We start from the raw sequence: 144,179 nt of genomic DNA, 5'->3' as shown, positions 1-144,179 counted from the left end.
CGAAGGTCCTCCATGGAAGTTTCTCTGACAAAAGCCCACTGGACGAAAGCGCACGCGACAAAAATCCACACTGTGATAATTGCTCACGCGACAAATATTCACACCGTTGAAAGTGCACATTGACAAAAGCCCACATTGATAAAAGCCCACACTGGTAAAAGCCCACACTGATAAAAGCTCATGTATTCAAAAGGACACATGGTTTTTGTCACTATAAAATGTATATATAATTGTAATTATAGTAAATCAGTATGTAGGGTTTATATTTATTTTAACTAACATTTATTTTAAGTTTAAACTACTTTCCTGTTAAGTCTTACTTTCCCCTGGGATTGCCAATGCCAGAGTATGTAAATTTTAGTAGAACGCGCAAGGATTTAAATTGTCAGCGGAAGTAATCTGAGTTAAATAGAAGGGAAACGAGTTCGAAAGTGTGCTTTCTTGCTTCACGAGCGTGGAGGTGGCTAGTTAGAAATTGAAGAACCACCCGTTTCGGCCTGTGTGCTTGCCTCGGCAGATTGTTAATCTTTCAACGTAATATTCAGAAGTTTGCTGAATTATCAGCGGTATTTTAGAACGCGGTGAGGTTAGTTAAGTTTAGAGAGCCTCGTAGTTAGTCACTTGTTACTATTCTTTTCTTAGTTTCTTATTTTTATTTTACCGCCGGGTCGGCGTAGTTTGTGAGCGTCAAGAGCACGCATTTGTAATTTCTAAAGTTGAATAAAAAGGGATTTAAATCCTTCTCAAGACTTTGTCTACTTTCCAGTTCTTAGCAGTCACCACTATTGTTGCGTGCAGGTTGGAAGCGCGCAACATTACAAGTATTTCATCTTCAAATTAATTCACATAACACAAAGATGATAACGGCGAAACAACACAAATATAAGAAATTCACATGGGCAGTCTTCGAGTTATTACTAGTTGCGAGACGACATGCTCTGACACTACAGAAGCATTAATTTGTTCAGTAGCGTCTCCACTTGACATTACAAGAGTCGTAATATAGTGTCAAGAGATTTTAGTGATCTGCACTGTATCTGTCAGAGCTTCTCGATTTCAGGGAGGCTGAGGAACTAGAGATCCTGTTTTTCCTTTGATATGGTTTCAACTATAAGGAAACAGAGGACGTAAATCAACAACCGCTGAGCCCCCCCCCCCCAATGCACGATCTGAAAACTGATTGGGCAGTTTTTTTTTTTTTTTTTTTTTTTTAATGAAAAGAAAAATTTTATTAGCAAAAGAATTTTTAAAAAAGTGTTTGAAATAAGTTTTAAATTTCGTCTACTAAGTATTTACCAAAACATCTAAAATCTAAAATTTGGCACCTGCAAAATATTTTTATTGGTTAAACTTTGTAATTCAAATATACTGACCGTTAAATATTCATTTCAAATAATTCTTACAATAATAAATAATCATTAAATAATTTACTTTAATTTAAACAAAAAATAAACAAATTAAGGAAACTTTCTAAGTAGGATGAAATTTGAGAGTAAGTTATGACAAACTAGTCTCTTTCACTTATTTATTAAATGTTTCCTCGACGCATTATAAAAATACCTATATGTTTATATGTAAATAATTATTAAACGTCTCTGTTTCTTACTATACCTTAACACTTGATGGCATTTCGATTCTTATAAATTTAGTAGCCTTAGACGGAAATTACTAGAGATTATCTTCACCGCGGATTGCAGATGCTCAGCGGTCAATCGAGCTCTTAAGCTGTGAAAGAAAAAAAAAATCACATATAAATGTATTCCTAAATAAAGTGGTTATTCTTACTGCACAGATTCGCCAGTTACAATTTCCGAGTTTATTGATTTTTTATCACGTACGAATAAAAGTTAATAAAATCTGTATCTTCAGATCCTTGAATAAAATTTATGTCACACTGTAAATTAATTGGCTCCATTTATAAATTCTCTGATCCGTTATTCGTGTTATCTTTTAATGGTCATGAAGATAATGCAACAAATGCATAATCGAAATATATCCGCTGGCTGCAAAAATTGCTTCATGGTCGTATACTGCCCAAGGATCGCCAGTTTGACACCACTGCAATAATGATATTACAACTGTTGCTTATTATATCACCTATTAAAGTTCTTACATTTTATTTATTTAAACAATGCGTTACTAGTAATATGCCCCTCGTTAAACCATGCAAAAGGACTCTGAAAATCCATAGAATGTTTCTGTCAAACAAAAATTAATGTAATATCCGATAATGGCCAATTTGAAAATAACTTACTTACATCCTCCCCCCTCCCCAAAAAAAGTGTTTAGTTTTGTTTCGTATGGAAGCTTACATTTCCAATTCTGTGGAATTAACATCTCGACAGACAACGTTAACGTACATCTTATCCTTATAACCGCGAATTGGCACTCGTAGCAAAAGAGGTATCAATCATACATGTTAAGAATAGCCTAAGTGACGAATGTTTTAGTAAAGATTGTCGAGCGTTTTGTCATTTAACTACGCCCCTCTTCGCTCACTCAGTGGAACGAAAGAAAGGAGGGACTATAGAATGTTTGTTCTGATTGCCCCCCCGACCTGCTTTTGTGGCACAGTGAAAAGGAGCGCTACAAGTGTTTCTGGAAGTCTGCCATGGAAGTATATGTAGGACAAGAGACTCTTTAATTTATCGCAGAGATCTTAAGTACGTGAATCTAGAGATTTACATGAGATTTGAGTTCCTATTTGAGATAGGAATACGTGAATACAGAAACGTGCGGTTTCATTTGTATGAGGATTTTTCTCAAAACGCATATTGGATATTTTGTTAAAGATTTCGACCAATTTGAAAAAATTAACAAAGAAATCGTATAGTCAGATATACATAGTATGTGTAAGATAAAGTTCTGATTTTAATTTGAAATAGCCCCTTAAATTCTACTTTTAAATACCCCATCTTTCTATCTTAAACATAATATTAGTATTATGCTTAATCCTTAATAAATAATTCTAAAATAAGTCATTTCAAAATGAGTCCCTGCGATGTGGTTAATTGATGCCTCGTATAAATTCAACGTATTAATAATTCAAAGAAAAATATACCCTAAGTTCTTAATAGACAACCAGCTTAAATCAACCAGCCTGTTAAATGAAAAGTATTCGAACCCAAACCTGAAGCGAAATCTTAACTTCTACATTCTTAAATCATTTTTTAGTCCAAAGGTATTTGAATCCCGAAGGACTATTAGTTTCGTTTTGGCATTTTGCGTCGGACTCATAAATGTCGGTTCACTTTTCAAACTGTTGCCACAAAATGTTAGAGTCCTGCATTATATTTGAAGAAATTAAATAATGAAAAATCTGCATAAATGTATGTATATTTCTCGTATTGTGATAAAACAACGGTACATAGAGTCATCGAATTTTGAATAACGTAATCCTCCAACGAATATGAGCATGTGGAAGACCAAATTTGAAATTTGAAATTTGTTTTATGATCGATTTCCTATTTTTTAAAACTTTGACGAATTTTTGATTAACAAACTCAAGGATTTCAAAGCGAGCAATGGCAACGTTGTGCAGAAAAAACATTTTTATCTCCAGCGCGTGAGTCTCTGTATCGGAAATTCTAAAGATATGCTCGTTTTAAAACTATTTTGCGATATTGCTGTTGCACTGGATCTTATGGTTTAAGTGCGAGGAACATGATATTTAATAAAGAAAGGTAACACACAAAATGTTAAAAAACGCCCCTTTGGACGTAATTTAAAATCTGAAACATTTCAGATTTCTTTTTTATTTATTTATTTTTTTATTTATTTAAAATTTCCACGATATACGTGAATTTATGTATTGGCTTGTTTTGAAATTTAACATGTTTGTTATAAGCGATAATAACGCCAAATATGGTTTATGCACTTTGTTAAAATTATTTAAAAGAATAAATGATGAACTTTTTTCCCGTTCGTGCGCAATGAAACCGAAAGGAAAACAAACTTGGCGCAAACTGAAAAAATGCACCAGGATAAAATTATAAATTTCTCCTCAAGTTTCTAACCAAAATTACAAAATTTAATATTTAGGCATAATTTGAGGGTTAGAATCGAAGTATGAAAATATATGGGTATGTTATTTAAGGAAATGTCCTGTTTTGTGTAAAAATAACTGTATTAGAACACTGTAATATACACTGGTGTGCAAAAATTAAGGGCGAAGTCGAAAAATTAGCATATCAGCTGAACGAAGAGGCAGAGCGGACAGAAAGACCAATCAGGAGATTAAGTAAGGTGATGTACGGTAGCACATGCGCAGATATGCAGGTAGACGTAATGGGGGTGTGTCTGAGTAGTATAAAGCATGTTGTCGGTGTAAGATCAGTATTTCTGGCAAAGACATTGCACGCCGTATAGCAGTTAAAATTACACCGAGTTGCTGCCTCAGCGAGAAATGGCGAATAATCAATCTGTTAGACGACATCTGGATGCTTTTACCCGAGGTCGAATCATTGGGAAGTTGGAGGAAGGCCGCAGTGTGACAAGTGTGGCTGCAGAGTTCGGAATTGCTCACAGCATCGTTTCACGACTTTGGAGACAATTTAAAACTACAGGAACAGCTATCCGGGGGTTTAGTAGTGGTTGTCCACGAGGAACCACACCCGCAGATGACCGGTATATTGCGTTACAGGCCAGAAAAAACAGGCGGCAGACAGCGGGAGAAATCGCTAGACACACGACACAGGCTACTGGACGACAGATATCGCGTTTTACCGTGGCCAGAAAACTGCACGGTGGTGGTCTGTTTGCACGACGCCCTGTACGGTGTGTGCCTCTAACGCCTGCCCATCGGAGAAGGCGTTCTCTGCGGTGCCGGGAACACCGGAATTGGAGAGACAATGAATGGGGACGAGAACTCTTTACAGATGAGAGCAGATTCAGTCTGAGTAGCGATTCTCATCGCATACTCATCTGGAGAGAGCGGGGAAGACGCAATCATCCCTCGAACATCATTGAAAGGGACAGGTATGGAGGTGGCGGTGTTCTCGCTTGGGGAGGCATCATGCTTGGTAGTCGTACAGACCTTCACATCTTCGACGCAGGTTCAGTCAACGGGACCCGTTATTGTAACGAGATTCTTCTTCCATATGTGCGTCTTTTTAGAGGCGCTATGGGTCCGCAGTTCCTTTTCATGGACGACAATGCACCATGTCATCGCACAGTAGCTGCCGAACAGCTCTTAGAGAGTGAGGATATTGAACGTATGGATTGGCATGTACGATCTCCGGATCTCAATCCTATCGAGCATGTATGGGATTTTCTAGGCAGACGCTTGGCAGCTCGTACCTTACCACCAGTAACGATTCCGGAGCTTCGATTGGCGCTGCAAGACGAATGGGCAGCAATGCCTCAACAACTCATTGACACCCGCATTCTCAACATGGGCAGACGCTGTGAAACCTGCCTAGCAGTCAGGGGAGATCATATCCCCTATTAAAGACCGGATGTTTCTTGCTGGACACCCATCACAGGGATGTTTTGGCCTTCAGTCGCATTGCGCTCCATGCTACTTTTTCAATAAAGCTTCTTTTTATCCCTCTGATTTCTCTTTTGGTAAGTGTTGCTTACATTACTCATGTCCTTACGTATTGGGGATCTTACGGTATTAAATGTGTTGATTTAGAAAGCTTTTGTACAAAGTTATATTGAAAAACACCGTCTCGTCCTTAATTTTTGCACACCAGTGTATTTATGATCGGACATTGCAATACTGGGTCCCACATATAATATATTATATGCGGCCCAGTAGAATAGGAGATATAGAACTGTCCTCTTTTTTTTTTTTTTTTTTTTTTTTTTTCCTCTGTGCAGAGTATACGTGTAGTTATAAATTATAAAAATGCCGTCCTATTAAATGATAATTTTGAACTAAAATAACCGGTTTCCAGAAACTGATTTGTTTTTGCTTTGCTTCTGGCATACCTCTTTTCCACTCGAGATGTTAATGTAAATCCTTGACCTCGAAATGATTAGTTTAATTTCTAGACCGCTAAATTCTAGCAAATTTTCGCTAATGACACCGCAACCACCTGTGAATTTATCTTTTTTTCTCGCAATAACGTTATTTATTTACTTATATTTTATTTCAAAAACTAAGTCTTATTAAATACACACAGTATTGCAATATGTTCAGACCGAATTCTTCAGACAAGGGGATGAGTACCTTTGCTTGATTCCAGCGGATGATAAAATGCCTGGCGATGTCTCGAGCTGGCTCTCCTTGCACAAACAATCCGATATCGTGCCAGGGCATGCGAGGTGTTGTCTTGCGATCAATGATGTCTGTAAAATGCAACAAGGCACTGAGAATTTTGCGAGTAGTAGGCAATCACAGTCAGTTTTGAGATTCAAAGGTTTTAGAAACAGGTTCACTACCTAAACAAGCGGTTTGTTTTATTTAATTATCGCAAAGCACACGAGGCTATCTGCCTAGAGGGAGAGATGTCTTCGTGGAGGATTTTCTAAGGAAACTGGCTCGTAACTACTTTGCACTTGGGAAAAACACGAAAGCGCCCATGTAGCCTGGAATCATGCCTTGATCCAGCTACCAGAGTTCAGTGACGTTACCACTCGGCCGCAATGGCAACGTTGTGCAGAAAAAACATTTTTATCTCCAGCGCGTGAGTCTCTGTATCGGAAATTCTAAAGATATGCTCGTTTTAAAACTATTTTGCGATATTGCTGTTGCACTGGATCTTATGGTTTAAGTGCGAGGAACATGATATTTAATAAAGAAAGGTAACACACAAAATGTTAAAAAAACGCCCCTTTGGACGTAATTTAAAATCTGAAACATTTCAGATTTTATATATATATATATATATATATATATATATATATAATTTTTATTTTTAGTCCAAAGGGGCTTTGTTTCTGAAGGACTATTGTTTTCGTTTTGCGATTTTGCGTTGGTTCACTACAAATGTCCGTTTCACTTTTCAAACTGTTGCCACCAAATGTTAGTCATGCATTATATTTGAAGAAATTAAATAATGAAAAATTTGCATAAAATGCATATTTCTCACATTGTGATAAAATAGCGGTACATAAAGCCATCGAATTTTGAATGACGTAATCCTCCTACGAATATGAGCATGTGGAAGCCCAAATTTGAAATTTGGAATTTGTTTTATTATCGATTTCATATTTTGTAAAGCTTTAACGAATTTTTGATTAACAAACTTGGGGATTTCAAAGCGAGCAATGGCATTTTGCTCGCTTTGAAATTGTATAGAAAAAAAAACTTTTATCTCCAGTGCATGAGACTGTGTATCGAAAATTGTGCAAAGAACATAATATTTAATAAATAAAGGTGACACACAAGATGTTAAAAAATGCCCCTTTGGACGTAATTTAAAATCTAAAACATTTCAGTTTTTTTTTTTTTTTTAATTATGTAAGATGTTTATGTAGTTTCCAACAAAGAAGAATGTAAAAATTTTTAAAAGCATTTTATTTTGGAATTTAGAAATAAGGACAATTTAATGGAGTTGCTAAGCAGCATCGGTTCTAAATCAAAGTTTATGACTAAATTAGGACAAATTTAAAGTAGAATTGGCAATTTTTAAATGAAGGTAATATAATTCATGTTCAATCTTATGACAAACGTTTACGCGCGTTTCTTATAATGCGACGAAGTGGCAGTGTAGCGCTTGCTACATCATAAACGTTATTTTTCTGGCAACGCTACTAAATTTATAACTTTACGCTACTAAATTTAAAAGAAAACAATTTATTGACTTCTTAAAGACGTTCTTTTTTTAAACAACAGCATTCTCCGCTTGTTTTTGTTTCTACTGTTGCCACTTACAGTCTACATAAAGTTGTACAAAAGAAAAGATTATATATGATTTATAGAGGTAACCGCAGTTTGAATTTATGCATAATTTTTGAAATGTGAACAGAAGATTTAAGACTTGATTTGTATCAATATGGGAATGATTGTCTGATGTTTACATCTATGCAAAAAATGGAGATGATTCAAGAATTTCATAAGCTTACGGTGTAACTTACAAAATCGGTTCCTGTCTGTTGACATATAACGAAAGGGAACAAGCATAAAAATGTAGTGAACACAAAAATATAAAATAGGGAAAGAGCAAAACGGTTAAAATAATATAAAAAAAAGTTTTAAAATAAAAACTAAAGAAAGCAATAACAAAGCCAGACAACAGTACTGATGCAGCAAGAAACTGACAAAGAAATTTGCCGAAGAAAATATGACAAACGTAAACAGTTAGAGAGTTAGTTTAGTGATTTTTCTTTTTCTCTTTTTGTTACTTCCTTGTACGAAGTAAAAAGGAAGTATTGTAATCGCGAAAAGTTTCAGGCAGCATATTTCAACCAAAATATCCATTTTGACCGCTATCGAATGCAATTTAACGATGTTTTTGCGTGATATCTGTACGTAAGGACAGAATAAAAGACTCGTTTCCTCCAAAAAAATTATAAAACTGCTTTAAAATTAATTCTGAAGAGAATTTTTCGTGGCGTCTGTATGAACGTATGTACGAACGTATGAACGTATGTACATAACTCAAAAACGAGTAGCCTCAGAACGTTGAAATTTTGTATATAGGACTACTATAACATGTAGATGTGCACCTCGTATTTTGGTTGCAATCGGCCGCACCAAACGTATATAAATATATTTATATATATATCCACTCTGTTACCCGGCTCAGTGATCTCAGTTTCTTTACTCTTATATGTTTGTAAATTGTGCATTTTTTGCTTTAAAAATGATTGAATTCTGTTGTTTTCATCTTCCGGTTAAGGTTTTTATGCCTTTAGTAAATCTGTATGTAATATTTTTAGAATTATCAACAATTTTAAAGTTGTTTAAGTGCCACTAAGCCTTTTCTTTATGGCGGCCATTGATTGTTTACATTTGAAACAGCAGACTGGTAGATTTGTTGCCAATCTAGAGAAACTTAGCTTCGCAACAACAAAGATAACGCCTTCATTTATTATTTAAACCTTGCTTAATCCTTTCTGGAATTTTTTCGAGGAAATAAGTGTTTAAGATTTACTTCGTAAATTTTAATATAGATATTTTGAGTTTTTATGTATTTTTGCCTTCTCGCGTTCAATTAATTCCTCCTTAAATTAATTGAATGAGAAATACTCAATCGTCTGTGAAAAACTGTTTCTTTTTTGTTTTGTTTGCTTAATTTCTTTTATACATCATTCTAGCTTTATTATAGTATTTGAACAGAACATGTGGCAACGATTAGATAATTCTTTAAATGGTATACATTTTGTGCATTCTGAGTTATAATATGAATGTAACGCCTTAGGGCAATTTACCAACAGAGACGGTTAAAGTAGCGGTTGGCTACTAATAGCTGCCTAGCCAACGACTCGATTTCGATTTTAATATGAGTGAAATATAATACTGTTAAGTAAACCTAGCGCCAGAGTGTCGCTATGGTAAACAAAGTGAATTTTAAAGAATGCATTTATCCTATCGTGGTTTATGCGCTGTTGGCGAAGTAAGTTTAATTCAATCTAATAAGTTTAAATAAAATGGAAGAAAAAATGCGTATAATTTAATATTCCGTACAAGGAAGCCATGTGGTGTACACATCAGATTTTTTATATTTGTTTTTGATCATTTTGTCATTTGCATTTCATCAGAAACCTGCGTTTCGGCAGAGCTGAAATTGACGTTATGAAGTTCGACTTAAAAACGAAACGCAAGCATTCCGGTAATGTAGGATTCAGTCGGGTGAAGCCGGACGTATCCTCCCTGGTGGTCGATGCTACTGGTCCGTTCCTAACTGAAAAGTCTATGTAGCTGGATCATTTCCCGAGACGATCTGAATCATTTTCCGAGACGGGATCTTCATGGTCACCGTTGATTTCTAAATACAAGAAAAAGGTTTCTGAATTCCAGAGCAAACACCTATTGCTTATATTTGAGACCATCAATGAACGCGTTTCATGCTTTTTTCTTATGCCGGAAAGCTAAAAAGACTGTCTTTTGCTACGTTGTATTATCTGAAAAGGTTAAAACAATCCAATTTTACGGATAGCTTTCTGCAGCAACGGGATCGTGTCAGCGGATTTAATTTTACAAGAATAGGATTTTATATGTTTGCGTAAAAGTTATATCTCTCCTTCCAGTAATTTTCATCTGTTTAAAAAAATAATAAATAAATTATTATTAATTTTTAAAGATTTCAGCACAAAACTTTCATGCTTTTGCATTCTTAAACTCTTTTCTGTCATCATATTTCTCGATTTTATAACCCTGATATAACCATTCCTTCTATTAAATTATTATTACTGTAATTTAAGTACTATTTCTAAAGAATATTCATTATTACGTCCTGGTTCTATTTAATTACTAGAACTAAGACAGGGCTTCTTAAATTATTTTTAGTCGCGACTGCTTTTTATTACTGAGATTTTTTTCACGACCCCTGGACCGCATAATATTTACGAAAATTTTATTGGACCCCATAAGCATTGCACTAATCTGACACACGCGTGAGTGAAACCGTCAATTTTTTCACTTGGACTGAAATATACTATTACAGTTTTAGGTCATTAACTGTAATTTCTAATTTTCAGACATAGAACAATGTGAAAATTTTAAATAAGCGCGAAATGACGGCGTCATGTTCAAAGCAAGTAAAATAAACGTTATATTATAAAAAGTATGAGTCGAAACGTTTTCGTTTTTTGTTTGTCTGTATTGCCTTATTTTTATCTATTTTCAGATACACTGTGTAAAAATATTTGGTAATTGTAAAATTATATTAATAAGTTAAAGAAATATCAAAACTGCTAAAATTTTTGGCGTCCCCCTGCTGCAGATCCCGCGATCCCCATGGGAGTCGCGACCCACAGTTTAAGAAACTCTGCTCTAAGACAATTATCCACAGCCCTGGATGGCTTAGTCTTTTGTAAAGGAAATCATCATAAAGAGGTGATGTTCAATATTGATGAAATGAATCAATCTTCTGAAGCGCTTACCTCCCTAAAATGACTATTTTTGAGAACCAATACTTCTGAGAACATAAACAAACACCGATGTTGAGATACCGAACAATGAACACAAACAAACACCGATCAGTTTTCTAAGACAACACCTCCGCAGAAAACCAAAACCTTTGTAAAACCGTATGTGCACGTCTTGGAGAGGGTTTATTATTTATGCTCTTAGAAACAATGCTTAGTTCGATAGTTAGTTTTCTAAAGATCTTCATGAAAATGTTCACTGCTTATACAAATTTTTAATCGCTTAAAATAGAAAACATTTTATAGAAAACACTCAAAACACAAATTTATGACAGCTTTTGTATTTACAAAATAAAAAAAAATCTGATGTGTACACCACATGACTTCCTTGTACGGAATATTAAATTATATGCATTTTTCTTGCATTTCATTTAAACTTATTGGATTGAATTAAATCTACATCGCCGACAGCGCATAAACCACAATAGAATAAATGCATTCTTTAAAATCCACTCTAGTATTTGTTTACCATAGCGCCAATCTGGCTCTAGATTCACTTAACAGTATTATATTTCCTTCATATTATAACTCATAATGCACAAAATTTATATCATTTAAAGAATAGAATTATCTAATCGTTGCCACATGTTCTATTCAAATACTATAATAAAGATAGAATGATGTATAAAAGAAATTAAGCAAACAAAACAAAAAAGAAACAGTTTTTCACAGACGATTGAGTATTTCTCATTCAATTAATTTAAGGAGGAATTAATTGAACGCGAGAAGGCAAAAATACATAAAAACTCAAAATATCTATATTAAAATTTACGAAGTAAATCTTAAACACTTATTTCCTCGAAAAAATTCCAGAAAGGATTAAGCAAGGTTTAAATAATAAATGAAGGCGTTATCTTTGTTGTTGCGAAGCTAAGTTTCTCTAGATTGGCAACAAATCTACCAGTCTGCTGTTTCAAATGTAAACAATCAATGGCCGCCATAAAGAAAAGGCTTAGCGGCACTTAAACAACTTTAAAATTGTTGATAATTCTAAAAATATTACATACAGATTTACTAAAGGCATAAAAACCTTAACCGGAAGATGAAAACAACAGAATTCAATCATTTTTAAAGCAAAAAATGCACAATTTACAAACATATAAGAGTAAAGAAACTGAGATCACTGAGCCGGGTAACAGAGTGGATATATATATAAATATATTTATATACGTTTGGTGCGGCCGATTGCAACCAAAATACGAGGTGCACATCTACATGTTATAGTAGTCCTATATACAAAATTTCAACGTTCTGAGGCTACTCGTTTTTGAGTTATGTACATACGTTCATACGTTCGTACATACGTTCATACAGACGCCACGAAAAATTCTCTTCAGAATTAATTTTAAAGCAGTTTTATAATTTTTTTGGAGGAAACGAGTCTTTTATTCTGTCCTTACGTACAGATATCACGCAAAAACATCGTTAAATTGCATTCGATAGCGGTCAAAATGGATATTTTGGTTGAAATATGCTGCCTGAAACTTTTCGCGATTACAATACTTCCTTTTTACTTCGTACAAGGAAGTAAAATTAAAAAGATGAATAAAAATGGAAAATATTTGCTATAGTTTACAACAATCTAAATGTAATGTTTCTAACTTTTTTTTAGAGAAAATAAAAATTATTTTAGGAATTTTCATTTTATAAAAATTTTTAGCTAATTCTCTGCAAAGCATTTATATTTATCTACTTATTTATGACATTAAGCGATTTTAATATAAACATATGCTTCTTCATTTTCTTTATAAGGTCAGAATTATTCATGGATTTGGTCATTTTCTTCCATTTCCCAACATCTGGCGCTCACATTGTTGTCTTAAATAAATCCTTCTTATTAATTTCCTTGACCGAATTTTAAGAAGTAAAAAAATAATAATAACCAAAATATTATCTGACCATCCTCTTTTTTTTTTTTCTTGAGCAGAATAGATGTTCTAATCTGTTATCTACATCTTTTTTCTCGTTACCGAAGTATTGTGCGTGCTAAAAAAAAATAGGTTATTTTTTCTTCAGCAGAATGGCATTCTGTAGAAATTAGAAAACTTGAAATTTAGAAAGCAATTCGGTTTATTCAAACTGCACCAAAGCATAGTTAAATTTGATTTTTTAAAAAATTTCTAATTCCTTTGAAAATTAAAACAAAGTTTCGTACTGTGTCGCACTGTTAATGGCATTGGTAGAGATGAATAAACATTGACCAGATCTGTCTGAAGCACTTGCGCGAGCTAATTGATAAGAAGAAATTAGAAAGTCATGAAAAGATGTTAGAAAGTGTAGAAGAATTAGTCAAAATCATTTTCGCTCTGGATCTTTTTTAACAAAAGAAATTTTTCGCATTTCCTCTAGTCATTTTCTTGAATTAATGCATAGCGTGAAATAAAAAATTTAAAAAAAAAAAATCTGAAAGGTTTCAGATTTTAAATTATGTCCAAAGGGGCTTTTTTTTTACGTTTTGTGTATTACCTTTATTTATTAAATATCATGTTCTTTGCACTTACACCATAAAATTCAGTTTAATAGCAATGTTGCAAAATAATTTTAAAATGAGCGTATCTTTAGAAGTTCCGATACACAGTACCGCGCGTTGGAGGTAAAAAGTTTTTTTTTTTTTTTTTTTTCCGTAGAGTCTTGCCATTGCTCGCTTTGAAATCCTTCAGTTTGTTAATCAAAAATTCGTAGTGGTCTGCACGCTCAGCGCGTAATTGAAAGGTCCGCGGTTTGATTCGCAGCGAAGGCGTTGCTGATTTTTCATCTTGCTTACTTAAAAAAAAAAAAAAAATACCTAATGTCTCTATAGTGGCGCCCGAACTAAAAGGGTGTTGGATGATGATTCTCCAAACCCAGGATTTGGCGGTTGGGTCCTCCCAAAACCCCCAATCGCGCTTTAAAAGGGGGAGTATATAAGGTATTTCTTCCGCCTTCTTAGCGAGCCTTCGTGGTGTAATGGTCTGCACTCTAAGCGCGTAATTGAGAAGTCCGCGGTTCGATTCCCGGCGAAGGCGTTGCTAATTTTTCATCTTGCCTGCTTTAAAAAAAATACCTAATGCCTCTACAAATTAAACTTCTTTAAGTTATTTGAAACAAATATCAATCTAAGAACTTAATACTTAGCCTTCAATGTATCATCATTGTAAGCCATCAATATATCAGCATTACAAAGGGTAGCATTATAGATCATTATAAAGGGTAGAATCATAAAGGTAGCATCATTTAGCCATTAATATATCATCATTTTAAAGGGTAACCAAGAAATGTCTTGCAGGTACCAAATGTTAGATTTCATATAGAAAATAAATATAAATTTGACTTCCCCCCGTGCCATACTGCTGCTATTGTCCCTGCATTTTTAATAAATATATAATAAACCTAATTTAATCTATTTATTGTGCATAAAAAGCAATACAATGCCTTCTGTAGAATACCGTCTCTGAACCTGCCTAATTATTGTTGCGTTTTTCTCTTCCTGACACCAGTTGTATCGAAACACACTTTATTTAGACAATATTTAATTAGGACAGCTCCACTTTTTACAGTCCTCGAAAATCTACTATAAACACGCTGGAGCAATCAGCGACACATCCTTCACACTGTAAGGCAATAACGGTGGAGATAGCTTCACTGCAAAGCACCAGAGTACAACTTCCGACTCTGTTTGGTCGTTCTTGGAACTCCACGTACTCTCGAGACTCTCCACGCGATGCACTCGACGATACAAAATAGTTTAGCTCTCGACTCAGCACAGTCTATGACAAAACTCGACGATGCACTAATTCGCGATGCTCTAAAAGACACTCTCGATGCACTCGACGACCAACTCGGCGCTGGACTTCGAGACACTCACTCAATGACTAACTATCAGCTCGCTAGACGAGGCACACACACTAACTGACTTTGTGTGTGTATGATTATGGCAAAGCCTCGAGGGCTATCTGCCTAAGGGGAGGGATGCCTTCGTGGAGGACTTTCTAAGGAAAACTGGCTCGTATACACGTTACACATGGGGAAAACCACGAAAACGCCCATGCAGCCAGCCTGTTCGCGGGATTCGAACCTCGGACCGAACTACCAGCGTTCAGCGACTTTACCGCTTGGCCGCTGGTGGGCCCCTAACTGACTTTGATACTTTGATACAGATGTATTTATACAGAGGTTCTACTGCATTCGCAGTACTTCCCTGTAAACCTGAAGTAAGTCCACAATGGGCATGGTGATGAAAAGTACCTGGATGAATCCCATGGAGGGAGCAGTGAGTGGGAGGAAAAGAAAAGAAGAAAAATAGCGAGCAATCAGATGTGTCGCCCTCTGGTGGCGGTGATGGATGTTAGAAGAAAGTCCAAATCCTGGATGTGGAGAAGCCTCGATCAGGAACTGGCGAATCTGGAGGCAGCGCTGGCAGATAGAAACAAGGCACTTTGAAATGTTCAGGGTGGTCACGTGGATGGTCACCCTCTCTGAAAATGACCCTAGTCGATGCTCATATATTTATGACTGCGGACCAGCAGGGTTTATATAGGTTTCGGCTTGTGTTCGAGAACATGCTGGGCTAAAGCGGTAAGAATTCGTTCCAGAAGGTTCTCCATCCGTCCATGGTATATCGCCAATTTTGTCGTCAAATAGCGACAATTGGGCTATTTCTCGCCAAATATGACAACCCTGCCTTCCTTTGCCTATTTTTATAGCAACCCTAAAACTGCTTTGCGTTGAAGCTATCTCACCGCGCCTGTCCTTTTCGTAACAGTATATAAATATTGGTATTACACACCATCCTTTTAAGGCAACATCTCCACAGAAGACAAAAATTGTCTGGAACCGAAGTAATCGTCTCATATATGTTTCTGTGAGCAGTGTAACTTCTATTGGCGCCCACCTCCTTTATAAAACCACAGAAGACCAAAATTCTTTAGAATGGAGGGTGGTCATCTTAGAGAAGGTTCGCTAAACTCTTACCTGTTGCATTCATGGAGAGGTTTATAAGGTTGTAATTTAAATTAACCAGTTATTATGACTTTATAGTCACTGCTGTAACTTCCCCTTTTCATTTGCTCACCAAAATGCAAATGAGTTACACAGTATTTAAGCTGAGTTTTTTTGGAGATTAAAGAAAGATTTTGAGAAAAAATTGGCTTCGCGTGTACGCTACGTATTAGTTCCGAGCCAGCTCTGATAGTTTTAATTATCCGGCTTTGCTTTCTTTCGCTGCTGACACTGGTTTTGACGCTGTGGTCGAATTACTCAGCCAGCTTATAATGATATTCAGCAGTGTAGTCCTTGACTACTGTTCCATGTTTTACTTAAAACTCATTGTTCTGTTTAGTTGTACCACCACCAGTTGTGGCTGATATGGTTGGCAAACAGAGTGTGTGTTTATGTTCTCCAATTCTGTTTAAATAAAAAAGTTATTTATATATTCTTACGATTTTGCAGTTACTCCAGACGTACCGATAATTCGCTTTATGTCCGTTAGGGTTATTGCACTAATTACCAGTTCTAGATCAAGTAAAACCCCACAGGTTATTATGTCAATAATAACCTGTGGGGTTTTACTTGATCTTTTAGCACAATCTTCCTTTGTGCTAAAAGAGTTCTAAACAAGGCTAAGCTACTAGACACAAAAACATCAATGCAAATAATTTTCATTCTGATATCTATGTCCCGCGAATACTGGACGCTTCCAGAGGTGGACATCTTAGGGAGATGATCGCTATGAAAAAATTTACTGTAATTTATTTGAAGAAAAACTCTCTCCTGAAAACGAACCTAGTACTTGCGATGTGGTTTATATTAGTCTTAAAAGAAACAAGTTTATGATTTTATCACACGAAGAAAAGAAACGGAATCGAAATTTCTGATAAAAAGTTATTTTGTTTGAGTTTTCAATCCGAAATATTCCCACTAACTGAATGGAAAGTAATGAACAGAAAATGTGCCAAAGTTATTCTGAAAGTTTTTCTCCGTTTAGAGAATAAATTTTGAAGTCTTACTTGTTGCTTCCTATGTTTGTGTCATCATTGCCGTGGATATTACCAGCTGCTGTTGAATCTTTACTTTAAATCTCATGAATGAGAACAAAAATATCTCAAGTTTACAGTTATTCCCCCGGTTTAAGGAAATTTTTTCTTCTGTTCTGCTTTTCAGGAAGACCTGTGTTAAACTCTGTGATAAACGAAAGAAATTCGAAAAGGATTTCCGCATTAAGGACAAAAAGCAAAAATATCTTACAGAATTTACTTCATATAATGGTACGTTTTTAATTCATAAATTCCGAAAACAATGGTCTTCAAACAGTGTTCAATGGAACCTTGAGATTCTGGAAATCCAAATCAAAATTCGAAAGCATCGTCGAATACTATGGGAATCGCAAATCAAATCATATAAATTAATTTATTAAATAACATAAATGGCTAGTTAATATTTTTAAAAATTCATTTAAACTAATTAAATAAGATCTTTTATTTCTGTTGTTATTATTACCGAAAATAATTAGTAGCATCTCTATTTTTATGAGTAAAATTGTAACGAAATAATGATTTTCTTCTCTTTTCTACATAAGCTGCATATACAGCGTTAATATATTTTCATTATATATCAACGCTATTGTCATATTATATCATCCTCAAATCAATATTAGCATTTATTGATTTGAGAATGGTCAGCTTCCACTTTTCCCCGCAAACACATGTATAAGGTATTTAAGGGTTCCGAAAAAAAAAAAAAAAAAAAAAAAAAAAAAATGCGGTTTTAGAAACTCCTTAAATCCACAATGTTTCCAGACCACTGAGTTATTATAAATTAAAATATTAAATGTACTTATTAGCCCAAAGAGGCTTTAGACCCAAAGTGCTATTAGTCTTCAAACGGCATTTTGCGTCGTTTCACTTTCTGCGTTGGCTCACTTTTCACACTGTTGCCACCAAATATTATCGCCTTTTAAGCCCACTAAATAATGAAGAATCTGCATGAAAGTTTCTGTCTTTATGAAAAAAAACAACGGTACCTAGAGCCATCAAATTTTGAATAACGTAGTCCTCCAACCGAACATGGGCACTTGGAAGCCCGAATTTTGAATTTTGAATTTTTTTATAATCTATTTCAAATTTTGTAAACCTTTAACAAATTTCTGGTTAACAAACTCAACGATTTCAGAGCGAGCAATGGTAAAAAAAAAAAGTTATCTCCAGCGCGTGAGACTGTGTATCGGAAATTCTAAAGATAAGGTCTTTTAAAATTATTTTGTGATATTGCTATTGAAATGAATTTTATGGTACGAGTGTGAAGAACATGATATTTAATAAATAAAGGTAGCACACAAAACGTTAAAAAACTTTTCTTTTTCCTCCAGAATCGCGGCTAAGAACATGTCAGAATTATAAGCAATGCTTAATAAAACAATTTTAGAAATAGTAATCTGTATTAAAGTCCTAAGTTTGTATGGAATCCGTTTCTGCACTAGAGAGGACATATACTAATCGAGTAAACCTTTTAATGGCAACCAATTTCTGTAGGCGACTACCACTGTAAAGTAATCAGTAATTCTGCAAACATAGTAAATAAGCATTAGTACTGAATACTGGCGTACCATGGTTTTAACCGAAGCAGACTAGGTAGGATTTTACATCACGCCCTTTTGAAGCGTAATGTAAAATCTTACCTAGTCTCCCTTTTGGGCGTAATGTAAAATCTGAAAGCTTTCAGATTTTTTTTAATAAAATTTATTAGTTCAAAGGGGTTTTCTCCCTGAGAGACTATTCTTTTCGTTTTGCGATTTTGCGTCGAATCACTCTGAATGTCCGTTTCACTTTTCAAACTGTTGCCACCGAATATTATTGCCCTGTATTATATTTGAAGAAATTAAATAATGAAGAATCTGCATTAATGTATGTATGTTTCTCGCCTTGTGGTAAAACAGCGTTACCTAGAGCCATCCAATTTTGTATGACGTATTCCTCCTGCGAATATGGGCATCTGGAAGCCCAAATTTGAAATTTGGAATTTGTTTTATTATCGATTTCATATTTTGTAAAAATTTAACGAATTTTTGATTAACAAACTCAAGGATTTCAAAGCGAGGAATGGCAACGTTGTACAGAAAAAACCTTTTTATCTCCAGCGCGGGAGACTGTGTATCTGAAATTCTAAAGGTATGCTTAGTTTAAAATTATTTTGCGATATTGCTCTTGAACTGAATTTTATGGTTTAAGTGCGAAGAACATGATATTTAATAAATAAAGGTAAGACACAAAATGTTAAAAAAATACGCCCCTTTGGACGCAATTTAAAATCTTTTTTTTAAAAAAAACTAGTTTTTTATAAAATTTATTTAACATTAAATTTAAAATATTTCTTTCTCTCATTTATTTATAAGTTAGGTTAGGTTATATGAGTATAGCAAAGCACATGAGCGTCACCTGCCCAAGAGGAGGGATGCTTTCGTTGAGGATTTTCTGAGATAAAATGGCTCGTATTCACAGCGATATCAACCACTAGGCGCCCACCAGCGGCCGAGCAGTAAAGTCGCTGAACACTGGTAGTTCGGTTCGAGATTCGAATCCCGCGAACGGGCTGGCTGCATGGGTGTTTTCGTGGTTTTCCCCATGTGTAACGTATATACGAGCCAGTTTCCCTTAGAAAGTCCTCAACGAAGGCATCCCCCCCCTTAGGCAGATAACCCTAGAGGCTTTGCCGTAATTAAATACACACACACACACATCAACCACTAGGCCATTGACCCCAGTGGCCTGATTGTCAAACTCACATGATAATAAAACCGACTTTATAGAAGAAATTATTTTCATATACTTTTTTAAAGGAAAGGTCCATAAGAAAACAACAGAAAATCGTAAATATTCATTTTACTCACGAGCAATTATCATCTTACCCAGATAATTAATGCGGAATATTTTCTTCGCAATCACCTCTGAAAATGACCAATATACCTTAGCATCGACACTCAAAATCACCTCTGTAAGACGACATAGAAGACTAAAATTACAGTATTATATTAAGTTATGTAGAAGTTTAAATCATTATCCTTCATATCCTAGAAGACTGGCAAGAGAATTATCGTTCTAGTCTGAATTAATATGACAGAGTCATGAGAAGGTTAAAATAACCTTTTTATTAACTCTTTAAATATATCAGAAGGTTCCACTTGTGCTTGCAAACAAAACTTCGCCATTTAAAATAACAAAATTTGAAATTCAAATTCAAGTAAGGCACTCGGAGACTACACAGAAGGTTACAGCCGAAAACATCGCGGACGGAAACGTCGCGGAGAAAACAACGCAAGGCGAAAACGTCGTGCTACAAAACATCGTAGGAGAAAACATCGCAAAGAGAAAACATCGCAGTCCTAAAACATCGTGGTACAAAACATCGTCGTCGAAAATAAAGCGGTTCAAAAACTTCGCAGTTTAAAAACATCGTCGTCAAAAATATCGTGGTAAAACATAAAGTATCTACAAATCATCGCATGACGATAACATCGCAGACATGCTTTTTCCATACATGCTTTAATAACTGTAAATGAATATTCCCATAAAGATTTGTGAGCGCAAAATGTAAAGAAGGATAATTTTTACTTTCACATTTTTTATTAACTAATAAATTTTTTCTGAAAAAGTAAGAAGGAAACTTAAGCATAGAAAATTAAATGCAACTTATAGATTATAATTTTCATGAAAAATTACCAGTAAAAACTTTATAAAAAATGATTTATTAATGGCCTTTGTTAGTTAACTATGTCGGTTTAAAATTCTATTAATTGCTATAAGTTGCATTAATTTGCTATGCTTAAGTTTCCTTCTTACTTTTTCAGAAAAAATTTATTAGTTAATAAAAAAATGTGAAAGTAAAAATTATACTTCTTTCCATTTTGCGCTCACAAATCATTATGGGAATATGCATTTACAGTTATTAACGCATGTTTGCGAAAATCATGTATGAAAAAAGCATGTCTGCGATGTTATCGTCATGCGATGATTTGTAGATTCTTTATTTTTTACCACGATATTTTCGACGACGATGTTTTTAAATTGCGAAGTTTTTGAACCGCTTTATTTTCGACGACGATGTTTTGCACCACGATGTTTTAGGACTGCGATGTTTTCTCTTTGCGATGTTTTCTCCCACGATGTTTTGTAGCACGATGTTTTCGCCTTGCGTTGTTTTCTCCGCGACGTTTCCGTCCGCGATGTTTTTGCCGCGATGTTTTCGGCTGTAACCTTCTGTGTAGTCTCCGAGTGCCTTACTTGAATTTGAATTTCAAATTTTGTTATTTTAAATGGCGAAGTTTTGTTTGCAAACACAAGTGGAGCCTTCTGATATATTTAAAGAGTTAATAAAAAGGTTATTTTAACCTTCTCATGACTCTGTCATATTAATTCAGACTAGAACGATAATTCTCTTGCCAGTCTTCTAGGGGTTACAGCCGAAAACATCGCGGACGAAAACGTCGCGGAGAAAACAACGCAAGGCGAAAACATCGTGCTACAAAACATCGTGGGAGAAATCATCGCAAAGAGAAAACATCGCAGTCCTAAAACATCGTGGTACAAAACATCGTCGTCGAAAATAAAGCGGTTCAAAAACTTCGCAATTTAAAAACATCGTCGTCGAAAATATCGTGGTAAAAAATAAAGAATCTACAAATCATCGCATGACGATAACATCGCAGACATGCTTTTTTCATACATGATTTTCGCAAACATGCGTTAATAACTGTAAATGCATATTCCCATAATGATTTGTGAGCGCAAAATGGAAAGAAGTATAATTTTTACTTTCACATTTTTTTATTAACTAATAAATTTTTTCTGAAAAAGTAAGAAGGAAACTTAAGCATAGCAAATTAATGCAACTTATAGCAATTAATAGAATTTTAAACCGACATAGTTAACTAACAAAGGCCATTAATAAATCATTTTTTATAAAGTTTTTACTGGTAATTTTTCATGAAAAGTATAATCTATAAGTTGCATTTAATTTTCTATGCTTAAGTTTCCTTCTTACTTTTTCAGAAAAAATTTATTAGTTAATAAAAAATGTGAAAATAAAAATTATCCTTCTTTACATTTTGCGCTCACAAATCTTTATAGGAATATTCATTTACAGTTATTAAAGCATGTATGGAAAAAGCATGTCTGCGATGTTATCGTCATGCGATGATTTGTAGATACTTTATTTTTTACCACGATATTTTTGACGACGATGTTTTTAAACTGCGAAGTTTTTGAACCGCTTTATTTTCGACGATGATATTTTGTACCACGATGTTTTAGAACTGCGATGTTTTCTCTTTGCGATGTTTTCTCCTACGATGTTTTGTAGCACGACGTTTTCGCCTTGCGTTGTTTTCTCCGTGACATTTTCGTTCGCGATGTTTTTGCCACGATGTTATCGGCGGACACCACACAGAATGTTGGCTAATATTTCAACGGTGCGTTTTTAACATCAGCTAGCAAAACGGTTAAAACCGGAATAATTTCTAGAAGAATTCGCAACAGGATGTTAAATTGCATAAAAGTCTGCCTAAAGCTCTAACTCTAAAAACCCTCGATTTAAATAAATTAACTCGAACTAAATAAAAACAATACGAACATTATAACAGCAGTGTAATAAAATAGACACAAATATTTTCAGAAATTCACAAAAATATCGACTATTGTAATTTCTATTAAATACTTTTGTTTTTCAATTTCTGCCTTAAGTACGTTGAAAATAACATTTTATGCACGTATGTGTATTCTTTTGTGATGCTGTGAACCGTAAAATTTATCTTACGTAATGTATTTTAAAATAATTTCTAAAAATCTTTAGCTGAAGTCATGCTGTCATGTGCCTACTGTCCGTTTGGATAAAAGCATTCAAAGCTCTGAGATATATTCGCAGAATTTCACGAATTTCATTCTTAATTTCCAGTATTTTCATTTCTCCTTATTTTTATCCTTTTGAAGGCTGTTAGTGTGCTGAAAATAGCATCTTATGCATGCGTATGTGTACTTTTGTGATGCTCTGAACCGTAAAATATGTTTTACATAATTTATTTAAAAATAATTCCTAAAACTGTGTTGCTGAAACCGTTAAGTCATGTGATCTATTCAAATTTATCTATCTAAGATAAATTCGCAGACATTTTGAATTTTCCATATTCTTGATTGCCGGTATTTTCATTTGCTCTTATTTTTATCCTTTTGAGAGACTTTATTTTTGAGAATAAATACGAGTTAGCAAAGGAACTTAGTAACTGAATGATTAGTGTTATGTAGTGAATGATTATTAGTGAATGATTAGTGTTATGCCTGGAAATTTTCACTGATATTTTTAGATTAAAAATACGGGTATTATACGAGTTTCATGATACTTTTTGGAACAGTTGAGAATTCTGGTATGTCTTAAGTGCTACACATCCAATTCTCTTACCGTATATACCCGCGTATAAGTCGAGATATTTTGGACAAAGAAAAGACTTCAAAGTGGGAGGGTCGACTTATACGCGGGGCCATAAAAAATTAAAAGGATCGGAAGTTCAAAAATTTCTTTATATAATGCAGTTGTTTTCTTCCCGCACTCAAATTGGACGACTTATCAAATAAGTCACTTACTTGAAGTAATTTCATGACTTAAATTATGTTGTAAGGATCTTAAGTTTTACTAACGTTTATTTTATTTTAAATCTTTACTATCACTTCTTATTTTCTACTTCCGGCCAGAATTAAAAGCGTTAACTTATTTATGCAAAATTTGTCTGGCGAACGCCAAGTACTTAAGTTGTGGCTTTTTGCCAAGCGAGAGAGAGGAAGGAGTTAGTCGAAGCAGGCCGCTTGCCTTAGAAGTTTTACTCGGTTGCTGGTTGCCTTCCAGGCCAGAGGTTTAATCCTCGTGATAATTTTAAACGTATTGTAGTGTTAACAGTTCTCTGTACTACATACGGCTTCCTGTTAATATAAGGCCAATCTTCCACGTTTATTATTCCAAAGTTAAGTTAGAGTTTAGTTATATTTTTATTCTTACGTTCAGACCACAAGTAGTTGGTCTCTGTATTCCGAAGTACGGAAATTATTGTAAAGAGTGGAAAATAAAGGGTTTTGTATACCCTTCTTGTGTATCTTGTCTACTTCCCACAGTTATTGAACATAGCTTTAGTAAGCTCCCTGTTCCGAGTCAGGCCCCTGCATGTTCCCAGAGAAAGTAAGGCGGAACATTGAACCTGATAATGTGACGAACTAATCACAGAGTTTCATACTTTAACTAGAGTAAGTTTCGATTAAACCAAAGAATTTTCGGCCCCCGAACAACCGATCAATATTGAGCAATAAAAACGTTTCGCCAACACGCCAAGAAAAGAGAAATGCAGATAGTTTTTACGTACGTTAAGTCTTTATAATAGTTAGCCCACCAGCGGCCGAGCGGTAAAGTCGCTGAACACTGATAGTTCGGTCCGAGGTTCGAATCCCGCGAAAGGGCTGGCTGCATGGGCGTTTCCGTGGTTTTCCCCATGTGTAACGTGTATACGAGCCAGTTTCCCTTAGAAAGTCCTCCACGAAGGCATCCCTCCTCTTAGGCTGATAGCCCTCGAGGCTTTGCCATAATCACACACACTTTATAATAGTTATTGTTCATTCATGAAATACTTTTGTTAACAGGCGTACACGTCAAAATTTAAAAAAATAGCCCACGCAATAACTGAAAGGTTTTGAATATTTCTTTTAACTTTTAAAAAGGGAAAATGCAGATAGATTTTACGTACGCGAATCTTTTTCGGAACAAATTCTAGAACGTTACTATATACAAGTTACAATGACGACAGAAGAGTTCTGTGAAATGTTTGGCGAATCTGACTATGAATCGGACGTTGAAGGATTTTGATTTTGTTTATTTACCAAGGTATTTTATATCGTATATTTACTTTTTTTTCTCAGATGATTTTGAATAAATGTAGTACTTAAAAAAAATTTTTTTTCGAAGTTTCTCGATCGATTTCGGAAGTGGGGGGTCGACTTATACGCGGGTTTCTTATTTTCTACGAATTTTTTATGTCGAAGTGGGGGGTCGACTTATACGCGGGTATATACGGTAACCATAAAGAGTATTTCTCCGAATTTAAATAACGAAAATTTAGTATGACCTTTTTAAAATAACCATACCTCCGTCTAGCCCAGTGTTTCCCAACCTTTTTTGTGCTATTGCCCCACCTAATCCTCTCTAAAATTCCTCTGCTCCCCTTAGCAAATACATAATTTTTAATATACAAAAATTGAAATGTTCACGAAAGAAACTTGAATGATAAGTTTTAGGAAAAAATTTCTAAGGATTTAAATCTCTACAGCAAAAATTCTTTATAAAATATTTAAAATGCACATCAATTTAAAAACATTTTACGTGTATATCACTTACATTATTCTTTACTTTTGGGAATAAAAAATGAAATTTTGAAAAATTTCGACATCTTGAAGAAAATTTGGAAATTTGAACATCTCTTGTCACCTTAAACTCTGAAAGAATCCATATTCAAATTTCCCCCCTTAACAATCTAATTGCCCCCCTGTGGGGCGGGGGCCCCACGTTGGGAAACACTGATCTAGCCCATCCAAAAGACCGAAATCCTCTGGACCGTGAGAGATCGTCTTAATTTACTATAAACAGTAGAACTCCAATTATCTGAATCAATCGGATAATACAAAATTCGGATGAGTGGATTTTTCCGAAGAAAGGGTCTACGTACACTTTAATTAATTACTGTATGTACTGTATGTTGAAAATGGGAGAAAAAAACTTTTTTTAAAAGAGGATTTTATTAATTAAAATGAAAAGGCATCACTTTCGCGTACATGTTATATAGCGTACTGTACAGTACTTACAAATGCTGAACGTCATTGCTTGCTGAACATCTCGGCCAAAGTAAACTGTTTGAAGGACACCGTGCTTGCACTTAAAATTTCTTAGCCAGCCGTTACTTGCTTTAAAGGATGAACAACCAAACTTCTAAGATAAGATCTTAGCTTTTGCACAAGAATCGGACCCGAAGTTGGGTTTCCCACAGAACGTTGCTGCAAAAACCACTTTGGAAACGACATCTTCTAAATTTTTGCTTCTTGTTGCATTGATTTTCTTAAAGAACTTCCATCTTCGTCTTCAAGCAGTGGCACGAAGTTTAAAAGTGTAGGTTTGCTCCTTTTAATATTTATTGTCCAACACTACGTTTCTCTCTTTTTACTTCCTTGTACGAAGTAAAAAGGAAGTATTGTAATCGCGAAAAGCTTCAGGCAGCATATTTCAACGAAAATATCTACTTTGACCGCTTTCGAATACAATTTAACGATGTTTTTGCGTGATGTCTGTACGTAAGGACAGAATAAAAGACTCTTTTCCTCCAAAAAAACTAAAAAACTGCTTTAAAATGAATTCTGAAGAGAATTTTTCGTGGCGTCTGTACGAAGGTATGTACGTACGTGCGTACGTACGTATCTCGCATAACTCAAAAACGAGTAGCCTCAGAACGTTGAAATTTTGTATATAAGACTACTATAACATGTAGATGCGCACCTCGTATTTTGGTTTCAATCGGCCGCGCCAAACGTATATAAATATATTTATAAATATATCCACTCTGTTACCCGGCTCAGTGATCTCAGTTTCTTTACTCTTATATGTTAGTAATTTGTACATTTTTTGCTTTAAAAATGATTGAATTATGTTGTTTTTATCTTCCGGTTAAGGTTTTTATGCCTTTGGTAAATCTGTATGCAATATTTTTACAATTATCAACAATTTTAAAATTGTTTAAGTGCCGCTAAGCCTTTTTTTTTATGGCGGCCATTGATTGTTTACATTTGAAACAAAAGCCTAGTGGATTTGTTGCCAATCTAGAGAAACTTAGCTTCGCAACAACAAAGATAACGCCTTCATTTATTATTTAAATCATGCTTAATCCTTTCTGGAATTTTTTCGAGGAAATAAACGTTTAAGATTTACTTCGTAATTTTTAATACAGATATTTTGAGTTTTTATGTATTTTTGCCTTGTCGTGAAGTGAAAACTGAATTAATTGAATGAGAAATACTCAATCGTCTGTGGAAAACTGTTTCTTTTTTGTTTTGTTTGCTTAATTTCTTTTATACATAGTTCTAGCTTTATTATAGTATTTGAATAGAACATGTGGCAACGATTAGATAATTCTTTAAATGATATAAATTTTGTGCATTCTGAGTTATAATATGAACGAAATATAATACCGTTAATTGAACCTAGCGCCAGAGTGTCGCTATGGTAAACAAAGTGAATTTTAAAGAATGCATTTATTCTATTGTGGTTTATGCGCTGTCGGCGAAGTAGGTTTAATTCAATCTAATAAGTTTAAATAAAATGCAAGCAAAAATGCGTATAATTTAATATTCCGTACAAGGAAGTCATGTGATGTACACATCAGATGTTTTTCTTAAACTCTGAAAGTGATTCGGATAATCAGCGATTCGGATAATAGGAGTTGTACTGTATTGAATATCACCTCTATAAGATGGCTATCTTTTCAGAAATCCCAAATGTATTGAAATCTTGGATGGCTTCGAATTCCTCCCTTCTTAATTACCTCCACTGCTACCTCTCTGTCGCCTGCGTTTCCACCAACGGGATTTGGCAAATGGGTCCCCTAATCCCCAGTTGCCCTTTAAAAGGGGAAGTATATAAGATATTTCTCCCGCCTTCTTAGCATGACTTCGTGGTGTAGTGGTCAGCACACTTGGCGCGTTTTCAAGAGGTCCGTGGTTCGAGCCCCGGCGAGGGCACTGCACATTTTTCATGTCTCCCGCTTCCAAATAACCTAACGTCTCTACATACTTTCATCTAGCGAAAAGAAAAATATAATTTAAATGTATAGGCTTAAACATTCACTTGTATAGGCTTATTACTTTTCACGGTTTCAGTTTATAAAACTCATAATAAACTGAAACCGTAAAAACAAGCTTACAAAAAAGTGAAACAAATTTTTTTAAATAATTTTAAATTAAATACTGAATTTCAGTCTATAGCCAATTAATTGGAGGCTGTTTAAGAAGCCGTAAAAAAAGTTAAAAGGTTAAAAATAAAAACATTTAAATTTTTATACGGAATGATGGGAAAATTTCTTCCATCAGCGTAAAACAAAGCAGTCTATTAAAATACAAAGAGAATAAGAAAACTGTATTGGCTAACAACGCCGTTAGTAAATGATGCCATAGTACTTATGATTAGTTTTCATCAGCATACATATTTAATTGTGCGTAATCTGGAATATGTAAGCACTGTTAATGGCATTAATAACTGTTCAATGCACTGTTAATGGTATTCGTAAATATTGTTCTTTAATGCCATTTATAACTTAGTTGCTTCATTTCTGATGATATTTATTTTTCCGATATTTATTCCGTAAGTTCTTTTGTTTTTAAATAATATGAATTTATGTAACCAAATGAATTTATTATTTTTAAATTCTCAAATATCATGATTAAACTGCTTTAAAATGCAGGTAAATTGTTAATATTATTTTTCTATTAATCATAATAGCGACTATTCTTTTTTTTACATGATCTTGGTTTAGCTGTGTTTTTGAATTAACGCGGATGTTGTTAACAATATTACACAAAAAAGTCCGGTAGGTTACTTCATGAAATATCCAACATGATTCGTATCAGTAATTAAGATCTCCATGAATAAGTTTTGCTACAAGCTTATAGTTTTGTAAATCGACCTTTTCTGCGAAAGGGTAAATTCCCGTCTTGGTAGTCTCTACAAAGAATTCTGCTTTCCTACCGAAGCCGGTTTCCACGCATGCGCAGCTTAGATGCGTGTTTTCCCGAGCGAGATCCCTGGAGCGAGATGCTGTTGCGAGCGTATCGAAACCAGCGCCAGGCTGGGTTTCGCTTTTGCATCCCAGCTTCTCAAAGGCATCAGGACGTTGGCCTCTGGCCACGTGATCTCCGAGCAACTCAATTGTCGCGGCTGCTTACTGTCCGTTCGAAAAGTGCGCACGAAGGAATCTGATTGGCCACTTCTTTGCTCTACCTCTACACATATGTTTGTAATGGGAGCGCACGAATAATACAATCCGATATAGTCGCAACAGTTTTGCACCTTGGACCCGCCTCCCCTCTCCCTTCCACCCTCTTCTCCCTCACTTCTGCAGAGAATTAGTAGACCAGTTTTGCTTCGTGTCCACTTGATTCTATTTATCACGCGATTATCCAATCGCAGACTTAATCTAGCGATGTTGCCAGAACTGTTTCAAATTACGAAAATTTTATTTGTTTATTTATAAATTTAACTGCCGTAAATTGACATCTAAAAAATTGTAGCAAAGCAAGGAATAGCCGAAACAGTATGTAGCCTTGCTTACCTAAACATTGTCATAGGTACTTTCAAGTTAATACTTGTTCGGCAAGATCGTTAAAATTTTTTTGTGGTTTGTTTGAGGTAATAAAAGTAATTGTAGCAGCTTGATAAAATTAGAATTCCCTTTTCCTTCCATGAGTTACAGAACTGTACGGATTTTTCATGAATATAATTCCTACATCATAATTTTTATATCATTAAAAATAATTTTAATGATATAAAAAATAATATAATTAAATAATATAAAAATTATTTTATATCATTTAATTCCTGCATTATTATTTTTTATATCATTAAAATTATATTATTATTTTTTATCATTTAATTCCTACATTATTATTAGTTTTAAGGGGCTTTGTCCCTGAAGGACTATTGTTTTCGTTTGAGATTTTGCGTCGAATCACTCTGAATGGCCGTTTCACTTTTCAAATTGTTGCCCTGTATTATATTTGAAGAAATTAAATAATGAAGAATCTGCCTTAATGTACTATTGTATGTATGTATGTTTCTCGCATTGTAATAAAACAACGGTACCTAAAGCCATAAAATTTTGAATGATGTAATTCTACTGCGAATATGGGCATCTGAAAGCCCAAATTTGAAATTTACAATTCGTTTTATGATCGATTTCATATTTTGTAAAAATTTAACGAATTTTTGAGTAACAAACTCAAGGATTTCAAAGCGAGCAATGGCAACGTTGTACAGAAAAAAACATTTTTATCTCCAGTGCGTGAGGCTGTGTATCGGAAATTCTAGGATATGCTCAATTTAAAACTATTTTGCAATATTGTTATTGAACTGAATTTTATGGTTGAAGTGCGAAGAAAATGATATTTAATAAATAAAGGTAACACGCAAAATGTTTAAAAAATGCCCCTTTGGACGCAATTTAAAATCTGAAACTTTTCAGTTTTTTTTTTCCTTAATCTTTTTAATAAAAACTATGGCCCGTTTAAGTTCTATTTCAGATTTGAATTAGGCTAGTAGATTCTTGAATCAGATTATTTGGGCTGCAGACTATTATAGCCTTTTAATCGGCGTTATACACTTTATCTTTCTTTTCACGGTCTGCCGATCAGTCTCACTGTATACATTTACATTCAATACTCAAATTTCCATTTCATTTAGAAAACACAATCTTATTTATCTCTATCAGTCAGTATGATAACTAAAAATATTGTTTATCTCTTAAAGGCTCTATCAGGCAGTATGATAACTGAAAATAAAAATTAAAAAATCTAATTAGTTTTAAAAAAAAACCTATAAAATTTGATAAATTATTTTAAAAAGGCGAAGGGTTTTTCGTCTGAAAGATGATTTTTTTTTAATCTAGTCGTAAATCTTGTCTGTGCTGATTAATTTGATTGGGATTAATAATTTAACTCTAAATAAATAAATAATTTTTCAGATTTTGGAAAAAAAAGTCCTGTTGAATATCATCCTGAATACATGTATGAGAAAAATTCCAGGAAAATTTGGTTAGTAGAAGGGGTTAAAATTAATTTCAAGGTTTTTTCCAAACAAAACAAAAAAAAAAAAAAAAAAAAAAAGACAAAGTTCAACAAAATCGTTTAAAAATATCAATCATTCTACAGATACCATATTTTATTAGGTTAAATAGAAATTCGTTTTGCCGTAAAAATAATACATATGACTCTTGCTTGTGGAGGGATTATCTTAAGTTCCATAAAAGAATAATAAAGGTTAAATAAAGATTTGCTTTGCCGTAAAAATAATACATATGACTCTTTCTCGTGCAGGGATTATCACAAGTTTCATAAAAGGATAAGAAAGGTTAAATAAAGATTCGCTTTGCCGTAAAAATAATATATATGACTCTTGCTCGTGGAGGGACTATCACAAGTTTCGTAAAAGAGTAATAAATGTTAAATAAAGATTCGTTTTGCCTTAAAAATAATACACATAAGTATTGCTTGTGCAGGGATTATCACAAGTTTCATAAAAGAATAATAAAGGTTAAATAAAGGTTTGTTTTCCGTAAAAATAATACATATGACCCTTGCTCGTGGAGGGATTATCACAAAAGAATAATAAAGGTTAAATAAAAATTCGTTTTGCCGTAAAAATATTACATATAAGTCTTGTTCGTGCAGAGATTATCACAAGTTCCAGAAAAGAATAATACATGTTAAATAAGAATTCGTTTTGCGGTAAAAATAATACACATAAGTATTACTTGTGCAGGGATTATCACAAGTTCCATAAAAGAATAATAAGGATTAAATAACGGTTCGTTTTGCCGTAAAAATAATATATATGACTCATGTTCGTGGAGGGATTATCACAAGTTCTATAAAAGAATAATAAAGGTTAAATAAAGATTCGCTTTGCCGTAAAAATAATACATATAAGTTTTGCTCGTGGACGGATTATCACAAAAGAATAATAAAGGTTAAATAAAAATTCGTTTTGCCGTAAAAATAATACATATAAGTCATGTTCGTGCAGAGATTATCACAAGTTCCAGAAAAGAATAATACAGGTTAAGATTTGTTTTGCGATAAAAATAATACATATGACTTTTAGTCATGGAGGGATTATCTCAATTTCCATAAAAGAATAATAAAGATTAAATACAGATTCGTTTTGCTGTAAAAAATAATACATATGACTCTTGCTTGGAGAGGTATTATAACACGTTCCATAAAAAAAATGACATTCCGCAATTTTTGTATTCCAAATTGAAATTAGGGAACATTGGCATATGAAATAATCTTTTACTTGCATGTTTTGAAACTGACATTTAACTGTGATCCCTATATCTCTCAAGGGTTGGGTTATTCAAATATGGGAAAGCACACGACGGCTATCTGCCTAAAGGGAAGAATGCCTTCGTGGAGGACTTTCTCAGGGAAACTGGCTCGTATACACGTTAAACCCTTATCACATACGATATTTGTTGCCGGAACAAAACGTTTGGTGGAACAGTTCTAAGAAACGCTCTTTGGCGAAATAGGGTTACCATCTTCACTTGGTAAACAGGCTGAAAGCCAAACAAGAATTAGTTATCGCTCAGATTGGCGAAAGCAACGTTTCCTTTCAAGTGACGTTTGTTTCTTCGTGTTGTTTTGTATCGCTCACACTCTTTTCGTTTTAAACTTTGTTGTTAGTAATGGAAGATAATGGAAAGGTGATTGCTATCAAGTTAATCACTTTGATCTTCCCTCTGGCACTTCAAGTAACAGATAAACACACTTCTGGTTATAGCAACCAATTACATCAGTAATAGCCAAATTCTGTATTCTGTATGTAATTCTGCTGGTAATGAAGCTGATAATAGAACATTCGATGTTGAAATTCTAAAATCTGTATTTTCTGTATTATCCTGTCCAGTGTGTTTCGAAACTCAAAACAAAGAGAGTTTTAATAACGTATCATACCAAAACAATTGTTTGTTGAGTTGACAACATTGTGTCTTGGTTCCTATATAGAAGTAGTAATACAGTTTAATAATGGATTTTGGGTATGTTAAAAATAGTGGCAAAACTTAATATGAAACATGGACAATATACTGTCAAGGGATATAACTGTATTCATAAAACTCGGATTGTCGATTCAAAACGGCATTCTTTATATTCCGCAAAAATCACAAGAAAAAAATTAAGAGCTTCTCTAAAGAAAAAAAATCTTCTAAAACAGAGTTAACAGAAGGTGTAATATACAAAACAAGGCAGTTTTAGCAATGTAATATATCAATTTCTAATGATAAAACTTTAAATTTGTTTTTTGAAAAACTTGCTTTTGTCAACATTTCTAATACGGTGTGGTGTGGTGTATTTAATTATGGCAAAGCACACGAGGGCTATCTGCCTAAGGTAAGGGATGCCTTTGTGGAGGACTTTCTAAGGGAAACTGTCTCGTATACACGTTACACATGGGGAAAACCACGAAAACGCCCATGCAGCCAGCCCGGGATTCGAACCTCGGCCCGAACTACCAGTGTTCAGCGACTTTACCGCTCGGCCGCTGGTGGGCCCAACATTTCCAATACGGAAAACACCGTAACTTAAAATATTACTATAGCAATTATATGATACTTCCCACAAATATTCTATAGAATATTGGGAATTAAATGGATTGAAAGTTTAGGTTTATATACATATTTAAGATTTTTGCAGACAATTTTGTAAATGAAGAGAGAAAAATTTCTCGAAAAATAGCTAGTGTATGTACTCAAACAGGTACATTTAATAGACATTTTGCTTTATGACTTCGATTTTAGTCCATTTTATTCCTTATGCTTGAATAAATATAAGTGAAAAAATAAAAATAAAATATTGATAAATAATTTTGAGGGATCTAATCTCGTGATACTGAAATTTGAATACATTTTGGATCCAAAACGTGAGAAAAAAAAGTAAAAATTACATTTAAATAATATGTTTATAAACTGTTTCTATCATTTTAGGTAGCATTCTGCTAATTAACACCAAAAATGAATTTATTTGTACACTTTTTCAAAATTTGGGTATCGAACGTAGTCGGATACTTCTTTTTCTCCTCAAGGTAGAATTTGCATTGCTTCACGCGCGCTATCGAAATTAAATATCCTAGCATTGACAATTAGAGGAATGAAGGGTTATAGGAAAGCTTAAGCTTAACTTGTTAGTCAAAAATAAATATAAATCCCTGCAACTGTATTATCTTAAAAAAAAAAAAAAAAAAAAGAGATGTGTGCAATCATAAGGCATTTTGCTGAATTTTTTCTGCTGTGGTAAACACTTACTACTCTTATATAAACATTCAAAATTTGTTCTACGTCAAGTAGTGAAATAAATCTCTACTACTAAATCAGAGATGCGCAATTCGTAGCTCACGAGCTACAAGTGCCTCACGCGCCCTTTTGATGTAGCTCACATCGCATGTCTGATCATTTCGAAGTCAAGAAGGGAAAGGAAAAGTCGAAATCATAACGATTGCTCAGTGAAAGAAGATATACAGTCAAAAGTCGTTAATTCGGACACCCATAATCCGGAATGATCTGTAATCCGGACCTCAAAGCTACAAACTTTCTGCGCATGCGTCGCATTGACGCATGCGCGTAAGACTTTTACCGCTGCGAATTTGCGTGTGCGCGTGCGCAAAATACGTTTACGAATGCGCGTTTAATGTATAACGGACGGGATAAGCTATGCTAAAATTATCTATTCCAGTTAATGTTGCAGATTGCATTGTTCCTTAATCTTCGAATTGGATCCGGATTATTATTTTTTGCAGACTGTTAGAGCAATTTTATAAAAGTAAGCTTGAACTTTCGATTATGTCAAATAGAATTTCCGATATATATTTACTAATATGTAAAGGATATACAAAGCCAAAGTATTTTTCGGAGTCCATTAAACAAAAAGTGGAATTGCTTCAAAAAATGGATAAAGGCATATCCTTTGTTTTCTAAACTTTAACGTTTGTTTATCTAAACTTTAATGTTTGTTTATTAAACTTTGTTTATCTTTAACGCCGCGGCGGCGTGCAATGAATTGGAAGTTGATCTGTCAGCACTATCCTTATCTTAAGGGCAGATGTTTTTATTTTATTTGGCTTATAATTGCTTACTCAATGTAGTATTTCATCTCGATGTACTCCGTCTTTGATATGATTTAAATCAAATGCCTCGTCATTATAATTTGCTTCCGATAGCGAAGAAAGTGACAGAGGTTATTGAAAACGAAAAAATTTCGATTGACAAATTAGTCGGTATTCTCGACACAGCAATTATAGGACTTGAAAACAGCGGAACTTTGTAACTGAACAAGAAATTATGTCTGTTTATAGAATTAAAGAGAATGCATTATCACATAAAAAACGAAGCAACTTAAACAACTTACATTGAAAGAAATGTTTAATAAAGTAAACAAATAAATATTAAGCTTTTTTTTTTGTAAATTTTGATACCCTTTAGATCATAATTGTTCTTTATTTCGTAAATTACGGTTTCATATTTTTAATTTTATAATTTCTGCATGCCATTTTACCAGATTTAAACTGATGATCTATAATCCGGAAAAATCGATAATCCGGATTCGCCGAAGTCCCGACGAGTCCGGATTAACGACTTTTGACTGTATATCAGTTGCCACTAAATGGTTCAAACATTTTTCAGTTGTTAGAACTGACGACGCACATATTTTATTGGTTCCGCGTCAGATTTCATCACATTACGTAAAAATATTGCTGACATTCCATGCTTTTTTAACGACCATCATACATCAGTAGGCATTACGATTAGCCAAGTTTAACGGCATAAACATGCGATTAAATTTATTCTAAAAATTGTAAATTCTATTCGTGCTATAACATTTCAGGGTAGATTGTTCAAAATATTGATTAATGCCAAGCGTGGGACTTTAATGTTACATTCTGAAATTAGATTAAAACATCTAAGAAAAAGTTCTACAACGATTTTTAGATCTTCTTCCAGAGGTAAAGCAGTTTTCAGAATCCAGAAACGAAACTTATAAAGAACTAATATGATAATAGCTGGTTATCCGATTTAGTCGTTTTTACAGGCACTGAACCGAAATGAATAAACTAAATCTTTAACGCCAGGGGCAAGAAAAGACCAATATTGAGATATTCTGAAATATAAACGCATTTAGATCAAAATTAAATTTGTGGATATCCGAAATAAAGGAATGCAAATCTTGCCAGTTTAGAAATGTCCTACCAGTGGCCGAGGGGTTAAGACCGCTGAATGCTAGCAGTTGATTTAGTTTGGGTTCGATCTCAGGCGAATGAACTGATTGTATAGTTCTTTTTCGTAGTTTTCCTCGTGTGCAACGTGAATACGAGCCAGTTTCCCTCAGAATTTCCTCCACGAAATCTCCCTACTGTTTTTGCCATATTCAAATAAGTCACTTTACAAATTTGGAGCACTACATCAAGAAGTATAAGTGTAAATAATTAAATATTCTAAAAATCTTGTCGAGCTTAAAAACAATTTTGAAATTAGATTTTCCGATTTTCGCAAAATTCAGCCCATTGCTTCATTCATTTCAAATCTATTTCTTGATACTAATATTTCCGAAATGTCGCAAAAGATTACAAATATATATTAAATAAAACTTCTATTGATCTAGAAATGGAAATAATTTTTTAAATTTTTTCTCTGATCAACAATTAAAAACAAGAAGAATATCGCAAACAGATTTTTGGATACTCGTAGATAAGGAAATATATCCACTCTTCAAAGATAATAAACTTTTACTTTGGATCAATTTACCTTTGGTGAAAGTGGTTTATCAACAGTAAACTTGTTAAAATGAAATCATTGCATGTACCAGAATATATAGTAAACTGGCAGAAGATATGATGCTTCATGCATTTAATTAGCATCGTATGGAATTTTTAATAAATACAAATATAAAGAATACATAATTACACTTCTTCCTTTATCACATTACAGAACAGAGTTAACTGAAATACTATTAAAAGTGCAATATATAATTGTGACTTGCCAAAACTTTTTTAATTCTAAATTTGTTTGCGTAATGTTAAAGGTTGTGCACCACTGTATTACAAAATAAAGAATATATATGTATGCATCGTTTGTATGATCCTCGCATTAGGGGAAAATGGCAACATTTAGAGCTACCGAATTTAACTCGCGCAGTCCTCCACCTGAATATGTGAGACTCAAAGCCAGAATTTTGAATACTTTTGGACCCACTGTGCAAAAAAGCACTGAATTTTGTGCACCAACTGACTTAATTCACTATTCTACTGAGAGTTTCAAATGTAAATTAATCGGAACCTCATTAGGCTTACCGACATTTAAGCATTTGATAATTTTACAACTATTGCATACAGATTAGCTAAAGACATAAAAACCTTAAACGGAACATAAGACCAATATAATTAAATCACTTTTAAAGTTAAAAATTGACAATGTACCAACATATTAGAATACAAAAACTGAGCTCGCCGAGCCGGGTAACAGAATGGGTGTATTTATATATATATATGTGTATTTCATACGTTTGCAACGAAAAGGGAGGATCACAACAGATGTGATAGCAGTTCCATATACAAACTTTCAACGTTCTACGGCTAATCGTTTTTGAGTTTTGCGAGATACATACGTATGTACGTAACTGCGTACAGACGTCACGATAAAAGTCTTTTCTGGATCGATTTTAAACCCATTTTAGAATCCATTTTGGAAGAAAGAGCCCTTTATTCTGTCTGTACGAACAAATATCACGCAAAAATATCGTTCAGATGGATTCGAGAGCTGTCAAAATGGAAACTTTTGTTGAAATATGATACCCGAAATTTTTCGGGATTGCAATACTTCATTTACTTCGTACAAGGAAGTAAAAAGAGATTCCACTTTAATGTAAGAGATTTTAATTCTTCAAGATTTAGTTTAGGCGAAGTCTTTTTACTTCCATGTGCAAAGTAAAGAGGAAGTATTGTAATCGCGAAAAGTTTCAGGCAGCATATTTTAACGCAAATATCTATTTTGACTATCGAATGCAATTTAACAATGTTTTTGCGTGACATCTGTACGTAAGGACAGGATAAAGGACATCCCCCCCCCAAAAAAAATTGCAAAACTAATTTAAAATGAATTTTGAAGAGAATGTTTCGTGGCGTCTGTGCGTAAGCGTACATATGCATCTCGCATAACTCAAAAACGAGTAGCCTCAGAACGTTGAAATTTTGTATATAGGACTGCTATAACATGCAGATCTGCACCTCGTATTTTGGTTGCAATTGGCTGCACCAAAAGTATATAAATATACATATATCCACTTTGTTACTCGGCTTAATGATCTCAGTTTCTTTATTCTTATATTTTTATAAATTGTGCATTTTTTGCTCTAAAAAGGATTGAATTACCTTGTTTTTATCTTCCGGTTAAGGTTTTTATGCCTTTAGTAAATCTGTATGCAATATGTTTAGAATTATCAACAATTTAAAAGGTGTTTAAGTGCCGTTAAGCCTAATAATTTTTGCCATGATGGCCATTGCTTGTTTACATTTGAAACAGCAGATTTGCTAGTAAGCTTCGCAATAACAAAGATAACGCCTTTTTTACTTCCTTGTACGAAGTAAAAAGGAGGTAATCGCGAAAAGTTTCAGGCAGCATATTTCAACGAAAATATCCATTTTGACCGCTATCGAATGCAATTTAACGATGTTTTTGCGTGATATCTGTACGTAAGGACATTATAAAATACTCGTTACCTCCAAAAAAATGATAAAACTGCTTTAAAATTAATTCTGAAGAGAATTTTTAGTGGCGTCTGTACGAACATATGTACGTACGTGCGTACGTACGTATCTCGCACAACTAGAAAACGAGTAGCCTCAGAACGTTGAAATTTTGTATATAGGACTGCTACCACATGTAGATGTGCACCTCGTATTTTGGTTGCAATCGGCAGCACAAAACGTATATAAATACTATATTTATATATATACCACTCTGTTACTCGGCACAGTGATCTCAGTTTCTTTACTCTTATATGTTTGTAAATTGTACATTTTTTGCTTTAAAAATGATTGAATTATGTTGTTCTTATCTTCCGGTTAAGGTTTTTATGCCTTTCGTAATTCTGGAAGCAATATTTGTACAATTATCAAGAATTTAAAAGCTGTTTAAGTGCGTTTAAGTTTTAAATAACATGGCGGACATATTTGTTTACATTTGAAACAGCAGAATTGTAGATTTGTTGCCAATCTAAAGAGACTAAGCTCCGCAACAACAAAAATAACGCCTTCATTTATTATTGCGAATTAAATCATGCTTAATCCTTTCTGGAATTTTTTCGATGAAATAAGTGTTTATGATTTACTTCGTAATTTTTAATACGGATATTTTGAGTTTTTATGTATTTTTGCCTTGTCGCGAAGTGAGAACTGAATTAATTGAATGAGAAATACTAAATCGTCTGTGAAAAACTCTTTCTTTTCTGTTTTGTTTGCTTAATTTCTTTCATACATCGTTCTAGCTTTATTATAGTATTTGAATAGAACATGTGACAACGATAATATAATTCTTCAAATGATATAAATTTTGTGCATTCAGAGTGTCGTTATAGTAAACAAATATAGTGAATTTTAAAGAGTGCATTTATTCTATTGTAGTTTATGCGCTGTCGGCGAAGTAGATTTAATTCAATCCAATCAATTTAAATGAAATTTAAGAAAAAAATGCGTATAATTTAATTTTCCGTACAAGGAAGTCATGTGGTGTCCACATCAGGTTTTTTATTACTGTGAATTAAATCATGCTTAACTCATTCTGGAATTTATTCGGAAATAAGTGTTTAAGATTTACTTCGTAATTTTCAATACAGACATTTTGAGTTTTTACGTATTTTGCCTTGTCGCGAAGTGAGAACTGAATTAATTGAATGAGAAATATTGAATCGTCTGTGAAAAGGCTTTTTTTTTTTTTTTTTTTTTTTTTGCTTAATTTTTTTTATACATCGTTTTAGATTTATTATAGTATTTGAGTAGAATATGTGGCAACGATTAGATAAGATGATATAAATTTTGTGCACTCTGAGTTAAAAAATGAATGAAATGTAACGCTGTTAAGTGAACCTAGGGCCAGAGTGTCGCTATGATAAACAAATATAGTGAATCTTTAAAGAGTGCATTTATTCTATTGTGGTTTATGCGCTTCGAAGAAGTAGATTTAATTCAATCCAATAAGTTTAAATGAAATGCAAGAAAAAATGGGTATAATTTAATATTCCGTACAATGAAGTTATGTGGTGCACACACCAGATTTTTTTCTGTGATCTTTGTCTGAACCCATCTTTAATACACATTTACGGAATTAGAATTCACGCAACCATTGTAATTATCTTGTTCCAAAAATGTGCACCTTTTTCATTAAACTAACAACACGTCAATGTAGTAAGAATTGTACTTTCATGGTAAATACACATGACGCACTTCAGTAGTAACAACAATCTTTTTAAGCTGAAATCGTAATTTAGCTGAGAAAACAAAATGTAAAAAAACAATATGTAAATGTTCTTTCGAGCCCGAATGACGCCGCAGCGTTCTCTAACAAAGGAGATTAAAATATTTTGGAAAAGCGTATTCAATCAGAAGGACAGATTTTACCAGGTTTTTTTTGTTTGGTAATGTTTAGTTAGATGTAACCAGGTAACCCATAAGAAATGTTTTTACCAAACAAAATTGTATCTTGGCAAAACCTCGAACTTGTTATTAATCCAGATGGCAGATCTTTCATTCATCTTTCCATATGTAATATACGTGATACCTTTCCTATTTTTCTGTCTTTCAGTGTATAATACAGTCAACTCCTAATTAACCGGGGCTGACTTAATAAAGCTTGAATTACCTGGGCCTTCTCTAAAAAAACACCTGATGTGGACACCACATGACTTTCCTATCGGTTTATTAAATTATACACATTTTTTGCTGCATTTTTTTAAACTTATTTCCGAATTTCATTAGAGATATATTTCTCATTCAATAATTCAGTTCTCATTGTACGGCAAGGCAAAAAATACATAAAATCTCAAAAGTTTTCATTAAAAATTATGAAATATAAAAAAAATCTAAAACAGTTTTAAAAAATTAATTTCTGCAATAATATTAGAGTTTCTACGGCAAATAAAGCAATTGGTCAACGGGTGGAAAGACAAAATTTTCGGTGCACCAAAATTTAATTATAATACTGTTTATGATACTTAAAAAGTAAGACGGAAATCTAAATCATAATAATCTGTATGTCTTTACAGATCTTGTAGTAGGCTTTTAAAATTATAAGGTATTTTCTCCTCCTTTCCTCATGCCTTCGCGGTGTAACTGGAATTAGGAGGTTCGGAGTTCGAATCCTGGAATGAATGAATGAATCCTGGAATGAATCCTGGAAATTCGAATCCTGGAATGGAGAATGAATTCCACATTTTTCATATTCCTGCATCGATATGACCTAATGACTCTACAAAGTATAAAGAATTAGTTGCAATTATATCCGATCTAATAGTTCCTGATTTCCGTTGAAAACATTTAATGTATTTGGTGCATCGCTGATAAAATGGCGCCAAAGATGTACCTTCCTGAATGAATTTTACATTTTTAGGACGTTGTGGTAAGAAAAGCATAAGTAGCAATTCAGCTAAACTAAGAGGTGTACAGTGAATGAGACATGTCCAAGAAGAAATTTTGTCACAGAATGATTTGAGTTAAGATTTGTGCCCATTGTTTAATAATAAGTTTCTTTTTCCAAACTTGGAATCCTTATTGGCTCATACATTATCTAAGCATTTGCATCATGAGCGTTATGAAAGAATCATGTGACATGGATTAATTTTGAAATGATGGAGTTTAGAACGATTTATTACAAGCAGTAATTATTTTTAAGACTGAAAGGGGAAATAACAAAATTAAAATAGAAAATTAAATGCAAGTTCTTAAAAGTGAAAAACTCTCATGATTTCTCCCCCTTGTGCTGTAAAACTCTTTAAAAATGCGAACTCACATTTATTGTTGCAAAGAGTATTTTATAAACAGTGCAGTGCTCTGTTATTTAAAGATCACGCATCAGTTGCAGTGATTTCCACAAACAACGTTTCTTACGCCCTTCTCAGTAAAAGTATTATATTTACAGTATCAAATTCGTGCTAATGTTTACAATCTGTCATTCAAAACAAATAAATAAAAGAAAGGGAAAAAGTAATAAATTAAACTGTAAACATGGGGCCTTGACAAATGAAATGTTCATGGTCGCAATTCAAACCGCGCTTCAGTACCTCTACGCTTGTGATGTCAGGACCAATGGTACGTCGCCTCAGCTGGAGCTGCCTCCACGTTGTCACTGCCTACGCGTTGGCGTTTCTATAAGCAGAGCTAGGCCGAGGAGGCGAAACCAGAGCTAAGCATTTGCGTTCTTCCGGGGTTAAATATGCTAGAAACTATTTTTAAACTCCCGATGAAAGTAATGTTGAAATGTACAATGGCAATTTTTCTACTATGCAATATATTTGTTTGGATAGAAATTAATTCTGAATCATTGTAAATGTTTCATTAAATATTATATGCAGTCTCTGATAACAAGAATGCATTTTAGGTGCTCTCATTCTCAGCAATGCTCATATCTATTCAAAGCTTCCAAAATAAAAAAAATGGCCAAAATTTTATGTAGGCATGTTTTATGTGTAAATTCTTTTTATTAGTATTAATAAATATGAGACACATAACATCGTTTCGAACCGCGTGCATTCATTTTAGATGCGGCAGCCTCGATATGAGTGTAATTCATTCCATTGCATTAGTATATGGTGTTGCACTTTAAATTGCAAATGCAATTAAACTTCCCATGCTTGTCCACCATCCAGGACTTCAGAGAACTTTAATCTTCTGCGGAGGAAGGATTTTTCCTGAAAATGATGAGGCAGAAACAGCTGTGGGATTGGATTCGTTAGATAATAGCATAGCATACTGGGACAATCTGTTTAAGGGGACTCATACACCTTAAACCCCCTCATGATCTTCGAATATGTGACTGTTGCAGGAATTGAGATATATTATTTATTTTAAAAGCAATTACTTCCAACTTTTTACAGCTGACTACATAATATAGCTGCTTTGGAAACTAGTAACCAGAAAGTTTGTGTTGCCACAAATATTTTTGTAATTTAATCCTCTTTGTGACAAAATATTTCGCCATGTTGCGCGCATGATATTTTAAAAATGGCTAATGGTACATACTTGAAATTGGATGGAATTCTTTATATGGGCACTATTTTCTAACTGAACCAACAATCTGATGAATATTTTAGTACTGAAAAATTTTATGGACGGAAACATTACATATTTTTTTAATAAAATACGTTTTATAAACTCAACTCCAAATAAAATAAAAATTTAACATAAAATTTTTAGAATTTTAGGTTCACAGTATTTTCCGAATGTTATAAAAGCTATACATTAAATATGGAATTAAATTATGAAACAGAATGTTTTAAACTGTGCGCGCGAGTTGGAAACATGACGAAAAATATTGTCACAAAGCGTATTAAATTATAAAAATATTTGTGGCAACACAAACTTTCTGATTACTATTTCAGAAAGCAGCTATATTATGTAGTCAGCTGTAAAAAGTTGGTAGTAAATGCTTTTAAAATAAATAAATTATCCCAACTCTTGCGACAGTCACCTATTCGAACATCATGGGTTTTAAGGTGTATGAGTCCCCTTAAGAGAAGGAATACCTCCATGAAGGACTTTCTAAGAGCAAGTGTCTGATATTCACGTTGCACAAGGGAAGAACAACAACAACAACAACAACAACAACAACAACAACAACAAAAAAAAAAAAAAAAAAAAAAAAAGCTCTTAGAATTAATTCATTTCCTTAGATTAAAACCCGGGTCGAACAACCCGCTTTATGCCCTGCGCCCAGTGCTGCGCGAATTTGCTATCCAGTTTGATAGGTTTTTGTCGTAATGTGGTGCAAAAAAATATAATGAACAGTGAGTAGATTTTTGTGACTACTTGTGTGTTATCCCGTCCACTGTGAAATTTGGCTAATTAAATCATGAAAGTTGGTGGAGATCCCGCCAAAGTTGCGCCATTTTTTCCCGCAGAATTCTGAAATAACTGACACCGCTTTATTTAATAAACAATGAGCATTCGAACATGTTCTTTTTGCACCTTAAAAAAAAAAAAAAAAAAAAAAACACTTTCGTTCATTCCCCCCCCCCCCATTCTGTTAGGCAAGCTCTTTAGAACGCTAGAAGTACAAATTAACCGCAGGTGATTGTTTCAATCTGTTACTAATCTGTCGACCTTATGCAGCTGAGCATATCGTATCCATTAAAACACTTTTTTTTATAACAGAATTCCATAACTTTGAAAATAATCCACTGCTTGCTGTTCTGTAGAAGGCAGGTCCCAAATTTTAATCCCATTTTCAAAATACAAGAACAACTATAGTAATAACAGCTAATTTATATTCTTGTTCATAAAAATGAACCATGGCTGAACCGTGAATCAATCGGTATTCCATCAAACGAAAGCGCAGATGTTATGAATGTGTTGTTGTGTCACGTTTATCCGTAACTGACACTAAATCGTCCTGCTGAGCCACAGTTTCATGGTCGACGGGATAACACGAAAGTACCTCTTTCTCGTGTCAAAATTATCCAAAAATTCATACTATCTGACTATCGCAATAATAGAATGGTAAACACAAACACAGAGTTAAATAATTTTTGAGTATGGCTGGCGATATTGCCGTAAAAATATGTATAGTAGATAATAAAGCGTCTGACCAAAGCAGTAACCACATTTCGCTCAGCAAGTATTGCACTGATTGGACAGCGGGAACTTCATATGCAGTTCACACAAGTCACAGCTACATAGCTAATGTGATTAAGCACTAAGTGAGTTTTCCCCAAGAGTATCACCCACAGCTTTAAGTGATTTTCCTCTTCTTTAGAACAGCTGTATAGATTAACTTAGGAACGACATTTTAATAACAATGTTTATTTCGGATGTAAGAATGTTGGTCACTTTCAGAGACAGGTAGTCACAATATGAGGGTTTAATAATAAATATATTGTTTTAAAATCATTGCATAGTTACACTGATAATTAAAGCACCACTTTAATTTGGAAAATAAAATCAGAAAGCTTTCAGATTTTATATTACGCCCAAAGGAGTTTAACGTTTTGTGTGTTGCCATTATTTATAAAATATCATGTTTTTTTTTGCACTTAAACCATAAAATTCAATTCAATACCAATATTACAAAATATTTAAAAGAGCATATCTTTAGAATTTCCGATGCACAGTCTCGTGCGCTGGAGATAATTTTTTTTTTTTTTTTTTTTTATTTATTTATTTATTTATTTTTTTTTTTTTATATTTATTTATGCGTTTAGAGATACTGCTTTTGTCCATAAGCGGTCTTAGAAAGGTGGCCGCCTCGAGAAGGTTCACTGTTCTTATTTTTCTGAAAAATTATAAATAAATAATTTTAAAATATGCAAAATAAGATTTTATGTTTGAAAGAAAAACATTTTAAAACCGTACATTATAAATTTTGTTTAGTAATTTTTAAAAAATATTCAATGCTTATTAAAATAATCGCCCAATGAAGTTTACCTTCTGATTTTTTTTTTTTTTTTCTATTTAACTAAATCTTCTTTTCCTAAACCAATTTCAACTTCCGCGAGTAAATCTATCTTTTTTATAACGAACTATGTAGTTATTTCCGATACACAGTCTCGTGCGCTGGAGAATTTTTTTTTTTTTTTTTTTTTTTTTCCCGGTACAATGCTGCCGTTGCTCGCTTTGAGATCATTGAGTTTCTTAATCAAAAACTCATTAATGCTATACAAAATATGAAATAGATAATAAAACAAATTCAAAATTCCAAATATGGGCATCCAGATGCCTATATTCGGGTGGAGACATACGTTATTCAAATTTTGATGGTTCTAGGTATCGTTGTTTTATCACAATGCGAGAAACATACATACATTTATGCAGATTCTTTATTATTTACTTTCTTTAAATATAATGCAGGGCTCTAACATTTGGTGGCAACAATTTAATAAGTGATTCGCCGTTTATAATGAATCAACGCAAAATGCTAAAACGAAATTAATAGCCCTTCTGGGCAAATTGCCCCTTTGGGCTAAAAACCTTATGCCTAGGAATGGGAAACAGCTCTGAAATTTCGCAGTTTCGAAGTCCAAGCGGACGGCAAATGCTATGGTGCTGTAACATAACGTGATGTGAGAATTGAAAAACGTTTCTAAAACTATTAGACGTTTCATGAATTAAGTAGTCAGTAGTAGCAGACGTTTCATGAATTAAGTAGCAGTCGACGATAACTCGTCATCTGGATAGTGGACTGGATCTTATGCCTCTCCCCAGACTTCCTTTAAGTGAAAGTTGATGCGAGGAATTATCGCATTCCCCACGCGTGCTCTCGTAGTGTAAGTGCTCGCTCATCAAGGCATTTGGTAAGTCTGTGGTTCGAATGCTGCAGAACAGATAATAAGTTTTTCAAGTTTCTTGATTTAAAAAAATCGAATGAGTTTCTACAAATGTTGCTGAAAAAAATGAAATGTGTATGCGGTGCATTGATTTATTCACACCGTTGTATTAATAAAATTTCGAATGTATTACAAAGATAAATAGAAAATAATGTAGCCAAAAAAATCTTATACATTATTACAAGCTCTCTATAACGAGCTTCGACAATGATTTTGATTTTCTGCAGAATGACTGATCTTAAAGTTCACTACCTATATTTATTTACGCGTTCAGAGATGCTGGTTATATCCATAAGTGGTCTTCTTAGAAAGGTGGCTGCCTTAAGAAGGTTCACTGTCCTTATTTTTCTGAAAAATTATAAATAAATAATTTTAAAATATGCAAAATAAGATTTTATGTTTGAAAAAAAAAAAACATTTTAAAATGGTACATTATAAATTTTGTTTAGTAATAAAAAAAATTCAATGCTTATTAAAATAATCGCCCAATGAAGTTTACCTTCTGATTTCCCCCCCCCCCATTTAACTAAATCTTCTTTTCTTAAGCCAGTTTCAACTTCAGCGAGTAAATCTATCTTTTTTATAACGAACTATGTAGTGGCAACCACGAGTGACAAATGTTTCTGAGAATATAAATACAGACAACGCTTTTTAAAACGGCCGTCCACCGTTTTAATCTTTTGTGGAAACGGTCGCTATAGAGAGGTAATGCTCAATACTGGTGTTTGATCATGTTCTCAGAAATATTGCACATTTTCAGAAGTGGTCGTCTCAGAGAATAAAGTCGCCCCGACGAGGTCCAGTGAAAACAGCGCTATAGACGTCACCTCTTTAAGACGACATTTCACACCACCTGCAAAGAACAGCGAAATCATCTGAAACTGTAAATGGTTATCTTAGAAAGCGTTCACTGCACTATCAATTAATTATCTATCGCTTTTTTCGGCCAATTATCTATGCTGCAGACTGCCAGCAGCAATTTTTTTAACATATATTTATTATATTCCTTAGTTTGATTTTCGTTTTGCAGCCATATTTATCTAAGGTGTTCTTCAAACATCTTAATCTATGTTAAATTAAGTATTTACAAAGTTTAAAGTAAAAAAAAAAAAAAATCTACATACATATCAACAATGTTTCAACTTCTCTTTGTTTTAACTTTCAACAACAACTTTCAACTATTCTTTCAAGTTAAAAATAGAAATGAACTACCTTGGCGTGATTTGTATATTGATTTGTTTTATGTTATCAGTACTAAGACGGAAAAAGATAAAATTAGTATAAACAGTCTACGACAGTTCTAAATTATTTAAAGGGTGTTTTACCATAGCCTTCGAATCCAGCCTGTGTTATAAACACCAAATCATAAAATTAACGTATCAGAAATTATTAGCTACTGCTCCCCACGAAAATAATTTTGCTATTGTAAAAGGAAATGGAAATATAACTCCTCAGTTTCTTTAGCACATAACTATTATTATTCAATCTAATGAAAAAAATTACGCACTGTAAAAATTTTCACAGCGACTACCTCTATAAGACGACCATCTCTGAAAGTGACCAGTATTCGGGTGAACGTAATACAAATATCGAAACTGAACATCTAAGACGAAAAGACCAAAATCATGGGTGTTTGTATTATAGAAATTTCAATATATTTTATAATATTGAATCGTCTTAAAACATAATTAATTTTCTCGTTCGGGTTAGGGAGGGGTCATTTTAGATAATAAATATTACAGACTTGCAGAAAAACGTATAATTAACCGTTTGATGGTGGCCAGCTCTGAAAGTGCAGTGTTTTTGACAATTTAGATTACCATTGATGTTGAACGTTTTTTCTCCCAAACGACAACTCCGCAGAAGACAAAATCATCTGGAGTCTCAAGTGGTCATTATAAAGAGGGTTCACTGTAGTTATAAGGGGAAAAAATTATATTTGCAGAAGCACTGGTCACTTTCATCTTTTTAGGGACCTACAAAACGGTTCACTGTACTATAAAATTATGCGATAACTTTTATTTAGGGTTCTACTGAACGTTCTAGAAGACATAACTCAATCCGATCGATGTCTTTGGAGTCAAGAGATTCTGAAAAGCTACCTAGAATTTCAATAAAGTTCTTTTACAATAGTGTGTTTGTTTACATTGGTAGAGACGCCGTCTTTTCCAAAATTCTCGAATGCTCTTACTGCGCATGTGCAGTGCACGGGATGAAGACCCCGTATGTAAACGTCCTCAAAACGTGTGGGTTTTATTTAAATCAGATCAATGATTAAGTTCGTCGTAGCTAGGCCGCGGGCTTTGTTAAAATTTTAGCGCTGATTAAAAATAAAAACGTTAGTGATTAAGATGGCTTCAAGTAACTTCTGATAACGAACTATGAATTGTAGATGACTTCATTTGCGTACAGTTTCTATATTAACGATTCATTGTATGTACCTATAATAAAACGTGAATAGTCTCTAAGGTGAGGTGACTTTGATCCCCTGTAATGGTCGCCAACTTAGATAATTTTTCAATGGCGATATTTATTTATGACGGCATAAGTCCTCTAAGACGACCACCTAAACAAAAGATCAAAATTATCTAAAACCGTGCTGAGTAATCTTCTCAGAGATGGGATGTCTGTATGCATTAGCGTAAAAGAAATATGAATGATTAAAAACAAATGAAACAAATTTTGAAAAACAGTTATTTCTAAAACTTTTTCTATTTAAATTTATTATTATTATTATTATTTTACTCGGTAATTTTATTGTAAAATTCTATTTTTAATTGCAGACATTTTTGCGCAATACAAAAGTGCATGTTCATGTTATCAGGACTTGTGTTCCTCTTTACTTGCTTTGGAAACATGAACTGTCCTGAGTCGGAACAGGGAGCTTACTCAAGCTATGTTCAATAAATTGTGAAGTAGACAATACACACAGGAAGGGTATACAAAACCCTTTATTTTTCTATCTTTACAGCGATTTCCGGAACTCCGGAATACAGAGACCAACCACTTGTGGTCTGAACGTAAGAATATAAAAATACTAAATAAAAACTCTAACTAAAACTATCTCTGGATTAATATACAAGTGCCTAACTTCAAGATTGGCCGTTATTTAACAAAATCCGTATGTAGTACAGAGAGCTGCTAAAACTACGATACGTTTAAAATTATCAAGAGGATTAAACCTCTGGCCTTGAAGGCAACCAGCAACCGAGTAAAGGCCCGTCCACACGAGTACGCTCGAAACGGAGCTGACGAACGCGCTTTTACGTTACCAGCGTAAAAGCGTCCAAACGAGTACGCTTGCGAAGAGTGCGTTTAACCAATAAAATTATTTTGCGCAAAAATCACGTGACGCTGTAATATAGCGTCAACAGAGCTGTATCTTATTACTTCGCGTGCTTCTGTATGTTTGCAAGTTGTCCGAATCAGATGATTTTTTTTTTTAATAGCTGAAATTTTACTATTAAGTGCAATTATTAAGCAGAGGCAAAACCGCAAAAAATGGCAAGAATGAGTCCGAAAGATTTATTTAGAGCGACATGTTCAAAGAGATTTTAGATTTTTTTACTGCCTCGTTTGCGAAATGAATATCCGGAATTATTAAATTCCTACTATTATCTCACACTCTCCCTATATCTTGTTCAAGTTTTCAGTACATAAAATGCTTTTTATTCATCCACTCAAGTTCAAATACAATTTTTTAAACTTGTAGTGAATGACACTTGATGTTAATACAGCTTTTTCGCATATTAAAATTTTTTAAATTTTTAATTTAAAAAAAATCTGTTTCTATTTTTATTTATTTATTTATTTGTATTTTTTAAATTTTTCTTTGTAAACCTAAGTAGGAATTGACTTATTTTTTTTTATTTATTTCTTTTTATATTACTTGTTTTTTAATTACTTCAGGATGAGTATCGACCAGTTTGACAGACTTGCAGATTCTATATTGTATGAAAATTAGGATTTATAAAATTGGTTTGGAATACAGTATATAAAGAGAATTAAATTACTTAATTCTCTTTATATACACCATCCACCATATAATAAAACCACTTCATATTTTTTTAACTCCCCCTCCCTTGGTCTTTTGTTTTTCTTTTTATTTATTTTTGAATTTAGAATGAGGTTCAAACTTTGTACAGTTTATGAGAAATTATGTGCATAATAAAATATGCAATGAAGTAAAAATAAAGAGAATTTATAGATGATATATGATAAAGAGATGCAGATATATTATTACATAACGATTTCTATTTGCAATGCACATTTTTAAACTAAATTAAAAACAATAATAATAATGAATAAAATAAGAAATGAAAACAATGATAATAGGTAAAATAAGAATATAATGATTCATGAATAAATATAAGAAACACGTTTCCAAATGTGAAAAGCTATGTGAATTTATGTACTGGCTACGGGTGAGGTTCGAACTCGCAACCTTTCTATTCGCAAAGCAGAGCGCTGACCACTCAGCTATCTGTGAAAGCAGTGCTTATGAAAAATAATGTAACAAGTAGAAGTCGATGCAAAGGTAATTTAATTAAATTTCAATAAATGATTGTTGTATGACACAAGTTGTAACTTTCCTCCAAAATTTCGTAATTGTATTTTATTGAATACTCTTTCACAGTCAACTGCTTTATTTTAGAAGTTGTTATATTGCTGAAGTTAGTTTTTGGTGTATTTAATATTGGGATATTTATAGAGCTTCTTATTACACATGATATAGCCAATATTTATAATAATTAAGGATAATTTTATAAGGCAGAAACTTTGATTTCGTAGAAACTGTAATTTATTTAGGTTTCTATTACTTACGGTGTTATAAATAGGTGAAGCATATGGATATACTGGTTGGATCATTGCTTTATAAATATACAGTTTCCCCTATAATGAGAATTGTAAATGTATACCAATATGTACGGTTTGAGAAATCTGAAGATGGCGTGAACAATGCTGATTATTTTATTGCTGTATACAGTTATATTTCTAAGCAAAAACTCATCTCTGTGTGGTTCTGACGCCATATTGAAACGGGTAAGCAAGAAGGTTTTCTGATTATGACACATGATAAGAACTCGTTCGGCTATTGGCTATACGCGCGCGTCGCGGGCGAAAAAGCTGAACAGGAGCGTACTCAGTTTTACGTCTTCTGCGTCATGCGAATTTACGCCGGCGTCAAAAAAGTTGCGTCAACTACGTCCGGAGCGTCCTCGTGTGGACGGGCCTTAAAACTACTATGCCAAGCGGCCTGCTTCTATTAACTCTTTCCTCTCTCTTGCTTGGCAAAAAGCCACAACTTAAATACTTGGCGTTAGCAAGACAAATTTGCATAAATAAGTTAAAGCTTTTAATTCTGGCCGGAAGTAGAAAATAAGAAGTGATAGTAAAGATTTAAAATAAAATAAACGTTAGTAAAACTTAGAATCCTTACAATGTGACAACAAGACAATAATCACAAATCAGATGCAACGGAAAAATGATGAAAAGTTGTATGCAGGAAAACTTATTTAAGATAATCAGGCAGGCGGCTCCAGACCTTGGATGGTTAATTCCGGTAGACAACCGCCACTGAATGTGAATCAGTTTTTCTTGGAATAGGGATTTTGAGCAGGTGGAGAAATTCATCCTAAAATCGAGATTTTGTAATTTCAGTGGGAAGAGTGTTACTCGACACTAGATTGATAAATTCAAACTATATCAAAACGTTAACAGCAAAGAGCGGCTAACGTGTATTTGACACCGAAACACACACGGCAGCGAAAACAGTGGGAAAGAAATTTGATGGAGGTATTACGATTTAGTTTGTTACATAAGAATAGACGCTTCAAAGTCTATTTCCTCTTTCTGCATTGCTTTGTAACCATGGTATCGAATGCTGCGGAATATAATCGAGTTTTGTAACTTGCTAAAATCCTCTGATCCCTTCTGTGCGGCGCTGATAATGACACACGTTATGATCAAAAATGAAAGAAGAATTGTTACGACTTTGTAGTGCCTATTTTAAAGTAGTGACCATATACTGCAGTAAAATCAATAGAAAGCAGTTCTTTGGTTGCATTTATTAAATGCTATACTATATTTTATAATATGTTAATAAGCGAATAGGTAATACGTATTTATTAAATATAAAAAACTAAAATTAACACGTTTTTACTTCCTTCTACGAAATAAAGGAGATATTATAACGGCGAAAAATTTCGTGTATCATACTTCAATGGAAATATTCATTTTGGCCGTTCTTGAATCTTTGGTTGATTTTTGTGTGTATTTTTGTGTGTGTGACGTCTCTGTACCTACGGACAGAATAAGGAACTCTTTTTCACAAAACGGATTGTAAAATGGATTTAAAATGGGTTCAAAAGGGATTTTTTTCATAATGTCTTTTATACATTCGTACGTATGTATGTATCTCGCATAACTAAAAAACGATTAGCCGTAGAACGTTGAAATTTTGTATATAGTGTAGAGTCATTAGGTTAATTGGAAGCAGAAAAGATGAAAAATATGCAACCGCCTTCGCCGGGAATCGAACCAAGGACCTCTGGAATACCGGCCCAGCGTACTACCGTTACACCACTAAGGCACGCTAGGGAAGTGGGAGAAATACTTTATGTACTCCTCTTTTTAAAGGGCGACTTGGGTTTTATGGGACATAGTCGCCAAATCCTGGGTGCGGAGAATCATCATCCACAACCCTTTTAGTTCGGGCGCCACTTGTAGAGTCATTAGGATTTTTTTAGAGGCAGAAAAGATGAAAAATATGCAACCGCCTTCGCCGGGAATCGAACCAAGGACCTCTGGAATACCGGCCCAGCGTGCTACCGTTACACCACGAAGGCACGCTAGGGAAGTGGGAGAAATACCTTATAATAGGACAGCTATAACATCTAGTTATGCACCTGCCTTTTTTATTGCAATCAGTAGTACCAAACATGTATGTATACATAAATATTAATTTCTGGCTAATTGCCGTGGCGTAACAAGGAAGAAAAGAAGAAAAATAGTAATTTTCACTACTAACGAGCTATTTAGCAGACTACAGAGTATGAAATAGGCTCTTTTTTTTTTTTTTTTAGTAATAGCATTTTGTATAATAAAAACAATGATAGTTTACATTATACACAATTTTGTAATTACACTATGTGCAAATCCTCCAACTGATAGTCATCCAACTTATACCTCCTTTTCAGGTTTAGGAACAAATTTTCATATCCCTATCAGTTAAATGATTTAGAAAGAGTATCTAACGCCTGCTCCTTTAAGACAATGGTTAATAAATCGATTAGGTAATAGATTATTTTTGAAAATTTTAATAAGGAGCATAATTTCGCGTTGTAGATCTATCGTATCTGTGCAAATATTTTTAATACGTTGTATTTGATTTAAGATAGTTTTAGTAATAACTTTTTTGGAGATGTTGGAAGTCCAATTTATTAATTTGTTAGTAAGTGTTTTAAATGACTAAATATTCATGTTTTGGCAGTATCAGATTTAAAAAGAAAATTACTTTTCGACAAATAACGAAATCTATTTTTTAATGCAATCTCCCGGTTCCTATAATTATATCTGGGAAAATAATTATATTTGGTATTCGTTACAAAATAAATAAATAGAATTATACAAAGTTTGACTCCCGTACGACAAAAATTAACCAGGATATTAAATTGCAAAATTTCCATTTTTTGATATCATTTTCAGTCTGCCTTGAAAGATCAGTTAATTATGTTAAAGTTTCGAATGAAGTGTAGCAAAAACTATGCATATATGTAATTTAATTTACCGTACAAGGAAGTCATGTGGTATCCACATAAGATTTTTTATACTCTTGTAGAAGGTGTAAAGGAACCTATAAATTTATTTGTATAGCTTTATAGATTACTAGAAATGTTAGTGATAATAACTAAGAGAAAATGTATGTGCTGTCTTTTATCGTTTGGAGATGTAATGATAAAACATGTTGCTTCACGTTTTATGATAGAAATAGAGCAATACATCGCGTAGTTCGGCTGCATTCAGTCCGGCGTCATTCAGTCAATATAATCTGGAATTTTAAGCAAAATAAAAATGAATTCAAAAAATTTAGTACACAGAAATATTTTTCAAAACATAAAGGGTCATTTTCCTCCTTGTATACACTCCTTTTTTAATATGGTGTTATTAGGATTTATTATCACAGATGAATAATGGGCTTAAGATGTACAGGAGTACAATTTGGATAACGATCATACAGGTGAAACGCCTAAATGGTAATTAGTAGCCGAACCATTATAGAAAATTACTGGAATGAGTTCTACATTTGGCAGAGCATATTACAGGAAATGATCTCAAAGTTGAACATAGCCTTATAATTCGGGGAACGATAAACAATACAATTTGTTGTTACAAAGAAACGGGTGAAGAGATAAAAGGCCAAACATGAAAACTGTGCAGATTTTGATATTGCAGATTTTAGATAATAAAAATAAAGTACGAAAGACTTGCATTTTTAGCCAAAAGGGGTGACTATTATTTTCAAAATGGGATTTAACTATAAACGGTCGGTGATCTTATAAACAGCATATCACTTTTCAAGTTGTTGCCACCAAGTATTATCGTCTTGTGCTATTTTTAAAGAAATTAAATAATAAAGAATCTGCAAGTATGTATGCATGTTCCTTGTACTGTGTGGGGGGAGGAGGGGAAGCGACGACACCTAGAGCCATCTAGACGATACCTAGAAGTCCGAATTTTGAATTTCGAATTTGTTCTGTTATTTTTTACTTTATATTTTGTAAAGCTTTAATAAAATTTTTTTAATAACAAACTGAACGATGAGAAAGCAAGCAGTGGCAACACTGTTCGAGATTACACTATTTTATCTCCAGCGCGAGACTGTTGTCACTCGGAAAAATGTAATATATTTATTTATCTTTCAATTTTAATTAACAAACTTAGCTCTGTGTTGCTGCGACCGGAAATAAAATATTTTTATCTTCCAAGCGTCAGCGGTTTGCCTTCAATTAAGCCTAAGATGCTTTCAGATTTAATCTGTAAGGTTAATGAGTAAAGAACTAAGCGATTTAAAAGCAATAAATACAGTTCTTAAGAATATTTCTTTCTACTTTTTTTATGGGCCCACCAGCGGCCGAGCGGTAAAGTCGCTGAACACTGGTAGTTCGGTCCGAGGCTCGAATCCCGCAAACGGGCCGGCTGCATGGGTGCTTTCGTGGTTTTCCCCATGTGCAACGTGTATACGAGCCAGCCTCCCTTAGAAAGTCCTCCACGAAAGGCATCCCTCCCCTTAGGCAGATAGCATTAGTGTGCTTTGCCGTAATTAAAATACACACACACTCTACTTTTTTATGTGGTTGATTAAAATAAACACATATTAAAATCACGAGATTTCTAATTAGACATTTTCAATATTTTTATAAAATTACACCAGTCGAACTCATTAAAATCACTGCGTATACTTTTTCTATGATAACTTTTTTAAAGGTATAGTTTTTAAAGAAATAATATAGCGTATTAAATATTTCATAATTTTGCAGTTGAATTGAATTTTATATGGCAAAAGTGCGGAGAACGTGATATTTAATGAATAATGTTAACACATAAAAACGTTAATAATAAGAAGAAAAAGAAATTTTTTTCTTACTAAAAAATGAATATTGATATAATAAACTGAGAAAAGAGCCAAAAAGTATAAAAGTGTATGCCACTGCATTGGAAATTCTAAATATATGATGCTATGCAGCTTTTAAAAATTTCGTGATTTTATAAAAATTATTTCTAATAGGGATATTTGAGTTTGGAAGAAAGTAAGTCGTTTTCTTTGCTGAAAAGCAAAGAAATTTTTTTTTTTTTTTTTGAAAAACAGTTATCATTTTTTTTTTTAGTCCAAAGCGGCTTTGTCTCTAAAGGACTATTGTTTTCGTTTTGCGATTTTGCGTCGATTCACTACAAACGACGAATCACTTTTCAAACTGTTGCCACAAAGTATTATCGCCCTGTGTTATATTTAAAGAAATTAAATAATGTAAAATCTGCATAAATGTATGTATATTTCTCGCATTGTGATTAAACAACGGTACATAGAGCTATCGAATTTTGAATGACGTAATCCACCTACGAATCTGGGCATGTAGAAACATTTTTTATCTCCAGCGCGCGACATTCTGTATCATAAATTCTAAAGATATGCTCATTTTAAAACTATTTTGCGATATTGCCTTTGAACTGAGTTTTATGGTTTAAGTGTGAAGAACGTTATATTTAATAAATAAATGCAACACACAAAATGTTAAAATAACGCCTCTTTGGACGTAATTTAAAATCTGAAACATTTCAGATTTTCCCCCCTTTTATTTATTTATTTATTTATTTATTTATTTTTTTTATGTGCATGTAGTTCCTCGATTAAACCGGTTTCAAAGAGCAGGGAATATTTGGTCGACCCAATTACTCGGACTATGGAAGGTACTCTGCTATACATACTTTTGCTTTTCTGTATAAAATTTGGTAATTATTGTCCTTTTATTTTCACTAATAATTATAAGATTAAAAATTTTTTTCAATATAATTATTACCATATACATTTATACATTTTAAATTACACATTTTAAATCAAAGATTTAATAAAATTTCAAATTTTCCGAATTCTTTATTAATTTATTCGGAATTCTTTTATAAGTTACCTCTGCGTAATGTTTTATGATATTTTTATCGCTTAATGTTTTATTTTGCTTATTCCCCTCATCTTTCAACATTTGTTTAATCATCTCCCCTCCCTTTCAAAAAGTTAATTTTTATTTTTCATATACATATATTATTTCTGCAAAATTAAATTTAGGCTTCACACCTATTATTTTTACTTTTACTTCGCCTTTAACATAATTTCCTTATTTTTAATATTTACCCATATTATATTTCTAATTTATTTATATTAATCTTCCAGTTTTATAACCCGAAAGGGACATTACTCCCGAATGGGCTATTAGTCTCGAAAAGGCATTTTCGTCGAACGTTCAAATTGCTGCCATAAAATATCGCCCTGCATTATATTTAAAGAAATTAAATAATGAAGAATCTGCTTGAATGTATGTATGTGTCTTCCACTGTGAAAAAACAACGGCACTTAGAGCCATCGAATTTTGAATAGTATAGTCCTCCACTCGAACATGACTAACCCAGAATCCCGAATTTTAGATTTCGAATTTGTTTTACTATCTATTTCATATTTCTTTCATATTTCGTAAAACTTTAACGAATTTTTGATTAACAACGATTTCAAAGCAAGCAGTGGCAACACTGTACGGAAAAAAATATTTTTATATCCGGTGCGTGAGACTGTCTATCGGAAATTCTAAAAAGATATACTATTTTTAAATATACTGTTTTTACATTAAGCGTTAGAAAACTTTTCAATCTTTCTGAATATATAGCAATAAATACAATTAATCGTTTTTAATATGATCACGCTCGTTTTGAGATTATTTTAGTGTTCTGGGGAAAAAGTTGTCTTAAATAGGTGGTGATTAATACCGTAATTTGTTTACGTTTTTATATAAAACCGAAATTTGTTTATGTTATTATACCAGAATTGTAATTATAATTTATAATCATTATAAATTTAGATATATTTAATAACTAGATTTCTTCATAGTAGCATTCCCAGGAGTTTAATGAACGAATAAATCCTTCATTACCAAATACATTTATAAATAATATAATAAATACTCATATAATTTTATATTTTTCATTTTTCGCATTACAAATCTTTATTTTCTGTGCATTCACTATATTTTTCAAGGAGTGCACAATAATTTAGCATATAACAGAATTTAACATAAGGAAATATATATAAATGTAAATTGAATGAAAACTGCATGCATTATTTTTAATACGCACTCGTACAATCAGGCTTCCTCGAAAACATCTCTTCCCTTAGGCAGGTCGCCCTTACATGCTTTACCCTATTTAAAAACTTAACCTCGCCCAAGTAGTCTCAAGGCCAGGGCCCAATACATTTCCTTCACACGTCTCGCAAATGGTATTCTTTAAATCTTTCTATTTTTGTATAAGGTCCAAATTTGGAAAATTATAAAATTTTTAACTTCGTTAAAAGCAAAAGTTGTTGAAATAAACCATTGAGTATTTTATGGCCTTCAATTTACCGTAATCGTCTGGATGTTCAGAATGCCAGGCCATTGTAAAATGACAGTTTATTCTGATTACGGCAAAGCTCTTGATGGCTATCTGCTTAAGGGCAGGGGTGCCGTCGTGGAGAACTTTCTAAGACTCGAAGAAGAAAGAAGAAACTGGCTCGTATCCACTTTACAAATGGAAAAAACCACAAAAACGCCCATGCAGCCAGCCCGTTCGTTGGGTTTCAAACCCCGGCCAGAACTAACAGGGTTCAGCGATATTACTGCTCGGCCGCTGGTGGGTCCATTGTAAAATTAATGCAAGATTGCAAAACATACACTTTTGAAACAGTTTTTAATATTTTACTAATGCGTTTGCTACTAAAGAAAAGAACAAAGGAAGTAGAATTTTCATTTTTTTTAAGGCCAACACTTTACCACAGTGTACATTCATAACTTACGTAAATCATTAACTACTGAAGAACTTGGAAAATATCATTACATAAATAATATTATTTAATTTAAATATAATTTATTATTTAATATTATTTAATTTAAATATCCTAATATTATTTAATTTTTGAATGGGGATTTAATTATCCAATATTAATTAAAACAAATTTATTTCTGACATGTACTACTTTGTAATCCAAAATTTTATATTCAAATTTAATTATTATAATGCATTAAGGCTCTTTTTGTCATGTGAGAATTTATAGCAACAGCAACAGCAACAAGGGGAGACTGGGTAAATTTTAGGTAATGATTTTATTGCATAATTTAATAAAAATTATATGATTTATTATGCAAAATTTGTATAATTTAGTTATTATAAATTTAAAGAATTTCAGCTAAGCAAGAAAATATAGTTTTCATTGATTTGAAAAAGGTGCAGTTTTTTCCCGCCCCTTCTTGCTGTCAGCCCACCAGCGGCTGAGCTGTAAAGACGCTGAACATTGGTAGTTCACGGCCCGAGGTTCGAATCCCGCGAAAGGGCTGGCTGCATGGGCGTTTTCGTGGTTTTCCTCATGTGTAACGTGTATACGAGCCAGTTTCTAATCCTTATTGCTGTCTTTCGACAAAAAGAGAGTTATAAAACAAAATAACTGTGATTATTAGAAATAGTTTTTATTATTGCCCACTTTAATGCCGATTGTGAATGCTTTCATTACTATAGAAGTTACTGAAGAGTCGAAATACGCCAATTGACTTTATTTCTGGCGTGCACTGCAGAACAAATTAACGCGATGATGCTATTCGGTATTAATTAATTGTTATTTAGGTTTAACGTTATAATTACGCTATTTAACGGTACGGAGGAAAAGTGAATGATATATAGGAATTTATAAAAATGAGATTCGCGAAAAGAAAATTAGAATGCCGAAACCCGGGATCGAACCAGGGACCTTTAGATCTTCAGTCTAACGCTCTCCCAACTGAGCTATTTCGGCTGATGAAATGAGGACAATTTACAATAAAAGAAGATATTTCAATACATCTATTTTTTTTTTTTTTTTTTCAATTTTTCGTTTAGGTTAGTTATCTCCTGTTATATTCTGGATGTTTTTAACATCCATTAGTTGATCAAAATAATTTTAATGCATCGTAATTCATGTCTTGAAAATTTTAAAGAATAAGCTTATCACATATATCTCAAATGATAAATAAGCACTACTGTATAAGGTTAACTTCGGATACACACCACGTGTACGAATTTATGAGTTAATAATATTACGTAATTATATATATTGCTAGATTGATGAAGGCTTAAATATTCCTTTTATCGTTAGAGTTCGATTATTTATTAGTTTTCTTAAGCATTTCAACATGACATCAATCATCAAATCTATCATGGATACCAAATGGATTCTAGTTGGTATTTCTGGATGCACTAATGCTGGTAAAACAACTTTGGCCTCTTTTTTAAATGAAAAGTATCCTGGATGTGTAATTGTGAATCAAGATCACTTTTTCCGAAGCGAAGATAGCGAATATCATATTCATATTCCTGAATTAAACCACAAAAATTGGGAACGTCTTGAAGCAGTTGACTGGGAAGCCATGATGGAAAATTTGTCTGAGGTAACTTCGAAAAATCCTATAAGAGAAAAATCGCTTCTCATAGTTGAAGGTCATATAATATTTAATCATCCTATCATCAGAAATTTATTTCACAAGAAATACTTCTTAATGTTATCCAAAGATGAATGTTTTAAACGAAGATGTACACGCGTCTATGTTCCACCAGATGTTCCTGGTTATTTTGAACAATGTGTTTGGCCTATGTATTTATTGAATTTGGAAGACGTGCGAGAGAACTGTGCAGATGTGATTTACTTAGATGGTGCAAGTAATTTAGAACAGATTACAAAATTTGTATTATCTGACCTTCAAGCATTTTTGCAAGAAAAATTACAGAAATCATAGAATAGAGATCAAAAGAATTCCTTTTTAATGATGTTTATAAAGATATTCGAAGTTACTACGATACTTTCTTGTATGATCATATCTAATACTGATACTGTAATATTTTTGTTTTGCAATTCTAATATATATTTTAATTTCCAGTGTGTTATTTATTTAGTTCATAAAGCAGCCTATAGATGGCACCACATATTTAGCTGAAAATGCAAATAAAATTTCAAGCTTTTAGCGAAGATTTTAATTAATTCTCCTTGTAATTAATAATTTATAGAATTATGAAAATAAAAAAACCACTGTGAACCAATTAAAGAAAAAAATCACTTCTAATGCCTTTTATCTAATACGTATTTCAGTACAATTTAAATTACTTCCAGACGAATAAGCAGTTAATAAGAGTGAAATCATTTGCAAAAGAAGGGTAAAAAACAATAAACACTGGAAGAAATTTATAGTTTATGTATAAAAAACAAATTAAACGTTTATTTTTAAAATTTTTATTCCAATTTAAATAAATGAAATACTATCCAAAGTATATAATAAAATCACAGAAAGTGTCAGATACGACAGCAAATTAGCAGGTAGAGATTGCCGTGATCTAGAACGTGGTAATTTTATATAACCAACTAATCCTGATTTTAAAAGATTTGGATTTTCGTTTAAGATTATCCTGACTAACCTAACACTTATTTTTTTCTTTCAAATATTGTGTCATACCTTTTTCAATTTTAATCTGAAAATTAATTTTTAATTACATGATAATAGTTTATAAGACTGCTTACTATTTATAAAATTTGAAATGGAAGTTAAAAATTCTAAAAAACAGGAAGGAAAAACATTTTTTTTTAATTAATAAAAAAGGATCTTGAGTTGTGATTGTATTACTGGTAAGCTATTTTCTACTTTTATGTTTCTCTCACAACTTAAAGAGACCCTTAAAATGTTTATTTATTAATTTTTAAAATTACTCCCACGATCTTTATAAAGAATTTAGTATGAGCCCCCTTTTTTGTAACTTTTCCTCTTACGGGCAGAAAGACTCAGCGAGTGCAAAACAAGACATCTATCTACTTTGTCTGTCTGTCGGTAAACGCATATTATTTTGTAAAATTGAATATTTCACTTTATAAAGTTCCTAATGTCTAATATAGATGAAGCTGATATCGAAGATGTTGAAATGAGAGATGAAGATTCCTTTTCAAATTCTGCTGATGCATCATCAGATGAAGAAGATGCGGATGAAGAAAAAATTAACGAAATTCAGAAACGGGTAAATTTTTAGCAATTTTGTTTATGCACACGGTTCACCACCATTAAAATAGTCACTATGTTGCCGAGTTCATATATTCGAAATATCTATATATGAAAAGTAATTTGCATTATAAATCATAAACTTGGACTCTAGCTATTGACTTGAGGAAAAGGAAAATTATTGAGACTGAGAGTAATGATCTGCCAATTCTGTTTCTAGCACAGATTAATTAGTTTATATTTTGAATTGTGCCTAAGAGTGTTTTGAAATATAGCAAATGTAGGAACTAGCTGTATGTTATGTAAGAAATATGGATAGTGATCTGTTTTGAATGTGAAATTTCTTCATATTGTACTGTTATCGGGACTGGATTCAGAAATATATGTATGTATGCAAATGTACACACACATACATTCCTATGTACATATATGTGTACATGAACTCATACATCATTTTTTAATCCTGTCCTGATGACAGAACAGTAATTTCTTTGTACTGTATGTTGTGTTTATGTGATTTAAAGTTTGGAGAGTTTCTAGATATGAGTATAATATAGAAAGTACGGAATTCTATTCCTGCCCGCTAAGTGGATTGGGGGTAGAGTAGACTTTAAGGTACCCCTTGTATTATGGTGAAATTGTTGTTTGATTTATCTCCAAGTTGCTGTTTCATTTATGATAGCCTAAGTAGTTGAATGTTATGGAAACCCTATTGTGACGTAATCGGGTGCATGATTCTGGGAAATTTTGAATCATGGGATGTTTTGTAAGCGTTTTTGTGGTGTGTGTTGGTTTGATTCTTTAGACTGTAGAATGGCTGAATGTAGTAAGATTAATTTGAAGTTTCTGTACGATTTGGAGAGAAAGGGGAAAAGAGCTTTAATTGACTGGTGTGTAAATGAAGGTTTACTTAGTAGCCATTATAAGTGTCCTGTATGTAGGAAGGATATGCCTCTAATCAAACATAAAAACCATTTAGATGGATTTGAATGGGTTTCTAGGAAGAAAGGTTCAGATGGTCACTATGTGAAGCGTTCGATCAGAAAGAGTACCTGGTTTGAAAAAAGTCATTTGATTATGATTGATATTTTGATTTTTATGTGGCTCTGAGTGTACGAAGCGAACTCAAAAATCATGGTAAGTGAATATTTGCTTTTGGTAGTGCTTAAATGTATAACATGTTTTTCCTTATGTTATTTTATTGTGTGGTTTAAAATGTATTTTATTGAGATTATGTAGTTTTTGTTAGCCTATATTGTAGAATTTGATGCTCGTTTGACTTTTTAAGTGAAAATATATCGATGTGTACAATGACAAAGTAAAGAGAGTGCACAATGCCATTTTCGTGCAATTCGGGGATTTTTTTTAAGTGAAAATAGGTTGACGTGTGCATGGATAAAGTCGAAGGAGTGTGCAATGCCATTTTTGTGCAATTCGTGGATTTTTTTTTTAAGTGAAAATAAGTCAATGTGTACATGGATACGGAGTTTGTGCAATTGTTTATCTTGTTATTTTGGCTTTGGTTGGCATCGATTTTTGGCACAAAAATTGACGCTTCGCAAGCCAAAATAACGAGTCGAAGAATTGCATAAAATCGGTATCCATGTACCGCCAAATTTTGCCAAGGGGTACCCTAAACTATACTTTTACCCTTCTTTGTTATAGTGGCCCTCAAGATTGAATCACTAATCAACAAGATATCTTGACAAAATCTAGCCATGTGCTCTTGTACTTTGTTGCATTGGTTGATTAGCCATTAAATTTTGGGAGATTCATAATTGCAAAAAGACGTCTAGCCAAGATTTAAAACACAAGCAAAAGTGGCGCATTAGTTCATAGAAAGAAGGGTGGGAGTCATTTTTTAGTTTTGGTTTACAATTTGATGATTGGTCAAACCATTAAGGGTTACGTAAGATTGCATGATTAATTTGAATGACGCAGTTTAGACTTAAGCGCTATTTTTAGGACAGACCGATGAAGTTTTCAAATGAAATAAAAAATAAAAGAGGTTATAGTGAATTAAATTGAGAAGTTTGCTTTCATATTTTCTATCTTGCATACACACACACACACACACACACACATATATATATATATATATATACCGGGTGATCAAAAAGTCAGTATACATTTGAAAACTTAATAAATCACGGAATAATGTAGGTAGAGAGGTAAAAATTGACACACATACTTAGAATGACATGGGGTTTTATTAGAACCAAAAAAAAAGTTCAAAAAATGTTACGATTTTTATGCAGGATGGCGCTCCACCCCATATTGCTAAACACGTGAAAGATCTCTTGCGTGCGTCGTTTGGTGATGATCGTGCTCTCAGCCGCCACTTTCGTCATGCTTGGCCTCCCAGGTCCCCAGACCTCAGTCCGTGCGATTATTGGCTTTGAGGTTACCTGAAGTCGCAAGTGCATCGTGATCGACCGACATCTCTAGGGATGCTGAAAGACAACATCCTACGCCAATGCCTCACGATAACTCCGGACATGCTTTACTGTGCTGTTCACAACATTATTCCTCGACTACAGCTATTGTTGAGGAATTGATGGTGAACATATTGAGCATTTCCTGTAAAGAACATCATCTTTGCTTTGTCTTAATTTATTATGCTAATTATTGCTTTTCTGATCAGATTATTGCTTTTCTAATAAAACCCCATGTTATTCTAAGTATGTGTGTCAATTTTTACCTCTCTATCTACATTATTCCGTGATTTATTAAGTTTTCAAATTTATAGTGACTTTTTGATCACCCGGTTTATATATATAATAATTCCGGAAGCATAGAAGAGGAATCAGTTTGCAGTCTTTGTGGCTGAGAATGAAGGCTTACAGATGAAGACAACAAAACATGAACTTGACAAATTTCCAGTCTTTATTTCCATCCATATCTAATCATCTGTACAGATGTTTATTCAATCATAATGAAATATGATAAAGTACCATGTACACAGATGATTAGATTCTTAAAATTAAGACGTAGGCAGTTTAGATGAGGAGGCAAAGCGAGGAGCTGTTAGCAAGGTAGAAGATAGCAGAAAAACGTACGATGCAGAATTAATGACATAGTTAGCTCGCCAGAGGTTTTTATACCAAAGTACATGCAATTCTAGAAACAAGCTATGATTGGTCAATATTAGTTTTAGTTACCTTTTTCAAGCAGTGTTGTGTAACGTCGAAAGATCTCAAATTTGGGAGAACAGATGAATTTAGGGGAAGAGCACCAAATTTAGAATATTAATTTTGAGGTCGCCAATCATTTTTTAAAGCAGCATCGTATTTTGTTATATTATACATATATATATACAAAACAATTAAAAAAATATATGTAATCAAGCCTAGTATTTTTGTGCATTAAGCTGCTGAAAAGTTATCAGTTAAGACATAAAATAAGAAATTTAGGTTAATTTTTGGATTATGGTAACTTGGCAATTTTTTGGCGACCAACCCTGCTACAGCAACCTGCTAGTTTTGTTTTGGACGCCATTTTGTTTTCACGAAGTAAAGGCATGTTTTTTTTTTTTTTTTTCACTCAACATTTTTTCCAACAATCTGCTAGCCGAATTACGCTTATACTAGAACTTTTATGGAACAAAAATGCTTAATCATGACGAAGATAAGGTGCGAAATTGAGAGAAAGTGCAGAATCGCCCACTGCTTGCTGCGTTTTGAAGAACTGCACATATGCGTTATCCATGCACACGTCGACCTATTTTCACTTAAAAGAAACATACCAGAATTGCACAAAAATGGCATTGCGCACACTCTTGACTTTATCCATGTACACTGCTAAAGTCCTAGCTAATAACCTTTATCGCCTTACCAAAATGTCGCCAAACTACCTGTTACCATATTCCAAAGATTAGCCGAAATTTAGAACCAATTTTTCAATGGCATCAAAAATTGAAATTCATAAGTAATAAATTTCAGAAAATCCTATAAATGTAAAAAAGAATTTAATAGATATTAAAACTAAAATACTTTAAACAAGTAATACCCTAATTAAAAAAAAATCAATGAAATTTAAAGAATAAAGAAAGAAGAGGAATTCAGTCAACTTCAATACTACTTTGTCAGGAGGAGAAACGTTGAAATCTCTCTTCCACAAAGAATCCTTGCTTTTCTGTATCCAGAATTAGCCAATGAATCATTCCAATATATTTTAATTATAATAATTCATCCGAAAATTCACTTTTGGTGCTGTCAATTGTAAAAAAAATGAGAGGTGCACAACTAGATATTAAAGCAGTCTCATATACAAAGTTTCAACATTCTGTGGCTAATCATTTTTGAGTTATAGATATGCATGTAAAGTCATCACAGAAAAAAAAGTAGCACAAAGTAGTCAAAATGCATTCGAAAAATTCCAAGTGGGTATTTGCATTGAAATAGAAAACCCCCAAATTTTTTGTGATTTCAATTGATTGTGATTTTGTGATTTTTGTGCACCAAAGTCTACAATAAAGGCAAACAAAAAATACGTAATCTCAATAAAATACATTTAAAACCAAACAATAAAATAACATAAAAAAGAAAAAACATGTTATACATTTAAGCACTACCAAAAGCAAATATTCACTTACCATGATTTTCGAGTTCGCTTCGTACACCCAGAGCCACGTAAAAATCAAAATATCAATCATACTCAAATGACTTTTTTCAAACCAGGTATTCTTTTTGATCGAACGCTTCACATAGGGACCATCTGAACCTTTCTTCCTACAAACCCATTCAAATCCGTTTAAACGGTTTTAACACACACCACAAAAACGCTTACAAAACATCCCATGATTCAAAATTTCCCAGAATCATGCACCCGATTACGTCACAATAGGGTTTCCATAACATTTAACTACTCAGGCTACCATAATTGAAACAACAAGTTGGCGATAAATCAAACAACAACTTCGTCATAATACAAGGGGTACTTTAAAGTCTACTCTACCCTGCCAAGTTTGTGTAATTTTCTGATGGTTTCCTTAACAAAAACAGGTTGTTATGTACACGGGGAGAACAGCAGTGTAAAAGAAAATTGCAGAAAAATTTCTCAAAAAAAGGTAGGTGTTTTATTACCAAAGTTCCTTGCTTTTTAAATTTTAGTAATTGATTGCTGTTTTCTGGAATTGTCAATGCTCTGCCATTTTGAAAATTGTCTTCGCTTCAGCACAGAAATTTTGAATTCTTCCCTTGTTATAGGAAAGGTCCCATTTTTCTGGAAAGTCGCTAACAAATTCATAACTTCCATTCGTGACTTCACTAACAAATCCATGACTGAACAAATTCAGTTGGGATGTAGATAATCATAGTGTACCTATAAAATTACCTTTATAACTGTACGGAGTAAATCTTTCTCTTAATTTATTTCCTAATATTTTACTTAGTACCTCATTAATTTATTATTTGGTTATTCACGTTAATCATGAATGTTGTTAAAACTAAAGAAATCTTAATTCTAGTCTTATATTTCAGATAGAGGCTAGTCCTTACACTTATGATCTGCATGTTCAGTTGATATCATTATGCAGGAAGTTAGGAGATTTGGACCAACTTCGGTCTGCCAGAGAAAAGATGAGTGAATTATTTCCATTAACACCAGGTTTGCTATTTATCCTATATTGCATATGTTTAATCTCTCTATCTTGATTACCAATTTTTGTAATTTGATTGTTGAATGATTTAGTTTTGGGAATGTTTTAATGTATTAGCCATTGAAATTCTTATGGAGGAAAAGGTATTGTCTGTCGGAATTAAAGTGTATGATGTTAGCTTCTCAAATTTAAGCATGCAGTTCTTAAGTAGCAAGTGCGTATGGGAATTTTGTTCTGTTAAATTTATCGTTATTACTAATGGGATAAGATTTTGTTGTAAATAATAGTAAATATCAAATGATATGTTTGAAAGTAATTTAAAAAAAAAATCTAATTTAAGTATAGGGCAAAAGCAAATCTTGTGCAGGGGTTTTGAACTCTAAGGTTTCTCTTGAGGGAAAAGAAAATTTTGGATTGGATTAACTTTGTTATAAACAAAGAATATATTTGAAAGATTTGCAATGTCATTGTGCTGTTGGAAGATATGAGGCACTTAAGGAAGTTGTCATTTTCTTTTCCATATACCATTCTGGCATTTCTTCTGAATGGAAACATTTCATTTGAATAGATCAGGTACTAGTAAGCAGGCATATGAGGTATTAGTTCTCTGAGAACTAGTACATTATATTAATGATGAAACATTTGAAAATCTGTTCAGTTGCACTAGAGTTTTTGACATCACAGTTATAAAACAATTAACATCTATTGTTATTCTATTGTAGTGATGTTTAATTGTAATTTTAATTTATGAATCGACAGTTATTTAACCTTTTAATTGAAAGAACTTGTTTCTGACTATTTGTATAAATCTAATAAATGATATAATTTGGTGTTTAAATAATCAGATTGCATGGTTCTATGGAAACAGAGAAAAAAATAGAAGAGAATGTTCTAGAAGCGAGGGAAAATTAGAACAATTTAAATGTTTACCTTTTTTGGAGATGTTGAATATGTAATTCCTATCTAATGAATACAGAACCTTTGAGAAGAAGGATTAGATTTGTCTTTCATGGTAAAGAGAAATTCCCTGCCCTAAAGTAAGAGACCTTAAGCTGTGGTGAATGAACAGCAATACTCAACTAGTAGCAGATGGAGAAAGTGAAAAGTTGGGGTAAGGAATCTATTTTGACTAGAGATAAGAGGGACAAGGCGAGAGGATGCAAGACTCAAAAGTCACGTTTCAAGAATTGTTTCTCACCATGGATTGTGAATGGGAAAGTGAATTAAGAAAGCCAGTAATGATCTCAGAGAACTGGGACTCATGCAGGGGACAACCAGTTAAGAGTTTCCAAAACAGAGACCAGGAAAAAAGAAAAATTTCTCCACTCAATAATTAGACTTTCCAGTTATGAGAATCCAGTCGACTGTATCATTTTTCTTCTTGGAAGAGCGAAGGACAGTTGCTGCCTGACAGATAACCCCTCGCTTTAGAAATCTTTGCTAATGACTTCAAACTGAATTCTGTTGCTGTTCAAAGCTTTGAAGTAATACTGGGAGTCTACAATACAAAAGTGCATCAACTTCCTTGTTTACTCATCGAAATATCTTCAGAAATATGTGTTTGTGACTTGTTCGTGACCTGTGTCAGGAAATCGCCTTTATTAATATTATAAGGAAATAGTTCCAGAATTTTGTTTTGGTGTGTTTCTGGTTAATCATAATATAATGTTAATGTCTTCCAGTAATTAATATTTAATAAAATTAAGCAGCTCATTCATTGCACATAAGCAGTTCATTCATTGTGTACCATATACGGTTCATTTTAACATCCATAGAGACCTACCCAGTAGAATTTATCTCAAGGTATCACATCAGCCATGATAATGTGTTTCATGAATTAGTAGAAGCAATCACTCAACTGTGGCCACTAGAAAGTATCTGTTTTATATGTTGTGTATTTTAAATAAATTGCTTACAGATTTGCAATAAATAAAATAATATGAACAAATTTTTATTGCATCTTCTGAATATGTGTATATATTAAATAAGTTGTGTTATATAAACAACAAATGAATTTGCTATGTGTATTGGTAACTGTCTATTTCTCATCAATGCTGAAGCACATTAGTTCCTGTTTTTCACCAAGGCATAGAAATATCTCATAACATCTTTCTTTGTGAGAAATTTAATGCCACATACTTAACTTTTTTTGAAAGGCAATGTAGTAGCATAATTTAGTTAAACATCCAATTTCAGATAGATTAGTGAGTGAATTTTTTATTTTTTGAGTGAAAAAAAAGAAATAACTAAAGCATAAGTGAATAAATTATAGTATGAAGATTCTATATTTTGTAGTTTATAAATTTACATAGAATTGTAGTATTCATGTTTAACATAAATGGGAAAATGTTTCATTTATTTAGACTTATGTTATATGAAGAACATAAAACTTTTCACTTTGCATTAATTAGCCATGATTCTAATATTCAGTGTGTCCTTTTCTAGCATTCTGTAATTTTTTCTTTTAATATTTTGTATATTTTATTTTGGATAGTTGTATAAAAGATCTAGATATTCAACCATATTTGGAGTATATTTAATATTTTACTTCAATGATATTTTTGATTGACATACAATCTTAATTATTTATTGTCATAATCATGGAAGAGTGTGCATATTTTGTTTTGAAATTTCTCGTCATTTTCTTTTGGTAGATGTAAGGATTTTTTGGGCTCTACTCTTATACACGCCCTAATTCAGTACAAAGTCCGTAATCTGGACTTGTCAGGACTTCGGCAGTTCTGGGTTAGGGGTTTTTCCGGATTATAGATCATCAATTTAAATCTGGTAGGATGGCATGCAGAAATTATACAATTAAAAATATGAAACCGTAGTTTATGAAATAAAGAGCAATTATGATCTAAAGGGTATCAAAATTTACAAAAAAAAAAAAAAAAAGCTTAATATTTATTTGTTTACTTTATTAAACATTTCTTTCAATGTAAGTTGTTTAAGTTGCTTCGTTTCTTGTGCTAATACTTTCTCTTTAATTCTATAAACAGACATAATTTCTTGTTCAGTTACAAAATTCCGCTGTTCAAGTCCTGTAATTGCTGTGCCGAGAATGCCGACTAACTTGTCAATCGAAATTTTTTTCATTTTCACTAACCTCTCTGTCACTTTCTTCATGCCTTTATCCATTTTTTGCAGCAATTCCACTTTTTGTTTGATGGACATCGAAACATGCTTTCGCTTTGTAGATCTTTTGGCTGCTCCAGAATCGGAAACTCTTTTTGACATAATCGAAAGTTCAAGCTTACTTTTTATAAAATTGCTCTAACAGTCTGCAAAAAATAATAAACCGATCCAATTAGAAGATTAAGGAACAATGGTATCTGCAACATTAACTGAAATAGATAATTTTAGTCTAGCTTATACCGTCCATTATACATTAAACATGCATGTGTAAACATATTATGCGCATGCATAAATGCATATGTGCATGCATAAACGCTACGCATGCGCAGAAATTTTGCGTTTTTGTTCAAAACTTGGTTTTTGCATTTGTGAAGACAGCATTTTGGGAGATATTTTAGGCTTAAAGTTCAAAATGTAGACAAAAATTTAGATAGTAATATGGCAGCGTGGATTTGGCAAGAAATTTCGCAACCTGAGGGCACATATAAGAGTAGTTCTATTTTTTGTTACAGAGTAAATTTTAAAATGGTCTGTGATCTTGAATTATTTAATACATTTTTTTTTTGTATATGTCATATTTATGTATCCCTAGCATTTAACATGTGCTAGTAAGTTGTCTACTATGTTGTACTTTCTCAACAGTGTCTCCTAATTATATTATTTACCTCTTTATCTAAATGTTGGAAGGAGAATGCTGAAATATGTTAATTTGAATTGAGATATTTGAGCTTTTCTGAGAAAACTGCCAGTATACAAACTGAAGTATTTTTATTTCAAAGTAAAAGTTTTAGATTATTTAAATTAAAATGCTAAATCAAATTTTGTTTCTTGCTTAAAATTTTCATCATTGTATGGTTATTTTATTTTATGTATTTATTTATTTTTTAGAATTGTGGTTGGATTGGTTAAATGATGAAAAAACCTTAGCTGTTACTTCTGAACAAAAAGATCACTTGACTGAACTTTTTGAAAGAGCTGTTAAAGATTATGCAGGTGAAAATTTTGTTACTTTTCCGGGATATGCTGTTATCACTTAAAAGAATTTAACATTATCTTTTGTTTTGAAGGGTTTAAAAGAAAATCTTGTTAGTATTTTTAACCAGGGCCATTATATTAGTAAGAAATTAAAAAGCTGTGGAAAATACATCAATGTGATATAAGTAAAAATTTCATGTGTAATTTACATAACAAGAATGGCTTAAGTGTAGTAATTTCTAGTATGTGTATCTTTTAACAGATGTAGTTATTAAGTCTAGGTTAATTAAATGACAAGTGCAAGTGCAGTGATTACCTGACATATTCTTAAAAATTCTTAATTTTGTTGAATCTTCATGAAAATTGAACTGCATAGGTTTATAGAAAATAAAGCTATACCAAGTGCAATACATTTTATGTACATTTCATGAACTTCATAGAATTATAGAAATTAAAGCTATATCAAGTGCAATACATTTTATAATGATAGTAAAGGTTCAAGAGTTTACCAACGATGATAATTCAAGGCATTCTGAAAATGCTATGCTGCCTTAACTCCAGCTCTAGACATGAAATTTACAACAAAAGGGCTAGTTGAGAATTTTAATCACATAAACATGGCACTAGAAAAATTACACTGGTTATCATAAATTAAAGAAAAATCACAAAAATAGCGATAACTCCCTCAAAAATAAGCCAAACCGTGTAAAATTTGAATATGTTGCCAAGTAAGAGTAGTTGAGTAAAACTGCGATATGCAAATTAGTGGCACTGCTTTTGGAATACGTCATCTGCGGGGAGCATAAAAGTCCATGTTTGAGAGCAAGCCCACATATTTCACTGTGACAGTGACATCAGAAATCTGAGATAGTCAATTCGTAACAAGGACCTCCAGACATCATTTGCCTGCAGAACTGCATTGGAGAGCCATTGGGAGATTAGAGGCAGGACAAAGTCAAACAGAAGTGGCCAGTTGGCTAAATGTGAGTCCTTCTGTGGTTCAAAAACTTTGGAGGCAATTTTAAACCACAGATTCGGCATCTAGGAGGTTCAGCCAAGGACGGCCAACTGCCACGATGAGCGCCGATGACCGATATTTGACATTATGTGCACGCAGGAATAGAACCGCTACTCCGACTTATCTTAGATCCTCCCTTGCTGCAGCCACCGGAAGGTTCGTGTCTACGTCAACTGTGCGTAGAAGGCTTCACAAAGGTGGTCTGTATGCGAGGCGACCAGCCATTTGTGTGCCGCTCACGTCACGCCATAGGAGGGACCGTTTCCAGTGGGCATTACAACATGTCCACTGGACGCCTGATCAATGGAGGGCGATTCTCTTTATGGATGAGTCCAGGTTTAGTCTAGAAAGCGATAGTATGCGTTATTTGATATGGAGAGAACCTAGAATCCGTCATCATCCGTCAAACATCCATGAAAGAGATGCATACGGAAAGGGGAGTGTCTGTGTTTGAGGTGGCATCTCTTTGGGTAGACGCACAGACCTCCATGTCTTTCCAAGGGGAACCGTAAATGCCCAGATTTATAGAGATGACATCCTTGATGTTTATGTGCGCCTATATGCTGGGGCAATAGGTGATGCTTTCCTGTTATAGGATGACAACGCAAGACCACACAGGGTTTGCATCGTAGATGATTATCTTCAACAAGAAACAATTATGTGCCAGCTCGATCCTCGGACTTGAGTCCTATCGAGCACGTTTGAGATGCTTTTGGGAGACGTCTAGCTGCTCTCAATCCGCCCCCTCAGACCCTTGTCGTGCTTGCAACTGTTTTGCAAGAGCAATGGCTCTCGCTTCCTGTGGAACCGATAGACCACATAATTGAAAGCATCACACATCGCTGTATGTTCTGTATTGCTTCTAGAGGCGATCATATTCCATATTGAAGGTACGTTTTTCCTATAGCAAACTGATACCTTCGATTTGTTCATTTTATACATGTTCTAATTGCTATACTACCATATTTGTCTGGTAATTTCATTTTATGTTATTTGATACCTTACTATGTGTTGTATATTGTGGGTAAGTTTCATAAAATTCTACATGTAACTTTTTCAGAAATCATGATTTTTGTGATTTTTCCTTAATTTATGGTAACCAGTGTAGAATCGTTGGATCTGAATACTCAGTGGTTTCAGAATGTTATCTGCCATATCCAGCTGCAAGGCCATGTAACTACATAGTCTGTTCTAGCATTTGTTTTTTAGATGCTGCTCCCAGAAACTTATATGGCCACAGCTGTCTTCAGTCTTGAACATAGAAACACCTAAAAGTTGCTAGAGAACACCTTTTCTCTTTGCAGCCGTACACCTTTAGCCCTGACTCTCTCACTATAAAACTAAATTAGCTATCAAGCCTTTTTTTTTTTAGTTTACTTTTTTTTTATTTTATAAATTTTTCACACTTTTATAGTTTATATCTGAGTAAATAGTGCTGCATATTTCATTTATAAAGTAATAGTCCATAAATAATATATAAATATTAAGCAGTGTGTAAATAATGATAATAAAAATTACAGGTCTTTAAACACAGTTACACTTAAACAAACTTACATAAAATTCGAAATGTCAATGTAAAGGTTTATGACATGTATTATTTACATAACTTGGGGGTTTACTGAGCTTATACGCATGATTGGGCCCATTAGATATTTTCATTGGCATGTTTTATTGTATTAATAATTTTTTTTTATATTCATTTGAAAACTATAATGAACCTTCTTTTGGCAGCTACCTTCCAAAGACACATCTGTAAATACATTCTGTCACAAAAAAGGGTACTATTCGGTTTTGAGGGCTGTAAAAAATTGCCCAACTATTGTTGATGCCAGTGCTGCCAAAAAAAATTGCGGCAACCCTAATGCAAGAAAGGAAGTATAATAGTAAATAACTATCTAAGATTGATGTTTTAATTTAGATGAAAGGTTAATTTCATATAATGCTTTTTTATTATTATAATTTATATAAAAAAAAAGGCTAAACATGACTGAATGGAAGCATAAGAGTAAATAACTATTTCAGATCATTATTATAATTTATATAAAAATTACTAAACATAACTGAATGGATGCCTGCATCGATATTTCGCTACCAAGTTATCGCTAAAGCATAATTTCATCTTGTTGGTTGTTCAAACATAATTTTCTGTAATGAATGATGCCTTTTCTTTAAAACAATTCTCGGTAACGTGCAGAATCGCCCACTTATTTGTTTGCCGCTTTTTACAAGGATAAAAATAATTGGATTTTTGTCAATTTTCTTTTACTTTTTTAAGTGAAAATAGGTCGATGTGTACATAGATAAAGTCAAGGGTGTGTGCAGTGCCATTTTTGTGCAGTTCTATTTTTTTTTAAGTGAGTATAGGTCGATAAGTACATGGGTATCGAATATGTGCAATTCTTAAAAATTTGTCAAGCAGTAAGTGATCCTGCACTTTACCAAAAATTCTATTGCAGACTTTTCGTCATGGGCAATTCTCAAATTGTTAAATCCATAGGATATCAAAAAAGGATTTAAAATTTAAACTAGTATTTCAATGGCGTCTTAAGAAATATAGAACTAGAATCTGAAATCAGAGCATACGCTAGATTTTGCACGATGTTAAAGAAAATCCAACCAAATATCACAAAACTTGCAGGAATGTAGTCTGGTAAGATATATGCAAATGATTTAAATTTCAACACCAATGATATAATCAATGATCGTTTCCTTCTGTGTGCATATATTTTTGTGTGACAGATCAAAATTTTTTTTTCTAAAAACAAAGCTATATATCAATGTTGAATTACTAATTTAACTACCTCCACAGAATAAACTCATGAATCTGTCAGTGCTCCTCATATATATATATGTTTGGCATTTTATTCACTTGTTTTATGAAGTATTACTGCAACATTTGAATAAAACTAAGGTCCTTTAACTCTGTGCTTAAGCTTTTAATAGCTTTTCATTAAGTAATGTAACATTTTGTATTTTAGCTGTTGCTGTATGGTTGGAATATGTTCAGTTTACCATTGGCAAGATTGGCGAAACTTGGAAGTCAGGTGGCCTTGAAATTATTCGTCAGACATTTGAGAAAGCTGTTACTGCTGTTGGTATTCATGTCACTCAAGGTTATTTGATTTGGGAAGCTTACAAGGAATTTGAAAGTGTTTATTTTCTCACCTTGCAGGTAAATATTTTTCATCTTTTGTTTTGATTTTTAGTTGTTAAGATTCATTGCTCCTTGGCTTCTTCTCTTTGGTACCCTTTAAACCATGAAGGGAATGTTTAGTAAAACATAAATTTTGATGAAAGAAAATTGTGAATCCATAACTTATGGATTTATTATTTTCTGATTTAAGTTTTGCCTGTATTTTTATATTATTTGAAGTGAACCCGTGCACTGTTTTCTTGTAATTGTTATCAGTTCGAAGTAAACTGTGTTATATTTACTTTGCTATGAATAATGTATTACATATAGAAAAGTATTCATACTAATGGTTTAAGCCTTTGAGTGGGATGTCCTTTTTGGATTTGTTGGTATAAATCTGTATTTAAACATTATTTATTATCTAGATTAGTATAATTACTTGTTTTACTATTTGTTTTCATAATTGTCCATTGATAAGGAAATGACTTAGCTGCCAGCTGTTCTAGGTTTTCAACATATATCCCGCTAGATTACTGAATCTCAAGGTTTTTGATTTTTAATCTTTACTAAGAAAATTTTTCCCTGCAATAAATGAAATTCATTGAATTAGTAAAACTTAAAATTTTGTATGTTCCATTCTCATAGCACTAGTGGCTTTCTCCATAATATTTCTCATTGTCACGAAAGGGGGTTTTATTTCTAAGGTGAAACTTGACCATATCTAAAATCTTTCTATATGAAGAACATCATATCTATATCTATAATTGATCTATATTCGACAAGGTTAAGTTAAATATTTATTTACAATATGTAGAGTTAATTAGTTAATTAATCGACATATGATTAATGCGCCATTTCCGTCTAGCATCTAACATCTAACTAACTTTTACCTCAGAAAAGGTGAGTTGTTAGGTGAGGCCGCTGTTATTGCTGTATGAAATCATATTTCTTTACGCTCCCCACCTGAACTCATAGGGTTCACTCAATTAAGCAGAATAGCAATTAAATCCAAATAAAATGAAAATACTTACACTCACTTACTGTAACAATAAAAAAAAATCTTCTTGAACATTTAAAATATGAAATAAATCAAATTAATCAATTAAACATAAGAAATTACTGAATAATCAATAAGTTCAAAAAGTTTTCATCAAATGTTGAAAAAAGTCAATAGTTCAATCAATAGTTCTCAGGTTCACAACTTCAAAAAATATAAAAGTTGTATGGATCTCTTAATTTGTCCTTTGGGCATCTTAATTAATCAAGAACGAACATGTTAATCTCATCCTCTGTATAACTCCACTACCACACCAAGTTCCCATAAGAGTTTGGACTTTGTAGACCCTTCCAAAAGAACGACATCTTCAGCTTTTAAGTCTGTACTTAGGAGTATACGAATGGTGAGCCGTTCACAAGTCAAGTAAATATTGTTCCTTCCATCTTGTCCAGAGATGCTCTAAAAGTGTAGTTTGGTACACTTGTCTTTTCAACAGATAACTTCTATTCAAATTCTTGTCAATCATCTTGATAAAATAAAGTGGATAATTATGATTTTTTCAACCAAAGTTGAGAAAGTTTGCTGGTGTGACAGGCTCTGGTTCTTCCAAGTCATTGTAAGTGTAAGTTAAAGGTCTTTGATTTATGACATATTCAACTTCTGTCAAAATAGTAGTCAACTCTTTAAAATTTAATAGGGCTTTTCCAAGTATTTTTCTTGAACAGTCCTTCACAGACTTCACTAAACGTTCATTAAAACCTCCCCACCATGCAGCATGTTTTGCAATAAATTTCCGGCTTATGTTCTTACAGGCAATAAAATCTTGAAATTTGGAATCCTTCAGTATTTTTGAAAAATGCTCGAATTGTCGGTTTACCTTTTGAAAGGTTTTGGCATTATCCAAGTAAATTGTGTCACAGTGTCCTCATCTTGATACAAATCATCTGAAAGCATCAAAAAATTTTTTGACATTCTGGAGACTAGTTCTAAATGAAGGGTTTTAGTAATGGCACAGGTGAAAAGAACTACGTACGATTTCTCAGTTCCGGTTGCTGATTTAACCCAAATTGGACCTGTGAAGTCCATTCTTGAAACAAGAAATGGTGCAGTCTGAAATATTCTGTCTTTTGGCAGCTGTGCGGTCATCTGTTGAACAGGTTTTGCTGTATGCTTTGTACAAATAAGACAGTTTCTAAGTATCTTCTTCACAAGGTGTCGGCTTTTCGGTATCCAGTATTCTTTTTGAAGGCTGGTCAAAGTGGCTGTAACTCCACTATGCATTAACTTGTTGTGTTCTCTTTCAATAATCAGTTCCATAAATTTTGAATTTCGAGGCAAGAGGATAGGATGTTTTTCTTTGGTGCTGAAATCGGAGAATTGTAATCTTCCTCCAAGCCGTAAGATTCCTTTATCATCTAAAAACAGGGAAAAGGAATATATGGATGACTTCTTAGATATACTTTTATCATTTTCTAGTGCCAAAATTTCCAAATTACATGCTACTCTTGGAATTCTACGGATCTAGAATTCTTCTGTGTCTTTAAGCTCTTTAGCTGTAGGAACATCTGTCAAGTTTGCAAGCTTCCTAGTTTTCAAAGTGAAGCATTTAATCCAGGCTGTTATTCTTAATATTTTCATAAGATTACTATACTTGAAAATATCAAATAATTCATCCTTCTCTTGCACAATACATTTATATTATTGGGCACAAGCAAACTTCTTTCTATATTCTACATTTTCTTCTTCAACAACATCTAGATTACCAAAGGGCCAAAATTCTGAAGGCTGTAAAAGCCAGGGTGGTCCATGACACCAAAGTTGGCAGTTTCTTAAATTAGCAATGGTAGTCCCTCGTGATATGAGGTCGGAAAGGTTATCTTTCCCACGGCAATAATGCCAATTATTACTCTCAGTTAGTTTCTGAATTTCATAAATTCTGTTTTTGATGAAAGGTTTGAATCTTTTGGGAGATTCATGAATACAAAAATAAGTTATTTGAGAATCAGCCCAATGGAAGGGAATTACTTCATATTTTAAACATCTTGCAATTTTATCACTCAATCTAGCAGATAAAAGCATGCTCAAGAGCTCCAATCTAGGAAGTGTAAGTGATTTCAGAGGTGCAACTCTACTCTTGGAAGCAACAAAAATTTTTTGAAAAGGTCCATTGTTCAAAACTATTCTTAGATATGGCCACGCATCCATAAGCTTTCAAACTAGCATCAGAAAAGCTATGGAGTTCTCTTTGTTTCACATCTACATCTGATATTCCCTCTAAATAGTAGCGGGGAATCCTGAGGTGGTTCAGTTCTTCAATTTCTTCGTGCCAGGCTTTCCATTTATAACTAAGATCTGGTGGCAGTTCATCATCCCAATCAATTTTGGCAGACCAGATTTCCTGAAGCGGACTCTTTATTCTTACAGTGAAAGGGCCAAAAAATACGACCTGTGGTTTGTAATAGAAAACGTTTTGAGTTAATTGGCGAGGAAATTAAATTTGTCAAGCGCTAAGTGTCAAAAAAAAAAAAAAAAAAATCATTACCCCTATCCTATTTAATCCCTAACACTTTGTTCAGGACAACTTCAAGAGATTCTTGTATCAAAATTTTTTTGTGATGTCAAATGTCTTTGAGTTCTTTGGAATTAGTATGCCACTTATGTAGTGACATGCTAGCTTCATTAAAAATGTTCACAATTTCTAAACTTGTTTTCAGGGCTTGTTTTAAATTTTGTTAACCACCAATAATGTCATCAACATACAGGCAGTTGTCTAAGAGGTCTTCTGTTTCATGATATATTTCTGAATATTTTCTAAGGTGATGCTTAGTAGTAGCAGCTAGCAGAAAGGGACTAAGATTTTACTCCAAACAAAAACTCTTGTAAATCTAAAGGTTTTCAAATTTTCATTGCTATCATCAGGATCATCATTCCAAAAGAATCATGTAACGTCCCTGTCTTCTTCATCTAACTCTATCTGTAAAAATGCTTGTGTAATGTCCGCTGTAATGGCTATCAAATTTTGTCTAAATTTTATCAATAAATCAAAAATATCAGGATATAGGTTCGGACCAGTATATAAACAGTCGTTTTAGAGAAAGCGTTTTTGGTTTATGGGCTGAAGCATCAAAAACTATTCTTAGTCTGCTTGTTGCTCTATCATTTCTGATGACTGCTCTATGAGGTAAATAAAATAGGGTCTTATCATTTCGATTGTCTTCCTGAACTGGTTCAATAATATGTTTTAACTCGTATTCCTTTAAAACCTCTGAGTATTGAACAAAGAAAGGGTTGTCAGTTTTAAATTTGTTACTTAATTTCTTAAATCTTTCAACTGCCATATCCCTATTATCTTCCATTAAATGTTGTGAATTCAGTTTCCAAGGTAATTTTACTTGGGTATCTGCCGTTCTTATACTTGATATCAGATTCGAAAGATTTCATAATTTCTGAATCAACAGTTTTGTCGTTTTGAGTATCACTTTCTAAACTTAACGTTTTCTAGCTTCCAAAACTGTTGTAATTGATCTGATATGAAGTTTTCATTTACTATTACTTTCATAGTTACTAATTCAGTATGATCATTATTTACTTTACCCTGCAAACACCACCCAAATAAAGATTCTGTGGCTACTACATTTTTTGAAATTCTTTTGATTTTACCAGTAATTATAGAATAGAAGAAATGTACCCCTACAAGAATATCAATTTTGTCACTTTGTGTACAACAGTCTGCTAATCGTAAATTTTGCAAAACTTTATTTTCCTTAGCAAAGTTCAAATCTGGAGGGGATATAGCAGTATTGGATATATTTTCGGTTTCAAGAAGCTCAATATATATATTAAGATCGCTAACATTTTCTAGTCTTGCTTTAACAACATTAAAGGTTTTATCTAATGCAGTTTTATCTCAATGAATAAACAGAAAGTGATTCTTTTCTAACAATCGGAAGTTCCATTTTACTAGCTACATCTTTAGTTATGAAAGATCTTATTGAGTCATTACCAAAAATAATTCTCAAATTTTGAGATATATCATTATTTCAAATCAACGCAGAAGCAGTTTGTAATAATATTTAATTAGATCTATTTTCATTGGAATTATATGACAAAATAGTGGAAATAACGCTCGAATCCGACGTTTTCTTTTCAAGTTTATCATTCTCTTTTTTCTGATGGAATGAATAACAAATGGCTTTTGAGTGTTTATTATAGCAGAAGGCACAGTTTACTTTTTGTTTATAGTCTTTAATTCAATGCTTTTGTCCAAAACATAAGAAACATCCGGCTTACTTTCTCAAAATCTCTTTTTTCGTTTCGACACTTAGAATTTCGCAATCCGTTGACTTATGACTTTCGTTCTCTCAGAACAGACACTGCGATTCGGCTAATGCAGCTAATAATTTAACTGTAGACGGCTTGCTTGTTATGGCTGGAGAATGTTTAGATTTGAAGAGCAGTTGCTTTTCTAATCACAAATATTATTTCTCTCTGCAGTTATAATTAACAGAAGCTGCGCGTTCTCTGCTGAATACTTCGTTCCTCAAAAAGGCTAACAGACCTTGTAAATCCCAATTTTTGTCTTTAATTTTTCGGCTATAATCAAGAACAAATTCATTAGGAAGTAATTTCAAAATTAAAGGCGTTAAAAGATTTCCATAGGAATCAGAGTCTATTTTTAATGCTTCAAGATTTCTGATCTTTGTGATTGAGAAGTTTTCTTAATCCGTTTACATCATTAGGATTTCTAACAGGTGAAATACTTAAGAGTTGTCCTAAATGCAAATTAATTAAGATGTTCGTTTGCCCAAATCTGGAACGTAACAGTTCAAGAGCAGCTTCGTAATTATTTTCGATGAGAGCGAAACCAGAAATAGCTTTGGCGGCTGAGCCACCGAGAAAACTTTTCAAGTAAATTAATTTTTCTACTTTTGATAAATTCGAATTTTTATCAATCACATTTTCGAATTGATCTATAAATTCTAACCAGTCCGAAGGAATACCTTAAAATTTAGAGATGGTTAATTTTGGAAGATGAGTGAATTTGTTTTTTTTTCATTTTGGGATTCTGTAACGGTGAATTTTTGAGCTTATTCAATTCCTTCATCTTTTTCTTTTCACTAAATTGTCACACTTGAATTTTCTCTTCATATTCCAAAACGGATGAGATTTCGAGTTCAAATTTGTCCGCTTCGACTTTCAATTCTTGTTCTATTTGAGCGTCTAAATCACTCAAGGATTTTGATTTTTCTTTTAACTGGTCTAAAATTTCTTCTAATACATTTATATTAAACTACTGTCATCTTTACTCAGTTCGGTTTTGATGTTCTTTAATATCTTGGACACTGCGGTCTTCAATACCTTTTGTTTTGATTTCAGTTTAGCAATAAGACCATCCATTATACCAAAAATAGAAAATACAAGCTTACCTTGGCAATCTTCTCACAAAGTGCCAATCCAAAATTTAAAAACACAAATTTTTAAAAAATGAACCAGAGGTTCATGGCACTGATGCACCATGTCGCAAAAGGGGGTTTTATTTCTAAGGCAAAACTTTACTGTATCTAAAATCTTTCTATATGAAGAACATCATATCTATATCAATAATTGATCTATATTCGACAAGGTTAAGTTAAATATTTATTTACAATATGTACAGTTAATTAGTTAATTAATCAACATATGAAAAATTCTACTAATCAAAGGATATGGCTTAATGCGCCATTCCAATCTAGCATCTAACATCTAACTAACTTTTACCTGAGGTGAGGGCGCTGCTACCGCTGTATGGCATCATATTTCTCTACACTCATAAAATTTCGTTTGATCTGAATTATTTTAATATACTGTTGACATTTATATATTTTTTCATGAAGATTCAGCTAATGCTTAATCAGTTAATATTTGTATTTATAATTATATAAATAATTATAAATTCTGGATAATTATTCCTTAATTAATCCAGTCAGTAGTATGCACATGAAATATAAATCATACATAAATGTATGCACAATAATTTACATGATGAGAATAAAATTAAAAATTAATTATTAATTTTATTTTCGTCATGTTTAAAAGTACTTTAAAAGCTTTCTCTCCTTACTTAGAATTCATTCAATGTGTAAGAAAATTACAAAATGAAATTAGCCAAGCCAAAGAACACATAATTTAGAATATATGATTAAATATTTTTGAATTTTTCATCAGAATCATATTATAAATAATTCAGTAACTTGAATTATGTATGGATTATAAAAGGAATTTAAGCAAATTTGATTTTTTTTTTTTAAAAAATGGTGTCACTGTGCGATACAGAAATTGATTGATGATTTCATAACTGGATATAAGTGGTCATACTGCTCAAAGGTTTAAAAATCCATCCACCCAACACTTTTGCAAATTGAGCAGATCAGAGCATCAGTTGAAATTTTGATGCACAGGTGACTATAGCATAGTAACAAACTGACAAATGTTATAAAAGGAAAGAAGTCCTTTTTAAGAAAGTCAGGAGTGATATTGTTTCGCATGTAGCTGGAATTCCAGATTTTTTTCTGAACTCCTGTATTTCTGGATTTCTGAAATGTAGACTCTGCAAACAGTAAATCTGTTAAATTAAAATCTTTTTCCCATTTTGTTGTAGAACAAATCTGTAATTCAATGATTACATAAATTTAAAAATTTTAGGCTCTATAAAAATCAATTAGAGGTCAAATGTCTTGTCTGAGCAACTAAGTTTGACCTGTGCAAAAAAGTTGTTTTTGTAGGTTACTTTAGATAAAAATAGAAAAAACTGATATGGTAAAGTTTGGAACTGGACTATTCAGGGGAAAAAAATATGCAATATTGAAAAGACTGATTAAACTGTTTTAACTTGCTGCTGCGGACTCATTGTTCAATCTTCATTTAATTATGAGTGATATTATGTCAGAATGAAGAACTTCCTCGAACAACAATAGCTTAGATGTTGGACAGATTTATCTATTCTCATTACAGAAAATTATGTATGCTGCTTTTGGATAAGAAATACTTTGATATATATACTGCGAGTTCTAATTTAGTATTTAACGAATCAAGTCAAAAGCCATATTTGCATCAAAATATCTTGCTGATCATGTGGAATTTTAAGTTGTTAGTAAGGACAAATATAAACATAGCTATTCTCAGGAAGTTATTTTTTAAGTTATTGAAAAATCAAATAGATAGGCAACTGTGTGAATTGATGTAGGCAGGTAGGTATAAGTGTAGAGGCCACCTAATATTTAACATAAGTGAAACATGTTGTTAAGTCAGTTTGGAGTTCCTTTGTGGAGATCGGAGTCACTGCACAGCATGAAAGTTTCCCGATTTTCTTGCATAAATCTCCCAGCTTTGAAGATTTCTTGATTGACAGCTGTGGTATTAATATATAATGAACGTGTTTATAGAAGATTTCTGATGAATTTCTTATCTTATAGAGCATTTGTGGAAGAAAGGTGAAAACAAAATTATTTGAATTTCCCTATTTTGATCTCGGAAATCTTTCTCTTAGCATATTTGTCTTCCCCTTTTTTTCTTATCATTCTACTGGACACAATCATTGAAGAAAGCAAAGAAATTAAAAACCAATAATTTATCAAAATATTCATGTTATATGTTGCAGTACACCATATATACCTCATTGCCTATCCTAAATTATAAAAATTTTGCTATCCCTAAATTTTGTTGCTCGGTACTTCACTAAATTCTAAAAATTCTGCCACACTGCCTCTAGTGCCATTCCTGGTCTGATATCATTTCATATTTATTCTCAAAACTTCATACTATTAAAGAAATAAAAAATTTGTGTTTTGCTACAAAGCGTAAATATTTTGTAGCTTTTAATGTACAATCATTATAATATCATTTTAGAATTAATATCATAAGCTATAACTGCTGTAATATGTTCTTAGTGCTTTGTTAATGGACATTTTTAGCATTAAACAAAGATTTGCAATTGTAACCATGTAAATTTATTATGAATAAGGATGTCTAACTGTAATTTAATTGTTTGTAACTAACTGCCCACCCTTAGAAGTAATCTCTTCTTGTTATCATGAATTATTGTCTTTCCTTAATCCTTATTGTGGTTGCAAGATATTACATAAAAATGGGTACTTAAATATTAACCTATTGACTGTAAAGTTATTGCTAAGCAGCCTGATTTGGGGGCAATTAGATAACCATTAAGTGGCAACACACATAAGATCTGCACTTTTGTTTTATTCTTGATAAGCCATTTTTTGTATTTATGAACAGGGATATAAATTTACTGTTATTGCTGTATTTTTTTCTCATGCTTTGAAAGAAAAAGATTAAAGTTAAGATCTGTCTTATACAGAGCAGCAAGCAGTGGATTATTTACAATGTTCTTAGAGCCTGCCATAAAAAAAGTGTGTACTAACGGACATGATATAATGAGCTGAATATGGCCAACCAAACAGTTACCTACAGAAAGTCTGTACTCATAGCATTTTAAACAGAGCTTCTGGCAAAATAATAGAGGCTAACAAAGTAGTCGAACTCACTGAAAGCCTTTTTGACAGCAAAAACAAAGCTGGTGGATTGTTTATTTAATAAAGAGCCATCAGTTCCTTCAGAATTTTGTAGGAAAGATTGGAGCAACTTTGGCAGGATCTCCATAAATTTTCGTAGTTCATTGGTAATCAGCTTTTACGTTCGATGGGATAATACATAAGTACCCAAAATGTAAAAATTAACATAAAACTTTATTCCTTACAGCTAATAAGACTTAAAATAGTAATACAAAACAACTTATCATCTCTGGTGCATCAGTGGTTTATTGGAACTTTATATTAAACATTGTATATTAACTGAGTTACAACTCCAGCAGATCTACATGAAGCTGTGACACTAACTAGGCCAGACAGACAAAGTGCAACTAACTTTCAACGCTTACTAGCTGTACCTATGTTAAGCATTTGTGTTTTTTTTTTTTTTTTTTTTTGATCAGCAGCTCTCTTTCTCTAAGCAGCCACCATGGCAACAGCCAAGTTTTTGTTAATAGCCATGGTGATAACTATTTTACTTCTCAATTTATGCTACTTGCCATAAAATCTTGATAAACCTCTGGACTGAGTGAAATGAGGCATAAAAGATGGAATCACTATAAAGCTAACTTTTAGTAAAATTTAAATAAAAAGTCCTAAATCTTCTTTAAAATATATGGGATTATTATAAGTATAAAATACACTCACTTCCAAAAGTTAAGCATGGAGAGGAAAATGCTAATTTCCGGAAGCCAATCGGAATTGAAGAGGATGCAATTCGCTGCAGAGGTAGAGGGAAGTATGCAAATATGTTAGGTAACAGCCAATTGCACTTTCATGTCAAGAAATTTGCAAAAGAGGCAGTCTTATAAGAAGCCAGCTTTATGAAGGGTTACAGAAGTTTATTGTAAGTGCTGATAGAAAGTGTTTAAAACTTTCGTACAATTTGTTTTCAAGACATACGTGTTTCTATGACTTCTAGAAGACGAATGGAAGATTCTAAGCTCTGGCGTGCTGTGGGTGCATTGAAGTAGGACAGTCAATCACAGATGTTGCTCTTTTCTTTGGCATTCATCATCCTGTAATTTCATGTTTATGGAAACAATTCCAAACTACACAGACAGTTGTCCGAAGACCCGTAGCCGGTCGCCCAAGGGTTACAACCCCCCGCGGAAGATCGATATATTGCTATTGTAACCAAGCGGAATCGCAGAGCGACCTCCACATGTGGGACATCTATGGTTACAGCATCCATTGGTAAGGTGATATCTGCAGCTACTGTATGCCGAAGATGACGTATGAGTGGACTGTACACCCGGGTACCTCGAGTTTGTGATCCATCCAATCAAGAGGGGTACGATTACGGTGGTGCCGGGAACATGTCAATTGGAATATGTCTGACTGGGGCAATGTCATGTTTACTGATGAGTTAAGATTTGCTCTGGAGCCAGATGACAAGTGTATAAGGATGTGGCGTGAACAACGAACACACAATCAGTCCCAAAACATCACTGAAGATCACGCATTCCGAAGCGGAAGCATTATGTTGTAGGCAGGGATTTCATTAGGATACCGTACCGACCTGCACATCTTTAAACAGGGTTCTTTGACAGCTGTCCGGTATCCAGATGAAGTCCTAGAACCCATTGTATGCTGCAGCAGTTGGCCCTACTTTTGTTTTAATGGACGATAACACACGTCCCCATAGAGCTGACATCGTCGATGGCTACCTGGAGAGTGAAGGGATTGCGCGTATGGCATGGACAGTGTATTCGCCCAACCTTAATCCCATTGAAAATCTTCGGGATGCTCTCAGCCGTGCTGTATCTTCATGTTTTCCACCTCCAGCCACTCTTATTGAGCTGGAAACTGCTCTACAAGAAGAATGGCGATTGCTTAATTATGCAGTGGTTGACCACCTAATTGAAAGCAGGGTTCGTAGCAGTCCTTATAAGTGCTTATAAGTCCTTATATTTGAAAATAAAATATAAAGGCCCTTATAGGTGCTTACTTTTTCTTTAAAGCCCTTATTTTTTTGTTTTTAGTGCTTATTTTTTTTGCTTTTAGTGCTTTTTTTTTTTTTTTAATGAACGTGCTATTTTTTCCCGTACCAAAGCCAAAACTAAATAAACAACTTTTCTTCCTAACATGGAATGTCAGATGGTGAATCATACTCCCGGAAATAGCTTTTCCCCCTTTCTCTGCATTATCATAACCTTTGGTCTGCACGAAGAGTACAGACAGGTGCCCGTCGTTCTATTAGTAAAAGAATCGCGAAAGCATTAGAAAATTCCGGTCCATTTGCCATTCTTTTCCTCCCACCCAAATACTACCCATGTTTGAATTTCTATAAAGATCTTAATAATTTGCATTCTCGTTCCGCTTGGTCAGTTCATATTCGTGTTTATTATGATCGTTATGCTTATATTCTGAGAATATGCATGAATGTTTATAATAACATAGTTGCAATAACTGCTGAAGTATAGTAAACTTCCAAAAATGGTTGTGTTTTAACACAGATTAGCTTTCTAAAGAATATTATTCGGAATGGCTTAAATAAAGGGAAAGTAATCGAATAGTCAAAATAATTTCATTTTTTGGGCCAATACATTATACAGTACGAAGATTGGGAGGTTCTCTCCTTTCTCCGCAAAATCTCGAATATTGAAACTGTTACAGTTCCCTGCAAAACAAGCAACGGACTTTTTTTTTTTTTTTGTCACTTTCCAATCTGGATTGAATAGAACTAAAAGTTCTGCGGTCTACCAACCCAAGCGAAGAATGATTCTGTTCTGGAAATTTAACACCGTCTATTGAAAATTAGAATGAAAAACACCCCAGTTATTTAGTTCTTTATTCTTCCAATACCGGCAGCTGTTGATTCCGATTGCATAATATCACGCAAGAATTACCGCGCATGTATTGCACAATAATGTTTGCGATATTTTGCCGAGATAATTAATTTTGATGTTCTATCCGAATCTATTTGTTTATGAACACTTAAAAGAGTTTTACTGTGCTTGCTAAGCAGAATATTTTTCAGTTCCATTGGTTTTATATGATGCACATATGGAAATGTCAAAGCATTTATTTAGCGGAAAAATCTAAAGAGCGGCTACAGTCTACTCCCCTCCGCTCCTCTTTTTCAAGTTACGCTCGACTGTCCAAATATTCGCCAATTTCCAAGTGTGCAGGTTAGTTAAGCTTTTACTGTTAAAGGATGACTGCATGAAGCAAATTTCTGATTTCAGAAATGTTCCTCTTGTTTACTTAAATTACTTTGCTCGCAGTATCTGTTAAGGGAAAACTGATATACAATGAAAATTTAGAAAATGTTCAGAATTTAGATTTAAATTATTTAAATATCAATATGAGTGGAAAAATAAATTTTATTTATTATTAGGTTCCAAGCAAATACAATAAATATACCTTATTATTATTTATGTTCTCTATTTTGAACTGAAATTTCATCATTAAATTTTGTAATATAGTTTAGTTCTGCATAGTTTTTTTTTTCTCTCATTGTAAACTAGCTCTGTAAATTGAACTGTTATAAAAAAAAAAAAAAAAGTAATTATTTTCCATGGTTGAGGTAATGCTTATTCTCTCTTAATAAATACTGCATTTTTCATATTTTAAATTACAAGTCTAGTTTTTAAGGTTATGCAGTTGTGTATAATGTAATTAGACAGGTGCTTATTTTTTTCTTAAAATGTGCTTGAAAAGTGCTTATAGGTGCTTATTTTTTAAACTAAAATGTGGCTATGAACCCTGTGAAAGCATGGTCACAAAGTGTAAACTTTGTATACAGATGAGGGGGGGGGGATCACATACCCTATTAATGTCCTTTTTTTTTTTTTTTTTTTCCCATTTTATGCTGTTTATTTTCACTTTATACATAATTCTGCTTAAGTCTCCAGTATGTCATTATCTGATAACTTACAAAAATTTAATATTGTTTTCATTTCTGTATATAATTATTGATTTTGTTTTATGCATAAATATATATGCTACTTTCCTGCCAAATTTTGTGTCAATCAAAGCAGTATTTGTTGATTTTTTGCATTTTACATCTTCGTGCTTAACTTTTAGAAGTGAGTGTATAAACATTTCAGGAAATTTTATAATTTAATGCTAATTACTTGAAAAAATTATGAAGTTGATTTTATAAATATTAGATTAGATTTAATAATAATGCATTCTACTTATAGATTTGTTTTATTCTTACAAAGTACAAAAGTGAAATTCAGCCATAGATAATTTCTTTAATTTACTCAGTTCCTATTTGCTAAATAGGAAACTCAGCACAACAGCCTTAGTGGGCCATGGCCTTTAGTGCCCCAAAATCGGCTTTATTGACCTTGGGCCCCGAAGTGCATCAGTGTATGCCCTGAGCAAGTCGTCAGCTTGTCTTAGGAGACCTTGTGTTTAGTTCCCGAGCAAAGTTGGTATTCATTTTATCGACCCACTAGGGGAATGAAAGGCTGAATCAACCTTGCCCAGCCCAGGGATCGAACCCCGGACCTGTGGTGCAGCTGTGCGATGCGCTAGCCACTTTGCCACTGGGCAATTGTTCCTTTTTGCTGATAGGTCCTTAATTATTTTTATTGATGATCCTTAAAAGTACTTAATTTCCACATGCAGAAATATGTATGAACCCTTAATGCACTCCTCTGGAAATTAATATGGAGGAGTTGAAGTTTCTTAAGTTTAGAATTTTGTTTTGATCATTTATTTATATTCTCTGTTGAAGAGATAATGTGTATTTGTTATTAAATTGCAGTGTTTGTTTATTTATTAATTTTTTTACTAGTGTTAGTTCTTTATGTTTGTAAAAGCAAACTATTTTACTTCTTGTATGTTTTGTTTAATCACACAAGATTTAGTTAAGGGTCTGTAAAATTATACTATGAAATTTTAAAATATATATCTGTGAATTGTTTTTTGTAAGTATTTCTATAGATAATTTTTCTCACTGTTTTCATTAGATTTGCCTCAGTTTAAACAGTTTGAAGTTTACATTAATATTGACTTTTTCCCCTTCTTTTTTTAGAGTAGAAATGCAAGTGAAGAGGAATTAAAAGAACAAGAAAAGAGAATCTTCAATATTTATAAACGGCAACTGTCAATTCCATTGATTGGTAATAAATGATCAACATTGAAAAATTTGTTTTCTGAAACTCCTTTTTCTCCCCCCCTCCTTTTTTTTTTACTGAAAATCTTTGAAGTAACCAGAATATGCAACACTAAAATCTTGTTAAAAGAACATAATTCTGCAATTATTGCATGAGCAGTTTTCAGATCATATTCTCAGCCATTATACTTTACACAAATTCAGTGAGGTGAAATTACAAACAATAGTTTTTATTTCAGCAGAGAAGCATCCTTTTATTTCATTGCACATGCTTCCGGATATCCACTGTCTAGATAAGATCCTTCTGGCATTGTTTTTCTTACATGCAAAGAAACTGTTGTTAATTTTGACAATATGATTGGTTCCTCCAATTTGGCTTTTAGTAACTTTGACCAAATGTTGCGCAATCCTCCCTCAGAAAGATGTTCCAGTCAGTTGTAGTATTACAAATATTTAACTGTTTCTGACGTTACTTGATTGATATCATTTTTTAGTACTGTTCTGTTATCAGGACCTGATCCAGAAATGTATGATGTATGCATGCGTGTATGTATGGATGTGTGTGTTTATGTATGCATGTGTATATATGTGTATAGCATATACACATATATGCACATGCAATACATACACACGCACATACATTCATAAATTTCTGAATCCAGCTCCGATAACAGAACAGTATCCATTTTTTTCCCAGCCAGTAATAGATAAAACATAATGTGGTCAGAAAAGAAGTTTTTAGAAATTTTTTATCTATAATGTATGTTCATTGTAAAATTTCATTCCAGAAGTCAACCGAAGTCGCGAGCTCTCTGTCGCTCTTCCTTCAGAGGGTCTCACCAGGATAACATACCTGCGAGGCGGCCCACCATCTACGCTGGTACTCAATAAACCTAGCATTGGACCCGAAAGTCTAACACGTCCCTCTTGTCGTCATGATGCGACCGGGAAATCTACTAGGCACCTCAATGTGGGTACGAGACCACTTGGGATTTCAAAAAATTTTCAATTCAAGTTCAAAGTTTTTCTGTGCTTCCACGCCACTCTGTTGCGTGCAGCACAGGGAAGGAAGGCGAACCTCCCTCCCCGAGTTTCACCAATGTTTTTTGCCAGATGAATCTGATCATCGGTAATGATCCTTCCGCAGATTTACCTACGGAAACCTTGTTGCGACTTTTACTTCCTCTAAATGATCAAGTTTGGTCATCTTTATGGCACGCCGACGCGACCCAAAAGCCACTTCGAGAGCCAGTCCGAAGACCTCACTAAATCATTCAGTCAGTAGTAGCGACGGGCGGTGTGTACAAAGGGCAGGGACATAATCAACATGCTTAGTAATATTGACATTATTATTATACAACATTCATGCTATAAGCTTATGATTCATGCTTACTGGGAATTCCTCGTTCAAGGGGAACGATTACAAGCCCCTATCCCCAGCACAAAGAAGGTTAAAAATTGTGCATATGAAATAAAAGAGGGAGCCGTCTGGACCCGGCTCCCAGCGCGTTTCCAAGGTGTGTGCTATGAAATGGTGGATTCAAGTTGCTCGCAGCGCGAACGTTCTATGAACATAAAAAAGCTACCTGGTTGATCCTGTTGCTGAAAGTCACTGAACACTGGTAGTTTGGTCCGAGGTTCGAATCCCGCGAACGGGCTGGCTGCATGGGTGTTTTCAGGGTTTTCCCCATGTGTAACGTGTATACGAGCCAGTTTCCCTTAAAAAGTCCTCCATGAAGGCATCCCTTCCCTTTGGCAGGTAGCACAAGTGGGCTTTGCCATAATTAAATAAACCAAACTAATCTTGAAAGAACAGAACAGGTTCTTTTTCAGTGGATGGCTTATTAAAAGTAAACAAATTTGCTAATGAAATATAAATTTAAAAAATCATATTGAATATCTTTGTTGTGAATAATTAAACATTAGAATCTAACTTTAAAAAACAGAAAACACACACACAAAAAGTAAAGGTTGCCATAATTAAAACTCCTAAGATCACATGTATAGGTGATTTATTGCAGTTGCTTTGAAATTACCATTTTTTATTTTAAATATGTTGAGAGCTCTCAGAATTTGAATATTATTATTAGTTTTAAATCATTCTCTGTTTTGTCAAACATTTGGTAGCAGTGCCATCTAGAATTACCAAATTTTGAATGCATGTCTTTCACCTTGAAATCCAAATTTTTAATTTTTATTTATTTATTTATTTATTTTTTAAAATATATTTCGTGTTTTGTATGAAGTAAATGAATTTTTGGTTATCAAACTCAGCTATTTAAAAGCAGTGTGTTGTTAATGATGTTGATATAAAGCATTTTTATTTTCCACATGCCAGTGTGTTGCCATTTGGCAGAGTGTAAAACATGTATCTTTGAAGTTTAATCAACAAACTTAGTTAATTAAGAGCAGTGTGTTTCAGCTGCTCAAAGTGAAATACTTCTATTTTCCATCTACCTGCTAATGTTTTGCCATTTGGAAAATCATAAAATATTTAATTTGTTATTAATTAATAAACTGATTTAAATGCAATATGCAGTTTTGAATAATATGTTTTTACTTTTTAATCCGATTGTTTAAATAAAATTACATTTAATTCATTCTAACTGCAGTTTTGTAATTTAACTTGGGTAACTCTGAAAATTTTGAGACAGGGACAGACAATATGTGTTTAAAAAGTAATTCTGTTTTAGACATGTAAATTTAAACTCTTTTATGTCCACAGACAATAATTTGCAAATTATCTGTCATAGAATAAATTTTGAAAGTTGTGCTGTGATTTTCTATGAAATGGGGCAAAATCAAAGAGAATGCCTTTAATTTCTACATGGAAATGAAGCTTCATCTCATGCCACAGGTGATTTATAGCATTTTATAAAAGTTAAAATTATCTTCTTGCTGAGGAGTCTACAGGAATCCTTTGTCGGCTGTAGTCCCAGAATATGTATCAGCTATACAAAAAATGTTGACTAATGATAATTGCTGTATCAATTAAATGATACAGAAAGAATTAGATCCACAGCTGTATATAAAATTATTCATGAAGTATTTCATATGAAAATATTAGTTTGTCATTAAAACCAATGTAAACCAGAATGCGTCAGAATCAATAAAGAAATCTTAAAATTACATAATTATGGTGGAAACAGTATTATTGTTTGTAGTATCAGAACTAGTGATGAACCATACATACCATTTTTTGACATTCCAGCACATCAAGAATTAAAAGTATGGGTCTTTGAAGATGACCTTTAACTAACAATAGTGAAAAGACAATGAACAGTGAAAAAAGTAGCATATGCGATTTTCTTCTGAAATATAGGACTGGTCAAAGCCGTCAAGTTAAAGGGACAGAAAACAATTACAGCTAATTGGTACACCCTTATATGTCTTCTAGAAATTCTTCGAGAGGTGAATATTAGGGAATTCATGTTTCACAGTGAAAATGCATTTTCTCATTTAGCAAGACTGACTATAAAATTTCTTAAACAAAAATACATCAAAGGCATAGATCATCTTTCCTGTCACACACTTATCTTGTTATGTGTGGCCTTGAGATAGTATTTTTAATCTAAAACAAAATTTACAAGCCTGTCATTTTTATTCCAGAGGTGCAACTTTTGAAGCTATATAAGCACGTTATTCATAAATTCCAAGAAGTGGATAGTTTGAAGCATTTGTTTTTGGAAAATTTGCTTACAAAAGTGCATTGATGTTGAAAGAAACTACTTTGAACACAACTAAGATTTGTTAAGTTCCATCTTGCACCATTTAGCTGTATTTCAAAAATTTCAGAGTGACTCTTAGGAAAGGTTTTCCTAAAGCCATATAGTATGTAATGGGAATAGAATTCCGTTTTTCATTTTTTAGCCTTTTACTTTTTTTCAAGTCAGATACTTTGTAAGGTATATTACTTTAATAGGATTACTGTTGTTCTGATCTTTAATAGGATTACTGATAATGTGTGTATTACTGTTGTTCGTATTGCTGTAATATGAAAATTTCAAATATGGCTCTCTTGGACAGCCGACAAGCACTTAGACAGTCCGATCTATACTATACCTTGTAATGATGTCATGTAAAGCTCCTTTCTGGATTTATTTCATGATTCTTGAAGAAGGATTCTTTGGACTCTCATGCATAGGTAGAGAGAAAAAAGGAATTTTACTGTACAAATATGAATGTCATGAAACAGCCATTGTGTCCTCTATCATCAAATTTTTCAACATAAACGAAATAAAAGTAAAATGAAACAATTGATATTTGAGCTAATATCAGTTCTGTTAATATATACTGAAAAACAGAATAGCATACCAAAAATAGTATGAATATAGTTGAGATGATCTAAAGGAAAGAAATAAGTTGATCCAAATTTTATGTCCGTATTTGATTGTTTAACAAAAGGTGATTTTGTGTTTAGAAAAATAAAATCTTTTAAAAAATTTTCCTTTATTCCAATCCTTTTTGGAGCATAATTAAAAGTAGTTATCATATTAAAGAAATTATATTGTCAACTCCAGTATTAGTAAAAGCTCTTTGTGTGATTTATGTTGCATCTAAAGTCTAGACTGCAATGATTGATTATATTAATGTGATCAAAAAGGCAGTATTTTTGGTTTCTCTAAACCATCATTTAATATTTCTATGAAATTGCAGTAGCTGGACTCATTAAAATAATTACATATTTTACATTTTTTGCCATTGCTATATTTTTATTGTGTTATAATTGATATCCGTGTATTTACTGATTATAGGTATGGATAAAACATATGAAGAATTTAGAGAAAAATTTGATGAAACTTCTTATCCTGATATTGCTGAAATAGATTATGCATACAAGAAAGCATTAAAAAAATTAAACAGCATACAGCAATATGAAGAAGCCCTGGTATGAATCGTTTATATTTTGCAATATGTTTAACTATTATACTTTAATATTTATGATTGTGAGCTTATTAATTTTAACTGATAATGTATTTCATCATCATTGCTATGTAAATAATATATTTTTTGCATATTTTGGAAAGGAAAGCTACTTGCTTCAGTGATAATGACAATATCACTGAAGCAAGTACTATATAATTAGTATATACCCTGATATACTATATAATTAGTATATACACTGGTGGCCAAAATTGTGGACACTTTTGGAAATTTTTATGTTTTTGAACTTTGTATGCTTATAGAAAACGTTACGTTTCACAAAATGCAAACTTGTATATATCATTTTAAAGAAAATTTATTACTAAATTCAATACAAAACACAAAATTCAGTTATTTGCAACACAAAAAAAGTTAAACGATAATAGTTATCGATATACATTAGATAGTGATGATTGCAGTGAGTTATCAGTACTTAGTAGGATACCCTTTATTTTTGATTACAGCTTCACATTGATGTTTCATTGAGCTGACAAGAGTTTTAAGCTCTTCTTTCGTTATTACATGATGCCAGGAAACAATTATAGTCTCAATTAGTTCCCTTTTATTTGATGGGCGCCTCATTCGGACAAGTCTTTTCAAACGGTGCTACAAATTTTTGATAGGATTGAGGTCAGGACTGTTTCCTGGCCATGACAACAATTTAATGCTCTTTGTACGAAACCACTCTTTTGATATTTTGGCCATGTGGCAAGGAACAGAATCCTGCTGAAAAATAAACGAAGCATTGTTGGGAAAGAGATCTCTGATGGAAGGTAGAAATTTTGGTTCTAGAATAGTGTCAATGTATTTTCTGGCATTCAGTGTCCCATCGATGACATGAAGGCGACCAATATCATCTGCTGACATGCATGACAAATCGTGACACTAACTGGGATTCTTCACAGTTGCTTGAATGCAGTCTGATGTAGCTCTTCTCCTATTCTACGTCTTACATATTTTCGCCCATCACTACCGAATAACAGTATCTTAGTTTCATCACTCCATATAACTTGTGACCACTGATCATCTGTTCAATTAATGTGTTTCTTTGCCCACTGTAGTCTTTTTTTTCGTTGCTGAAAATTAAGATAAGGCTTTTTTCGTGGAATTCTACCTCTCAGTCCAACATCTGTTAATCTTCTCCTGATTGTTCTTGAACTGACAGAAATACTAGCATCATTCAGATCACTTCTGATGGCCGCTGATGACATTTTTCTATCTTGGAGACATAGTCCTTTTATTCTTCTGTCATTCTTCTGTCATCAATAGATGTGGTGCACCTTTTTCGGCCTTTTCCTTCTTTGTTTTTTATTGAATTTGTCTCCTGATATCGTAACCAAAACTTTCGGACTCCAGATGTAGTCACTGAACCACCCACCTGTCTTGCAATTTCAGCATAGGAAAGACCACTTTCTCGTAACTCAATAATATTACATCTCTTTCTAGGTGTCCAATCTACTATTTTATTGATGTCATTGCTTCTTGACTAAATATTAAAAATTTTTACAAAAATTTCTACTTGTACAGAACAAAGCAAAATAATGAATTGTTTCAAGTGTAAACATGATGTCAGCTTCTACTGGCAGTTACTAACATTTGATGGGTTCTCAGAACAAGAACAGTGATTGGCCAGGAAAGCTAGACATTACAAACCACTTCATAACTGTGTTTTTTATTTATATTAAAGTACATATAACTTTTTTTTGTATTGCAAATAATTGAATTTTGTGTCTTGTATTGAATTCAGTAATAAATTCTCTTTAAAATGATATATACAAGTTTGCATTTTGCGAAACGTAACATTTTCTATAAGCATACAAAGTTCTAAAAACATAAAAATTTACAAAAGTGTCCACTATTTTGGCAACCCCTGTATAGATAGATGGTATATATAGATTCAATATTTTTTTATTATCCTCACTGCCAGTTTCAGAAAAATGACAGAATGCCCATGCTTTGAGTGTTACCCCACCTTAAGTTTACATGCAAGAATAGTCAACCCATGCACACATTTGCATCTACATACATGCACGCATTTGCATGTACGTAGATTTATATGTTTTATATTTAACCATAATTTTGTTGAATATTACCCACTGGCTGTAAAAGTTAAATATTAGCCTCAAAAAGTCTTTTTTCGTTTTTTAATTTCTTGCTTCTCATGAAATGCTTCCCTTTTTTTTATTATTATTATTAACAGAACAATACATATGGGCTATAAAATTAGCCAAACAAATATTTTTCCTAACTTCACAGTTACAAATGAGATGGTGACTTTTTGTTGGGTTGTGGATAATTTAAAGTGCCAAAGATTCTTATATGTTGTTTTCTTTTGAGTTTTTAATAATTTTTTGGAACTAATTTTCAGAATGTCTTTATTTTCAGATGACTTCTGAAGCGCCTCATTATGAAGAATATAAAGCTTACATCCAGTATGAAAAAGGAGAGTCGGAACCCATTCGCGTTCAAAATTTGTACGAGCGAGCTCTAATAGAAAATTGTCTTAAAGACGAATTATGGTTGGAGTATACAAAGTTTATGGTAATTTTTATTTGTGTAATTAATTTCAGTAAATTTTCTGTATTTGCCAAAAGTATATTAGCTCTTCTTCTTCTTCTTCTTTTTTTTTTTTTAAAGTTCTTTGGAGAAATTTCTCGTTATACAATAGAGATAAATTTAGATTGAATTTTTGTATCGGTTGTTTCTGCTTTATATAAAACTTTAGTTAATGTTATTTTCATTTAATTTTGTTAGATTTTCAAATTTTCTGTCATTTATTATCTGTAATATTTTAATAGAATTGAAGTATATATTTAATAATATGTTTTTTAAATGCTTTCACAGGATTACAATGTAAAAATTCGAGATATGTCTCTTCCTGTTTATGAACGAGCAGTGCGAAATTGCCCTTGGTGTGTGCAGTTGTGGGTCAGTTATGGAAGAACCTTGGAACGCTATGAAGAACCCCATGAAAAAATAGTTGGTATGTTAAATTTTGTGCCATTTTTTTTTTATCTTTATTATAAATAGCTTGCATTTTGTTTTCCAGACTATTGAAATGTCACTTTGAGTTGCATTCTGCAAAATGAATAGTACTTATAGAATGCTTATAAATCTATAAAGTTCCAGTATTGATTAAAGAAAGTCTGGGTTCATAAGAAAAACTTCTGTAATATTTCTCCTTCCAATAAGGTTTTCCTAGTGGATATTGAAATCTAATTCCTATTTTACATGATTATTTTCCTTTTGCTGTTTTTAGGATCAGTTTGGGTGATTAAGATGATAAAAATTTCTTAATTATTAGTTGAAATGTTAACTGGATAAAGAGCCTTATAATCTATAGCCTGTTTTGTGAATGAATAAGGAACAAGTTGATAAGAGCTTTATATTAATAATTAAAAAAAAAAACTATAAATCTTCAATGGAATCATAACTGAAAACATTGCAATTTTTATGTTTATTTGGAAATAAATAGCAATTATTTTATTAGATAGAATCAGTATGAAATGAACATTTTGTTTTAACAAGCAAGCAATTATTATCTTTGTTTTAGTTGAAACACTTTTTTCATTCTACATGCTGCTTTGATCAGTAACTGAGACCAACAATCTGAAGAGAAAATCTATTTTTATTTTATAGTTTCACATCTGTTTTTAATACTTATTTTAAGGAATGTGACATGAATAGTTTTTTTTTTTTCTTTAAATTGATTTAATAGTTATTCTAATTCATAGTAAATGAGGATGTTTACAATATGATCTACTAATATTTCAGGTATTGTTACTTTATTTACAGAGTGTTTGCTTTTAAACTGGCGGTACTCAGAGCCATCTGTTGCTCGATCCATCAACTGTAATGCCACCAAATTTGGTAGGGGACTATCGATAATGTGTGTGGGGGAATTAGTTATCAAAATCTGAAAGTTGCTGATAGGAGATAATGTTGTACTGTTCTAGTCCACCCAACTCAATAACAAAGAAGAAATTTTAGTGCAGCAAAAGACCTACTCCAAAGGGTTACATAGATGATATTTCTGTGCGCTTTATTCAATTAAAGCATTTCCTCAGCAAGGGCATGAACCTCTTTCACTGTGACCACCCTTCTCGTGGATCACACATTGCATCTTGTGCACTACATTCTCGATAGCCTAATGTTGTAACATGTCACCAGAAGTACTCAGCCCAGCCTGCAATATGTTGTCCTCTATGATCATCAAGTTCGGGATCCCAACAAGACTGGGATTCCAACCAAGTGGGGGAAAGGCGCATCCTGCAATATGTTGAGCTCTATGTCATCAAGTTTGTGATCCCAACAAGACCTTGAAATATAAGTAACCCCACAGGAAAAATTCATATGGGATCAGATCCAGGGATTGAGGGGCCATAGAAGTGGGAGAAAAAGTGATTTATGAGCCTTTCTGCTGTAAAGTAATGGTGCAGCAGCCGCTATACTGATAAACAAATGTGTGGTGGTACTCCATTCTGCATAAAAGTTACCTGATTCAGGACCTGTATCTGAAGTTTTGGAATGGCAAAACTAGTCAGCATATCATGATACCTTTGTAAGATAAAAGTAGAGATCTGTTATCCTGTTGGAGTATTGCTTTAAAAAAAGAATAGTCTAATGATGAAATTTGCTATGAAGACACACCAAACAGTTCCTTTTGGTGAATGTAATGGGATTTCCTGACCTGTATGGGGTTGTTTGGATGCCCAAATTGGAGAACTGCGAGTGTTAACATGTTGAGCGCTAAGCGTATTTCTTAGGCAATCTCGTTCAGGCCACGCGCGCCGCTTAAAAGCGCTGGCATTGTAGGGCCAGCGATTCTTATCGCAGTAGAAGATAGTTTACGTTTGCAACGGGATTCCTATAGGCATTCATTCAACACGTTACACTCCAAGTCTGTTTTGTAAATAGTTACATTCTCTGCAAAGATATTACGAAGCAGAAAATTAGCATTACTGAAGTCCGGAAAGAATTAGCGCTATCCCTTACAAGTTGTGAAAAAGAAGATATTCCATCGAACAGAAATGTAAGAATATCTAAAAAATGACAGCATAAACTCCAAAGAAAACCGGAAAAAGCTTCTGAAGTACGGAAACATTGTAAATTATGATAAAAATGCAACTGAAGCTGGTAGAGTAATGGCCAGAAAAAAGACTAAGACAGTTGTCACAATTTGTAATAGCTCTAATGGAGAACTGTTTTTATGCTTACAGTGTTTCAGTGAAATCCATTAGTCCTGTAATGAATCAAAATTAAGTAAATTTTAAATAATTTTTCTGTAATTCCATAAAACAGTGTAAATTCTATAGTTATATATCATGTTACACCCTGTCAGCCAGCGATGGTCGACGCGGCCTAAACGGAAAGTCTAGTGTCAGCCACAGATGGCTGAAATGGCGCTCAACGTGTTAACAGGCCCATTTAGGTGAAATTAGGTCTCATCTCCCTATAGAATTCTCCATGGCCAAGCAAGCACCGTTGATCTCCATGATGGCAAAAAATATGAGAGCAAATGCCACCCATTTATCATAATCGTTGTCTTTTAATGCCTGTTTCCATAAACCTTATTGTCATGCTACTGCCAACAGTGCTCCCATGGGTGTTGTCAAGGATTGCAATAGCAATACGAACTGTCTGCTGTGATGCCAGTTTCTGCACTCAACCAGGCTGAATTGCTAAGGATCCTGTTTCTTCGAACTTCTGAATCAGGTCTTTCAAGGAATTAATTGACAGCCTTTACATAGGATTTTACACTTATAAAGAGCAGCAGCTGCATTCAATTGGTGAAGATAAAACAACTTCACAAGTAATGCATGCTGAAGTAAAGTAATATGCATATTGAACTCAGCTGACATACAGCTCAGTGTACTTAGGAGTTTTTTTTCCATATCTTTATACATTTATGTAACTATGCATTTGCATTTCAAATTTAACCTGCATTTGATGCAGATTTTCTGTTTTGTAGACTAGAAGTGATCACATCATTCCTTATTGGAAACATTTTGAGCTAATTTTTTTCGCATGTTGTCATTTAGCCCCCCCCCCTTATCAAATTAATTGCATTCTAGCTGATAGATTGAGCTACAGGTGGCTTTGAGTAGTGTCTGCTTTAAAAAGGAAGACCCTGTATTAAGCTAGAGGGTCATTTGTTGGCTGCATATCAATTGCTATTTGGTTATTTGGTAAGGCTATCAACCTGAGGGAAAGGGTGCATTTTGGAAAATTTTCTAAGGTATATACCATTTATATTTACTTGGAACAGTATGCCGAGTCTATCTCATATGCAGTTAATCAATAAAACTGCCATTATTTGTTTTTCCCCTGCCTTTAAAGCAATTTTTTCATTTGTAAATTCTTCTTTGATTTTAAATCATTGCACTTATAAAATTCAAGATGGATATATTGTAATTTTTTTCATTGCAAAAAAGAAACCATTTGTCTTCAAAATGTATTATATATCTTGCATTATTCAAATTTCTAGATAATTTCAGCATGGTATTTTTTTAAAATCGTTTATTAAGCTGAAATTTCTCATTCCACCATCTGGTTTTCCTGTGCTTTCTTATTAAAAAAACTCATTGTTTTCACCTGCAATCCAGTTGAATAATCATCTTAGCTGGTATATTGATATGAAGTTGTAAACAGTGATTTCTGCAATGTAATTCATCTCTGTTAAATAACCTTTTAGACAATTACTTAATCTTTGTAATAGATGAATATATATTGTATGCTATATTAATTAGACACTTTTTTTCCATTCAGTGTATTGTAAGATTTTTAATTTTATTTTGAAGAAATGATATTCATTATGAATAATGTGCTGTTATAAATTCCTTTTTCAGAATGAAATTTTTTTGAAAATTTTACATTTCTTTCCATACTGCTTTTTTGAATTGTTTAGATGTATATTTCCTTTGTATGTTTCATAAGTAAGGCATAAGTAAGGTTTGTATGCAATAAGTAAGGTAAATTTAATACTTGGTATGATCTCTCTCGACAGTGCACTAACCGCGATACACTAAGAGACTCTTCGATGCACTCGACGACCAACCCGGCACTAGACTTCGAGATACTCGCTCAATGACTGACTATCAGCCTGCTAGATGCTAGAAGAGCCTTAACACAAGATAAGCCAAATTCAGGAGCTGTGAGGGACACTGTGGTGTATGTTTGTGTTGATGCAGTGAGTAACAAAGACAAATCAGACAAGTGATACAAGAAAAATTTAAACAATACATGAGAAAGTAGCATAAATAAATACAAAGCTATATGCAATAAATGACACAGTATGCACAATAAAATGACATAAAATACCAATTACAAATTGAAATACAAGTTCACAATATGAAATGCATAATAAAATTACTAACATATATACAAAGCAGCGAGATAACTTAAGTAGGAAAATTCAAGTCCCGAGTGAGGTGGGCCGCAAGTGGTCTATAAATGGAGTCCTCCTCAAGAACAATATATTTACACACATTAAGGTCTCCCATGTGCCTACATCCTGTGCTTTTTTGAAGAAATTTGCATTTATTCTGTGCAAGTACTCCTCTACTATCTCAAGTTTCAAGTCCTTGTGGAGCGTCTGATTTGATCACTCACTGACTGTGGTCTAGCAGGGTTTATATAGCTTTTGGCTTGTGTTCGAGAACATTCTGGACTAAACCGGTAAAAATTAATTCCAGAAAGTTCTCCAACCATCCATTGTATATCACCAATTTTGTCGCCAAATGTAGCAACCCTGGCTTCCCTTGCCATTTTATGGCAACCCTAAGCCTTCTTTGCGGGGAAGCTATCTAAAACTGCGCCTGTATATTTCGTAGCAATACTAATAATTTTTTATGTTCTGTGAAATACTGGCCACATTCTGACATGATTTTATAGAAAGTGCTCACTCTGAGAAGTTTAATTTTTTTAACTGTGCAAATTTCTGCATTATTTTTATTATAGGTGTTTTTGAAACTGCTTTGAGCATGGGTTTTGCAAAAGCAGAAGACTTCAAAGAATTATGGCTATCATACTTGGATTACCTAAGACGAAGGATAAGCACAGAGAATATTGAGAATAATGGTGAGTTTTGTTTATATTTATTCAGTAAAAAACAGGTAGTTCTATGCCAGTCAGTTAGGTAGTTAATATCTTTATATATAATATGTGTTATATATATATATCTTAATATATAATATGTGTTTTTTTTTTCAGAAAATGTTACTGGCTTAAATGAAGTATGTGATGTCTTTGACAGAGCTGTTACACAAATGCAGCACTGTACGTAAGCATAAATTTTCTAAAACTTATTATTATTATTATTACTTTTTATACATGTTTTTTGTAATCTAAGTAACATAAATTTATCACTGTCCTTTATATTTTTCTTTCCGAGATATAATACGAATAACATAAGAAACAGTTAGTTTTTTAATGTTTCATAACATCAGTAATTGCTTTAAAAGTGTATTACAGAAGGACTTTGACAATTCCGGATTTGGGATTTTTCCAGATATTATATTATCAATATAAATCTAGTAAGACACCATGCAGAAATAATAAAATTAAAAATATGAAATCATGATTTATGATCTAAAGGGTATCAAAATTACAAAAAAAAGAAGGCCTTAATATTTATTTGTTTTCTTTATTAAACATTTCTTTCAACGTAAGTTGCTTCATTTTTTTTTTGTGCTAATATATTCTCTTTAATTCTATATAATATTCTATATAATTCTATATATTCTATATAATTCTATATAGATATAATTTCTTGTTCAGTTACAAAATTCCACTCTTTAAGTCCTGTAATTGCTGTCTTGAGAATTCCGACTAACTTGTCAGTCGAAATTTCTTTGTTTTCATTAACCGCTCTGATTTTCTTCACTATCGTTAGTGGTAGTGGTATTTTCTAGATATAGAACCATACTATAAATTTTGCCATTCGTTAATTGATTGATGATTGGGGCATTGTCATCCCAATGAAAAACTTCTGTTATATTATCTTCATTTATTACTGCTTCTCCACATTTCTTTACAAAATCCATTAATTAAGAAAATTTCACCTTTGGTTTGCGATATCCAAAAACCTTCAAATTCACGGCTATCATCTTCATCATCCTCACCATGAAATATGGTAGCTGGCCATAAATTATGCCAAGCATTTTTTAAAGCATATCGAGACACATCCTCCCACGATGTTGCGATGCTCTACCCACCGGATTTTATGCTAAAATATTTCAAAAATTCTTGAATAGTCTTGCCATTGTTCAAGAAATTTAACATGGATTTTTAAAATGCTACTCAATATTTGCATTTTAGCGCGTGCACTATTCTGATATCCATAGGTAGAATGATAGACGTACAATTCGGAGAGAAGAATAATATGGATGCATTATCTTTCACTAAAACTTTAAGTGAAGTATGAGCTGAACAGTTGTCTACAATAAGGACTATTTTTGAGTCGTCAGGTAAACCAACCGAATTCAAATGTTTCCAAGCTTCGGATATAAAATGATTTTCTAATCAATCATTCATCAACGCTTGTGTCATCCGTGCTCTTTTATCTGCGCAATGTATAACGGGGAAAATCGGTACTCCTTTAGATGCTCGAGGTCGGGCATGTTTTTCGATTACGAACAGTTTTCAGCATTTGTGCATGCTGAAATTGTTAGTCTCGCTTTGGAATATTTGACACGAGTTGTTTTTCTTTGGGGGGGGGTTGAGGTTGCTGAGGTATTTTGTGGTACATATTGCCAGAAAAGACCAATTTCATCAATGGTATAAATTAATTCTGTAGATGACTTTTCACTATTAATGAGTTCAATGAATTAATCTGCAAATATTTCAGCAGCTGCAGATTTTTCACCTGAAATTTTTAATTGCCTTATACCATGGTGATTTTTAAATTTGGTTAACCAACCTATTGAATACGTGCACTCAGTTTTTTATTTCTTCATAAAATATTTTGGCTTGAGCCATTAGCATTGAACTCGTCAATGGCATTCCCTCACTGTGATGCTGTCTGACCCATTCACTGATCACTTTGTAATGATCGTCACTTTTAGCATAACAAACAATTTTTCCATTATTCATTGTGAGTAGGGTGTTGGAATCCACAAAAAATTCAAAAAGTTCCTTTTTCTTTTCTCTTATGTCATATATAGTAGACTTTCCAATGCTATAGTTCCTCGCATAATTTTGAGACAGATATGCCTTTATCCCCTTTTTGCGGCAATTTTACTTTTTGTTTAATGAACATCAAAAGATGCTTTTGCTTTGTAGATCCTGTTGTAGCTCCAGAATTAGAAACTCTTTTCAACATAATCGAAAGTTCAAACTTTAATTTTCATAAAATTTCTGTAATAATAAAAGCCTGCAAAAATAATAAGTTGGATCAAATCAGAACGCTAAGAAACAGGGCTATGTGCTAATTAACTGAAATTCCTTGGAATCGGTATAATTTTAGCCTAGGTTAATAATGCCCACTTTACGTTATTGGCTATGTATCATGAGATTGGCAGAGTTGCCAACTCTCCCGATTTAGGAGGGAGACTCCCGATTTTCGACCGCTTTCCCGCACAACCCGATTTACAATATATTTCTCCCAACATTTTCTTATTCTTAAAATTTCTCACGATTTTTATGGAACTTGGCTTGATACTTTGTTATATGAACCAAAAAAAAAAAAAAAAAAAAAAAAAAGATTTTGGACATCTGAAAGCAATTGAATTTTCTCTAGATTATATCTAAAACAAAAGTGAATTAGATAACTTCTGCTTTGTGAATGAGATCATATACGTATCCAGAAATGTTGTTCTCCAGTTCTCCGATGGGCATCGTGCTCCACTGAGTGTCATCTGGCATATATTAGCCAATGTGGACAAAGCCATCTGTTATTTGGATGTTCTTTAGTTAATTCGGTCATTTTGTCCTGAGTTGTGTGAGAACACGTGCCTTTGGGAAATAGTTTTAGAAATTATCATCTTTTATTATGTCTGCGAGAAAGGTGAAATACTCGTGTACGTTTCAAAAATCATACACAGTTGAGTTTCCTTTCATTATTTCCTCAAGGAAATGTAATAAATTTGCAATATGTACCGCCTGTCGTTGCGATTTTTCGATTTCGCATGGTGGAAGAGCAGATGTTCTTAAACATGTGCGTACACAAAAACACAAGGACAACATGAGTTGGTGTGAAAAAAATGAAAAATTAAATTTTTCTTTGGAAACAAAGGACCAAAAAGTTATTAATGCAGAATGTCTGTTCTCTGCCTTTTTACTGGAGCACAACCTACCACTGAATGCATCGGATCACGCTGCAGCTTTATTAAAAAAAATGTTTCCCGATAGTGAAATCGCTAAGAAATACTCAAGAACCAAAACAGGTGAAATTGTTAAAGAAATGGATTTGAAAAATAAATCTTCAGTTATTGATTGCATTAAAACAGCTCCATTCTGCCTCTGTACAGATGGAAACAATAATGCAGATTCAAAACTGTATCCAATTGTTGTTTCTTTTTTTTAATCCAGAGTCTTCAGAAATTGAGTCCAGTTTACTTTCTGTCCCCACTTTAGAAGGACATTTGACAGGCTTTAATATAGCACAGCTAATTATTAAAACTTTAAAAGAAAATGCAGTCTCTCTGGATAATTGCTTAGCACTTGGTGCCGATAATGCACCAGTATTGGTAGGCTTGAAGATTGGTGTCGCAGGCATCTTGAGAAAGGAAAATTCAGATTTGCAGATTATGAGGTGTACCTGTCACCTCTTAAATTTAGCAGCTGTAAAAGGGGCAGCTTCTTTACCAATAAATGTGGATGAACACTTTGTTGATATTTATAATTATCTTGAAAGGAGTTCTAAAAGGAAGGAAAAATTGAAACAATTCCAACAGCTGCATAACAGCAGTTTACAGTTAGAAAACTTGGATGAAGTTATAAAATCAGCTAGGATTTAATAACTTCATCCAAGTGGAGTTTAATTGGAAAACTGAAACATGCTGATGGAATTTTAAAATATAGTGAACTGTCTAGAATTATGTTGGCCATCTTGACAGTTTCCCATAGTAATGCAGAGTGTGAGAGGATTTTCAGTGTTGTTTGGGAAAACGATCTTAAATTTAGATCTAATATTAGTGATGACACATCAGAAAAGCTTTTATTAGCGAAAGCAGGCCTACGTGGCAATTGCTATGAGCAAAATTATGAAGTTTTTTTCTTAACACGAAAGCAAAATCTGCCATGGTTCATATCATTTGTATGAAAACTGATTAAAGTGTCTTTTTTTTTTTTTTTTTTTTTTGTTGTTGTTGTTGGTTTCTTAAACAATGCAAGTAATAAAAATGTTTTTTATGTGTAAGGTATTTTTGTGTTGCTTGCATTTAAGAATTAGTTACTATTTATATTTAATTCATTATTAAAAACTATTTTCATCATTTAAAAAGTCTTTTTAGCATTGTGAAAAATCTCCTGATTTTTGAGTGTCATAGGTTGGCAAGTATGGATTGGCGATGAAAGACAAGCTGTTTCGCTAAATTTTATCTTGCTTTTCTATCGCTATCTTGCAAATTCTATCTTGCAAATTAAGCCTGAATTGTATTAGTTTAGTTATTTATTATACCTATGTCTATTTCTTGCACATGCTTAAGGCTAGCTGGGACCTGCATAAATAAACTCCTACATATACTTAAAGCATATAGAGGGCCGGTGCTTGATACAACCTGATGCAGTCTCTCTGAGTCCTAAATTCTGCTACAGAGCAGCTCCCAAAATTCTAAATTTTTGTCAGCCTTAAACTTTAAATCCCAGTGCTTTCCCTAAATTATAAAAATTTTGTCATACCTTAATTTTGCCCCTCGGTGCTTCTAAAAATTCCAAAAATTTTGTCTTTCCTAAATTCTGCCATCCAGTGTGGCCATACAAGCTCTGATCCCGGTTCTGGGTTTATGTGTATAACATATATGTTATTCTTAATTCAAATAGCACTAAATATAATCTTTTGGCCTAAACTTCATTAACAAAATCTATTTTTAGCATATGAAAAGAAATTTTTGTTAAATTTTTCCTCGTCAACATTTCTTAGTGCATTTAACTTAAATGTTAATCATTGCCAAGCGTAATGTCAGCATAAAAGGTTGCCTTACTCTTTTTTATTCAATTACTAATATAAAAAAATTGTTTAAACATCACTGCATGAGTCATTACTCAAGTTATCATGTGTTGATAAACATGCGGTGATGAAAGCAAAATATAAAAAATAATGATTTGCCAGCTTGGCATCATGGATATAAAATACTAGTAGGTGTAAAATCAATGATGTATCCATGTAGACTGTTTCGGTTTGAGATGTACGAGTATGCCAAGCAGATACAGAGCCAAATTACTGATCTCGCACATTTATGCTAAAATTTTGCTTCTTCAATAATGAGGTATTTTATTTAGTGCCTAAGTAAAATTAAGAATCGGGACTCTTCGCATGTTTTATTATGGGAGGAAAAAATCAAATGTGCATGCGTAAAGCATACATACACACACACAAGGGGGGGGGGGAATTTGTTTGTAGCTTTGAGGTCTGGATTTTAGATCATTCCAGATATTGGACATCCATATCTCTGACTTTGTATTATTATTAACAAGATATATATTTTTGAAATTTACCTTAACTATATTAGCAGTTATTTCTTTCATATAGATTTTAAAAAATTATTCCAACAGCCTGAAATGATGATTAACCAAACTTGTTAAAAATTAATTATGTCAGGATTAATGTGTGGAAAATGTATTAGTTTGCTTGTGTGAAATATTTTATATTTCTAATTGATTGAATTTTTTGATAAAAAATATTCTTTCAAGTATTTTTTTAATCATCTAAATGTAAATCTTTCATATTAGATTTTCGTGGAAGCGAATCTGAATATGTCATCATGAAGTACTGGATTTTTTTCACCGTGAGTACATTTTATATAATTATGCAAAGTGGTGCACTGTGATATTTAATGAAACAGTTTATTCCATTAATTTTATCTTTATACATATGCATTGTCTCGTTCCATATTTATAAAAAATATATTTTATGGCAAATTTTCAAATTTCTGGTTTTAGTTGTAATTAATTTTTTTAATTCATGAATTTTAAAAAGAATTTTTAATTGTAATATTTCTCAGATTCAAGATTTTTATGTTAAAATGGTCAAACTGTAATATATTATATTATTTTTTAAAGTCGTCTTATTAACAAAGAATTGATGTATGGAAACATAAGACATTTAATGTTTAATTGAAATTGAATGTAAGCTTATTGAGAAAAGTTTGTAAGTTGACAACTGTTTTATTTATTTATATATGCACTGAAAATAGGTCCTAGCATATAAAGTTCAGATAGTATTTTGGAGTACCGAAGTGGCAGGGAGAGGATATGTTTGGAGCAGTGTAAAAACTTGGTTTTGATAGAGCTGCTTTTAAAAAAAAAAATCTTGTTTATTGGAAATAAATTCGCTGCAAAAGAATATTATTTTTGCTGTATCCTAATGCTTAAATTTTATGTATTTTAAGTAATAAACACATTAAAAAAACGTGTATCAGTAAAAAATTTTAAGTTGGAAGATACATTGTCACTGTTACTACAGTAGGCCATATATAGAAAGGTAGTTTTTCAGGAGTATGAACCTTCACTTCTCTGAGAGAGGTTCTGTGACTTCTAGGCAAGAGATATTATAGTGTTCATCTTTTCAGGAATGCAGTTCACTCTCAGTTCATTCTGATGGATAACGGCATTCATCTAGATAGAGCTAATCTGGTGGATAAGTTTTTTTTTATAATTGAGGCTGTTAACTGCTTGGATTGGCCAGCTAGATCTCCAGATCTAAGTCCTAAAAAGCATATCTAGGGTGCTCTTGGAAGGGCATTTCCAACTTGCCTTCCCCCTTCCAAAACCGTACATGATTTGCAAACAGAATTGCTACAGGAGTGGGACTGGCTGTTACTGAGATTCATCAACTGCCTCATTTCCAGTACAAATTCTTGTGAGAGCTGTATGAGTGTTAGAGTGAACCATACTCCATATCAGCCACTTTTTTCCCTTCAATCTTAACAACCTCTGTTTTAGATCTTCTTTCATCATTGAGTCTTATGTATGATAATGTGTGTGTACCATGATTGCTGTTTCCATCATTATCTATATATACACATGGTACACACTTTTATATATATATATATTGTGTGTGTGTGTTATATCAATCTATGTGTGTAACCAGTTTCATTAAAAATCTGTCCTTCTGTTCTGGAGATAATAGATCAAATGCGAAAATTCTCCTAATTTTGGCCACACATATAAGTGCTCATAAGGACATGCTACCAATTTGCTTTCTGTTCATAAGATGTAATTGAAGCAGTTTTTATTTAGTCGTTGGTATGCTTTGACATGCTACCAACCTGCCTGCCATTCATCAGATGTTACTGAAGCAGTTTTTACCTAGTCATTGGAATATCTTTAACTTCAAACATGTAAATTTAGTTTTCTTTCATGAAGAATTGAATTTACCAGAATTAGGATAAAAACGGCAACATTTGTTAAATCCATAATTTCTGAATAATAAGCATGTTTCTTATTTAATTCATGTGTAATGTAAATATGCCTTAAAATAAATATTTGTTAAATAGGAAATTGAATTATCAGATTTTTTTTTTTTTTTTTAATTTTCATGCAGTAAGGTTTTATTTTGATGATTTAATTTTTCACCAATCATCTTCCTTTTTATAGGTTAAGTACAAGAAAGACGTTGAAAATGCTCGAAATCTTTGGAAAGAGCTTATTGATCATGGCCATCGAGAAGAAGCTCGTGTCTGGTTAGATTATGTAAATTTCGAAAGGTAAATTTATTCTAAGTATATTAATTTATATCTTGTTAAGAATGTCATAATGAACATGTAGATTGTACAATAAAATTACAAAAACCTTTAAACATTCAAATAAAGACTGTTGAAAAATATAGATTCTGATATGCTTCATGTGGTTATTATCATTGATCAAAACCCAAGCTATTGAAAATGAAATTGCACGCATTTCTAATTCTAGCACTGGATGAATTTTTTTTAGTAATCTTATTTTGGAATGAAGTCAAGTTAATGCCGTAAAAGAAATTTTTTATTTATTTATTTATTTTTTTTATAAAAAATTGCCCGAGTTGGAACTACTAACTTTAACTAACATGATTTTTTAATTTTATGTATTTAGGTAACATGTATGCCATTTTTATATTGTCTTTTACTGTATTCTTTCTTGTTGCCCACTGCAGTAATCACTGAAGCAGTTCCAAATCTGCTAATGAAATATATATATATATTGTATGATCTTAAATTTACTTAGTTGGAAAACAAGTTTTTCTAATACTTGCACAATAGCTGCAAAGTAAGATAATAATAATTTATTTACTAAAGAAATATTGATTATATTATCTCCTAATATAAATTTAATAGAAGTATCTAAAAAGAGTGAACCCATATGCAGAAAGTTTAATTCCGAAAATTGTGTTTTAAAGCAACTTGAATATAAATTGTTAAAAATGTTTTACGGGGACTTGAATTAAATCATGAATTACAAAATTTCAAACTTTGAAAAGAAAATTAAAAAGCAAGTAATTATTGCTATTGATCGGAAATTAGTTGACTTTTCAAGGGGAACAAACCAACTCCCGTTCAGTGAACAATAATTAATAAATACGAAGGTGTTTCATCTTTTACTCAAGTAATAATTGTTATGCCAAACTGGCAAATTAAGTTAGGCCAAATAGTTCCACGAAGTGTTGGGAGTTAGAATCAAAGTAGAGCACCAAAGAACTCATTCTAAATTAAGCATTTTCGCTTATACAAATTTTGAGTGAAAATCAAGTTATGTAGTATATTTGATAAAATACTTGAGTAAATGTCCCCCCGACACCTTTGCTTTTATGCATGTTAATTCAAAACTATTTGTATAAAAATTAAACATTGGTAATCGTAATTGGAATTATGAAATACAACTCAAAGTAATAGCTATAAACATTAGAAAATTAAGAAACATAATGCTATCTTTGCAAAAACACATCAAATAACAAAACAAATAATAAAAATTGAAATTAATTTTCAAATTTTTAAATATATATATATATATATATATATATAAATGCGTGATAAACAGGTTTAAAAGCAGCTTATTTTCTTTTAGATTATATGGAGATAATACACATTATAGAAAAGCTCTGTTTCGTGCTCTTTTATCTGTTAATGATTGGCAAGAGACATTTGTAGATTTGTGGATAACATTTGAAAGGGAAGAAGGTAATTTTCATTTTAATGCTTCAAGAATTTTTTTCATGGTATCTAATTTTACAAATTTGTTCTTAATCAATTAAATTTTTTCTCAGGTTCTTTAGAATCATTGGAAAAGTCTTTAAATATGTGTGAAACACAAATGCAACGTATAAATGAAAAACGAATCAAAGTAAGTATTTGTTATAAACATGCATAGATTTTATTTTGCAATTTATGATAATAGATTCCTGCCCTTTTTAATATAGTGTTGACGATTTCACATTCTCATAATTATTATTTATGCATTCTTTAATTTTGGTCATTAAGTTTAAAATTTTAAGATTCACTTCTATATATGAAATTTTTTAAATGTACTTGATTTCTTAATTAATAATTTTTATGTGTATGAATATATCCATGTATTTTTCCCCTAGAAAATGGAAGAAGTTGCAGGCAATTTGCAAAAAGAAAACAGACGGGGTGGAAAGTATTCATCTAGGCAGCAACAAAAAGTACAGTATTAATTTTGGAAACTAAAATAAAAGAAATGGTAGTGACGATGCAATTCTTAAAAGCCTTGGCAAATTGCCAGCTATATGTGTTGCTACTTTGTACTGCAATAAAATTAGCTACAGTACAGTCTTTAATCCGGACATCAAAGCTACAAACTTTCTTCGCATGCGTAGCGTTTACACATGCACATAATACGTTTATGCATGCGCATATGCATTTATGCATGCGCAAAATACATTTACGCATGCATGTTTAATGTATAACGGGCAGTATAAGCTAAGCTAAAATTATCTATTTCAGTTAATGTTGCAGATTGCGTTGTTCCTTAATCTTCTAATTGGGTCTGGCTTATTATTTTTGCAGACTGTTAGAGCAATTTTATAAAAAGTAAGCTTGAACTTTCGATCATGTCAAAAAGAGTTTCCCATTCTGGAGCAGCCAAAGGATCTACAAAGCGAAAGCATGTTTCGATGTCCATCAAACAAAATGTGGAATTGCTGCAAAAAAGGGATAAAGGCATGAAGAAAGTGATAGAGAGGTTAGTGAAAACGAAAAAATTTCGATTGACAAGTTAGTCGGCATTCTCGGCACAGCAATTACTGAACTTGAACAGCGGAACTTTATAACTGGCCAAGAAATTATCTCTGTTTATAGAATTAAAGAGAATGTATTAGCATATAAAACGAAGCAACTTAAACAGCTTACATTGAAAGAAATGTTTAATAAGGTAAACAAATAAATATTAAACTTTTTTTTTTGTAAATTTTGATATACTTTAGATCATAATTGCTCTTTATTTCATAAATTACAGTTTCATATTTTTAATTTTATTATTTCTGCATGCCATCTTACCAGATTTAAATTGATGATCTATAATCCAGAAAAACCCCTAATCCGGAATCACTGAAGTCCCGACGAGTCCAGATTAAAGACTTTGTACTGTATTTGTAAACTGGATATAGAATATTGAGTACCTCCTAATTATTTTATAGCCTCCGTTATTATACAGCCAGCATAGATTACTTAGAAAGTTCACTCTAGCTTCCATTATTTAAATTGCTATCATAAAACACATTGAAAATCATTCTAGACATGAATATTTCTTAGGTGAGACATTCTGTCAGATGATTACCATAAGTAGTGCTTGAATGGCCCATAACATGGAAGTGAATGTTTCCTAATGTGGAGGTGGAGATGAGATAATCTGAGGGACCTAACTGTAGTCACATATAGTTTGCCTGTAATTGCAAGAATTTTTTTTTTTTTTTTTTTTTTTTTTGAAGAATTGCCATTTTAGCACAGTCCATTAACTAGAAGAATGATAAAGGACAGGAGTTGCATTAGGGAAATCCTTGGGAAGAAGAAGCACTTTTACTACTAATTAAAAGGATATTTATTTCTCACATACATTTTAACCTTGTTCTTGATTAAAACAGAGTTATAATCTTGGTACTGTTTAAATAACAATAGCCATATGAATGAAAAAGTACTAAATTTTGTACAAAATATTTATGTTTTATATTGTTTATATAATTATCTTTTGTGCTGAGATTATTTTCATTTATAAATGCTTTTGCATTTTTTGTATTTTTATGAAAAATTGAAACAATACATGGCATATGGCAAGAAGAGCCGTAAATAAAACACTTGTTATATTTTCTTTTTTTCATATAAATGTTAACAGTTCGTGATCTTTCATAATTCTCTGAGAAAAGCTCTGAGCATTCTGATATGTTAATTTATTTTCGCTTTTCATAAAAATGTTGAAAAGGTTTGATTTAGCAAGAAGGAAGGAAGATGCTATACTTTTCTTCCAAGAAAGACCATTTTATCTAGCATAAAAATATGCAAAAATGGCCAATAAATAAAACTGCTTGTTAATGAGACATTTGGAGGTGAAATGTGAAAAGTTGCAGGTGAAGAAGAAGCATACGACATGCAAAGTTGTTTTGACAGCTTATTCATTGATTTCAGAATACTATTTGTAACAGTTCAGCGATTTATTTACTATTGAGCAGAGGAACTGACTTGCAGTAGGAGAAGCAACTCATCCTTTATGGAAATGCGATTATTGACCATAATAGTTTTATTAGAGAGACGTATATCGAATTCAATAACCAAATAAGTTAATAGGTTACTCTGAAGAATTGGACATGTACACAAAAATCTGTTCATATGGGCAGAAAACAAAATTTGCCAGGGTTCTTTCACTGTACTGGATGTTACTGGTTATGAGGAAAAACTGATTAATTTGTTTTCACTCATGTTCCAAGCAGAGAGGTAGCTGCACTCATGGTGGAAATCGTCAACCATGTGCAAAAGTGATTGATAATTATTCAGACTACTGAACATTGTACAGAATAGAGGAACTAGGAAAAGCAGATAAGAGACATTTTGCTGTGAACTATTTTTCATATTGTTGATCAAACATCAGCTGCTCATAAAAAAGTGTTGAAAGAATGTGGAACTTCGCTAAGTGGGATGATAAAATTAAACGAGGCACAGTTTGTCATCATTGTGAATCTTATCTTGCAGAGTTCATGCAGTGAAAGCCTTTGGGACAAGAAAGGGCTTCTGATGCCATATTAAAAGCAACCACAGAAATACAACAGCCACAAATGGTTCTCAACCAGAAGTTTAATAGTTTGAAGAAGGAATGCTGTGGGTTTTTTATTTACTTGTTAAATATTTAGTTTTATTTTATAAATATAAAGAAGTTTTATTTAAATTTTGGTATTTATCAACATTTCCTGTAATTAGACTAGAAGAGAAACGTGCTAATGTGACAATCAGCAGTGCTGTTATAACCACGTACAGTGCTGATAAGGACCACGTGTTTCTGAGACTCCTTCTCCTTTATTTTCTTCTTTCTAGATATTTCTTTCTCCTGATGAGGAGGGACCTTTAGCTTCCCTCGAAATCGATTGAGTTTTTCATTATACTTATGCTAAATACAAGGTTGTTTTTACGATTTTGATTTCCTGTAATGTTTTGTATTTAATTTATGAAACACATTTAAAAAAGAAATTAAAATTAAGTAAATGTATATTTTTCAAGTTTTGGAGAGGTGGAAAGGGAATGATTGTCCACCTGTGGTGAAAGGAATACTTGGCAAGAAAGGTTGAAAACCTTAAAGGTAAATGAGAAATAAACATGAAGTTGGTGATCATCCTGGCACCAACTTAGCATCATTTAAAAAACAGTTGCTGTAATAATAAGGAAGTATTCAGTTTTCTTTACTGTTAGTAACAGTAAAATGTGAGTATGCAATTTGTATTTGTGCCTGTTTTGTATTTGCTTTTTCATTAATAGTTCATGAAAGTAAGTCGTTGAGTGAATATTATCTCTTGGTGTATCGTGTCAGCAGTAAAGAAACTACTGTAAAAGTTTAAACCTTTTTCTTTCTTTTGTTTACTAGTTATTAAAAGACTGTCTCTTTTTCAGTTGAAAGGAATTTGAAAAAGAATTTAATTAATGCTGAAATAAATTATATACTTTTAATTTGAAATTATTAAATTTTAAAAGCTTAAAAATATTTCAAAATTTTTTATTATGATTTTTATATATTGTGTGTAAGTATTTTTTTTTTTTTTTTTGTGAGTTTCTTCTTAATTTTGCTTTTGTGTTTAGCTAATGGAATGAAGTGATCATTTTATAAATACAGAGAAATACCAGATATGTCAGAAACAAAAATTTTGAACATGAGATTTAACTAGAATAACTTCAACTAGGTGATAAATGTAAACTTTACAATAATTAATTACATTTCAGGGGAACAAGAATGAAAATATTAATAAGACAGATTCTAAAATTCAAGTTCAAATGGACTCAGAAGGATTTAAAATACCACCTCCACCAGATAGAATACATTCTGCTGATATTAAAAATGAAGACCATAGTGATGTTCAAATGGGAAGAAAGCGTGCTGCAGAAGATAATGATACTTCTGAGGTTAAACGAAAAAAAGGTATTTTTTTTCACTTTGAAGATATTCTGTTTGGCAAAATTAATCATTGGCTTTTGTAAAGTTTTTACTTCTAGATTCTACATGTTCAATATCTTATATCTGTAAAATTAACTTTTTGTTTTATTAATATTCAATAAATGAGCATAAATGTAAGGTGACAAGAATGGTCAGTAATATATCAAAAATGTTTCCTGGCCTAAAAGTTATAGTGAAAAAAATAGTTTAATAAAAATGTACTGTTAGAAAGCAACCATATCTAGTAATATAATGAATTCTTTCGTGCAGATTACTTTTTTTCTGCTTCTAAAAATTACAAGTATTTCTGAGAATATAAATAGACATTAGTATTGTGTTGAATGTCACCTTTCTAAGATTACCACCTTCACAGAATACCCAAATCCTCTGGAACTATGATGATATTCATCTTAAAAGGAGTTTACTATTTTTTAAAAATTTTAGGATCTTTTCCATTTTAGGACAACTTGATGATTTTGTTAACTGTAGAAATATGTTTCTTCGGATTAATAATTTGAGTAAACAAAGAACTTGAATAAAATGACATTGTAATAAAAGATAAGAACGGCATGTTTAATTTTAAAATGGACAGTAGTGCAGCAATGTTAGCTAAGATTCTGTTCAAATGAGTTTTATCATTATTCCATCATGAGCACATGAATTCGTGTTAATAAAAAACAGAGTGGTACCGCAATCAAGTTGGTGCATATCTTTTTATATAGAATTGGTATTTGTTGTTATGGAAAACATCAAAATATAAAATTGTGTTTGTAAAAAATGAAGAACTCTCACATGTACATGGACACACATGTGAAATAAATTCTGTGTTAAGATGGCTATCAGTGGTTCCAGATGATTTTGGTTTTATGTGTTGGTTATTTTATAACAGTGGGTTAAAATCTGATATTTATTTGCATTGTGAGAGATGACGATCACTTTCAGTGTGTTTGTTTTAGAAAAAAATTGAGGGAATCCATTTTGAAATTTTTACTGTTTATAAAATAATATTGTTAGGAATTTGGTAAGTGTTAATATCTGAAAAAGTAACAAAAATTCAATCAATTACATTACATGAAGTAATTCATTTTAATAAACCTGCTCAAAAAAGCAACCATAGTTGGTATAGATTTTGAATAAAACTATATTAATTTTGAGGGCGAACAGATGCAGGTCTCTGTTCTTTGGGGAGAGGGGAGATTGCCAAGCAAAATCTGATTGTCCTTGAACTTGACTCAACATCAGTGATAAACTAAACAAGAAAAGGGTGTTCCTAATCTTAAATGTCTCTTCAAGTTCTGTGTAACAGCATTATCAACCGTTGTGTTTGAAGGAAGTATAAACTGTTAGCTTAGGAAAATGATGTATTGGCCTAAATACGAAACAGCCTCATGTAAAAGGTGTAACCACATATTTGTAAATACTGTACAGAAAATAAAAATGACTTCATATAAGGCAGTCTTATTTATATAACACTAGCAGCTTCGCTGCCAGCCTTCGTCTGGCTTTTAAATGTACTGGAAAAATGGCTGAAGGGAACAAACACCAAACGTTAAATTTAAAAAGTGCATAGAATTTTACTCTGCAGAACAACTTCATAAAAAAAGTTATTATGTATAACAAAATTACAATGAAATAAGCAATATCCCTTAATACAGATTTAATTATTCTAATAAATAAATTAACTTCCCTTTGCAAAATGTTAACTCAAATGTTATAAAGGAGGTTAAGAACTTTGTTTCCTAAAAAAATCACTCAAAACTTTTCAATATCTTAAAAACAATGAAATGAGCAATAAATAACATAAAAGAATACAAAAAACAAAAATTCTAAAAAGCAAAGTATAATTAATGATATTTTATCTTATATTTTCAAGAGAAAAAAAATTACAATGAAATAAGCTATATCCCTTAATACAAATATTAATTATCCTAATTAAAAAATTAACCAACTTTCTGTTGAAGAAAAAAAATCATGCAAAACTCTTCAGTATCTTACAAATAGTGAAATAAGCAAAAAAATAACAGAAAAGAAACTCAAAAAACAAAAAATTCCACGCACAATTTTACTTTGCAAAACAACTTTATCAAAAAAAATCAATAAAAATGTATTATATATATATAAAAATGACCTTAAAAACAGTGACATAAGAAATATGATGAAAAATTGTTGCCAAACCCATATTTCTGAAAGAATGAAACTATTCAAAATGATGCGATTTCATCAAAAATCTATCAACAACAATAAGAAAGGAAAATTGTTGCCAAAATCACATTTTTAAAGATGTGAGAAATATACTCGGAAGCTTCATTTTAAAAATGTTTTAAAAATACAAAATATTATCATTTTTCCAAAATTCGTTTTGTAAAAGCTGTCGCAAGGATAAAAGTTTAACGTGTCCAAAAATCAAAGAAAAATAAACTTTTTTAGAAAAAATCCCGCTGAAAAGGTGTTAAGCTCACTTTGTTAAATAAATTCGTATTTAATCGATTTATTGAAACACGAAATTTAAGTTCCTAAAACAGCCAAGTACATACATTTCATAACGATGTGAAAATGGAGTGTGTAGAGTAAAATCTCGTTTTCGTATAGCCCATTATGTCTCAAAATGATGCGATTTCGTCACAAAACATAAAATAAAAAAAATTCGAATTCGAATTTCGAAAAAATCGCTTCGAGGTGCACTGGCTCTTGTCTAGATGCACCTATGTACCAAATTTCGTAGCCGTAGGTCTATTAGCTTACGCGCTGCACGAACGAAAGACACGCACACAGACAGACTCTTTCTTTTATAATATGTAGAGATAATTACATACATTAAATTTGAGGATTATTCAGAAGTAAGATATAAGTGATAAAGTAATATGTTTTTTAAATATTATGTTGAGCAAGTAAAATGTGTAGTTTTTATAGAAAAAATATAATTTTATATCGAGCCAATTCAGTACATCAAATTTCTTGTTCCAATGGTAATTCACATTTTATATGAAATGTTTTTAAATATGGCATCATCTGTTTATTTATTAATTTCATTTTATAATACTAACAAAAAAATTGTTTTAGTTGAAACTTCAGAATATCATGGAACAACAGTAAGGCATGATTCTTCTAAAGATGACAGAACAGTATTTCTTAGTAACCTGGCGTATAATATTGAAGAAGATAAAATAAGAGAATGTTTTTCTCAGGTATATTACCAATATCTTTATTTCCAGCTAGTGTTGTCAGAAATTTTTGAGCTAAAGTAGTAGGAGAAGAACTGAAAAGTAATAAAAAATAGTAGAAATGATACCACACACCGATGATATCCCAAAAATCACATGAAAAATCGTGATTTTTGGGATATCATTGGTATGTCATATCACATTACCTCTGACATCATCACTAATTCAATCTCCATTAGTTTGGTAACTTGTGGTTTGTAATTTGATTCTTAACGCTTTTATTGTACATAATAAATTTAATGAAAATCTTGAAACCATATTGCTAATTTTCTGTTGTTTAAATATCCATTTCTTCTTTTAATTCACAATCAGTTAGTTAATTTTAGGTTGTTATTTTTTAGTTAATTTGTTTATATCCATTGTTAACCCCTTCCTCATGGTTAGATTCTTAATCCTGTTGCACTAATTATTTTTAGTTGGCAGTTTATTATTTCTAGCTGTATTTTAATTGCTAAATGATTTTTAGTTAAGTTTTGATTGTGGAACTTAATTAACTTTATCATATTTTAATTACTAATAAAAGCTATGATCTTTTACTGTTAAATTTGTTTGGGCTGTTATTTAGAAATATGGTAGGACTTTAATTTTTTTAAAGCTGTTCCAATTCAGTGAATCTGAAAGCTTGTGTCGATGTTTTGACAATCTTTTTCATTATGTGCACATAAGCATAGATGCTTACAATATGAAACAGCTATAAATTCATTTACAGTTTCTGTTACATTGAACAGTTCAAATGATAAACACTGCATTTTTCCCTGTGTAAACATAAAATCTCAGCTGATGAATTTAATGGAATTCTTATAAATTTCACTCAAACATTTAATGACCCATACATATGCATAGCAAGCAACAAATATGGAAAGTTTCAATTCAAATGCAATTGTTATTCAAAACACATACATGAACAAGATTTGGATTTTAAAAGTCATCCAAGAGAAAAATTCCAAAATGAATGCTGTTACCAAAATATTATTGACTAGCTTCTTATTTAATAAAAACAGGTTTTAATTGAGTCAATAATTTACTATGGACAACAAGAAATAGGTTGAATATTTTTTAATAAAGAGATTAAAGAATTCAGTTAAACAATTTTATGCTAAATATTAAAAAAATTGCATCAATACTTTGAGTGCAGCCATCACATTCATTGAAGTCAAACTTCTGTGCAGTTAGAATCTATGATTTAGTTTCTGAAAACTCCTATATGTTTGTAAAGTAAAAATAATACTAATACAAAAAATAATGAAACATAAATCTAATAAACTATTTTTTTTAAAAAAAACTTTTGTTTATAATCTTGGTTTAGTTATTAGATTTAAATTATTTATGTGCAATTATTTGTATTATGTTTGTGTTGTATACTGTATATTATAGAGGAAAATGTAAGGGTGTTGATGAAGAAAGCCATTTTTTAAGAGGAAGTGATTCAAAAAAATGTTTGGGTATCCCTGCTTTAAGTTCATATTTAAAGAGCTTGAAAAAAGCTTTTGGTTTGTCTGTTTTCATTCTTTCTAGACAGTTCTCAAACATGGATATTTTAAGTCGAGTATTTTGAAATGTAGTGCTGAATTTTTCCATTGTTACTCCTAATTCTAGTTATACTCGTAATATTATTTAGCTGATAAAGAAACTATAATATAATATAATATGCAAGCCTACTCACAAATCATCAAAATATTAAATAATGCAAGCCATTGGGTACATGAAAACAAATGCGACTAGTATAGTAAACTTTTTGCACATGCATGATGATCACAGGATTGCCAGTTGCCAACTCTTATTTTAGCCTAAATAAATTGTAACTTTTTGTTATAAATTAATTCTAATAGATACATTATTTTAATGTATATACATTTTGCAATCTACTAAAAAATTTGTTTAAGTGAAAAAAAAAGTAGCACAAGAAAATGATGGAATAGCAGAAAATTCACAAATTTGCATTGACATAGATTTTAATAGATTAGTCAAAAATAACAAATTTGCGAAAAATCTGGCAACACTGCTTCCAATTGAATTATCAATTTGAACATTATATATGAGTATATGACAATAATTGTTTGTATTTGGTATATAATGTATTTTTAAACAGTATCTCAGTTTTGAAAATGTTTTCATTTCTAACATGTATTTCTATGTCTTTATTGTTTTGTTTATGCTTCAGATTTTGAGATAAATTCTGTTAATATGCATATTTAATATTTGCAGTTTTTAGTAAACCTGTAAGAAATATTTTTATGCTTTAAATTCCTTACTATGTTATGAATTTATATTTTAGGTGGCTGAAATTGAAGAAATCCGATTAGTTAGAGATTACAAGGGTAGATCTAAAGGATATTGTTATGTCGTTTATAAATCACCGGTAAATTTGCACTCACTCTTTCTTATTTCTGTATGATATTTTTAGATGTTAGCAAACGCTATAATAAAAAGAGATTTTTTTCTTTTTTTTTTTCTGATTTTTTATTTGTAAATGTAATTTACATAATTACATTGAAAAAAATATGAGTAAAAGGTATTTTATCTCCTGGAGAAGTGAGATCTTATATAAATCGCCCTCAAAATCAGTTGAGCTTTGTGTAACATCTATGCCAATGTAAGATGGGGGGGGGAGATTTTATATTTTAATTTGATTATATGTCTATTCCATTGATAAGTTTAATTGTATTTATATGTTGATAGAACTTTTATAAGAATCTGCCTATTTTAAAATTTCTTGTGGTTATGAAAAGAAGACTTAGCTGATTTTAGTCTTTTGTGAGAGGGGAAGCATTTGGTAAATTATCAGAATAAAGAGATGTAGAGGGGGGGTTTGATAATGACCTGTCTATCTCCAGATTAAAAGTGTGGGTAATACTTGTCAGAGCATCATCAGTTATACAACCATGAATGCAATAAAGACATCAAAAGACTTTTTAATACAGTTTTTCCTTTACAGCTAAAGAAAGAGAATTGAAATTTAACAAGTCTGTATTGAGATTAAAATTTATTAATTGGTATATAGAATAATCTGTTTTGCAATATGTCATTTTAATAACCAAATTGAATTACTTGAAGAAATGAAAAACGTTGGTTCTAGAATTAAAGGGATCAAAGGGGGGACTAAGTCAGCTCTTTACTTACAAAGGTTGTGCCCAGTATATATATATATATATATAAAAGTTTAGTTGCCATAAATTCTGGCGCATAATGTGAACTTATAATTTAAAGCTACATTTTTTACTTTTAGGGTATATTCTCCGAATAATGATCATCCTTTTCTATATGAAAAAACCTGGTTTAAAGGCCATGGTATACTAAATTGACAACCAATAAGGGAACAATATGTGCATGGGGAAGTGCTTGAGGGAATATGTAATTCTGCAGGCAGTTTAGGTGGTATTTAATGCACAAGAATGTTATTCTAGATTTTCAAGAAAAAGGAGACACAATTTAGGGTAAGGACGCACTTCCGACACAAATGAATTTGCCAAATCAGAAGTAAGATATTTTTTCTTTTCACTCATTTGAAGCTGTGATTTTGAAGTAGAAGGCTTTAGGAAATTGCATTAGCTTTAGTTGAATTACAGTTGATCTAATGTTCATTTTAGTAGTAAAAATGGATCCTGCAGAGCAAAATAAACACTGTGCTGGTTTCAAAGTTATGCAGCTTGCAAAAGAAAATGGAAATCATGCTGTAACAACGATGTTTGGTGCTGTTTAAAGCGGAATATGTGAATGAAAGAAAAATTAAATCGCAATAATTAAAATGTATCGAGAAAAATTTTACTAAGAAAATCGCCAGAATGGTTTAATTGTAACAAGAAACAGCATACATTTATTTGCCTTAGAGTGGGGCAAAAAATGCTAATGAAAGTTAATACTCTAAAGTAACTGTGAATTGGTGTAGTCAATTTATGGCATGGAATAATTTAATTCTACGAGAAAAACAAAAATTATGCAAAGGCTTCCAAAAGATTTGGACAACAAATTCATGTTTCCAGAAGTAGGTTATTGATCTACGAAGGCAAGGAATTTTAAAACAACAGGGGTATACATGAATGTTAGAAAGTGAAAAAACATTTACTAAAGGAGGTGAAATGCATGATGCCAGTCTAGAAATAAAACGTGAGTGGATAATAAAAGCATGGAATTAAACCTGACATAATTTAAAAGTGATTTAAAAAGTGCAGTATATCTAGCAACCTAGATGGAATGAACCTCTCGTTGTATGGAACATTGTACAAAAAAGGAAACTGAAGCTGTTATCAAGGCAAAAGTTACATGAACAATTGAGTTTTTATTGGGAGCTAATTTGGTAAAAATTTACACAGATGAGACAACAGGGTGGAGCCGGTATTCACATTACTCTACCAAATTGGGCAACTATATTCCAACTTCACATGTGAATGTGCAAGCAACGTTGCTTCTAACTTCACATGTGAATTAAGAGCAATCCAGGAGACCCAGAGGATTTGTAATTTACTGTAACTCTAAAGCTGCCCTAGAAGCAGTACTGCAATGACATTCAAGACTCGCCCAGGATGTACACCAACATCTAGAAACAATCAACCAGATGGGAAAGGCATGCACTGTGCAATGAATACCTGCAAATGTTGGAATCGATGGAAACGAAGAAGCCAATGAACTGCCTAAAAACTCAACATATCAATCCCTGTCATTCTTGAAGATGCTAATGCAATTGCCAAATGTAAACTCAAAGAGAAATCTATTAGGAAAGACCATCAGATATGTGAGATTGATGCAGACAGAGAAATTATAAAGACCATTATTAGATTGAGAACCTGCCATTTTAGAGGAATGAAAATTAATGAAGATGGTACCAGATCATGTAGAAACTGCTTGAAAATGGAGCTTTCTGCATCTGTCCAGCAATACTTGCAGCTCTCCAAAGCTTGGGGAAATTTTCTCAATCTTTTCAATATACAGGGAGAGCTATATATTGAAAAGATTGGAACTGGCAAAAGCTGTGATTTCCACACATGGATCCATTTGACTTCTCAAAGGACAGGACACCAACCAGCCAGATGGAATGATTGATTCTAGCATGTCCAACTAACCAGATGAATTATTTATTTATGGATCAGAGTAACAGTGATGGTAAAGATGAAAGATAATTTAATGACGTGCCTGAAGGTATAACAGAAGACGAATATGACAAACTTTTCATATTATCCGATAATGAAAATTTTTAAGTTCATCTGAGGTATGTCATTTAATTTAAAGAAACAGCATTTAGGTACATATGGAAATCTAATTTTTTTTTTTTAATTCTCATCCTTTCCTTATTTTTAAATCTATTATTTGTATATGTGATGTATATAATGCATATCCATAAAATTGTATCTTATCTTTTGTATTAAAAGTGAGCATTATTATAATATATAGTAGATTATCGAATGATGGAAAAATTGCTCTCACAAACTATAAAATAATAGTAGTCTGTGGAAAATACCAAAAGGAAGAGAATATGTGAGATAGCAGTTGATATCACAGTATTTAGAAGTTATTTTTATCTGTAACAGCACTATACATAATTTAATTGTATGCTTTCCAAAATATATAACAATTTACAGATTTAATTTACACAAGTAAACATTTTTGGCAGGTTAAGGAGACACCAAAATATGGTTTGCAAGCTGGTGGGTGTTTTAAAATGAAACAACATGCAAGATGATTCAATTTTGTAGTAGATAATGATGTTTTTCAGCAAAAGCAATCTCGTGTAATTGGTAGAAAAGCTTATTTGTGGCACTGTTGCTTTGAGTCTCTTAATCATCGCTCCTACACTGTGTGAAAAATTGTGTGAAAGCTTTTTTTTGGGGGGGGGTCTGTACATTATATTGTTCTGATTATTGGAAGTCTGTATTTTCAATTTGTATGGTAGGGTCTTATTCTACTGTTGTAATGTTCAGTTAGGTAAATTGTGCTTTCTCTTTTTTTTGTTGATTTAAAATGTTTGATGTTTCTATTGAAATGTGTTAATTGTTTGAAACTGATTGAATAAAGTACAGTACCTTCAAATCCTATAATAGAAAGTCAAGGAAATAAATATGGTCAGCTTAAATCTAAATTTTTTTTAGAAAAATCTAGAACTTGCATGATAATATAGAAGTTTAGATTGATGAGGAGAGAAAAACCTAGGCTAATGTTTACATAGTGAGGCTTCTAAGCAGGAGTGTGGCATATGCCTTAAGATGAAAGTCCACAAGGATCACCACATGGTGCAGATTTTGTCAAAAATTGACCCTGTCACAAGTTCATGCTTTTGCAAAGAACTGCTCATTAACTTGCTTTAAGTGTTGCTTAAGCAGTTGCATCTTACGATCTCAATGAAGAGCTCTGTTTCTAATAAAATATGTAGTGCTCATTCCTTAGGAACTTATTCTGCTATACTTAGAGAATACAGTGGGTAAAACCCCCACTATATTATCCACCAGTTGTATTACAACATCAATTATCCTTCTTGGTAACTAAAGTGGGAAATGGGTAAGTAATAATTGGCCTGATTATGGCTCTGAAAATGTGACATTTGTTTACTATATCTAATAAAATTGCATACAGTAGTGGTTTAATCTTGGTAACTCCGTAAGGCTTTACTCTGATTAGCACTTATATGGTGTTTCCAATTGAAGTTTTAATTTATTTATGACCAATCGCAAGTCAGGAAAAAGAAAAGAAAAGGGGGTGGGAGGAAACTGCTTCGATCAGTCTTCTGGGATGTTAAAAGGTGAATCCTTTTTGTATAGGAATGTGTAAAAAAATATGATTTTCTTTAAGAATAAAATCAGTAAAGAGTTGTCCTGTTATCTTCTTTTTAGAAAAGTGATTGTTTTTCATCCCTCTATATAACAGTACAATAGCCCTTTAAAAGTGAAGAAGGCAATTTAGAAATCATTTAAGCTATGTAGTTGTAAGTTATGCTACATAACTATATTAAGCACTTTTTTTCAATCCAATGTAATTCTTAGCTTTTTAGTTTTGTTTTGAACCATCATGGAACTAATATTTATATTGATATTCTTATAAAATTCTTTTGTAAAATGAAGATTTTTTCTGAGAATTTCATATATTTTTTTTAAATACCTGCCTGCTTTTTTTTAATATTTTTATCATTCTGCATTAGTTTCATTTTCATTGCAATAGTAATTAAGATAAATTAAATTTCAATACCGTTATTCATTATTTCATTGTATTTTGTGTTAAATAGATGTAGTATTCGTACTCAATTTCATAATTAGTTTCTCGTAATTAATCAAGACACATTGTTCGGCTGATCAAGGGAATTAAAAGTTGAATTTTGATAAGAGCACTGAAATAGCATATTTTCTACCTCAAACATATATTCTGTCATTATCTGTCATCTTGTTTATTATTCTATGTACTTTATAGCAAGATGCAAAAAAGGCTTTAGAAAAAGACAGAGAAATGCTAGATGGAAGACCTGTGTTAGTTTCTCCTTGTGAAGATAGAAAGAATAATCCCTCATCTCAACCAAAGTTTAAGGTAAATCTCAAATTGTATTTAATTGTTTTTGTAATTGATTGTCAGTAAGTATTTTGTATTTAAAAAATTTAAGAAGGTAATAAATTCTATTTATACATTTATTCATGTCCCTTAAATAATGTCTTTTTGTATTAATGCATTGAACTAGATGAAACATTAAATAAAAACACATTTGAAATAGATCATAACAATATAACTTAATTGTTGTGTTTTAACAACATGAATTTTTTTTTACTCTTAAAATTTTTAAAGCTAAAAATAAACTAGAGATTACAGGCTAAAAAAAGTTGTTGTAAAAGTCATTTATAGGTATGAAAGTTTTCAATTAAAAATAGGAAAAATTTCCATTTTTCATAAATTGCTTTTTTCACCCAAAAATAATGTTTTTATGAGAATTCTGGAGTAACATAACTGACTATTAGTGGATCTTTATTTAGTAGTATAATTGACTATTTATGCTACTGTGCTTAGTTTTTATTTCATTTAGTATTTGTTATAGAAGAGCTTTACACATATTCTGAAATATTCCATTGCATTCAGTGTTGTGATATTCATCTGCTGTGTATAGTATGATGTAATTTTATAAATTTTAAAAGTGTGTAAGAAATGAAGGAATGGGAGTAATCATTATGCACTGTTTTTATGTCTAATAATTTTTATTGTTTAGTTACCATGACATTAGTACTACGGTAATTAATTAAAAAAAAATTTCAACTACATATTGAAATTTGCATAATTTGAATCCTGATTTATTTGGTGATTAACTCTAGCACAAGATAATTTTGATGGAAAAACATCTTTAGCGAGTTTTTTTCAAAATTTTCAGGCTACCATGAATTTATCATCTCATGCTGACAAATGTTGCCACTATTGAAACAAAGTCTAATTTACCTTTCATGTAAACTCGCGCTTAACTCAGAGTGTTGCCATTAGACAGAATATAGGATATTTTATTTTTTTTAATTTAATCAGTAATTGCATTATAAATAATCAGTAATCGCATAATAATAATAAACTGAGCATTGTAAAAGCAATAAATGTATTCCGTAATAATTTACGGTTTTTTAAATTTTTAATAATGTATCTAATGAATATAAATTAAAATTCCTGTAATATTACTATAAATACTGAAAGATCTTTCTAATGCTATATATTAGATATCTAGTGCATTATTCTGCAGTATTTTCAAAAATAAATTTCTACTTATAAAAAAAATAATGAATATAAATTAAAATTCCTGTAATATTACTATAAATACTGAAAGATCTTTCTAATGCTATATATTAGATATCTAGTGCATTATTCTGCAGTATTTTCAAAAATAAATTTCTACTTATAAAAGGAAATAGTATGGAAATTACAATATTTACTTGAATACTCATCCTGCCCCCCCCCAACTTAAACTCTTATTGAAAAATTATTAGGCATCAATTACTTTTTCATTGTTCATCAATTTTTCTCAAGTAAAAATTATGGAAAATGTATCATAGCAAAAACAGGTGGTTGTAAAAAAATGAATGTTCATAATGATGAGAATAATGATGTTTGAGCAGGTAAAAGAAAATTATCACCATATATAAATTTTAATTGTACAACTCTTCTCAAAATTAAAAATATCAGAATTGTTATTAGCGTCAAAGAAAGGATTTTGTGAATAATTTCTTCATTTTAGACTGTATTGCGAGTTGGAAGAAACTGATAAAAGTACAGTGCTGAATGTAAAAGGCCAGAAGTTTTCGTGCAGTGGATTAAGTTAAAAAAGTCCTTATAGTGCTCTTTAGACTGATTTAATAATCATGCCTGGTGGCTTGATTTATATGCTATAGCCCCTTTATTTTTGTATTGATAAACCATTCAAGAATACTACAAAAGATCAATATCTTCAATAAAAAAGTAAATTACAAACATTCATAGATGCATTTTACTTGTAATATGCAGATTATTCATATAAAGAAGTCTTTTTTGATAAATATCTAAAAAAACTGTTACCCGTATTATTTGAGTAAATACATGCATCTAAAAAAACTTATGTGAACTTAAAAAAAAATGAGAGAGAGAGAGTAGCCCAATAATCTTGTCAAAAGTGCTTATAGTGAATTTTAGTCTGAGCAACAAGTGTAATAAATGCAATCATTATTTAAATGAGTTAAAGCGTTGTTAAGTATGAATCCACTAAATGCTTTTAGTGAGTTATTTTGTACATTATCATTAGTTTCTTGAAAACGTTTCTGCTTCATTTTATAAATGCTCAAAATTATATTGAACTATGTTAAAAACGCTTTCAAATCTTTGTATACTTTTGTACATATTGTGGCAGCAGATTAATTTTACACTTTTTAAAAATGATTTATTTATAATGTTCATTAACGACTAGTTGCTACTTTATTTGAATGAGTGTTTCGACTTTTTTGATGTTCTGTATGTGTGTGCATATATATATATGTCTGTTTTTTTTAATAAAGTATAAATTAAAAAATTTTCAGTTTGGAACTGGTTTGGAGAGAAATAAACTTTTTATTAAAGGTTTGCCTTTTTCCACAACCAAAGAAGATTTGGAAAAGATGTTTAAAGAAGTGAGTTAAATAATAAAATGCATTTGAATATGAAAATATATTAACTTATTATTAAAATATATTAATATATTAATTTATTATTAATAATTTATTTATATGTGTTACATTAATATCATCAATTATTTAATTATATTTAATATATTACTATTATATTTTTATTTTAAATATTAGAGTATAAAACTACTTTCACAGAATAACAAAATTGTCTGGAGTTATGTATGACTCAAACAAATGTTTCATACACCAAGAATATAAGAAAACATAATGCTTATGCAATATTAGCAATTTACAGAACTTTCCAAAATTATTTAAAAGTATAATATTTAAGAGATGGCAAGAGAGCTTTTTTTCTTGACACTGCTCTAAAAGAGAAAATTCTGTACATTTACTACCTAACTGGTAATGTATTTCTTTTTTTTTTTTTTTTTTTTTTGATACTTTTCCGTTTTGCCGGCGCAGATGATAAGGTCGCCAATAATGGTACAACCGATGCCAAACTGAATATCCTTGCTGGTAACCTTTCACTCCTCATTTTCAAAACAAGCCGCAACCATTTCTTATCAGATTGATTGTTTCTTTCAATACTGGCATACAATTACATTGAATTTTTACCAGATAGTTCAATTTTATGCCGTAAGGCCATTTGTGGGCGGTAATTAAGTCAATTAGGATGCAATCGTACCGGTCATCCGATGGCGAAAATATAGAAAAGGCAAAGTTCATCAATTCTAATGCAAATGCGTTAGCGAAGTAAAGCACTGCAGTTTTACATAATTTCTGAGTAAGCTATTCATACGAATTGAAATAATTCTTGCATTTAACTTGCATTCTAAATTAAGATTTAACTTGAAATTAATGTAAATTATTACTGAGAGAATTAGATTTTTGTAGCGTAGTTTACATGAGATGAGATCACTTGGGATCACGTGATATGAACCGGCGAATCAGGATGTTGTACCATGAAAGCATAGTAAATTCTTAAATTAATGTCTTTTTACACATTTATTGGCTTTTTTACAAAATTTGAAATGACATTAAAATGTTTATGCCTTCAAAATAAAAAATTCTTAAAACTAACATTTGTTAACATTTTTTTACGTGTATACTGCATGTTGTCACCAATCTGCTTGGTCACAAGTCTGCTTGGTGAGATTTGTGCCGGCAAAATGGAAAAGTACCCTTTTTTTTTTCCATTCAAGCCAGTGTAAAGCCCTTATCATAAAACATCAAGATTTCTTCCTGCTGTGATGAAGGTCTTACCTATTGTTGCCAGTGTAGGAAATTGGGGGAAATGAATGAAAGACAAAAATCCTGGTTACCCATTCTTGGTATATCTTTATGTTATGACAAAAATTCCATAATGTCTCATATTTAAGATCATACTGAAGGACAGACTGTTGAAAGATTAAAGAAGTTTCTCATTAAAAAAAAAAAAAGGAGTGTTTTATGCATAACTATTTGTTAGATTCTAAGAGAACTGGAGTGACATTTATTGTTTAGAAAAAAGATTAGCTCTTTTTTTTTTTTAATTAAAAGTTTTCGTATTTTTGCTGATATTTGTAAGGATAATAAATGTACCAGTTTTCATAGCCAAGACTAAATTGTCATTGCATTATAAAAAATCAGTTTGTTAATATAATTGCTTTATAATTAGTAACGATTTCTTTTTTGCAGTATGGTGCTGTAAAAGATGTTCGTTTAGTAACGTACAGAAATGGACATTCAAAAGGTTTAGCTTACGTAGAATTTGAAGAGGAGGTAAGTATAATGTTGTAGAATATTAAAAGTAATACTATTCAAGGTTAGATTTTACGAGATACATATTAAAAGCTTGTGATAATTTTAACCAATATGTGCAGGTATTTTGAAAGACCATTTATTTTTAGAAAAATTAATTCACATGTGATGTGGAAATTTCTAAAATTAATTAAAAAAATTGCATCACATTTATCCAGTTTAGTTTTAATTAATTTTACAATCTTTAATGCAATCTTTAAAAATTGATTATAAAAATTAATATCATCTCATGATGTTTTTAGGGCTGAATGTCCATGTTTAGTTGCACACTGTAGTTTAATTGCAATTGCAGCAAAGTTTATTCTAAGTTGAATTTTGTTTTAATGCAAAATGCTGTATCGACAGTCTCTCAATTTGAAAACTGAACTTTAACAAAATAAATTATTTCATCGAACATTTATGTTATTATTGTCATTATTTTTTTTCTGTAACATTAAAGCAAAGATCAAAGACATTTTTAGACATCTGACCATATTTCCGATGTCTAAAAATAACCAAGTATAAGCCCTGTTTATATGAAAATTCTGTAGTTAAAGTACCCAAAGGCAAGCTGTGTTCCTTCCGTCTATGATTAGGCATGCATGCATTATTTACAGTATTCATAGCTTAACATTATTTACATGTAAGTATATACTACATATTGCGTGGTTACTCGTGAACACATATATGAGTTTTTTAACCCATAACTGTTAAGTTAAAATACTGTTGGAAATAATCATATGTAACCATTGCAATAGGTAATTTGTTATATAGCGATAAGTAAGTTAAAAATATAAGGCTTGGTATTGTCAAAGCTATATTAGTATTATGATTATAAAATTTTTAATTTATTTTTATTTATATTGTAAGGATCTTAAGTTTTACTAACATTTATTTTATTTTAAATCTTTACTATCACTTCTTATTTTCTACTTCCGGCCAGAATTATAAGCGTTAAGGTTTTTATGCAAAGTTTGTCTGGCGAACGCCAAGTATTTAAGTTATGGCTTTTTGCCAAGCGAGAGAGAGGAAGCAGTGAGTCGAAGCAGGCCGCTTACCTTAGAAGTTACGCAGTTGCTTGTTGCCTTCCAGGCCAGAGGTTTTAATCCTCTTGATAAATTTTAAACGTATTGTAGTGTTCACAGTTCTCTGTACTACATACGCTTTCTGTTAATATAAGGCCAATCTTCCACGTTTATTATTCTAAAGTTAAATTAGAGTTTAGTTTTATTTTTATACTTTTACGTTTTGACCCCAAGTAGCGGGTCGGTGTATTCCGAAGTACGGAAGTCATTGTAAATAGAGAAAAATAAAGGGTTTTGTATACCCTTCTTGTGTATCCTGTTTACTTACCACAGTTTTGAACATAGCTTTAGTAAGCTCTCTGTTCCGAGTCAGGTCCTTGCATGTTCCCGAAGAAGGTTAGAAGGAACATTGAACCTGATAATATGTGCAGTATACTTAAATGTAATTTGAGTGATTTTATTCAAAGATTAAAAAATAACATCTTTTTAAAAACACAGTAAAAAAATCTTGTTCCTTTCACCCCTGCTCCCCCTCCCAAAATTAAATAATAATACTCCTATGTTAATTAGACATTGTTTTGATTCCATCAAAAGTGTTAGTTATTTTTGACAAGTGAGATTCATTACATGTTTTCTCATACTTAAGTCTGTAGTGCTGACCATAACTCATTATTTGCTTTAAAGCATTATTTAGCAAATTTAAAGTTTGCATATAGTATGTATTTGTTCACACTGTAATAGAGTGTTGATGCTGTCAGATCATTTTAAGCTGTAACCTGGCCTAATTATATCTCTTTGCTTTTAACTTTTATGCGTAATTAGTCGAAGGTTTTTTTTTTTTTTTTTTTTTTTAAGCCTTGCCAATTGAATGACATATTAAACATCTCTGGAAAATATCATAGTTTTAACAGAGATGAAAAATTCCATAGATGTGGACTACATCCATTCATTACCAGATCTCAAATCAATCTCCTTATCTTTTTTTCTCTTTAATGATAAATAAATAACAGCAGGGAAGAGAGATTCAAACTCTGATTTTGGAATTTTTTCTTCTGGTCAGAGGACCCCTTATCCCCCCACAGAAGCTGACTGATCTGGGCTCTTTCTCATGGGGAAAGGAACCTGGTAATTGTAGAAATATGCTGTAATGGCAAAGCTTAATTTCTAAGATTAGAAGTGCTGGAGCCCTATGGAAGACCGTCGGCAAAGAGGAACAAGAGTAAATAAATAAACAAAGCGACTATTAAATTCATTCATAATTTTAAATTAAATAGTTAATTATTATCAAATTAATTAATAGCTATTTAATTAATAATTATTATATAATTAATTATGTTTTATATAATTGTTATATAATTAATTATGATTTAATTGATAATTGTTATATAATTAATTATTATTTATTGAAATAATTAAAATTAAATAAAATGTAAAGAGAAAAATTGAAATTTAATATAATTTTATTGTTAAAATAAAATTTTTGAGATAATATTCCTACTGAAATTGTTATTCAGTTACATAAAAGAAGTGCTGCAGCCTTCTTATTCAGGGCTCTGGTGCATTCCGGCTAAAATTATGATTTATTACAAAAACTAAGAAGCACCCGAGCTGAGATCCGGTGGGCTCCGTCCCAATTTAAGCTCTGATCATACAGGGGGAGTTGTTTTATCTTGTAAAAAATTAAATAAAAGTATAGCTGATGAAAATTCCAGGGCAAAACAGAATAAGGGTATGAGTCGGTGGAAACAAAAAATGAGGGGAATCCATGTTCTCTTTGACTGCGGCTCTCTGCTGATATAGTTATAGCCATCAAGCAGATGTATGTCAGGGGTAAAATGAGTCCTGAATCTGACTCCTAAGGATTTATGTAAAGTTGCTGGTTATGCTCCCCCTCCATTAGTGGATACTGTGGGAAGACGATGTATAGGACATGCTTGAGCAGTATATCTCAGTATTTCACTCTTATTGTACTCGCTGTCACTTAACGAACATTTAAGAAAATGAATTTTCCTTCCTGCGAGGATAACTAACTGTAAGCATCAATAAACATACACTGGATACAATGTCATGGCAAGAAATTCAAGCATTTTTAAACAAACTCCCCCTAATTTATTGCTTTTCTTAAAGGGAAAGGTTTCCGCATGTGAGTGATTGGACTTTACTTGAACATCTCATGTTCTCATGAGTTCGTATTTCTAGGGAAATAGAGTATTGCAAAGTCTGCTTATTGTTAAAAACTTATTGCTTATCGCCAAAACATTAGGAATTCTAAATTTTTTCCCTTTAAATTGTGGTTCAGTTTTATAAAAAGAAGTACAGGAGCTCATCTTATTTAGGGCTCCAGTGCACTCCGTCTAAAATTGTAATTTATCTTAAAAATTGAGAAGCACCGAAGCCAGGCTCCGGCGCAATTTGAGCACTGTGTAATGGTATAGCAATTCTTTATTGCACTTAGGGAAAGATCAGATTAGTCTCTAAATTACATCTGGAGTCACATAGATATGTATTAAATGTTTAGCTGAGAAATAGATATGATCACAAAAAATTCTGGATTATAAGCACCATGGTTTTAAAAAAATAATTACATTGAGGCCAGTGCAAAACACAGTACTAATAACTTGAACCCAAACCAATTAGCAAATTGGTAACTCGATGTGTTTTCTTTACATTTGAAATACTGGTTATCTCCACACTCCAAATAAGCAGTATAGGTATACTAACTTAAGTGCACTCACTAAACATACAATTTTTAAGTTTCTGAAAATAAGGACTGTACAATACACATTCATAAAATATAACATTTCTTCGGACTCAATAGGTAAACCTTATGAATATTTATTTAGTAATTTTGCAGTATTTTTAAAAATGCCTAAAAGTTATTATGAATTATTGTACTAAGTAATTATTAATCTAATTAAACTATGGGATTCTACACAAACTCAAAGCAAAAACAAAAAGTGTACCCTGATTGTTATTTTATGATGATTTTTAGTCACCAGACATTAAAAATGTACATTTTTTTAATGTTGATTAAAAACATTAAGTTTTTATCTTCTAAGATGTATTCATATAATAATTAGTTTATTTTTGTAAGCCAGTATATTAAATGTTCAGCATTTTTTTAATCATAGTGTATTAAAATTTTAATTGGAATTTTAATGGTATCAATAACTTAGGCTGCTGCTGCAAATGCTGTTGTGAAGACAGATGGTACAAAAATTTTAGATCATGTCATATCAGTAGCTATCAGCAATCCACCACCTAGGAAAAATAAGAGTGTGAAATTTTCTAGTGTGACAGTATCTGAATCTCTTGGTGGAGGCTCAACAATAAAGGGGCCGTAAGTTCTAATTTATTTATTTATTAATACATTGTTTCATTTTATTTATTTATTTATTTTATGTTACTTCAAAGCATAAAACTAATTATACCAGTCAACAAAAATTCTATCATGTTTTTGGAAGGGGGCAGAAGGAAGTTGTTGATTGTGGATATTTTAGTTTTTGCCATTATCCACAGTTCTTGAATTTTGCCACTTAGTAACATGTAAAGTTGTTTCATTTCTGTATGTGAAAAGCCCATTTGTGACCATACCATGGAGTTCATATAATGATATAATGATTAAAACTTCTGAACATTGGTAATTAACCTGAATTTAAGTCTTGATGAATTAGATTGATTTGAAAGGAATAATTAAAACAATTTTTTAGGGTAGACTGGTCAGCTGTCTAATAGATATAGTAATCAAGGTATTTAATAAAATTGTAATAAATCTTTTATATTTTATATAAAATGATGATTTTAAATCTGCATTTGATCTGTGTGGTCTACTGTATTTGATCTGTGTGGTTAATTCCTTTAAGAATCCGTGGATTCCATAAAAATGAATCCGAGAATTTATTTAAACTGTTTTGTTATTGTGGGCTCTTTCTTTTAGATTTTTTTTTCCCCAAATCTTTTTAATTTTATGAATTGATTTGAGTATTTAGTCAGATTTCATTGTTGCATTTCAATTTGTATATTTAAGAGAACTGGTTATTGGTGTACTGTGTGTTAATAATTCTTCTCTGGTATCTTGATTAGTTTTGGTATTATTTATTATATTCTATAGATAGGATTAAAGGTTTACTTCAATAGTTAATCTATATCTAATATTGAAAACTGCTGTACATTTATATTTATGTGTTTTCGAATAATTAGCCAGTAAAAACTTTAACAAGGTATAGAAATAGCATGTTATTTTTATTAATGGCACCCCAACTTTGTGCCAAACATAAACATTGGTGTAAAATCTACTAAATGGCATTAACACTAATGATGTACAGTGCTTCATGAAAAGAATAATTATTATATTAAATCTAGAATAAATATAAAAACCTAAGACAAATACAAAAATGGAAAATAGATTCTACTTGATTAACCTCATATCACATAGGGGGCATCATTTAACATTGCCAAAAATGTTGGAAGTGAATTATTATTTTATTTGGTTTAAACATCATAGCACTGAAGAAGAATAACAGTTAAGTTTACTTTACAAAAGGTAAGATTAATTAACCCACTGAGTAGCATGACTGCCTTTATCCTCTGGTCATGAGATTTTTTATCGCTTGATATATATTAGCTTATAATTTAAAATATTTTCCTTCCTTACTTTCTTTAATGATGTAAATATCATCTTAATGAATGGAAATTTATAAAATCAGAGAATAAAATAAGCAGTTACCGTATTTGACGGCATATAAGACGCACTTTTTTTCCTAAATTTGGTCTCAAAAAAGTTACCTGCGTCTTATACATGAAGGACACAGGTTAACTTTCAATACTGAATGCTATTTTTAGCCCGGATAAAGGTTTAGACACACATAACTTTTTTACATCTACCATAATTATTTTGCGCATGCGTGAAATATCTGTCGCCAAAAAGCGGCAAAGCTCGAAGCTGATGTCGAAGTTCGAACAGGTTCGACAGTCACATTATGTCTATGGTGCCTTTCCTTCTTTACATAGACTTTCTTTGACTCGGCCGACACACGTGTCGGTATCGGTGCTACTCTGTATAAACGTGTCGGCATCGGTGCTTAAAATTATTTGTTTAAAAAAAAAATACCCTGGAAAATATGACTACAGGAAACAAGACATTAAGCTATACAATTCAGTATAAACTAGGAGTTTTAAACTACGCATGAAAGTGCATGGAAACAGAGCAGCGTAGAGTAAAACGGCCCTCTATTTCACAAGTGTGCGAGTGGGTAAAAAGATCTTGGGAGGACGTAAAGGCTGAAGTAATTGTTAAGTCCTTTAAGAAGTGCGGAATCAGTAATGCTCTTGACAGAACAGAAGACGACGCATTATTCAAAGAAGGTGATACTGGGAATGACGGAAACAGTAGTGATGATGATATTCTCGTTTTCAATGATGATGATAGTGAAAAGGATTTTTATGGTTTTGAAAGTAATTAAGGTCTAATTTCATGACAGGCAACGTTTTCCTTGAATCTGTGTTTTTTGTTGTTTCTGCTTTATTTTGTATTATTTTTAATTGCTTGCCGTTCATTCATATATTCATTATTGAAATTTACATATCATGTTCAAAATAGCTTGCCGTTTGTTAATTTTCCTTAATAAAAATATGTTTGGTAATTGCATTCAATGATTGTTTATTTGGCTTTTACGAAATGTGAGAACTAAAAGAAACCACATTTTAAGTTATTGTGGTATTGCGCTGTCGTGCGGACTATTGAAACTTTTCCCCTTGTGTGTGGCCTTCTAAATAAGGGTTGCGTCTTATATGCTGTCAAATACGATATTTATATGCTGTCAAATATGGTATTTATTATAAATGCCGTTTAAATACAGGTTATCATGACCAGGTCCAAAAAGGCCATGCCACTCAGAGGGTTAATTAGTTTTAAGATTAGGCGTCAGATATAGGTTTAGGGGTTTTTAATAAGTCACAGCTTGTGTTAATTTAGGTAATTTACAGTATATCAGAACTTTTTCCATTACTTAATCTGATATTCTATAAATCTTTATTGAGTAATTTGGTACTTTTCTGCAGCAACTTTAGCAATGCATAAAGGTTCGTGGAAAAAAATTAAATTGTAATAACAGTAATGTGTCATATAACATATATAATGTGCATTTCTGAATTTATGTAAGCCTTTAATGTTTTTTAAGCAAAAAATATATTGGCAGATACATGTCATGTACACAGCAAAGTGTTGTGTGTTTAGAAAAAATATCAGAAAATTGCACAAGTTCAGTATCAAGCACAAACTTGGCATTGCTCATATTAAACATTGCACAGTTATTCATGAAACAATATAACAGGCTCCCAAATTTGGGTACCTGAAAATGTTGCGAAGTGGAAAATAATCCATTACTTTTATTATGTACACCTTCAAATGACGACAAAAGAAGAAAAAAAGAAATGCTATTTTGACTAAATGTGTCATATTTGTTCAAAATATGCATTTACGTTTGTACTTTTGTTTGAAATTGCTGTTGGATGACTTTGGACCCCAAATTTGGTTGCTGTATTTTTCTGTTATATGCCATTCGTACTTGCTCTGCATTTAAACTTAATGATCTTCTTTTTTGCCTTGTAATTTTCAATATTTTTTTAAACAATGATAGATAATGAGTAACTGAAACAATAATTAGGTTTCAGTTTGTTTATCCACTATGCAGCTAACTCGACTAGCTTTTTAAGCATTTAATCTTTTTATTTAAATCCATGCTTCAGGATTTGAAATTTAATGTCATTATTTTGTGCTAATTGGCCTACTGTCAGTGATACTAAATATAGTGAACCTTCTTGTGAGAACCTCCTCTAAAATTGAACATATTTCTAATACAATATTGATTATCAATTCTCTAAAAACAGCTGTAAGACCAGACAACAGTTTTCCTCAACACCTTGTCTGCTGTCAGTTGTAAAATGTTAGAGGTCTGCCATTCTGGATAAGCGCATTCTCTAGGAAAGCTCTTTAGTTTTGTGATACCAGCTTAAGATTAATCAATTACAACTCCATAGGAGACTAAAATCATTTGGAATAATTTGGTAATCATCTTAGAGAAGGTTCACTCATAAAATGTCTGCACAGTAGAAATTATGGAAACTAGTAAAATATTTGTTAGAAAACATAATGTAAAATTTTCAGAGTATTTAAAAGTTATTTCTGAAATGTCAATTCTTGTTTTTCAGTCGAGGACGTGGCCGTACTCAGATATCATTGCTACCTAGATCAGTCTTGCGACCACCTGTGGGCAAGAAAAATCTTCCTTCATCTAGTAAAAACATGCAAAATGGTCAAAATTCAGAAGCTGAGAACTCATCTGAGGACAGAAAACCTCTAAGAAATAGTGATTTTGCTGATATGTTGAATAAATAAATTAATGTGAGACTTAAATCATTTTCTTCATCATCGTCATTATCATTGCATAGCATAATGGAAAGCTCATCAGAAGAAGTATCATCAAGAAGTGTTTTTTAAGCATTGAACAATTATCATAATGCTTAGCTGATAAATTGTTGTGCAGTATGCAGAATGGGCATATTGCTCTGCATGACTCATATAACTGTTTTTTTCCCATGTGAAAAATATCCATTCATTATTTTATTTTTCAATAATCATACATAGTATTTATCAATTAAGTACATTTCTGTAATTGTTTTAATGTATAAAACATCATGTTATGTTGTTATTGCTGATGTAGTTCAATATTAGGATGGATGTTATTGCTATTTTTCATTTGCAAAGGGAAGTTTAAATATTTTTAGCTTTTTAAGTGAATATGTTGCAGAGCAATGCAATTAAATATCTGATTCAAATTGCTTTGAAAATCGTTTCGGATATTGAATTAAATGCTGAAAATTTAAATGTTTACTTATCTTATTTATTACAACTTTATTGCATGTTAAATTTAAAGCAACAAAAACTGACTTTTTCATAAAAAAATTTTCATTTTAATATTCCAAATATGAAGTTGTAATATGTGTAAATAGATAAATCTATTCTGTAATTATCAGGATCATAATTAAAACAAATATAGTAAGTGTTTTTAAAATACAGCCTGCATTTAGAAGAATGTTAAGTCAAAAACTTTAAATGAAGTTTTCTTTGTTTTGAGTTTTTCTCTTTTAAATTATTTAAATCTTTTTAACTGAAAAAGTAATGGATAAAATGCTATGTTTATTCTAATACTCTTTAATACTTTTTATCTTTAATGCTAATGCAGCAGAAAATAATGGAATAACAATGAGTCTGACATGTAGAAATCTTTGTGATTTAAATAATAATATAAGAAAAACTTTGATTTTTATTTATAGAATCTTCCATTTTACTTGGTACTTGAAAACTTACCTCTACAGTGTCTGGTTTGGAATAACTTTTAAATGTTGAAAGAAGTGTAATGATGGGTTTCAGTAACATTAAGTAGTAACTTTCACTATGCAGATATTTTTAAATTCCTGATGTTGAACTAGAGCAATATATTAAATGTTTGTGTAAATTTGTTGTTATTGATAACAGAGTGTGTTTGATTTTTTTTTTATAATTTCATAAATACTAAATGGGAGTCTTGATGCGAATAATGAAATTAAATATTTCTGTATGATCTCTGTTATTTTTTTGTAAAAGTTTTTTTTTTATAAAATCTCAGAATAAGTATTTATTTTTTAGAAGTATGTGTGGTGGCATTTCATAAAACTATATGTTTGGTTATGTTTAATTTAAAATAATGTGATAAAAGTATAAGTTGACAATAAAACTAATACTTGTGCTCCCTATGCAGTTTCAGTTTATTTTGGAGTCTGTCTTTTCATGTATTTAGTTTAACCTGTATATAGATTTCTGATAATCCATGGCCAATTAAACTCTGCTCATTTTTGGTTCTAAATAAACATACAATTTTCAGAATATTCAGCATAGTAAATTTAATGGCACTATTTACTTCTTTGTATGAAGTATTGTAATTGCGAAAAATTTTGGGTATCATATTTCAATCAGAATTATCTATTTTGGTTTCTCTAGAATCCATTTGAATAACATTTTACGTGATATCTGCACGTATGGACAAAATAAAGGACATTTTTTGCCAAAATGGATTGTAAAGTGGATTTAAAATGGATTCATCTAAGATTTTTTCTTTGAGTCTGCACATATGTATCTTGCGTAATTCAAAATCAAGTGACTGTAGAATATTGGAATTTTGTATATGGTTATATACATGTAGTTGTGCACCTACCTTTTCCATTGCAATCAACCACACCAAATGTATATTAATGTCTGAATATATATATATATATATATTCCTACTCTAATGCCCGGCTTGGTGAGCTTAGATTTTTATTTTTATATGTTAGTAAATTGTGCATTTTTTGCTTTAAAAGTGATTGAATTATATTATTCTTATGTTATGGCTAAGGTTTTTAAGGCATCTGCATGCATACTTGCCAACTATGACACTCAAAAATCAGAATTTTTTTTAAGAAATCAAAACTTTTGTTTACATTTGAAACTTAGTAAGTAGTTAATTCAGTTGGTGCACCAACTTCAGTATCTTTTTGCACAGTACGAACTAAAGTTAACTTTCAGTTTTGTGCAAATATTTTACTGCCCAGACCGAATTGTTTGTTTGCGTGCAGAAAGTCTAATTTTAATTGCAAAATTTTTTAAACTATATTTGGTCTTTTAGTTTTTTGTATTTGACAATTTTTAATGAAGATGCTTTGAGTTTTTATGTATTTTTGCTTTGCCGTGAAGTAAGAACTGTATCAATTGAAAGAGAAATGATTTCTAATGAAACTCGAGGAAATATGTTTAAATAAAGTGCTGCAAAAATGTGTCTAATTTAACATGCCGTACAAGGAAGTGATGCGGTGTCCACATCAGATATATGTTTTTCTTCTCCATATTTGCAGATATAAACATTTTAATATTTAATTTAATTATTCATTACTTGTAAAGTTATTCATTATTATTTTATTCACATTCGTAATGGCCTTCTATGTGGCAAGTTTCGAAATTAAGTGTCATATCTGGGGGTTTAGAACTGAACAAAGCAGTAGCAGCTGGCCACTGGCTCACATTTCTGTTTGCCTGGCGTTGGCCCACGGGACCGACAGTATTAAAGTTTAAAAAATAAATATAGCCTCAATGAAATGTGATCAAATGTAGTGTTACTGAAATGTATTGAAACATTCTAAACAAAAATACGGCTTAGCTCGCTGCCAGCTGAACGGAAAGACAGCAAATTCTGCATCGCGCTCAACGTGTTAAATACACTGTGTACTTTCAGTTACAAAATGTTTTAAATGATGCATGTTTTCTTATTTTTAAATAAGAAAATTAATTTTATTTAAAATACAAAATCTATTTTTTTTTTTGTTTCTTTAATTCCTGTACTTGTATTTAGAAAACATTTTAAATGCAAAAAGAAAGGCCATGTGACAAAATTTTGCCAAGGTATTGGTGTTTATTTTTAATTAAAAAACTAAACTATTTCAAAGCGAGCAATGGCAAAACTATACGGGGGTGGGAATTCTTATCGTCAGTGCGCAAGACTCTGTATCGGAAATTCTAAAGATATGCTCATTTTAAAATAAATTTGCGATATCGCTGTT

At 32.1% G+C, this 144,179-nt stretch overlaps 2 protein-coding genes and 1 non-coding gene across 3 annotated transcripts; 2 read left to right on the top strand and 1 right to left on the bottom strand.

Moving 5' to 3' along the window:
- Positions 1 to 59,939: 59,939 nt before the first annotated feature.
- TRNAF-GAA (transfer RNA phenylalanine (anticodon GAA)) lies at positions 59,940 to 60,012 on the bottom strand. The gene has a single exon. It is a non-coding gene; the product is annotated as a tRNA-Phe (tRNA).
- Positions 60,013 to 60,208: 196 nt separating this feature from the next.
- On the top strand, positions 60,209 to 61,128 carry LOC118185675 (nicotinamide riboside kinase 1). Its single transcript, XM_035355566.2, has one exon. It carries the CDS (start codon positions 60,389 to 60,391, stop codon positions 60,986 to 60,988), a length of 600 nt encoding a protein of 199 aa, XP_035211457.1. The 5' UTR covers positions 60,209 to 60,388; the 3' UTR covers positions 60,989 to 61,128.
- Positions 61,129 to 62,040: 912 nt separating this feature from the next.
- On the top strand, positions 62,041 to 142,343 carry LOC118185673 (spliceosome associated factor 3, U4/U6 recycling protein-like). Its single transcript, XM_085816548.1, has 23 exons — positions 62,041 to 62,252; positions 67,714 to 67,840; positions 71,859 to 71,963; positions 75,942 to 76,135; positions 90,669 to 90,756; positions 95,504 to 95,637; positions 98,058 to 98,213; positions 98,517 to 98,655; positions 103,632 to 103,751; positions 103,884 to 103,949; positions 109,563 to 109,618; positions 111,429 to 111,538; positions 112,872 to 112,984; positions 113,071 to 113,147; positions 113,392 to 113,469; positions 117,242 to 117,437; positions 120,513 to 120,637; positions 122,949 to 123,032; positions 128,063 to 128,176; positions 130,660 to 130,749; positions 132,424 to 132,507; positions 136,727 to 136,890; positions 140,760 to 142,343. The coding sequence occupies exons 1-23, from the start codon at positions 62,121 to 62,123 to the stop codon at positions 140,944 to 140,946; spliced, it is 2,739 nt and encodes a 912-aa protein (XP_085672674.1). The 5' UTR covers positions 62,041 to 62,120; the 3' UTR covers positions 140,947 to 142,343.
- Positions 142,344 to 144,179: the final 1,836 nt, after the last annotated feature.

This window comes from Stegodyphus dumicola, chromosome 5 (assembly GCF_044657685.1).
Source record: "Stegodyphus dumicola isolate Sdum_Otavi_A_Nest chromosome 5, ASM4465768v1".
Classification (NCBI taxonomy): domain Eukaryota; kingdom Metazoa; phylum Arthropoda; class Arachnida; order Araneae; family Eresidae; genus Stegodyphus; species Stegodyphus dumicola.
Note: the sequence above shows the minus strand (reverse complement) of the source record. Positions and strands in the feature narration are given on the sequence as shown.

Excerpts from the sequence above, each read along its gene's own strand:
- LOC118185675 (XM_035355566.2), top strand. The coding sequence starts at position 60,389 with ATGACATCAATCATCAAATCTATCATGGATACCAAATGGATTCTAGTT.
- LOC118185673 (XM_085816548.1), top strand. The coding sequence starts at position 62,121 with ATGTCTAATATAGATGAAGCTGATATCGAAGATGTTGAAATGAGAGAT. Across the intron at positions 67,841-71,858 it reads ATTATTTCCATTAACACCAG|AATTGTGGTTGGATTGGTTA; the intron begins GTTTGCTATTTA and ends TTTATTTTTTAG. Across the intron at positions 103,950-109,562 it reads TGTTACACAAATGCAGCACT|ATTTTCGTGGAAGCGAATCT; the intron begins GTACGTAAGCAT and ends CTTTCATATTAG.